General features: G+C 57.6%; 7 protein-coding genes across 15 annotated transcripts; 5 read left to right on the top strand and 2 right to left on the bottom strand.

The window, feature by feature from the left end:
* Positions 1–1,594: 1,594 nt before the first annotated feature.
* Positions 1,595–3,347, bottom strand: FAM43A (family with sequence similarity 43 member A). The gene has a single exon (XM_070754192.1). It carries the CDS (start codon positions 3,345–3,347, stop codon positions 1,998–2,000), a length of 1,350 nt encoding a protein of 449 aa, XP_070610293.1. The 3' UTR covers positions 1,595–1,997.
* Positions 3,348–3,560: 213 nt separating this feature from the next.
* On the top strand, positions 3,561–23,425 carry LSG1 (large 60S subunit nuclear export GTPase 1). The gene is given in 17 exon segments (XM_070754263.1): positions 3,561–4,028; positions 11,189–11,488; positions 11,556–11,662; positions 11,764–11,885; positions 12,035–12,137; positions 13,390–13,476; positions 14,648–14,734; positions 14,935–14,995; positions 19,504–19,572; positions 19,574–19,681; positions 19,938–20,261; positions 20,503–20,604; positions 20,766–20,909; positions 21,140–21,263; positions 21,616–21,695; positions 22,205–22,390; positions 22,927–23,425. Coding segments are annotated over 17 exon segments (2,652 nt in total). The 3' UTR covers positions 23,107–23,425.
* Positions 23,426–26,717: 3,292 nt separating this feature from the next.
* On the top strand, positions 26,718–59,233 carry ATP13A3 (ATPase 13A3). Of its 5 annotated transcripts, none has more exons than XM_070753881.1 (33): positions 26,718–26,804; positions 36,790–36,872; positions 37,509–37,682; positions 38,455–38,652; positions 38,821–38,891; positions 38,980–39,060; positions 39,321–39,390; positions 43,096–43,230; positions 45,136–45,208; positions 45,478–45,609; positions 45,720–45,911; positions 47,341–47,498; positions 47,699–47,887; positions 48,847–48,908; positions 49,100–49,250; positions 49,376–49,492; positions 49,721–49,738; positions 49,821–49,974; positions 50,065–50,185; positions 50,372–50,496; positions 51,823–52,001; positions 52,712–52,834; positions 53,032–53,111; positions 53,375–53,417; positions 53,508–53,617; positions 53,889–53,985; positions 54,246–54,318; positions 54,609–54,786; positions 55,613–55,791; positions 55,950–56,038; positions 56,231–56,311; positions 56,582–56,689; positions 57,053–59,233. In XM_070753881.1, the coding sequence occupies exons 2-33, from the start codon at positions 36,825–36,827 to the stop codon at positions 57,251–57,253; spliced, it is 3,810 nt and encodes a 1,269-aa protein (XP_070609982.1). In that variant the 5' UTR covers positions 26,718–26,804; positions 36,790–36,824; the 3' UTR covers positions 57,254–59,233. The 5 variants fall into 5 exon arrangements, with proteins under 5 accessions (XP_070609982.1, XP_070609980.1, XP_070609984.1 ...); XM_070753879.1 differs by having other exon boundaries at positions 38,455–38,664; XM_070753880.1 differs by having other exon boundaries at positions 26,752–26,804; positions 36,793–36,872; positions 38,455–38,664.
* A 5,633-nt stretch (positions 59,234–64,866) lies between these two features.
* LRRC15 (leucine rich repeat containing 15) lies at positions 64,867–69,944 on the top strand. Of its 3 annotated transcripts, none has more exons than XM_070753868.1 (3): positions 64,867–64,935; positions 65,799–66,053; positions 67,222–69,944. In XM_070753868.1, the coding sequence occupies exon 3, from the start codon at positions 67,227–67,229 to the stop codon at positions 68,985–68,987; it is 1,761 nt and encodes a 586-aa protein (XP_070609969.1). In that variant the 5' UTR covers positions 64,867–64,935; positions 65,799–66,053; positions 67,222–67,226; the 3' UTR covers positions 68,988–69,944. The 3 variants fall into 3 exon arrangements, with proteins under 3 accessions (XP_070609969.1, XP_070609967.1, XP_070609966.1); XM_070753866.1 differs by having other exon boundaries at positions 65,715–66,053; XM_070753865.1 differs by lacking the exon at positions 65,799–66,053.
* A 1,024-nt stretch (positions 69,945–70,968) lies between these two features.
* CPN2 (carboxypeptidase N subunit 2) lies at positions 70,969–75,148 on the top strand. 2 transcript variants are annotated; one of them, XM_070753870.1, is made up of 2 exons: positions 70,969–71,319; positions 73,254–75,148. In XM_070753870.1, the coding sequence occupies exon 2, from the start codon at positions 73,263–73,265 to the stop codon at positions 74,670–74,672; it is 1,410 nt and encodes a 469-aa protein (XP_070609971.1). In that variant the 5' UTR covers positions 70,969–71,319; positions 73,254–73,262; the 3' UTR covers positions 74,673–75,148. The 2 variants fall into 2 exon arrangements, with proteins under 2 accessions (XP_070609971.1, XP_070609970.1); XM_070753869.1 differs by having other exon boundaries at positions 70,969–71,212; positions 73,254–74,759.
* Positions 75,149–87,907: 12,759 nt separating this feature from the next.
* Positions 87,908–96,722, top strand: LOC139168294 (platelet glycoprotein Ib alpha chain-like). 2 transcript variants are annotated; one of them, XM_070753863.1, is made up of 2 exons: positions 87,908–87,975; positions 93,775–96,722. In XM_070753863.1, exon 2 carries the CDS (start codon positions 93,921–93,923, stop codon positions 96,558–96,560), a length of 2,640 nt encoding a protein of 879 aa, XP_070609964.1. In that variant the 5' UTR covers positions 87,908–87,975; positions 93,775–93,920; the 3' UTR covers positions 96,561–96,722. The 2 variants fall into 2 exon arrangements, with proteins under 2 accessions (XP_070609964.1, XP_070609965.1); XM_070753864.1 differs by lacking the exon at positions 87,908–87,975 and adding an exon at positions 92,283–92,341.
* Positions 96,723–116,476: 19,754 nt separating this feature from the next.
* On the bottom strand, positions 116,477–118,568 carry HES1 (hes family bHLH transcription factor 1). The gene is made up of 4 exons (XM_070754191.1): positions 118,336–118,568; positions 118,140–118,235; positions 117,680–117,767; positions 116,477–117,281 (listed from the first exon to the last, which is right to left on the bottom strand). Exons 1-4 carry the CDS (start codon positions 118,441–118,443, stop codon positions 116,776–116,778), a joined length of 798 nt encoding a protein of 265 aa, XP_070610292.1. The 5' UTR covers positions 118,444–118,568; the 3' UTR covers positions 116,477–116,775.
* Positions 118,569–121,896: the final 3,328 nt, after the last annotated feature.

Raw genomic sequence — 121,896 nt, 5'->3', positions numbered from 1 at the left:
CAATACACCGGGCTCGGCTACTCTGAACCTTTTTCCAGTGGCTGACCCAAAAGCATATTCTGCCAACTCAGATCCTTCGGACAGCTTCGGGTCAAGGTTCTCCCAGTGGGCGAATTAGTTCTGCCAGTTGCGCTGCATGGAACTCCCCCCCTCCCACAACCCAAGTGGTGATGCACAGGCGCTGTGGCCGATGGGTAGGCAGGAGAGAGACATGGGGGGGGGGGCTGCCAAGGAGCAGAGCCGGCCTTCGCTGCCCAGTGAGCCCAAGAGAGTTGGCTGTGGCCAGAGGCGTGAGTGCAAAGGGGGAGGAAAGGATCCCGTCCCAAAGGCTGCTGGTCGGTCACCCTTTGGCCCAATAGGGAGGCTTCCTTCTGCCTAGCACAGGCGAAGGCCAAGTGGGCTCTTCTATGGCCTGTGGACTTCAACACCCAGAATCCCTGAGCCAATCATGCTAACTCAGGAATTCTGGGAGTTGAAGTCCACAGGTCATAGAAGAGCCCACTTGGCCTTCGCCTGACCTACCAACTCACACACGCACACACCGCCCTCCAAAAGGCTGAGAGACCCCTCTCTGGGCAAAGGTGCCTGAGGGCTCGAGTAGTGGGCGGTGGTGGTGGGGGATGATGGTAGTCCTTCCCTAACCAGAGAATCTCCTGGATCTATCCAGAGATGTGCAAAGCCCCATAAGGCACAGCCACACCTGCTCCCGTGGCCAGGAAGGACCCCGGGTGGCCTCTGCCGGCCCCCACCTGCTGGAGTTCATGCTGCCCCTTCCCCACTTCCAGCCCCTTCGAAGGAGGACCGAAACCAGGCCGGCCATCAGCCCCGACTAATTACAGCTCAGCGAACAGAGCACTCGGGCTCCCTGCTGCTTCCTCCAATACAGGCCGGCAGCAGCAGCCTGGGCGCCTGGCCGTGGGCCATGGGGACGATGTCCGAGAAGGCCCAGTCTGCCTCACTGGCCACACTCCCCAGGCTCTCTGGGAAGGGCTCCTTTTGGCCAGGGGCTCCCTGTGATTTGTGGGCCGGGGCAGAGCAGCCCCCCCCCAAACCAGATCTGGGCATGAAACGGGCTCAAAGGCAACATGGGGGGCTCCCTGACCCTGCAGGCGAGATGGAGCAGGACTGGGAGAGGCTGGGGAGGCTGTGAGGTGCCAGACGGGGAGGGGGATCTCCAGCAAGCCCCCCTATGGCAAGCTCTCCCCTCCCCATCGGGGACCAGCAGGGAGATGCCAGGTCTGGGGGCAGCCTGCCCCGTCAAATGGAAGCACACACAGGGGGGGGAGGGTGTCTCTGTGCCTGGGGGTCAGTGTGACCAGCTGTCCAGAAAAGGTGGCAGGATCCAGTTGGAAGTAATTCTGTGGCTTCTTATACTTCAACAAAAAAAAAAATAGCTTCAGGAATTTGGCTGCAAACTGGGACAATGGTTCGAATTCCTGCATTGAAAAGGCTCCTCCCTCCCCCAGAACAGCCGCTTGAGGAGGCGGGACCCCAACAGGCAGCGCCGGCCACTGTCCCAATCCAAGCCCCCCCCCCCCCCCAAGCAGGACCCTCCCTCCCTGTCCGGGAAGCATAGCGCCGCCGCCGCCTCTTTTCTGTTGCTTTTATTGTGTGCAAGACAAACCGAGACAGCCAAAATCCAGGTCCCCCCCGCCCCCCACACTTTGGGGGCAGCGACTCCTCAGGTTCCAGTGAAGATCCACACGGTCCAGTTTCTTTTTGCACAGCAAAAGATCCGCGGGGGGGAGGGGAGGGAAGATGCAGCCCCCCCCCAACCTTCCTGGGAAAGACGCCCCACTCCCCGCACAGCGGGAGCCACGGAGGAGCCCCGCCCTTTCCGACGCCAAATTCCACGGCTGTTAACAAACGCGCCCCTCCCCCACCCCGGGGACCGAGCGAGGCCTGGCCGCAGCTGGGGGCAGGGGCGGCAGGGCAGGCAGGGCGACCTCCGCCGCGCCGCCCGGGTCCCGCAGAGCGGCGGGAGGAAGCGGGGCCGGTCAGCCGCAATCGGGCTCCGGGCTGTGGCAGGACCGCGGGCGCTGCGGGGGCGAGGAGGAGCCGCCGCCGCCCTCATGTCCGTTGCTCTCGATGGAGGACTCGCTGCCGGTGCTCTCCCCGGAGAGGAGGCGGGTGACGCGCAGGTCGGCGCGGAGAAGCGCCACGTCGTTGCCGATGGCCAGCTCGCCCAGGCCGCAGATGAGTTGGCCCAGGCTGGGCCCCGCGGGCGCCGCGCCCTCCTCCCGGTCCTCCTCCGGCGGGGCCAGCAGCTCGTCCTCCTCCTCGTCCCGGGCGCCGTCGCAGTCCTCCTCCTCCTCCCGGGCGCCGTTGGCCCAGGCTGGCCCGGCGGCGCGCTCCTCCAGTTCCTCGCCCAGCGAGTCCTCAGTGATGGAGCCCAGCTTGGGCGCGCTGCGGCTGCGCTCGACGGGCGGCTTGTAGCAGCCGCCCGGGCCGTGCAGGAGCAGCTTGCGGAGCGGCACCAACGGGATGGCACCGTCGGCCCCGGGCCCGGCCTGCTGCAGCTGCTGATGCCGCGCGTCGGCGCGCTTCTTGAGGCGGCGGAACTCGGCCAGCGCCGCCGCCGACGTCTGGTACAGCAGCAGCGCCATGGCGCGGGCCTTCTCCGCCTTGGAGACCAGCACCGCGTGGCAGCGGAGCAGGACCGCCTTGTGCTTCACCTCGTGGCGGTAGATCCAGGCGAAGAGGCGCGGCAGGCGCGGGTCGGCCACGCAGTAGGTGACGCGGTGCAGCAGGTAGAGGTGGCCCGGGCGGGAGGCGGCCTCGCTGGGCACGGCGGGCGCCAAGCGGATGCCCTGCGGCCCGATGGTCAGCTTCATCTTGGTGCCGTGGCGGCCCGCCTCGCTCTTGGCCCAGATCTTGGCCACGGCCGCGTCGGTGCAGCCCTCGCCCTTGGCCTGCAGCGTGGTGGCGTTGCCCAGGTAGAGGGCCGTGTAGGTGGGCGCCTCGCTGCTCACGCGGAACTTCTTGCGCTTGGAGCGGAAGAGGCTGCCCATCCGGGAGAGGGCGCTCTCGGCCGGGCAGGCGCGGGCCAGCGAGCCCAGGGCAGCCGAGCAGGGCAGGCTCCCGGCGCCCGCCTGGCAGGAGGAGTCCTTCGCCTTCCCCGACGGCGGCTGCCGCTCACGACGCCGGCCCTGCTGCTGCGGCTGCTGCTGGGGCTGGGGCTGCTGGCCCTGCTCGTCCGCGGCCAGCAGCTCGAATTTGTGCCGCTTCCAGGGCAGCATCGCGGCGCCCCCGCCGCCTCCCGACGGCGCAGCCAGTCCGGGGCGCTGCGGCTGCTGCTCCCGGTCCTCAGCTGGACGCGCCCGGCGTCGCCCCGGCCGCCCGCGCATCCCGAGGGACCGACGGCCCGGGCCCCGCCGCCTGCCGCCGCCGCGCGCGCCCCCGCCGCCGCTCCGTCGCCATCGCCGCCGCCGCCGCGCGCGCTACATGCCGGCCTGGCCCAGCTCCGCCGCCGCCGCCGCGCCTCTGCTGGCGCTCCTCGGCCGCGCCGCTACATATAGGCCGGGCGAGGGAGGCCGCTGGGCCGGGAGGCGGCGCCCGCGATGCCGGTAGCGCGCCAAAGGGGAGGGCCGAAGCCGCCGCGGGAGGGGCCGGGGGGCGCGGGGGCTCGGCCGGCGCTCCTCGCGGTCAGCAGCCCGGGAATGGCGGCGGTGCCGGAGGAAGCCTCGCCTTCTGGCCGGGACGGAGCGGAGCGCCTCCTCGCCTCGGCAGAGCCCTCCGAAGAGCCCCCCCCCGCTCGCCTGGAAGGGGCGCCGCCCTTGGCTCGTCTCGCCTGCCGGTCCCAGCTCCCCCCCTCCCCCGGTGGGGCCGCCGCACGGAGTTCCTCTCGGAGGAGCGTCGCCCGCCTGGGCCATTTCCTGACCCTCCGGCTCGGCCTGAGAGGCGCGCTATTGCCCCGGGTGTTGGGGAGGACTTTGGGGTTCAGTTTGAAAGGGGGGATCGCGAAGGGTCTGCCTGCACTTAGCCTGGGTTGGAGAATTGGGGACCAAGCCTTAATGGGAGTCCCTCGGGTGACTCCCTCGGGTGCATCTGGTCACTCAGGGAAGAGACCGGCACCGGGGACCAATTTGCTTCCAGAGTTGCATGAACCTGTCCCGGCTGCTGTGGCCTTCAGGGCTTTCCCCAAAGAGGCTGGGACGTCCCGGGGCAGGGGACTATCCCGTCATGGACTGCAATTAAGGGGCTTCTGCAGATGCAGGCCCGTTTCCCACAGCTGTGGAGAACCAAATAACAAGAGTTGGAGGGGAGGGGGGATCTCCTGTGCCACTTAAGACCACCAAGGTTGTCTGATCTCTCCTCGGAGCACCGAGACTGACCCTTCCCCTGTCAGGAAATTTCCCCTTAATTCTAGGTTGGGTCTCCCTTCAATGATCTCCCAGCCATTGCTTCTGGTCCTGCCTTCAGGTGCTTTGGAACATAGATTGACCCCCCCTTCATTGTGGCAGCCCCTCAAAAATATTGGGACACCGCTGTCCTGTCGCCCCCCCCCCCCCCCGCACGCCCAATGCCTGCAAGCACCCAATTAGGCTGATACATCACCCTTCAGTAATATCTTATCCCAGTATTCAGTGCCTAAGAACCTATGATTACAACAGCGCCCCTCCCTCCTGTATTTTAGCCTCCAACCCTCTGAATCAGGCCCCTAATGAAGACTGACAGCTGCCCTACTGCACAGGGCGCCCTGCCTTGAGCTACCAAACAGAAGGTGGGAATCAAATCTAAGAAACAAACCAATACATCTCTTTCCCTTTTTGCTGAGTGGGCGGAGTCTGCTATGGGGAGGGGGGCAGTGGGGTTGCTGATCTAGACAGGGGGGGAAGGCGGGGAGAGAAATGCCACAGAAACACAACCCCTGGCGTGCTGTGCTGGAAGAGAAGGCGGGGGTGGGTGAGCTTAGTTGCCAGCCGGTGAAGGATTTTTCAGCTGGCAGGGTCTGAGTGTGGAGGGGACGGGGGAGGCAGGGTCTCCAGCAAGTCCCAGTAACTGCAAAGGGGTGGTGGTGCTAGCCCAGCCCCACTGACTCTTCTGGCCCTGGGCTCAATCTGCTGCTGCTCAATGCCAGGTCGGTGGTAAATAAAGCTCTCCTCATCCTGGATGAGGAGGCCGACCTGGCTTGTGTGACCGAAACCTGGCTGGGCCTGGAGGGAGGAGTTCCTCTCTCGGAAATCTGTCCAGCTGGGTTTCAAGTATGGCACCAACCTCGACCCCAGGGAAGGGGAGGAGGAGTGGCTATTATAGCCAGGGAGAGTCTTTGCCTGCATAGGCTCATTGCTCCAGAGGTTGCGGGTTGCGAGTCCCTTCTGGTGAAGTTGGACTTAGGGGTTCAGGTGGGCTTGTTACTCACATACCTGCCTCCCAGCTGCGTGTCAACAGCCCTGCCTGTGCTGCTCGAGGAGGTGGCCGGGTTGGCGGTGGAGTTCCCCGGACTTATTGTCCTGGGGGACTTCAATCTGTCGTCACTCGGCGGTTCCTCTGGACTGGCACAGGAGTTCATGGCCACCATGACAGCCATGTACCTGACTCAAGTAGTTCAGGGTCCGACTCACGAGGGTGGGCACGCACCTGATATGATATTCCTCTCTGAGCAATTGAGTAATGGTCTGAGACTAAGGGGCTTAGACGTGTTGCCTTTGTCATGGTCAGAACATTTCCTACTGCGGCTTAACTTCCTGGCTCCAATCCTTCCCCGCAGGGAGGCGGAACTGATTAAGTTGTTCTGCCCCAGACGCCTGATGGACCCAGAGGGCTTTCAGAGGGCGCTTGGGGTTATTCCAGATACACTTGTCCACAGTTCGGCAGAGTCTCTTGCTGAGGCCTGGAACAAGGCTGCAGTAGGGGCTCTTGACCGGATTGCGCCGTTGCGACCTCTCCGCGGCACTAGACCCCGTAGAGCTCCATGGTTCAACGAGGAGCTCTGGGTGTTGAAGCGCCAGAAGAGACGTCTGGAGAAGCAATGGAGGAAGAGTAAGTCCGAATCCGACCGAACACTTGTAAGAGCTTTTATTAAGACTTACAAAGTGGCGCTCAAGGCGGCAAGATGCGCGTATCATGCCGCTTTGATTGCATCAGCGGAATCCCGCCCGGCCGCTCTGTTTAGGGTGATCCGCTCCCTTCTTAACCAGGGGGGAGTTGGGGAGCCCTTGCAGAGTAGTGCCGAGGAGTTTAACATGTTTTTCGCTGATAAAATCGCTCGGATCCGGGCTGATCTCGACTCCAATTGTAAAACAGAGTCGACTGACAACAAGTCAGTCGAGGTGACTGGGGCTAAATGTCTTTGTCCACTTGTCTGGGCGGAGTTTGACTTGGTGTCACCTGATGAAGTGGACAAGGCCATTGGAGCTGTGAGTTCCGCCACCTGTTTACTGGATCCGTGTCCCTCTTGGCTGGTTTCTGCCAGTCGGGAGGTGACACGGAGCTGGGTCCAGGAGATTGTCAATGCCTCCTTGGGGAGGGGGTCCTTTCCGGCCCTTCATAAGGAGGCACTTGTGTGCCCCCTCCTCAAGAAGCCTTCCCTGGACCCAGCCGTACTTAATAACTACCGGCCAGTCTCCAACCTTCCCTTTATGGGGAAGGTTGTCGAGAAGGTGGTGGCACTCCAGCTCCAGCGATCCTTGGAAGAAGCCGATTATCTAGGTCCTCAACAGTCTGGATTCAGGCCCGGCTACAGCACGGAAACTGCTTTGGTCGCGTTGATGGATGATCTCTGGCGGGCCCGGGACAGGGGCTTGTCCTCTGTCCTGGTGCTCCTTGACCTCTCAGCGGCTTTTGATACCATCGACCATGGTATTCTTCTGCGCCGGCTGGAGGGGTTGGGAGTGGGAGGCACTGTTCTCCAGTGGTTCTCCTCCTACCTCTCCGGTCGGTCGCAGTCGGTGTTAGTGGGGGGTCAGAGGTCGACCTCGAGGTCTCTCCCTTGTGGGGTGCCTCAGGGGTCGGTCCTCTCCCCCCTGCTATTGAATATCTACATGAAACCGCTGGGCGAGATCATCCAAGGACATAGGGTGAGGTATCATCAATAACGCCGATGATACCCAGTTATACATCTCCACCCCATGTCCAGTCAACGAAGCAGTGGAAGTGATGTGCCGGTGCCTGGAGGCTGTTGGGGCCTGGATGGGTGTCAACAGACTCAAACTCAACCCGGATAAGATGGAGTGGCTGTGGGTCTTGCCTCCCAAGGACAATTCTATCTGTCCATCCATTACCCTGGGGGGGGGGATTATTGACCCCCTCAGAGAGGGTCCGCAACTTGGGCGTCCTCCTTGATCCACAGCTCACATTAGAGAAACACCTTTCAGCTGTGGTGAGGGGGGCGTTTGCCCAGGTTCGCCTGGTGCGTCAGTTGCGGCCCTACTTGGACCGGGAGTCATTGCTCACAGTGACTCATGCCCTCATCACCTCGAGGCTCGACTACTGTAACGCTCTCTGCATGGGGCTACCTTTGAAAAGTGTTCGTAAACTTCAGATCGTGCAGAATGCAGCTGCGAGAGCAATTATGGGCTTCTCTAAGTATGCCCATATCACTCCAACACTCCGCAGTCTGCATTGGTTGCCGATCAGTTTCCGGTCACAATTCAAAGTGTTGGTTATGACCTATAAAGCCCTTCATGGCATCGGACCAGAATATCTCCGGGACTGCCTTCTGCTGCATGAATCCCAGCGACCGGTTCGGTCCCACAGAGTCGGCCTTCTCCGGGTCCCGTCGACTAAACAATGTCGTCTGGCGGGACCCAGGGGAAGAGCCTTCTCTGTGGCGGCTCCGACCCTCTGGAACCAGCTCCACCCTGAGATTAGGATTGCCCCCACCCTCCTTGCCTTTTGCAAACTTTTAAACTTATAATATTTTAATTAATTGGATTGTATTGGATTGTTTTTCACTTGTTGTGAGCCGCCCCGAGTCTTCGGAGAGGGGCGGCATACAAATCCAAATAATAATAATAATAATAATAAACTCCTTAAAACCCACCTCTGCCGTCAGGCATGGGGGAACTGAAACATCTCCCCCTTGCCCGTGTTGTTTTGGTGTTAGATTGATTGTATGTGTGTTTTTTAAGTCTGACGGCAGAAAAAGACCTCATGGTCCATCTAGTCTGCCCTTATACTATTTTCTGTATTTTATCTTAGGATGGATATATGTTTATCCCAGGCATGTTTAAATTCAGTTACTGTGGATTTATCTACCACGTCTGCTGGAAGTTTGTTCCAAGGATCTACTACTCTTTCAGTAAAATAATATTTTCTCATGTTGCTTTTGGTCTTTCCCCCAACTAACTTCAGATTGTGTCCCCTTGTTCTTGTGTTCACTTTCCTATTAAAAACACTTCCCTCCTGGACCTTATTTAACCCTTTAATATATTTAAATGTTTCGATCATGTCCCCCCTTTTCCTTCTGTCCTCCAGACTATACAGATTGAGTTCATTAAGTCTTTCCTGATATGTTTTATGCTTAAGACCTTCCACCATTCTTGTAGCCCGTCTTTGGACCCGTTCAATTTTGTCAATATCTTTTTGTAGGTGAGGTCTCCAGAACTGAACACAGTATTCCAAATGTTGTCTCACCAGCATTCTATATAGTGGGATCATAATCTCCCTCTTCCTGCTTGTTATACCTCTAGCTATGCAGCCAAGCATCCTACTTGCTTTCCCTACCGCCTGACTGCACTGTTCACCCATTTTGAGACTGTCAGAAATCACTACCCCTAAATCCTTTTCTTTTGAAGTATTTGCCAACACAGAACTGCCAATACAATACTCAGATTGAGGATTCCTTTTCCCCAAGTGCATTATTTTACATTTGGAAACATTAAACTGCAGTTTCCATTGCTTAGACCAATTTTTTAATTTAAAATTGTAATTGGATTGGTGGGTATTGGATTTGTTATTATGTATGGTTTTTATCTTGTTGTGAGCCGCCCCGAGTTTGCGGAGAGGGGCGGCATATAAATCCAATAAATCTAATCTAATCTAATCTTCCTAGCAACAGATGGGGCCAAGAGGTGCTGCCTGCCCCAGAACCTGCTCAGTAGAATGAAAGTGGCCTGAGAGGGGTCAATTCTCCTCCCCTCTGTAGTTATTTACTGCGTGTTAAACTAGAAGAAGTAAAAGAAACAATTGACAGTGTGGGCAATTTTTTTTGACATTCAGTAGAGTTAGATAAATGGCAGCAACTATGGGAGCGAAATTCTAAATTAACAATGGCCAATGCATATAAAGAGAATTTGTATAAAATGTTTTATAGATGGCACATGTCACTTGAAATATTGTAAAAAATGCTTAAAGACGAATCAGCCAAATGTTGAAAATGCCACCAAAGACCTTTCATATGTGGTGGACATGTATGGAAGTGAAAAAAGAATTTGAATGTGGTTGGAAAAGGTGACACAGCAACATATTGACTTAAAACCTGAATTGTTCTTATTGGCTATCCTACCAGGGAAATAAAGAAAATGTAATTTTATTATTCATGCAATACTGCAGGTAGAATTGAATTTGCACAAAACCGAAGAAATCCCTAAAGATGAAAATGTGATCAAGAAAATATTGGACTGTGCAGAAATGAGTAGATTGGAATAGAATATAATTTTATTGGCCAAGTGTGATTGGACACACAAGGAATTTGTCTTGGGGCAAATGCTCTCAGCATACATTAAAAAAAAGATACATTTGTCAAGAATCATGTGGTACAACACTTAATGATTGTCATAGGGGTCAAATAAGCAATGAAGAAACAATCAATATTAATAAAAATCTTAGGATACAAGCAACAAGTTACAGTCATACAGTCCTGAATGGGAGGAAGATAGGAATGATGAGAAAAACTAGTAGAAATAGAAGTGCAGATTTGGTAAAAAGTCTGACAATGTTGAGGGAATTATTTGTTTAGCAGAGTGATGGCGTTCCGGAAAAATCTCTTCTTGTGTCTAGTTGTCTTGGTGTACAGGGCTCTGTGGCAACATTTTTGAGGGTCGGAGTTTGTTGTGGTTAGCTCTGGCCCAGCTCCTGCCCCAAGGAATGTGCAAGTGGATGTGGGGGAGACATCCACATGCCACAGGCCTGTTTTGCTCCCGATGGAATCTGCCGATGAAGCCTCCTCTGACCAAGGCAGCATGAGTGACAGGGAAGAGGGGAGTTTGGCAGACAGCCCAGGAGATCAATCATCTGTATCATCCTTGGATTCTGAATAAGAATTAATGACACATCCACGCATGCGTAGAGTGATGCATAGGAGACAACAACTAAAGGATTATTACAAGAAAAAATGAGGCCACCTGTGGTTGGGTGGGGCTCCAGTAATTAGGGCTACTGCTATAAATAGCAGCGTGTGGGTTTGGCCTTTGTGAAAGAGTATCTGATCACAGTTCTTCAGGAATCCTGGGTTGCTGGTTTCTGGACTTTGCTTGTTGATTTTTCACGCCTTTGAAAACAAAGCAAAACAAAACAAAGCAAAGTATGTGTGTCTCTCACTTGTTGGAAGAAGAAGGGGTATGAAGTTTCTTCACAGCTGCAAGCTAAGTACTTAAGGACTGATTAAGGGAATTGTACAGACTACCCGGTTGTTTTGTGACGAGTGCTCTTTGCAATACAAAAAGAGTGCTTAGTTTATTTTGACTTTTGGGATAAAGGACATTGTTTTGAATTTCCAAATGTGTGTGTCTGAAACTTGTACCCTTGAATTTTCGGGAGGCTCCTACCAGAGAGCCCGGCAGAACAGAGTTGAAGCAGTTTGTGTCCAGGATGCGAGGGGTCAGTCAATATTTTCCCCGGCTGCCGTCTCCAGGTCCTCCATGGAAGGCAGGTGGGCAGCCATTGTTTTTTCTGCACTTAAAGGTTATTATAATGTATGGGGGTTATTTCATCATTGGTTCAAAAATGAATATGGATAAAAAGTATAAAATGAAAAAAATTAGGAAGAGAAATGTTATAACAAGATAGGTGAAGTTGTAATGTTAAAATAAGAATAGATGTATATAAAGAATTTAGTGGTAATCTATAACAATTATGACACAAAAATAATTTGTATTCAGAGGACCCACAGGCTAATGAGATCTTTGTTTCAAAGGGGGGAAAATTCAAAGCGTTTACCGCCCCCCAACACCCCTGCTGGACCCTTGGCCTCGCTCCCCGCCCGGTGTCCGGTCCGACGCCAGCCCGGCCTCCCCCCCCCCCGCAGCTCTTCCCCGGCTTCTGCCCCCCCATCCCCCGACGCATGGCCGGAGGGGTCTTCGGGGCGGCCCGAGGGAGAGAGAGGCGTCGCCCCCGCCCGGGTCTGGAGGCCACGGCGGCCCTTCCGCCCCTCGGACGTTTTCGGCAAAAGGAGCCGAGCGGCGTCTCCCGGCTGCCGGCGCCGGTCCCGTGGAGAGGCGACCCCGCGTTGGTCTCCGCGCTTTTTGCCTCGGCTCCCCGAGGAAACGAGAAAGAGCGGCGGCACTTTAGCGCCCCCGTGAGGCCGCCGCCGCTGCCGGAACTGCCGGTTTGCGGAGCGCAGTTTCCGCCCGGAGCCTTCGAGCCGACGTTCCCGGCCGCGTCGCTGATTGGCTGCACCCACCACGTGCCCGAAAGCGTCGGGCAGGCGATGGGAAAGAAGCAGGCGCCGGGGCTGGGCCGCTCCCTCCGTCGCGGGGGCCGGCCGGGCGGGACGGGATGGGTGAGCCGCGCCGCTTCCCTTCCCCGGGGCGGGCGGCGGGGCGGGGGGGCTGCGGGCGAGGAGCTCCTGCGGCCCCCGGTGACGGCGCGACTCCTCCGCAGCGCCACACGAGCGAGCTGGGCGAGCAGGGCCGCGGCCCCCCCGGCGCAGTCGGTGACGGAGCAGAGCCCGCTGGAGGCCTTCCTGGCGGCGGCGGAGCTGGCGGGCGCCGCCTTCGCCGCGGGTGAGCCGGGCCGGACCGGGGGAGGGGAGGGGGGGGTCGGGCGGGGGAGGGGAGGGAGGGTCGGGCGGGGGAGGGGAGGGGGGGTCGGGAGGGGAGGGGAGGGGGGGAGGGGGCGCCTCTGCCCGCCTGACGCCGCTTTCCGCCCGCAGAGAAGCTGAACGTGCGCCTGGCGCCCGGCTGCGGGGCTGCGGAGGAAGCCGGACGGTCGGCGGCGGAGGAGGAAGAGGAGCGGCTCCTGCGTATCCCCCGAAGGTGCGTCTTCCGAAGGCCCCGGCCGGCGTGGGGAGGGGGGGCGGGGTTGAGGGGTCTCCTGGCGCTTCCCCCTCTTTTTCTTCCCCTCTCCCTGATCCCCTGTCCTGAGAGGAGAATGAGTGCTGGCGGTGAATGACGCCTTCGTTGCTCAACTCAACGCAGCTTTGCTAATGTAAACAAACCCTCTGGAAAAGCGTCTGGTCCTGTTGGTTTTAAGCCTCGCTTAACCGTGAAGAATTATGTTCCCTATAAAACTAGGTTTCCTGTTTCTGCTACAATAATTGTGAGAGCCTGTGAACTCTTCATCATCTCAGCCAGCCTTGAAATCTTGTCTCCTCCTCTGGTTGTGAATAAGGAACAGGCCAGACCTGGGCGTCTTTTCCTTGCCTCCTCTGTGTTTAAAGGAAAATTTTCTCTAGATAAATATTTGAGAGAACTTTGTGATATTTTGTGTTCTTCAACTGCTATGGATTGTTGCTTTTGTGTAGCCCTAATGATAGGGGAGCCTTTTGGTGAGACCTTTGCCCTTGGGGAAAACAAGGATTGAACATGTTCTTGTGCTTGCCCTGCCCTTTTTCTAGGCCACCCAGAAATGACTTTGTGCAGGACAAGAGGCTGGGCTAGAAGACCTCCAGAGTCCCTTCCGCTTCTAAGATTCTATAATTCTGCATCTCTTGTAGTCAGCGGATAGTCAGCTCTCTTCCAGCTTAATTTCCATCACTTGTATTGCCATCCTGCTCTTTCGCATGGATGGATGCAAAACGTTTCGAGTTCTTCTGTTCCTCTCTCCTTCCGTGTCCCTTTTAACTATTCATTCCTGGCTATAGAAGCTGCCTGCAGAAAGTTACTTCCCATCTTCTCCGAGGGGCAGGAGGAACTGCCTGAAGGGCTCGTCAACCAGAAAGTCACTTCCCAGCCTGTCCAGCTAGCAGCCTTCCTCCACCTGTGCGCCATGGCCTATTCTCAAGCGGGCCGTCTGAAAGGCCACCAGGGTTTGGGCCCAGCTCAGCTTACACGATCACTTGCACAAATGAAGTTGTATGTGTGCACACAAAGCCATCGCCTTTCCCCCCACCTACCTCACCTCACATTCGACCTCCAACCCGGGAAGTTTGGAGAATGCTGCTCTAGCAAGTGTCTCTTGGTTTCCCTTGCCAAAAGTGTCTCTCCCGTCTCTCCTGCACTGGAGCACGGGGTTCTTTGTGGCGCATCCAGCAGGCTCTTTCCTCATGAAATGTGCTGGTTCTTCCAGGCCGCCATGGGACGAGCGAACAAGCCCTGCAGCATTGAACCAGGCCGAAAGAGACAGCTTCCTGAAGTGGAGGAGGAAGCTTGCTTGGTGAGTCTTCCAAGAAGCCCCGAGAAGCCTAAGTCGGGACGTGGGGAGACTCCAGGGAGGGGGGGGGACAGAATTTGGTCCCAGGAGCCTCGTCTTGGTTCCCTCATATCTGTCAGGGAGACAGGGGGACGGAGGTAGTTGGAGTTCTTGGTTGTCTAATCCTTTTGGTGGAAGGGACTGTCTTAAAATCACCTTTGCCTTTTACCTGGGAAAAGGGGCTATGGGTCCTCAGCCCCCAAGCAGGACAGAAAATCAGCAGCAGAAATTACATAGCATTCTCGGCAGACATATACTTTGATTTAAACCAATGGCCTCGCGACCAGGAGGCCCCCGTCAGTAAACAGAGGAAAATGGAGGAGGGTAGAAGAAAGCGCGAGGTCGACCTTAATCTTCAGCCGGGTTCAATGTGAAGTCCGAGGCAGCCTCAAAACCCTGCCCAGCCCCTTTTAAAATACACATCTGGCCACCTCAAGGCAGCGGAGCCTTCTCCCTCCTCCTCCTCCTCCTCTTAGCCACAACAACCCTGTGAGGAGGGTTGGGCCAAGAGGAAGACTCGGGGCCCTGGATGGCTTTCAATATAACAGCTGATGCCGTTGGGGTAGTTTGCAGCCAGGGCTTTTCATGGCCTTTCTAGGCTTCTTTTTTAAGTTACGCCCTCAGGCCGAAACTTCCCCAGTGGTTTACAATGGGGGAAAAAGAGAGACTTCCAGGCGGTGAGGCAGTGCTTGAGTTCCAGGTTGAGGAGGCTGGAGTGGGCAAGGGGGAACTGGTGGGCCACGTTGGCAGCTGCTTTGAGACAGTTTTTCAACCGAGGTCAAGAAGCGCTGAATATACTGAACATCCAATGATGGAGGAGGAGGAGGTTCCCTCATTGGACAAGATTATCCAGAATGAAGCAATTTTTAAACATTACCCTTGTGCTGCCTCCTGCCCCCAGAGTCAGGACGGAGGTTTTCAGTTCAAGGTCAGCCATCTCATGCAGCAAAAGGGCGAAAGATGAGAGACCTGGCAAAATTGCTCTTTCAGGCCTGATTTATTTTGCAGGGTTTAGGCCTCTCGAGTTCATGGCATCGTTCATGAAATAAAAATGCGAGGGCAACCCAGAAAGGCGTCTCCGGGTGGGCTTCCTTAAGACCCCCAAGACACTCTCCCTTCCCCTGCGTTCTTACAGGCTGGAGGAAGAGGAGAACCTCCTGCTGACCCCCTTTGAGCGGAATCTGGATTTCTGGCGTCAGCTCTGGAGAGTCCTGGAGAGAAGGTAGCTCTCCTTGGGGGCAGGCTGCCCTTGGCAGAGGCTGAAGGAACCGCAGCCTTGGGAACATGGGGAGGGGTGGGCTGCACTTGCCTGCAGTGGGGTCAGGACGACCATGAGAGCTGGGGGAACCACGCCTCTTGTTGGTTGGTTGATTGATTGGTTGATTGAGTGGACCTGCATGCCTCTTGCCTTCTCTTTTGCAGCGATGTCGTGGTCCAGATCGTGGATGCCAGGAACCCCCTCCTGTTCAGGTGCCGAGATCTGGTAGGTGAAAGTCGCCCGTGTTCCAGGCCTGGACAGCTGCACTGACTCCCAAGGGCCAAAATTGGGGTGGGAAGAGAATAGTTTGGAACTTGGGAAATGGGCAGTTGCGGGTTTTGACTCCTTGCAAAGACTGCCCCCAATGACAGGGCGGAATGAAGCCCCTGGCGGGATTGTGGGGGGGGCGTGGGAGAGGACCTGGGCAGAAGGGGGGGGCTCCTTGTGCAGGACCTTCCTTTGCTCCCTCTGCCTTGAGCCTCTGGGAGTCGGGGCCCTCTGCCCAGGAAGAGGCCTCTGGGCCCGAGGAGAGTAGCGAGGCTGCCCCCCACGCCCTCCTGGCGGGGCACAAGGTGGGCCCTCCCGCCTCCCGAGCAATGTACCCTCTAATTTTTTTTCGGTGTGGGCAGAAAAGTATAGTGTCTGAGCGACAGTCCCTTTGGGACTGGGCGGCATAGAATAAATAAACAAACAAACAAACAAACAAACAAACAAATAAATAAATAAGAAAAAAATCCCTTCTTTTTTATTAAAAGAAATTAATAATTTAAAAAAACCAAAATCCATTACTATTAAAACTAAATCAACCAGCAAAACCAAAAACATAACTATTAATAAAAACAGGTGAGGGCTGGGTTTTTTTTTCTGTTATTATTTAAGTGCTTTTACCATATGCTTTAAATCAAGAGTCACTTCTCTCTCTGTTTTTCTCTCTTTCCTGTCATTCTCTGCCTCAATCATTTTCTCATTTCTCTTTTCTCCCCTTTTTTCTATCATTTCGCTCTATCTCTTCCTTCCACTCTTTTCTCTCTCTCTCTCTTCCTGTCATCTCTCTCTTGCTTTCTCTCTCTCTCTTTCTCCCCCCGTCTTTCTCTCTCTTTTTCTTACTTTCTCTCTCGTTTTCTTTCTCTCTCACTCACTCTTTCTCTCTTGTTTTCTTTCTCACACTCTTTCTCTCTCTTGTTCTCTCTCTCTTGCTATCTCTTTCTCTCCCCCCTTTCTCTCTCTCTCTCTCTTTCTCACTTTCTATCTTGCTGTCTGTTGCTCTCACTCTCTCTCGTTCTCTCTCCGTTCTTCTCAGCAGAGGCCGGCAAAGGTGATATTCAATGTCGGGGGGCCGCGGGCGTTTGCGCGCGCTCCAAATCCCCCTGCTAGCCCCCCGGAACATTCAAAATAAGAAAAGTCTTTGCCGGCGAAGGCTTTTCTTATTTTGAATATTCCGAGCGGGCTAGCAGGGGGATAGGGAGCGCGCGCAACCGCTCGCGCGCCCCCGACATTGAATATCACCTTCACCGGCCTCCGCTGAGAGAATGCCTGCTCCGCCTCTCCTGCAATCCCCTTGCCGAGAGCCCGGGACGAAAGTGCTCTCGGCAAAGGTGACCCGTCCCGGGTCACCTCCAGGTCCTCCTGGCTGCGGCTCTGGGCACCCAAAGGTCGGCTGAGACTGGCGCTTCCTCCCGTGGGCGTCTCTCCAGGGCAGTCCCTTGGGAAAGGCTTTGCCTCGCCTGTCCCTGAGGCGGCCTGAGCTGCCCCCCCGTCCACCTCGCCTCGGACATTGGGCTCCGTTTGTCCCCTGCTCTCGGAGGGGGGGGGGGGGGCCTCCGTGCCAGACTTCCTTCCTGCCGTGCCTTCGAAGAGGGAGGCAACTCGGCCTTCCTCCCGCTAGGGGCTACAGCTCAGCTCAGAGGAGGCCCCGCTCCCTCCGCTTCCTGGGCAGCCCAGCGTGGGCATCTTCTGGGGACCGAAAGGAGCCCCCCCTGACCATCTTCCCCTCCGTTTCAAGCTCCGGTCCAGCTCCGGGGGGGGCCCTGTGCGTGTTGGCGAAGGGTCGTGAGCAAGAGCGCCTTTGTGACCTCTTGGCCTTTGGCCTTCCCTCTTGGGCGGAGTTGGCATTAGGCCCCCTGGACGGCCCTTGTCCTTGTCTCCTGCCAAGGGGGCCTACTCACCGTTGCGAGGAGGAGGAGGGGGCTGGTCTCCGGCTTAGGAAAGCCTTGCAGGTTGTGTGTGTGTGTGTGTGTGTGTCAGTGGGGTTGTCTAGCACTGGAACTCAGCCCAAGAAGGACGTTTGGTTGCCTGCAGCCTTGGTCTGCTGGACAGCCCCGTTTCCTCCAGTGTCTCCACCCCTCCAGTTCTTTCTTTCACTAGTTCCCCCCCTCCGGGGGGTGGGGGGTGAGGGTGGAAGAGCTGGCGGGAGAAAACTCCCCCGCAGGACCGGGCTGGCTGACCTTCAGTGCTGCTCCAAGGCAATGATGTTTATCAATGGAAGCGGTGGCCTCTTCTCTCCCCCACCCCCCGGAAACAAGGGGGAGGTTTTGGGGCCTGAGAGCTGGAGGCGGCTGCAGGGATGGTTTTGTTCTGGCAACGTTAAGGCTGGTGGGCCGCCAGATGTCCTCAGCTGGCGCTCTCGCAGCCAAAGTCCGTAAAGTGGCCAGAGCTGGAGAGGCCTTGTGCAGTGCGGGACTCTCCTGTTGTCCGTCAGGGCTCGCTACAAGTGGTGGCCCCAACGCCAGGAGACTCCAGGCTCCACTCTGTCAGAGAGGCCCTAGGGGCCCACGCCCGGAAGGAAGCCCCCACACGCTGCCCGTCATCCCAAACTGGAGGGGCCTGGCCTGGCCTGTCTGTCTTCTCTTCAGGCTGCAGGGCCTCGTCTCCCCCACATAGCCCCCCCCTCCCTGGCAGGCCCCACTGGGAGAGGTCAAAGGTGGCTCCCGGGCCTGAGGCTGCCTCCACCACGGGAGGGGACCCCTGCCACACCCGCCTCCCTGAACGGCTGCCGCTCTTAGGAAGCGCTTCCTGGTGTGGCCCCAGCCAGAGCGCCACTTCCTTGGAATGGGAGGCCCCTCCCGGGAGACCTCTGCCCCGTTTCCCTCCTAAACCCGATTCCCTTCGGGCCCATCCTGGCGGCTCCCCTCCCCCCCCCGCACACGCCCGGGGGGGGGGGCAGCCTGGAAGGCGCTGGTGGGGCCTGGAGTCTCTCCGCCTTGCGGGTTCTCTTGTGTGTGTCCTTTAACGTTTGTCCAGTGACAGGCGACTGACCCTCCACCTCCCAAGCTCCCCTGACCCTCCCCATTGACCTCACCCCTCCTGGCCTGATGGTGGGAGCTGAGCCGGGCAGGTTGGAGGGGAGCAGGAGGCCCTCTTGCCTTTGGCCGCCTCCCTCTCCCTTTGTGCCGGCCCCACCCACGCTCTGGCCTCACATTTGGGTTGGGGTCCTCCCCAAAGGAGAGTGCTCCCATCCGGGGATCCCCCCCCCCCATGCAGCAGTCAGCATCTGTCCCTGGGGAGGCTCAGGAGCGGGAAAGACCCCCTTTGACTGCCCCCCCCCCACGGCACCTGTCCTCCGCTGCCTCCCGAGTCCCAGCTGGTGGGGAGGGGAGGGGGATCTGGCAGCATCCTCTCTCTGGCCACACCCAGCAAGCCCCCCACCCCAGAACTGGTAGTAACCCCACCCCTACAGCCCCCTCAGCCTCCGGAGCACTGCGACCGCCCCCCTCCCCTCCCACCCCTCACTGGGCCCAGCACTTGGCTCCTGGGCCCTTTTCTCCCAGCTCGACCCAAAGGTTCCCCGGCCAGCCACTCTTGGATTGCGGTTCCTTCCTTTTGCCCGTTTTTTCCCCTTACGTCCACTTAGACCTCGGCCCCCTTTAGGTTTATTGGATTTATATGCCGCCCCTCTCCGCAAACTCGGGGCGGCTCACAACAATAATAAAAAACAGTACAGTACACAATACCAAATCCAATGCCCACCCATCCAGTTCCAATTTAAATTAATAATCTCATAAAAAACAGTATATATAAAAAACAGGCACACAGTCCATCAATCAACAACACAACATGGGCAAGGGGGAGGTGTTTTAGTTCCCCCATGCCTGACGACAGAGGTGGGTCTTAAGGAGTTTACGAAAGGCAGGGAGGGTGGGGGCAATCCTAATCTCAGGGGGGAGCTGGTTCCAGAGGGTCGGGGCCCCCACAGAGAAGGCTCTTCGCCTGGGTCCTGCCAGACGACATTGTTTAGTCGACGGGACCCGGAGAAGGCCGACTCTGTGGGACCTAACCGGTCGCTGGGATTCGTGCATAAGGGGGAGAAAAAAGGTCGGAGGTGAGGCCCGCCCCCCTTGCCCCTGTCCCTGCCTGAGCTGTGGCCCCTTCCCCTCCCTCCCTCGGTGTGTGTGTGTGTGTGTGTGTGTGTGTGGTTCCTGGTCCTCCCCTGCTTCCTCTGGCCTGGTGTTTTGGGGTCTTGCTTTCCTGGCCAAGTTGCTCTTTGTTGCGCCCCCTCCCCTGTGAAGGCTCTGGAGACTCAAGTCGGAACCAGACGGGCCGAGATCCCCTGCCAGCTGGGAGCAGGCCTGGACGGTGTTGGCTTTGCCTCTTTGTCCCCCTCCGGCCCGGAGGTTCTCGGCTGGACGTTGCATTCCTGGGTCTCCAGGCTTCCCCCTCCTCCCCCTCCTGTCCTGCCCACCTGCCGCAGCCCCCCCCCCTCGCCTGAGTCCCCTGCGGCCTGGCCTGTCTTGCAGGAATGCTACGCCCGGGAGCTCAGCCCCGAGAAGGAGACCCTCCTGCTGCTCAACAAAGCAGAGCTGCTGGGGGGGGGAGCAGCGCTCGGCCTGGGCCCGGTTCTTCCAGCGGGAAGGGGTCCGCGTGGTCTTCTGGTCGGCCGTGGCAGAAGGGCACCGGCTGGGAGCCAGCCCTGAGGTGAGAGGGCGGAGGGGCCCCGCTCGATCCCCCCAAGGGCCCCCCCGAGAGCCCAAACCTTCAGCTGCTCCAAGCGCCCCCCCCGCCCTGTGAGGGTCCCCTTGGGTGCCCTGCCCTCCTGCCCTCCCCCCGACCCCTTCCCCCTCTGGCTGCGGGCACCACACCCGCCTCCCCTGGCAGCTCTGCCCCCTGGAGGGCCAAGGAGGGGGTGCAGTCTGTGGGGGGGACACAGGCCTCCCTCCTTTCCTTGGCCCAGGCGCTGGTGGGAGCCATGGAAGGGGCAGAGCTGGAGGAGCAGAGGCCCCCCCCAGGGCCCCCCCCGGGGGACACCGAGGAGGAGGAGGAGGAGGAGGAGGAGGAGGACTGGCTGACCTGCTCAGAAGACGGGGGGGAGCACGAGGGCCCTCTTGCGCCCTTGGGGGGGATTGGGGCTGAGCCCTCCCCACCAGCACCGGCCCCCCATGGCCCCCCCGTCAGAAACAGCAGCCGCCTGGTGCAGAGAGAGGAGCTCCTGGGGATCCTGAAGGCCCTTCACGCCGGCCGGAGGAAGGTCAGAGAGGGAGAGCTGACCGTTGGCCTGGTGAGTCCTGGGTCGCCCTGTGGACACGCGAGCCTAGGCGGCTTGACCCCCCCCCACCTGCTACCACCCTGAGAGAAGAAGTGGGGACCCTCGGAGGGGCTCCTGCTTGGGACCTGTCCAGCCCCTCCTTGAGGGGGAAGGGTGTCCCCCTTGGCCTCACCCAGGGCTCCTCAGGCGCCTGGTCTGCTGGGAGGGAGCCCCCTCCTCAAAAGGGGCCACGTGACTCTCCCTCCCTCCCCAGGTGGGCTACCCCAACGTGGGGAAGAGCTCCACCATCAACACCATCCTGGGGAAGAAGGTGGTCTCGGTCTCAGCCACGCCAGGACGCACGAAGCACTTCCAGGTATCGCCGGCAGCTCCTTCTGGGCTCCCCCCCTCGCCCCGCCCTCGGACTCTCCACCCGGGAACAACGGCCCAGCCCTGGATGGCCCCCTCCCTCTGCCTTGCTCTTCTCCTGAGCTGGTTATTTCTTTTTTTGGGGGGTGGGGGTTGTGCCCTTTGCAGACGCTGTTTGTGGAGCCCGGCCTCTGCCTCTGCGACTGCCCGGGCCTGGTGATGCCCTCCTTCGTCTCCACCAAGGCCGAAATGGTCTGCAGCGGCATCCTGCCCATCGACCAGCTGCGCGACCACGTGCCCCCCGTCACCCTCATATCCTTTCTCAGGGAGGGGCCCTGAGGGTGGGCAGGGGAGGGAGGCTGCCAGCAGTCTTCACGTGGGGGTGGAGAATTGGTGCTGGACGTGAGAGCCAGTTTCCTGAATCAGGGACGGGGGGGGGGCATACCTGGAGACAGCTAGGAGGCCGGAGGGGAGGGGCTCAGCTGTTCTGGAGGAAGGGGGGGGGGCTCCTCTCCCCAAACGTGGCTCCTTCACTGCCCCACGTCTGCCAGCGGATCCCTCGGCCAGTCTTGGAGGCCACCTATGGGATCAGCCTCCCCCGGCCACGCGAGGACCAGGACCCCCACCGGGCCCCCACCTCGGAGGAGCTGCTCTCCGCCCTGGGCTGTGAGTAAACCCCTCCCCCCACAGGGGCCCCAGGAGAGGAGGAGGGGGCGTGGTCTGGGGAGGGCAGGGGTAGCGTTTGGGCCGGCTGAGCAGTCCGAAAGGGGAAGAGGGAGGGGCATCTCCCCTTCCTCCTCCTCTGACCCTCCAGCCCTGGGTCTCCTGGAAGGGGGAGGGGGGAGTCTGCCCTGGGGGGGACGACACACGAGCGCCTTGAAGGGGCCCAGGGGCTGAGCCAGGCTAAGGTCTGTGTGGGCCCCCCCTTGTCTCCCCAGTGGAGGCCTTGGGCTGGCTCCCCCCCCCCCATGCTTGTGCTGCAGGTGGGTTGACCCGTGGCCTCTCCCTCCCCCCGCAGGCATGAGGGGCTTCATGACGGATCACGGGCAGCCAGACCAACCTCGCTCCGCCCGCCTGGTGCTGAAGGACTTTGTCACGGTGCGTCTTCGGGCCTCTGGGCAGAACCTCCCTCGAAAGGGGGGGGGGGGGGCATGGCTTAACCTGTGTGTGTCTATATCACCCCTGGCCTGGCAGGAGGCAGCCCCCCCCCCTTCAGTGGGGAGTTCTTGTGAGGGGGGAGGGGTCTCCTTGACGGCAGGATTCCTGACCCCAAAGGGAAGGTTTCTCTTAGAAGAGGCAGACGAGAGCCAGCCCTATGCAGCCCCTGCCCCACTGATGTAGCCCACAGGCAGGGCTTGGCTGCTTGGGCTCAGCCCCCCCCTTGGAGACAGCCCTCTTCCTGCTCTGCCCAACCCCCACTGCGGGTGGTCAGTGAACCTGGGCAGAGAGCAAGGAATGCCCCAGAATGGGGAGGGCCAGGGCTAGTGGGCGGCTGGCGGCCTGGGTAGGGACCGGGGGTTGGCCAGGGCTGCTTTGGGGCCTGTGGGCCCGGCTTTGTCCCCGCCCCCCCCCCTTCCGAACGCTTCTTCTCCCGGCCTTCCCTGCAGGGGAAGCTGCTCTACTGCCACCCCCCTCCGGGCATGGAGGCCGGGCTCTTCCAGCGGGGGCTCGAGCGACTTCGTCCCGGCAAAGGGGCAGCAACCGCGCAATGGAACGGGGAGCAGCCCCCGCCGGGCAGAGGCCCCAAGGCAAAGCAGGCGCAGAACCCAGTGGACCAGGCATTCTTCCACCAGGTGAGGCGCGGGGGGGCAGGCCTCGGGCGCTCGGGGGTCCTGGCCTCACACCTCCCCTATGCAGATGGCCAGGGCGAGCGATGTGCCCGGAGCCCCCTCGTCTTGCTGCCTCACTCTCGGGGACCCCCACCCCGCAAGCGTTGTCTGGGCTCCCAGAGCCTGTTGAGCCAGAAGCCCCACCCACCCACCCCGGAGGAGCCGCCCTTGCACAGGGGGCAGGGAGCCTGCACGAGGCCAGGCCCCCTCCAGCCCAGGGTGGGTGTGGGCCCACTCACAGCCCAGCCGGCAGAAGAAGAAACGCCCCCCTGGCAAGGCCTGTTCAGCCCCTGGCACAGGGACTTTCTGCGGGGGCCGCTGTGTTTTCAGTGGAGCCGAGCAAGGTTAACCCTGCCTGAGGCAACACCCCCCCCAGGCGGCTTCCCCCCCTCCCCCCAGGCACAGCTGCCTCTTGGGAAGCTCCGGTGGGGGGGGGGGAGGTGCCCTTTGGGGGCAACACGGGGCTGGGCCTTGGCCTGAGTGTGGTGCCTGTCTCCCAGGAGAACGTCCGGGCGCTGACCAGAGGCAACCGGGTGGGGCTGGGCTGCCCAGCAGGGACGCTTGCCCACCCGCCTTCTGGCCCCCCCTTGGCCGACGGAGCCGGGAAGCCGTGGAAGAGACACGGGAACAGGAACAAGAAGCAGAAGCTGCGCCGGCTGACCGGGCACCTGGAGGCCTGACCAGGGGCGGGGGCCATGGGGGGGAGGCCAGGGAGAGGAGCAGAGGCTCCCCAGAGAAGGAGGGGCTGCCCCAGTGGCTGGGAGTGGTGGTGGGGGAATAAAGGGCGTTCCTTGATGCCCCCCCCTCCTGGTCGCCCTCCTTGGATCCTTCTGAATGGAGGCAGGACACCGATCGGCTGGATGACCGGGACTGAGTGGTTCTGCGGGGGGGGGGGGGGGGGGGGTCATGGGTGTTTTGTTTTTTAAACTATGCCTTGGTTTTATAAATGATGTAACCTGCCAAGAGCCGAACTCTAATAAAGGTTTGTTAAATAAATGACCCCTTGAGAACTGACCTGCTCCCCAAGTGGCGCCTCCCCCTTATCCCAGGCCCTGCCTCAGTTCCCTTCCCAATCTGGCCCGGTGGGTGTATTGGGGGGAGGCAACTGAGTTGGTTGTGGAAGCCATGGGGCCCTTGGCTGCACCTGGAGCCCACGGCTGCTTGGCCTGCTGTGTCTGGCCCTGTGGTCAGGGCAGGTGTGAAACCCCAACTGGTCCCCACAGGTTCTGGGGAACCGGTAGCAGAAACTGAGACCAAATGACCCCCCCCCCCAGCTGATCCCCAGAATGGGGGCTTTTGCAGCGTCCTCCCCCTACCACGCCCACCAAGACAGAACCGGTAGGGGAACACTTTGAATTTCGCCCCTGGAATGTGGGGGGGTCTCCATTTCCTGCTGAAGACCCCCCCCCCAAAGACATCTGGTTTGCCTCCATGGAAGGCCACGTGCTGGACTGATGGGCCTGGCCTGATCCGACAAGGCTGCCCTTCGGTTTCCCAAGAAGGGCAGTCCGACTGGCCCTGGGCCTTGACCAGCCGGGAGTCTAATGGCGCCAGGCCTGCCTCTCTCCTGGGCCCAGTTTGGGCGGGGGATGGGGGAGGGTCGCCTGGTCCTTCCTGGGGATTCCCAGCCCCTGGAAGGCTCTCCTCCTGGTTGGCCTCCCCTGCAGCTTTCCCTCCCTCCCACAAGGGGGTGCTCTTCCCCCTGGATTAGCCCCAGGGACATTGCCCTGAGAAAGGAGCCCCCTTCCCCTTATGGGGGCGGGGGAGGGGAGCAGGTGGGGTTTTTCTTTTGTCGTAAAATGGACATCTTAATATTTTATCTTTATTCAAGTAATATATAGAGATGATGTAATTGAACAAAAAGAACCCATGAAAAATTAGCTGGCAATCAATATAAATTAATGGCCGCTATTCCCTTCTGTAAAAAAAGTAAAACCCCCCCTTGGCAGAAGCCGCCTCAGAGGGGGTCTTTTTGTAACTTCCTCCCACCCACTGACACCCAAGAGGGGCGGGGGTGGCAGTTTCCCCAGGCCTCCATGACGCAGTGTGTTTTTCGCCGTGCAACGCTTCAGGTGGTGCAGGCAAAGCCCATTCATTCCAACTTGATGGGATTTAGACGAGGTGGGCTTGCCCTCCCCCCCACATCTTTTTCCTCGCTCTGCTTCGGTGGAGGACCCACGCCGTGCTGCAAGGCCCCCTTTGTGCCGAGCCCCACGCTCCTGCTACCCCTCACGTGTCCCCTGGTACAATGGGAGGCTTCGTGGGGAGCTGAGCTGCGTAGGTCCTGAAGCAGCTCTGGACGACCACGCCATGTCCCAAGGGGGCTTTTTCAGGAGGCAACTGGACATCTTCCTTTTCTTTGTTTTGAAGACGTTTCACTTCTCATCCAGTTTTTGCCTCAAAGGTTAAACGTGCCCTCTTACCCTACTTTCCACAGGCCATCCAAACATTCCATTCCAGGGCTGCAACCAGAAACGACAAACCTGGTTATTTAAGCTTTGGTTTCATTCCTGTGTGGCTTAGCAGGTCGTGCGGGGCTCCACAAGGGTTGGCCCCATTGCACAAACCAAGCTAGAAAGTCAAATCCAGCAGGCACCCCCACCACCCATGCAATTTGCCTACTGAACTGACCACCTTCTGGGTTGACAGCAATTCCTGAGCCAATAATGATGACCCAGAAAATGAAAGGATTAAAATACAAAAGGGCAGCACACAAATATTATTATTATTATTATTATTATTATTATTATTATTATTATTATTATTATTATTATTACCTAAACTAAGATGGAGATTGGCCACAAAGGGTATTGTATAGAGATGAAATAAGATGAGAACTAAATAACAAAGTAGCCTAAACTTGCGTAATATGATGAGAACCACAACAACACTAAGAATAGGAAAAAAGCCACAAACACATCACTGACACTCATCCCCAACAGGCAAGGGAACAATAGAAGGAATGTTGGGGACAGAGAAACAAAATGTAACGTCAAACATACAGTCAACATTAGTAACCATTCAAGAAACAATGTTAAAGATGCAGGAAACATGTCCAAAAACCATATAGAATTAAAAGGGGATATCAATAAAATGGACAATAGAATAGAGGCAATGCAACAAACAACAGAGAAAAATAAGAGAGAATAAAGACAGTGGCAGTGAAGTCGGAACAAGAGGGGGGGAGGGGAAGGAGTAGATAAAAATATTAATGGCAATGAATGGTGGAAGGTCTTCAGCGTAAAACCTATCAGGAAAGACTTCATGGACTCCATCTGTAGAGTCTGGAGGACAGAAGGAAAAGGGGGGACATGACCGAAACATTTAAGTATGTGAAAGGGTTAAATAAGGTTCAGGAGGGAAGTGTTTTTAATAGGAAAGTGAACACAAGAACAAGGGGGCACAATCTGAAGTTAGTTGGGGGAAAGATCAGAAGCAACGTGAGAAAATATTGACTGAAAGAGGAGTAGATACTTGGAACAAACTTCCAGCAGACGTGGTTGGTCAATCCACAGGAACTGAATGTAAACCTGCCTGGGATAAAAACAGATCCATCCTGAGATCAAATACAGGAAACAGTCGAAGGGCAGAGGAGATGGGCCACGAATCAATTGTCCACTTAGAAATGGAAGAGTGGGAGAGAGCAGATAAGACAACGAGAGAGAAACCAATTATTTATAAGGATAAAGAAATATAAACATTAAGACGAATCCCCCTAAAATAGAGAACAGACAAGAGACGAGAAATCCCTCGCCACACAACTATTCAGATGACCAATCCCACGAGGGACATTGGCGGCGTGGGAGGGGAGGGGGACCGCCAGGGGTCGCTGGGGGGGGGCGAGGGGAGGGCCGGGCCGAGCGGGAGGGGGCCACGAGGGACCCGTCTTGGGGGCAGAGGCTCTCGTGGGCCACGGAGCAAGGGGGGCAGGGGGGGGCGAAGGGGCCACGCGGGGGGGGGAGAGCAACGGGGGGGGGGGCGCTGAGGCTTCATTAAAGGCCCTGCCAGAAGAGACCAAACACTCCCAGAATCCGCCCCACAAAGCCGCGGGCAAAGGAGCCCAGACGAGGCAGCTCACACGCGGCAGGAGCGGAACAAACACCGGCCGGGGGGGGGGGCAGGGAGGGGGCTGCGGTCAGGCCCCTCCAGGCGGGGTGGGGGGGGGGCGGTGCTTCGGGGCCTTCGAGAGGCGGGGGGGGGAAGGTGTCTCGGGGGCGGGGCTCAGCGGGGGGGGACACGCCGAGCGCCCCTCCCACAGAGGCACGTGGGCCCGTCGGGTGGCCCGGCCGGCGCGGCTCATGACGTCACTTCCCGTCGCCGGCGCGGAGGGGGCCGCGGAGCCGGTTGGACGCGTGCGGGCTGGCCGGGCGCGGGGCAGGTGAGTCCCGGAGGGGGCGGGGGAGGGAGGGTCGGTGGGCGGGGCGGATGTGTGGCTCCCGGAAGGGAGGGGGGTCCATCAGCCTCTCCCCACTGCCGCCGCCCCCCTCGCGGTCCAAGCGGTGGTCCGGCCGGCAGCTCCGAAGGGCCGGAGGGGAAAGCGCGTGGCCGGCGAGGGGGGGGGGGGCGGGGGTGGAAGGAGGCGCGAGGGTTGCTCCCCCGGGGACAAGGCCCAGGCTCCGCGGGCCCCAGGCGGCTCCCCTCCCTCCCTCCCCTGGACCGAGCGGGGGAAGCGGCTGCCCTGCGCGCGGGAGGGGACGCGGGAGCCGGGGCAGGTGGAAGGGCCCGGGGCCGGAGGGAGGAGGCCCCGCCTTTCGCTTGTGGAGACCCCTGAGCGCCTGCTGGGAGACCCCTGCGGAGGGGCCGAGGGTCCCATGTCCGGCCTGTGCTGGAGCGGTTGGGAGACCTTCAGCGAGGCCTTAGCTGCCCCCTGGGCTGGACTGAGCTGCTCCGTGACATTAGGTGGCTTTATGGAAAATGCCTCCCCCCCCCCCACACACACAGGTTGTGTGGGGTTGGGATGCCTTGTATAAGTTAGTGTCTGTGAGGGACCTTGCTTCAAAACCTTGCCCTATAATGCACCGTTTTGCCAAGTGAAAGATGACGGGCATCAGATTTTGGTCAGTGTATCGATTTAAAGCAGTTTAATTCCAACCACTGCATCTATTTTGTGGTTTGGTGGACTCCCTTCCAAGAGAAACCTGCGCCATCTCTTGATTTCATCTCATTGTTCACCCAAGAACAAGGAGGATTAACCAACGCATCTTTTTAAATTACTGTGAATTTCTTTATACAAAACTGCCTGTGGTGATATTCTTCCAAAAATCCTTACTACTTTTTATAATACTTTATATATCCATTCAAGAGAGTTAGAAAATAAAGCAGAAAACCCTTGGGACCTTCTGTAAGGCAGCACTTTCCCAGAAGCCCCTGCGGCGTCTACGGAGTTCAGTCCCCTCAGAAAATAAAAGAGCATTTGGTGTTTCCATCAGTTTTTATTCCTTCTTTGTTTAATATGGGACTAAAAATATTAGAAGTTTCAAAAAGAAAACAGAGAGCTAAAATCCAGCCAAAGAAAACCTGAAAGGCTTTGGGTGTTACTTCCATTACATAGAGGGGAGAGAGGCCCGCGGTTGGAGTTCCATATTCAATATTCCTGGAATTTCATGAGAAAAGAGAGCAGTAATCTTGGTCAATAGAGGGAAGGCTCAAGGGCCAGGGCATGGGGGGGGGAGCCTTGGGGAGGGGGGAACCCTGTCCTTTAATAGCAGGGGTCATTAAAGTTCCTTAACTGTTGCTTTAGTCAGAGCTCCAATAAGTGGGGCTTTCGTTTCTGACTCGGGCCTAGAGTTTCGTCTGGCAGCCTGTTGAACTTTAAAAAATGGAACTTCCAGGTTGGACTTGAACCACCGTCCCGTGTGCTGGTGAGGCCAATCGCTACCTTCACTGCGATGCAGGTCAGGACGTCTTGACACGGCAGATCTGCCCTGCACACCTGCCGTGTTGCGAAAGGCCCCCCATCCCCCCCGCGCGCCTGGGCCTATCTGGAGGGAGCCCAGTGACCCTCCTCCCGCCTGTACATTGTACCTGAGCTGTGATGTCAGGCTTGGCTCGTCTGGTTTGTTAGCATAAGGTACCTTTGGCCTTCAGTCTCACTGTCCAAAGGAAATACTGTATCCATCCATTTTATGTACAGATGGCAAAGCCCATAGTTCTGTCAAGAGGGCCCTTTCCAGCCATGTAAATACTCGTTCAGCTTGACGGGTGCCAGACACAATGGTCTTCCTCAGGCCTAAGCTCTGGAACAAACGCTCACATTATGCTGCAGATCCCAAGATGGGAAACGATAAAAGAGAAGCTTTGTTCAAAAGTTGCTGCTATACTTGCAAAATTTCCAGGTATTCATCCAGCGATGATGTCATGCAGATTCCCAAGTGGCGTCCAGGGGGCAGCTTGACTTGCTGGCCAGTCCTGGCCTCACAGAGGCTCCTCGGAGGGGGAGGGGGGGTTGCTGGAGAGGCTCCAAAGGGGCAGGAGGGGAATCGATGAGAAAGTCGGCCATTGCGTGGCCTTTGCGGGGGAAAGCCTCAGCATAGGAGGCAGAGAGGTGGGGGGGGCTTGCCCACTTTCCACGCAGGGCCATCGAGGGAGGAGGGTCTTCAGACCGGCTTTGCGGTTGCACTGAGACCAAGGGCTCAAGGCCTGTGTGACTGCAGCGGCCACACCGGGCAGGATTCCTGGCCCATTAATACCGTAATGGCCTTAGCGCTCTTGAGCCAGAGTGGGCTGGCCGTGGTTCTTAATCTATCTTGTCTATTTTGTGGGAGCCTCCTCGAGTCCCCCTCCCTCCCTCCCTCCCTCGCCTACCCAGGGCCTGCGCTTTCGGTCCCCCCCCTCTGAGCTGAGCGGTGGTGGTCGTGCAGAAGGCCCCGGAACCGAGGGGGAGGTGATGCCACCCGGGGGAGGGGAAGGGGGGGCAGGGCTGGGCGATGGGAGGGGGGGCTCCGCGGGAGGGTTATCGCGCAGAGGGCAGGCAGGGCGGCTGCTCTTGCCCGGCGGAGTCCAGGTATTGTTCCAGCAAAGTGTGCACTATTTTTAGGTGCCTCCGAGCGGCTCTAGCCAACTTCCTCTGTGATTTCATCCGGCCTCCCTGGCGAGCGGTGGGTCACTTGGGCCGCTCTGGGAGGCGCCTTTCTCGGAATGCGGTCTGGACACTCCGGAGTCCTTTGGTGCCCTGAGCACTGGAGGCCCAGGAGACAAAGCCCACACGCACACACAGCACTGCCCCTCCTGAGCCCCTCCTGCTGTTCTCTCTCTGGGGGTGTGGGGGGGGGGCAGAGACTGAGGGGAGCCGCTTCCTCCCCTGGTCCAGCGAGATCTTTGGCCGTGCACGGAGGCCCCTGGGGGGTGCAGCTACGCCCTCCGTCCCGAAGGTGCCCCCCCCAGGAAAACAGCACTGCAGACAAGATTAAGGTTTATTAGATTTGCATGCCGTCCCTCTCCGAAGACTCGTCAAGACAAACCCTCCTCTGCTTCAGAAGCAGGTGGAAGGAGCAGCCAGGGGTTCGGACGTCCAGGCCGACCATCTCCTCCAGCTGGCGGTTGGGACGCCTCAGGCCACGAGTGTCCCCCCTGCACAGCAGCTCTGCCTCTCCCGAAGAGACCCCTGCAGCCCCTCTGCAAAGCCACAGGCGTCCTTGGGAATCCCCCCCAGCCCCCCCCCCGAGGTCTCAGTTGCCCTGAAGCCCCGGCAGCTCTTCCCTCGGGCGGGGGAGGGTCATTTGTTTATTGATTGATTTATTCGGCTTCTATGCCCCCCAATCCTGAAGGAGCCAGCGCGGCTCACTACAATAATAAAAAATGCAATATAGATACAAGGGGATAAAAAAGAGGTCGGAACATTTGTCTAAAACTAAAACATTGATCTAAAACTTGTTTTAAAAAAGACTGTTCATAGGGTTGGCCATCCAGGGTGTAAATCCATGCCCCCCCACCCCCAGGCCTGCCGGCAGAGTCCGGTCTTCGTGGCCTTACACAAGGCCAGCAGGGTGGGAGTTGGTGCCATAGAGCCAGGGTGGCTTTGCCTTCCGAAACGCTTGGTGCTTGTTTGTCGGTGTGTCTTATTTTGGTTGGAGGGTGATGATGGACTTGTTGCCTTACATGCTGCCAGCGCCTTAGTTCCTTAGTGTGTGAGGAGCCCTGGGCGAGTGAGTGAGCGAGTGAGTAAACAGTTGCACCAGTGAGGGATGCGATGATCGGGTGGAATTCCAGGCCGGCTCTTCCTCCTCCTGCACTGGCAGCGTTTCCGGATTTGTGTGCTTGGCGCAGCTTTTCTCACCAGGAGCCATGAAGCGGAGGGGGGTGGGGTGGGGGGCTCTGACCCCTGAGGCAGGTGGCCCCTTTGGAGCCCACCTGGTCCTCAGGCGCCCCGGTCTCTTCCCTGTAGGGAGGGGTTCCGTAAACCAGGACAGACGTTCCTGGGAAGGTTTGGGGTTTCAGAATCCCGGCCAAGCAGGGCTGCCGCGTGGACGGACTACAATTCCCAGAATTCCCCCCGGGCAGCAGAGCTGTGGGAGGAAGCCCACCTGACGTAAAGGGGGAGAGGAGGAGAGAGGCGGAGCTGTGCAGCGATGGTGGGGGGCCGTAGCCAGGCCTCCCTGCCCCCTCACTCTTGCCACAGTTGGGCCAGCCGGCCACACAAGCCCAGCCCCCCACCCCACCCCCAGTGCCCTTTCTGTGCCACAGGAGTGTCCTTGCGCTGCCCATCTGGGTGCCGTCCGTGCAGACTCCGCAGGGCAGGCAGTGCGGGAGCGTCCTGGCGCCTCCTGCCCTGGTCTGGGGTCTCGTGCCGGCCCCGCTCTGTGCACGGAGCCTCCCATTGTGGGAGCACGGAAGGGCTTGGTCGGAGCCACCATATCCTCCTAGCCCTGCAGATAACATCAGGACTCCTGCCCTCCCCCTCTTCCCCCCCCCCCCGCACGGCCCTCGGCCCCATTGAATAGAGAGCGTGGCCCCATTGAATAGCGAGCGCGGCTCCCTCCGCCTGGGGGCTGCCAGTGGCACATCCTCCCCCCCCCTTTCAAGCCAACCATTGTTGGGGGTTGTGGGGGTTGCGCTCCAGGGCGACCTGTGCCAAGAGCCCTCCTGATAAGGGAGCCGGAGCCCTCGGGGGCCTTTGTTCCTCGGAGGTCTTGACCAGGCGGCTCATGGGCAGGACTTCCTCTGAGATAGATAGCAGGGCGGCTATTAAGGGCCGGTGGCCGCAGCAGCAGCAGTGGAAGCCGGCCGGGCAGCGGAGAGGAGAGGGAGGGGAGCTGCTGGCGCTGAGGGAGCCGGGCCCTGGGCCATCCGAGTGAGTGAGTCCTGGGATCGAAGGGCCGGCCGGCTTGTCCTTCTGGCTCAGGGGAGGGGGGGCTTCCCCCACCAGGGTCTCCTTGCACCCTTTCAGCTTTGGGGGTCTTGCCCTGTAGGGGGGAGGGTCTGCAGGTGGTGGCATTTGCTCTGGGCTCTGTGTGTGTGTGTTGGGGGGGTTGCTTTCTGTTGCAGACTGGGGGGCTTTTCTCCCTTCGGCTTGGCTGGCACTCGGGGGGTGTTGCTTGCGAGGGCACAATCACCTCGAGGACCAAGCCCAGCATCATGTGCCCACTCCTCCTTCCTTCCTTCTTCCGGTCTGGCCAGGGAGAGGTGGGGGCCCTTGACCCTCCCGTGGAGCAACGCCTCTAGAGCCGCCACATTGTTATTCTCATTATTTATTATTTATTACGGTTGTTTGATGCGCCATGTTGAGAAGAGGGCGTGGCCTCCGCACCCACTGACCGGGTGGCCAGGGGTTGCTCCTTTGGTGGTGTTGGAGGCCTTGGCCCTTTGCGATTGGCTGGTGGCGATTTGTCCATTTCCCGGAGATTGTTGTTGCTCCCTGGTGCTAATCGGGTGGTGGTCCACTGTTTCTTCACCTCCTTTGCAGAGTGCGTCCTCAGTGAGGTTGCTCCGGAAGGCCTCCCCCCCCAACTTCATTGCCTTCGGGGGTCTTCCCCCTGCCTGCTTTCCCTGCCCCCTTTCCCCCCCTCCTTCTTTTAGATGTACTGGCCACACGTGGCTGTCTCTCTCTCTCTCTGGTTCTTCATTTGGTCTCTCCGATGCGTCTTCCTGACTGTCCTTCGCGGGGCCTCCCTTCGGCTCCTTCCGCGGCCCCCTGTCCTCGTGCAACGTGCCACCCGTTTTCCTTGGGAGGGGCAGTCGGTCAGCACTGCTGGGTGGATTCATTGTCCTCCGTCTTTCTGGCCCGGAGCCTCTAGTTGTGCGTGAGTCCAGCTCACTACCACGACCGGGACTGGCCATTAGGGTGTTGGCGGCCTCGGTGCTGCTTCCTCCTCTTGAGTTTGGAGCTCAGCCTATTTGTCACTCTCCCGGCACCTTCACTTCTCACCCCGTCACTGGACCTCCGCCCAGGTGTCTTCACCCAGGTGTGACTCTGGACTCCTTCTTCCGTGTTTGAAGCTCCACTGCGGCATCCTCTCTGCTGGTGCCTCCGTCCTTTTCCCTTCCTCCTTCCCTCCCGGGACAGGTAAGGAGGGGCTGGGCCTCCCCCCCCTTTCTTTTTCTCCAAGGAGGACTTCTTAGATCTGGCCGGACAGTGGCACTGGGAGGGGCTTTATTTCGGGGTCCAAATCTGGATTGGCAGACTTTCAACTTACTCGGGGCCAGGCCCTAAGTTGGCTTTACTAATATAGTAAAGTGCTGAGCTCTGAGCAGTGGGGAGCGATGGCGCTGGGGGAAACGAGGGTCCCCGCGAGGACAAGAGGTAGCGCGGCGAGAGCAGGCCGGGCCTGGAAAGCCCCCCCGGGCGTGGAACCCCAGGCAGAGCTCAGGTGGAGGCCCCTTGCTGCCTGCCTCCCTCCCGCCTGCTTTGGCCCGTAGCCGCCCAGCCCCCCCTCTTCCCTGCAACTGGGGGGCAGCCCAAACCTCCTGCCTAAAGTTTTCCCTTTCTTTTCCCTCCTCCACACATCGAATGTTGACATAGTAAAAAAGAATCACCAAGAATACTTTGGCCAATCTAAACCTCTCCCACCCATGTCTGAACTTCCATTCCCTCTTCCCTCGGCCCCCCTTCCCCTCAAACCCCCCCCTCCACCCTTACCCCGGGTTGGTTGAGATTTATGGAGAGGCTTTGAACTAAAAACTGGAAGGGGGGGCAGTTTGTAGGGCCTGGCCCCAAGGCAAGTGGCCCGAGCCCTGTAAGGAGGGGAAGGCAGGAGGGGGGCCAGTCCAAAGGCCCCCACACTAACCCTCCGAGGGGGGGGGACAGGCCTCCGGGGAAATTTGGGGCCTGGGCACGTGGCTGCCTTCCCTGAAACCTGGTGGGATGAGAGGCAAGACTGGCGTGTCCAGCTAGAAGGATTTAAATTGACCAAGGTAGCACTGCATGTAAGAAATAACTACAGAAATTACACTTCTGCCAAAAAAAAAGGATGAAAACCTTCTTCAATACATTTGAATTAACCTCATTAAAGTGGGGGGGGGGAGAGAAATGACATTGCCATAGGTGGGCTATGTTGCAGGCCCCCCAACCAGAGGGAATAGATGGAACTTTTTACTAACCAGTGAGCTAAAGTGTGCGTGGGGGGGGGGAACACGGTACGACCATAATGGGGCCGTTAATCACCGTCACGGGAATCGGTGGCACCTGGCTGGGCAGTGGCAACCGCGAGGGGAGCCTTGGAGTCCTGGTGGAGGCCGATCCAGGCGGCGTCCACAGAGGGATGGGGTCCCGGTCAGGGGAAGGGGCAGGGCTGCTCTATGCTGCTTGGGTGAAATTGGGTCAGCACACAGGGCGGAAAGGGTGCGGGGACTCTAGGAAGCCTGCAGGGCAGAGCGGCCGAGGGGATTTAGAGGGCCGGTGGTTGAGGGGGCCTGGGTGTGTGGGCAGCCTGCTGAAGGGAAGGGTTAGGGGCGAACTGTCTCCCAGTCAGGGCAGATAAAAACTGGTGGTTTTTATCAAATTTATTTTAGTAAAGTGCCTTTGTCATAAACTATCTGAAGATATTTTTCTCTTCAAGGTACATAAACAATTTCGTCTATTTGGCACAAAGCGGAGCTCAGTTCCGCAGCAGGAGGCGGAATGTCCTGCCCGAGTGAGGCTGCCGGGGGGGGGGGGTGGTCGGGAGGCGCTGGGGGACGGAGGGGGGGGTTCTCTACCAATGAGGATGGAAATGGAGTTGCCTTGGATCCAGACTTTTCACTCAGGATTTAAATCCAGTCCACCTGTTCCCAGTCCTGGAGAGCTTGGACGGTGAGAGAGAGAGAGAGAGACACACACACACACACACGCACACCCTGACAATGAGGGGGGGGATTTCCCCCGGGGACAGTGTTCCCTCCAGAAGGGGAGCCTGGGCAGCCCCTTGGCCAGCATGGGATAGGTAGGGCAAGAAGGCCTCTCTGGCTGCTCTCTGTTGGTCTGAGGGGAGGGGGCCCTGACCAAGGAAGACCAGGGCCACTCTGCCCATTCTCTTGCCAAGGGGCCGCAGCCGGGGGCTTTTCAGCTCACCTGTTGCATAACCAGACCAAACCTCTCGGAGGGGCCGGGTATCGCTAGCCCCAAGGCCTTATTTCCTGGTGTGGGGAATCCAGGGGGGGGGGGGGCGAAAGACAAACACCCCCACCCCCCTCCCTCGGCCTCTTCAGCAGAGGAACAGAGACCGGAGATTGGGGGGGGGGGGAGACAGAAGGGGCAGAGGAAGTGGGGGGGGGGGCAGTGGCCATGTGGCTCTTCAGGTGGAGCTGCCCACCGTGGTGGACAGGGAACATGGACTCTGTGGGCTTCCAGACTCCCTTCTGTTCATACAGCTGAGCCAGTTGATGACCACAGTTCAAGGGAATCCCTGCAGCTGTTGAGTGAAGGGGGGGGGGGCTTTTCCCCCATTGACTCTGCTTGCTGGGGGCCTGCTGGGAAGGCCACGCCTGGGGACCACGTGACCCAGGGGTACCGGTTGTCAGGCCCCTTTCGAGAAGAGGTGGTCGGGTCCCCTGCTGGAGGGGGGCTGGACTAGATGACCTACAGTGTCCCTCCCAGCTCTGTCTAAACTTTGATCCGGTCACTGTGGGGAGGCTGCGGGGGCCAAAAGTGGGGAAAACGGCCCTCGGTCACTTTTTTCTTTTTCTTTTTATTTATTTTATTTTATTTTTAAATTTTTTTACATAGATAATAAACCAAACACCAAGTAAACAAAAGAAAAAATACACAATACAATACAATGCAATAAATATGACATAACAGTGAATAATAAACAAAACATATACATACGACATTTGGGAAACAAAAGTTTCCCCACTTCTTTTCTGAATGTTTGGTCAGATCATTTTCCTTTGTCACTTAATATTAATTATTTTATTTGATGTGTTGCTTGAATTTTAATTATTTCTCTATTGTTCTTTCCTTTAGCCAATCGTAAAACTTTCCCCATATCTTATAATAATCTGAGTCTTCTTTTCCCTCTAATTTTTTGAACATCCTATCCATCTCTGCACAGTCTACTATATTTTCTAATTATTGTATTTTCTTCTAGTGTTTTGTCTGTTTTCCAGTGCTGGGCAAATGCTATCCTAGCAGCTGTTAGTATGTGTATAGCTAAGTATCTTACCTCTTTTTTCATTTTTTCATTGAAAATGCCCAATAGATATAATTCTGGGGTTTTTTTTCCAATTTTTCCTTTGTTATTCCTTTTAGCCAATCTGTTATCTTATTCCAATATTTTTTTGCCTGCAAGCATGTCCACCATTGATGATAGAATCTGCCTTTTTCTTTTTTACACTTCCAGCATAATGGGGAGACGTGTGGAAACATTTTCGAAAGTCTTTCCGGTGATAAAAATGCCACCTGTAAAACATTTTTACTTTGTTCTCCTTGAATGCCGTCGATTTTGCCATTGCCAGTTATTAATCCATAATTTTTCCCATTTTGAAATTTATTCCCCAACTTACCATGTTTTCTTTTACAATTTCCACTTCTGTTTCATAACGAATCAAAAATTTATATATTTGCCAATTAATTTTTCAACGTCTTTTAGGACAATGAAAAATTAATTGGCCTTCAGTCACTTTTTTCAATGCTGTTGTAACTTTGGAGGGTCACTAAATGAGTGTGGGGGGGGGGGTTGAGGCTGGGCCAGGAGGGTCTTCTGGGCTGTTGCCACAGAGCTGGTGTCCCCCCCTTTCCACCCCCTCCCCCCACCGGTGAAGCCTTGTTCCCTCTCAGCTGCCCTGCAAGGGGGGGGGGGTTCTCCAGGTGGCCCAGTGGGCCTGGGGTGCTCGGCTTGGGGAAGGCCCAGGCAGAACCGAGCTTTGAAAGGGGGCTCCTCCTGCCCCCTGGCTGGGCCTGCCTGGCTGGGGGCTCTGAAGGGGGCTTCCCTCTCCTCTCCCCACGGCAGCAGCTTTCCCGGGACGGAGCGAAGAGTCCAGCATCATGGGCAACGAAGAGAACGTGCTGCAGGAAGGCGAGGAAGAGGAGCTGGTAAGGCCTTCCTCCTGACCCCCCCCCCCAAGCCCCCCCCCCGGCATCACTCACACTCAGTCTCTGCAGCTGTTGACCAGAGGTGGAAGGTTCCCTGCAGCCACTCTGAGCCCCTCCCCCAGAGGCCGAGCCCACCGGTTGACCAGCCTGACTGTGGGTCAAGCCCCCTCCCCCCTCTCCCTCTCTCAGCCCGGCCTACCTCACAGGGCTGCTTGGCGGATATAAACACCCATGGAGACCATCCCTCCCCCCCTCCCCTCCCCCACAGGGAGACTTTGGGGCAGCTCTTTGGAGGCTCCGTTTGGGTGGGCCTGGGGGAGGGGGTGCTGCCCTGGCAGAATGCATATGATGGGCCCTTCCTGGCCCCCCCGCCCTGCAGTGGAGGTGCCCAGACTTCCAAGGGGCCCTCAGTGGGTGACTCATCGAAGGCCCCTTTGTCCCACTGATCCCCTCTTTTGGGGGCATTGGGGGGGGCTGCGGGGGGGGAGACTTGGGGCCCCTGCCTGGCTTTCGCCCTGCTCTGCTGATTGGTCCAAGAGCAGCTGTGAGTGCCCCCCCACCCCCCAGGCAGGCTGTGGATGGGGGGAGTGGGGGAGGGACGTGCTCTCAGGGTGCCCCCCCTCTTTCTCTGTGCAGAAGGTCTTCGGCTACGACTTCTGCCGGTGGAAGGTGGCCTTTGTGGCCGGGGGGGTGCTGTGCTCGGGCGGCCTCCTCCTCCTCCTCCTCTACTGGATGCCGGAGTGGCGGGTGAAGGCCACGTGCCGCAGGGCCTCGCTGAGACGTTGCCGGGTGGTGCTGCTGAGGACGACCGTAAGTGGGGGCCCTGGGACACACACACACACACACACACATCTGGATCCAGGGATGGTCCTTAACACCCGCTGGGCTTCCCCCCCCGGGCCCCCTGCCCCAAGACCCGCCAGTGCTTGGGCCTGCTTGCCTGTCACCCTCTGTTCCACCTTTGGGGGGCGCCGTTTTCCTGGCTGGAATGATGTCAGCGTAGCAGAAAACCCTGATGAAAAGCTGAAAACATGAGAGAAAAATTGGGGTTAGGTTAGAGCTGAAACTGGGTTAGCGCAATGCAGTTTGTGGGGCAGCTTCATCCTCCCCCTGCTAGGACCGTGGCTGGACTCTGGCCAGAGAGCCTCTCGGGGGCAGGAGGGGTTCCAGGGGCAGGAGGGGGAGCAGGCCCCATTTTATGTGGGAGGGCGGCTGTGTAAAGAGCGAGGCTGAAGCTCAGGCGCTGGACAGAACACCCAGAATGGGGCCTTGGGGGAATTCACGGTAGGGCAGGAGAGGCCGAGGGTGGACACGGGCAGAGGCGCTTCAGGCCTCCAGGGATTGGGCCTTGGGCCTTGGGCCCTGCTCTGTCGACGGACCTCCTCGGGCCAGGGGTGGCGGCTGGCGGGGGCAGCATGGTGGCGGCCCCGAGGAAAGGCTCTCTGGCCTGTCCCGGGTGTGTCCCCCAGAGGGTCCCCTCTCCCTGCGTGGCCAGGCGGCTCTGAGGGTGGGAAGTGGGGGGGAGGGTCTCAGAGGGTCGGCAGCTGAGCCCCGTTTGGTCCTTTTCTTCCCTTCTCCGAAGGACGAATTCCAGAGCTGGTTCTGCGCGAGGGTCCGCACGGTCTTCTCCCTGGGCCCCCACCCGCTGCAGGCCCCCCGAGAGCTGGCCCCGGAGAAGGTGGCCAACGGCCCCAGCAGCCCCCTGTGCCTGCCCCCCATGGAAGAGAGCAACGGCAGCAGCGCCTGGAACGGCCCCTCCCAGGCCCCGCAGCCCCTCCAGGTAGCCGGCATGGTACGGCTAGGCCTCCTTCCGCGAGGGAAGCTATCTGGGGGGCCTGAAAGTGAAGGAGCTCGGCTGGCCCCTCCTGCGGACACACTGACCCAGAGAAGCGGGCCTCCCCCAGAATCGCCTCCCCCCCACCGGCCTGTGTTTTTTCTTGCCTTCCAGCTGCGCTATTTCACCCACCACAGCGTGAAGTATTTCTGGGACGAGGCTGTGCAGAACTTCACTTCCATCAAGTAAGAGATGGACGCTTGGGGCGGGGCTTCCCGGGCTGACCCTCCTGGGCCGGCCTTTCCCACCACCACCACCCTCCCTCTCCTGCAGGGGTTTGGATGGCTCCACCACCTGCGCTGCCCTCCACCGGGAACACAGCACGGGGCTGACCAAGGAGATGCAGGACTACAGGTGGGTCTGTGCGGGGGGGCAGGGGGGGCTTCCCACCAAAATCCCCCCCCCAGCTGCTCCCTCCCTGCCCCTCTGGGCCACCAACACCCTCCCACCCATCCGGGGAGGGTCCAGAGGGGCCCAGGACCCTCAGCCTCCCTACCCCCCCTTCCCATCTGCCAGCTCTTCTTCTTCTTTTTCTTCTGCCCCCCAGGGGGGGCTTTTTTGGGGTAAAGTTGTGCATTCTAACCCCCACCCTCCCAAATCTCTTTTGGATGCAGGAAGACCTTCTACGGGCTGAATGAAATAGCCGTCAGAGTGCCTTCCGTTTTCAAACTCTTGGTTAAAGAGGTGAGCCTCCTGCTGTGGAAGCCAGTTGGGGGGGGGCGTGGGGGGGCAGTCTTGGTGACCGGGCAGCCACCTCTCAGCTCCCCCGTCTCAGGCCGATGCCCCCGTGGCTCTCTGGGAGACTCCGTTGAGGGTGGGCTTAGGTCCCCTCCGTCCCCATGCACCAAAATAGGAAATGATTAAACTCTGTGTTTTTCCCCATAAACTCTCTCATGGGGGAATGAAGGGGCCACTCTGGTGCTGGGCAGCCTTCGGTCGCTGTCCTTCCCTCGGCCAGCCCTGGGTGTCCATTTCTCTGGTGCTGGAGGAGATTGACCGCGTTTTCAGGGTATAAGAAGCCCCTTCCTTTGGGAGTGTCTCATGCTCCGAGTGGGGCTTTTTCCAAGCTTTTTCTCCCCCCCCCCATGAGGCGCTGACCGTCTTCCCCAACTCTGCCCCCCTTGCAGACTTTGTCACCGCTGCTCCCCCCGAATAAGGTTTGTTTTAGATCCCCAAGCACAGGGGGCCACATAATGCGCTGCAGCTGAGCCGGCTAAGGACCCCTGGCCAGATGGACCCCTGGCCGGTGGGTTTTCTTTCCCTTATTTTTCTCCCTTTTGTGCTCTGAAAAACACGGCAAGTGCCACACACAGGGGGTCCGGCAAACCTGGAAAACAGGGAACGATCAGGGAATGACCAGGGAATTCATGGAAAAAATGGAATAAATCGGGGGAAAAGCAAACTATTAAAATGTTTGAAAGTCAGGGGATCCGGCTGCCCGGCAGAGTCAAGCCAAAATGACCATAACTGTGGCAGACCCTTGCTTCCTCAGCTGCCGATATTTATTTATTAATTCTTTATTATTTATTAATTGGATTTGTATGCTTCCCCTCTCCGGGGACCCGGGGCGGCTTAGCCGTTTGGTATGATGCCATCCACGACCGTGGCCTTGACCAGATGGCAGGTTACAGGGAAACTTCCCCCTGGACACCCGAGGTTTCCACACAGAAGATCGCAGCTCGAAAGGATCTAATAGCTTCAGTCTTGCCTCAAATTGGCTCTTAAAGCTCCAATTTTATTGATTGATTGATTGATTTACTCGACAGCAGGGTGGGAGCAGTACGGGTATCGGAGGGGGGAGTTGGTTCCACAGAGCCGGGGCGGCCACAAAGAAGGCCCTCCCCCCGTGGCCTCACCAACCTGCATTGCTTGGCCGACAGGACCCGGAGGAGGCCGATTCTGTGAGCACTTACCAGTCTCTGGGAAGAATGCGGCCCAAGGTGGTCCCATAAATAGTCTGGCCCTGAGCCATGCAGGGCTTTATAGGTGATAACCGACCCCTTGAATTGTGCCCGGAGACTAGTAGGGAGCCCGTGCAGCACACGGAGTGTTGGTGTTGTATGGGTGTTCCGAGGGACACCCATGACGGCTCGCGTGGCTGCATTCTGGACAATTTGGAGTCTCCGAACACCCTTCAAGGGTAGCCCCATGTAGAGCGCATTGCAGTAGCCAAGACAGGGGGGGTGATGAGGGCCTGAGTGACTGTGCAACTGGTGTACCAGGCGATCCTGGGCAAAGGTCCCCCTGGCCACAGCTGAAAGGTGATAGTCAACCCCCAACCTCCCCCCCCCGGGCAATGGAGGGACAGATCGAAGAGTCCTTAGGGAAAGCCCACGGCCACTCCGTCTTGTCAGGGTTTTGTCTGAGCCTGTTGGCCCCCATCCAGACCCCGACAGCCTCCAGGCACCGGCCCATCACCTCCACCGCTTTACTGAATTGGCCTGGGGTGGAGGTGGACAGCTGGGCATCACCCACGTACTGATGGCACCTCGCCCCATGTCCTCGGATGATCTCGCCCAGCGGCTTCATGTAGATGTTGAACAGCAGGGGGGAGAGGACCGACCCCTGAGGCACCCCACAAGGGAGAGAATACCTCTGGGACCGCCTTCTGCCGCACAAATCCCAGCGACCGATTAGGTCCCACACAGTTGGCTTTCTGTGGGTCCCATTGACTAAGCAATGTCGTCTGGTGGGCCCCAGGGGAAGAGCCTTCTCTGTGGCGGCCCCGGCCCTCTGGAATCGACTCCCCCCGGAGACTAGAACCTCCCCCACCCACCTCGCCTTTCGTAAGCTACTTAAACCCCACCTATGTCACCAGGCATGGGGTAACTGAGTTTCCCTAGGCTACGGTAGATTTGTGTATGGCCGAGTTGTATGGTTTTAATAATAGGGGTTTTATGTGCTTTTTAAACATTGGATTTGTGGCATTGTGTTCTGTTGTGAGCCGCTCTGAGTCCTCGGAGACGGGCGGCATACAAATCCAATTAAATCTAAATATAATAATAATAATAATAATAATAATAATAATAATAATAATAATAATAGGGGCCGAGGGGTGGACCTCTGACCCCCACTAACCCCGACTGCAAACGGCCGGAGAGGTAGGAGGAGAACCCCCGTGCCCCCCACTCCCAACTCCTCCGGTGGTCGCAGAAGGATGCCACGGTCGCCCTCGGTTTGTGAAACATCCTCTGGCTGGAATATACAACATTTTGTTGAATGAATTGCTGAGTGGCCCCCGCTGAGACGTCCAGTGCTGACCTTAGCCTCTTCCCAGGGAAACAGCTGAAGACAATGAAGACGCAACTCCGCTGCCTTAAAGCTTCTCTGCTGAACCCTCCATTGCCACAGAAATGGATAGAGTGTGTGTGTGTGTGAGAGAGGGGGGGGGGGGGAGGCTGGGCGTGCCGGAACTGCAGGCGGGGCCTGGACAAGACCCCCTTGGCTGCCACTCCTTCCCATTGGAGCCCTTCCGAGGCAGGCCAGGCGGGGCCTCTTGGGGGGGGGGTGTTTCTGTGTGTGTTAGGGGCCCTGCCTCCCACCCTCGGGAGCCCCCTTTCCCAGGAGCAGCGCCTGGACGAGGGTCCCCCGTGGCCCTTCCTCGGGGTTGGGGCTCTTGCAGCGCCCACAGGGCCTCGGGGGCTGCCCTCTGCCCCCTCCACCCTGGCCGGCCTCTGGCAAGCGAAGCTCACGGGGAAGGGGTGGGAGGGGCCAGCTGGAGAGACCCCCACCCACCCCGGATGCTGGGTGCTGCGGCTGTGCAAGGGTGGCCTCAGGGCGGCCACTGGAGCTGCCCTGGGTGCCATTGGGGCAGGGGGGGGAGCAGCGAGGCCATGCAACACCATCAGCCCCCCCTGCCTCCCCCCCCCGGACAGCTCTCGGGTCTTTCAGGGACAGAGTTGCCCCCAGGCCCTTTTGCCCTTCGTCTTGACCTCCAGAAGGCGGCCACCTGAGATGCCCCGTGTGAACCTTGGGGAGGGTTTCCACTGGGGGGGGGGGGGTTTGTCTAAGGCATGCAGAAGGGCTAATTCCAGATGTGAAAAACCAGATTCTCCCCTCCAACCGACAGCTGCGTCTATTTAAATCCCCACCGTAATCGCTTGTGAAATGGATGGAAGGTGAGAAAATACTTTGTCTAGATGTCGTTGTGGTTGTGTGTGTGTGTGTGTGTGTGTGTGTGTGTGTGTGAGTGAATCCCACGCTGTGAGCGTTCTACCTGAGCAGGGAGTTTAGCACTCGGTGTAATGTGGGGGGTTTTAGTTGTACTTTTTTAGTGTGTTAGGTGTGTCCTGTGTGCTTGGGCTTTATACTTCTTCTGTGAGCCGGGTTTTCGGAGAAGGGCCGCGTGCGAATCCAGCGCATTGAGTGGAGCCTCCCTCTCCCCTGCAGGTCCTGAACCCTTTCTACGTCTTCCAGCTGTTCAGTGTCATCCTCTGGTGCACGGACGAATACTACTACTATGCAGTCGCCATTGTCATCATGTCTCTCATCTCCATCGCCAGCTCCCTGTACAACATCCGGAAGGTGTGCGCGGGGGGGGGGGGGGGGGCTGGGCGTGGTCAGCTGGCTGGGGTGGGGGCAGAGGGCCAAGACTGGGTGGCTTTTAACCGACCGAGGGAATGGCAGGAGCCCAGCCCCTTTGGCTAGTCCAGGACCCAGGCTCTGCGCAGCAAACACTTTGGGGTGGGGGGCTCTTACTGTGTTAAACTCTGTGCAAACGGGGCCTTTGTGTTCCCGGCCCCTTGTGCTGCCCTGCCCTCAGCCGTGGATGTGCCCGGCCTGGAGTGGGGCCCTTTCTTGGCATTGGTTTGCCTGAAAGATGCCCCAGGCCCTGCCATCGACTGGCCACTTACTTTGGGCTGACCAGACTGCGGGACATTCAGAGGAGATAACTGTGAGAGGCTGGAAAACCCAGGAGCCCGTTTGAATGGTCAGCGTCTCTGCATAAATGGGGCCGAAGTAAATATGTCTAGTTTTGGGCCACTTTCTTCAATGGATCGATGAGCAGGTTTCGACTACAGTGGCATCTCCACTTAGGGGTCTAATTCCTTCCGTGACCAGGTTCTGAAGGAGAAAAGTCTGTCAGAAGAAGCCATGTTTCCCATAGGAATCAGTGTCAAAGCAAACGATGCCTGCAGACCCCTTAGGAAAGAAATAAAAGCTCGGGATTAGGGTGGGAGGAAGAGGAGGAAGAGGAGGAGGAGGACAGTCGCTGTCCAGAGCGAAGGGAGCGTTTCCTTTCTCTGGGCGCTGGCAGAGGTCCGTTCCCTCTCCAAGCGCCCAGAGAAAGGGAAACGCTCCGTCCGCTCTGGGCTGCCAAAGCCTCCTCAAGCGCCACCCAAAGGCTCCTCTGGCCGCCCAGAAAAGCCCCAGATGGCCGGGATCAAAGGGGGAAGGGCAGGAAACTGGCCGGGACTTCGTGCCGCTCTCAGATTTCCTGGGAAATGTTTCCGTGCTCAGGTTCTTAAGTAGAAAATGGTTCTTGAGAAGAGGCAAAACAATCTTGACCCCCTGGTGGTTCTTACCTAGAAACGTTCATAGGTGGGGGCCCCACTGTACTTGGATTCACTTGGACTCTGGTTTTAGGACTTTCCTGGAGGTCATTTTAGGTCACATTTATGCAGAAATAATGAAAATTCAAAGGGACCTGCTGCGGGGACCTCTTTGGGCCGCCCCCATGAGCAGTGTCTGCAGAGAGTCAGGCAGAAAGACCCTGCTGGACCATTTGAGGGGGGGCCCTTCAGGAACCCCCAGAGGTAGATGGCAAGGATGGAGACGAAGGGCCCACAGCACTCAACCCAGTGAAGATAAAAGATGGCGAGCGGGGTGGGGGTGAAGAGTCTGGCCAAAGTCCTGCTGGGCAACCACCTCGTGTCAGGATTGGGTCTCAAGACTTGGCCTGGGGCCTGGGAATTGGTGGCCAATTTGGCTGGGGGCCCCCGGTGCGGCCTCTCACGCAAAGCTCCCGACATGTGTGTTGTGTGTGGATGGGTGGGTGGGTGACCCTTTGGCCGGCCGGCCGGCCGGGGTCATGGCTCCCACCGCAGGCTCCCTTTCCAGGGGCCTCCTGGGCTCATCCCTGAATGGGGGTCTCCGGGGCGCAGAGGGGAGGTCCGTCAGCTGCTTTGGCCACACCTGGAGGCCTTGGCCGGCTGGCCCAAGGGGCGGGGGAGGCGCTGTGCTTGGGCTGGGCAGGGCCCTTCCTGGGGGTCCTTCCCACACTCCACAAGAGGCAGTGTGGGGGGGGCTCAGGCAGGCTGGGCCCCAAGGAAGAGCACCAGGGCACCAGTCCAGGAAAGGCCCTGCCTGCCCCGGTGGGTCTGAGGCTCCGAGAGGGGCTGCCCCACTTGCCCATTTGGCTTGTGGGGCGGCTCTGTAGGGCTGGGGGCATGTGGTCAGCAGCACTCTCCTCCCCCCTCCCACCTTCAGCAATACACGATGCTCCACGACATGGTGGCCGCGCACAGTGTCATCCGCGTCTCCATCAGCCGAGCCAGCCACGGTAGGGGGGCCGGCAGGGGGGGGCTCTAGGGGGGGCAGCTCTGGGGTCCCCAGGGTGCAGGCGGCCGTGGGGCGAAGGGAGCTTCCCAAAGCAGCAGGGGGGGCTTCGGGGCTGGCAGCTCCTCCCTCGAGGGACAGTGGCCCTTCCCGGGTGGGGGTCCCTCCGCCAGCCTCCGGCCCCTCCCAGCAGCATCAGCCTCCCGGGGGGGAGGAGGGGGGCAGGCGTGTGGGGGGGGCTCTGCCCGTTTCCGACCCTCTCCTGCCCGCTAGGTGTGGAGGAGGCCCTGTCCACGGACCTGGTGCCTGGGGACGTCATCGTGGTCCCGCTGCGGGGGATGGTCATGCCCTGTGACGCGGTTCTCCTGAGCGGCACCTGCATCGTCAACGAGAGCATGCTGACCGGTGAGTCAGGGGGGGGAGCCTGGTGCCAGGCCCCGCAGGGCTGCAGGGGGGGGGGTCGCAGGCAGTGAGCAAGCGAGCCTCCCCTCCCGCCCCTCCCCCTCCCTCCGCAGGGGAGAGCGTCCCGGTGACCAAGACCAACCTGCCCACCCCGCCCAAGGACCCCCGGGCCCGGCAGGAGGAGGAGGAGGAGGAGGTGTACGACCCGGACGGGCACCGGAGACACACCCTCTTCTGCGGCACCACCGTCATCCAGACCCGCTTCTACACCGGGGAGCTGGTCAAGGCCGTGGTCGTCCGGACAGGTGGGCCAGCGCTGGGCAGAAGGGAAACACTAAAATTCATTTTTAAGAAATCAAATAATATCACAACAAAATCACCCGCCCGGCCACAGCAGACCCCGCCAGCTGGTCCATGGGCTCCGTCCACCCCGCTCCGGGCTCCCCTGGTCCACTGGCAGAACCGGGCTTCAGCACCCTCCAGAAGAGTATTAGAGAGGGGTCCGTTCTTAATCTCTGGGGGGGGGGGGAGCCACCACGGAGGAAGTCCTTCTTCTGAGTCCCGCCAGGTGTGTCTCCCTTGCCTGCCAGCCCTGAGGGGTCGGGTGGAGGGGGCTGGCAAGGGGGGCTCCTTCAGATCACCCGAAGGGCTTGAAAGGGGGCTACCAGCGCCTTGGGCTTCCCCCGGAGGCCAATGGGCAGCCAAGGCAGCTCCTGTGGGAGAGGTGGCTGGGCAGGAGAGCTATGCAGGCCGCTGTGGTTTGCTGGAGCTCCCAGGGGTCTTCAAGGGCTGCCCCAGGGAGAGGGCGTTGCAGTAGCCAGGAGGGGAAGGGGCTGGGGCGTGAGTGGTGCACAGCTCCTGGTTGCCCAAAGGCCTACGGGCCCCAGCCGCCACCCGTCCTCTTCAAGCAGGAACCCTGAGTCCCGGTGAGGCTGCCCGGGTGGGGCGTTTGGGGGGCTGCCAGCCCCTCCGGGACCACGTCCATGGGAAGACCCACCGAATGCCACGTTGTTGGATAGTTTGGATCCTGAGCTCATCCTCGGGGGGGGGTGAACGGGGGGGGGGGTTTGGCTGTTTACTGCCAGGCTCTGCCGGATGCCCACCTCCCTTGGTGCCGGTCCACCGCGTGACCCCCAGCCAGCTCCCCCCCCCCCGACGTCTCTGCCCCAGACGCACACGAGGCCTGGGGGGCCCCTGGGGGTGGGTGGGGTGGGGAGGCAGAGTCCCTCTGTGGCGCCAGTGGAAGGGGCCGTGCCCTTTCTGACCCTCCCTTCTCCCCCGGAAGATTATTTTATCCATTTCATTCCTTGATTTTACTGGATCTATAAACTGCCCAACAGAAATAAAAAATGGGCTACAATTCAAACTCCAGGGCGAAAACTTTCCCCCCATTCTAGGCCGGACCTCAACGGCCAGGAGGGGGGTGGGGGGGGTGCAGATATTATTATTATTATTATTATTATTATTATTATTATTATTATTATTATTATTATTATACTGGGGGCGGCTCACAGCAGTTGGTCCTGTAGAGCCGGAGCCGCCCCAGAGCAGGCCCTCCCCTGCAGACCCGCCAACTGACACTGTTCAGTCGGCCAACCTTGCGGCTCCCTGCCCCCTCTCCCCCCACCAGAGGGAGCTGCCCCGAGCCCACGCCCCCCTTACGCCCCCCCCCCCCCGTCGGCTTCCTGCCCGGGCAGTGCCCCCCTCCTTCTGAGCCGCTCTCTGGGCCTGCAGGCTTCAGCACCTCGAAGGGGCAGCTGGTGCGCTCCATCCTCTACCCGAAGCCCACCGACTTCCAGCTCTACCGCGAGGCCTACCTCTTCCTGCTCTGCCTGGTGGGCGTGGCCTGCATCGGCTTCCTCTACACCATCGTCATCAGCATCCTCCACCAGGTAGGCAGGGCCCCACCAGTGCTGGCCCCGTTCTCGGGCTCTGCCCAGGGGCAAGGGGCGGTGGGGCCGGTGGTGGGGAGGCCAGGGGAGCAGAGGCGGCTGGCCAGAAGTCCGGCACTGCCCTCCTCTCCCCCCTCCGGAGGCCCCCCCCAGCCAGGAGGTGGGGGATGACGGCCGCTGCCCCCCCTCGCCCCTCCCAGGTCCCGGCCCGCATCATCATCATCGAGTCCCTGGACATCATCACCATCACGGTCCCTCCGGCCCTCCCGGCTGCCCTGACGGCCGGCATCGTCTACGCCCAGCGGCGGCTGAAGAAGCTGGGCATCTTCTGCATCAGCCCCCAGCGGATCAACATCTGTGGGCAGCTGGACCTGGTCTGCTTCGACAAGGTCCGGCCCCTGGGCTGCTCTTGGGGGGGAGGGAGGGCAGAATCCGGTAGCAATCCCCCCATCCCCCGTCATTAACTGGGTCACGGACGTTTTGGGGGAAGCGAAAGCCCCCTCCCCCAAAAGACGCGCTGGGTGACTGAGGGCAAAGGGCTGCAAAGGCCGGCCGGTTGCTAAGCGCCCCAAAGTCCATCAGGTGGGGGGGGCTGGGGTTGGAAGCCGGTGGAGGCCCCTCCCCCCCTCCTCACCTGGAAGAGGCTCCTTCTGCGCAGCCCCCTCCCCGCCCAGCCCGAACGCTGGCCTGGCAACCCTCCCCGCTGCCTAACCCCCCCCCCCCGTTTGCCTTGGGAGCCTCTTGGGAAGGGGGGAGACGGGGCGGTGGGGGGCAGCCAGAAATTCAGCCTCGGTGGCTGCTGTGCTGTTGACAGACTCTGTGGACAGGGAGGGGGGGGGAGAGCAGAAACAGCCCCCCATCCAGGCCTCTGCCCCCAGAGAATTCGTGGGGGGGGAGATGAGCCCTCCTCCGTCTGGGCCAGCCTTCCTCCCGTGGGGTGGGAAGGCCGAGGGCGGGAAAAGGGGAGGCTTGGGCTGCCCCCCCCTCACGAGCTTCTCTGGGCTGCAGGGCTGCTGGGGGGCCAGGCAAAGGATGAGAGGGGGCAGGGGGGGGAGAGCCGGGGGGCTTCCTCTGGGTTGCAGTTGCAGTCATTCCTCTTGGGGGCAGGGGGGGGGCAACCCTCCATTCAGTCTCAGCCCCCGGAAGGAGCCGGCTTCCCTCCCCCCTGCCCCCTCATGAGTTGGGGTCTCCTGGCCAGTTTTGGGAGGGTTTCTGCTGCTCCTTCCTCACTGGGGGGGGGGCTTGGCTCGTCTCTGATCTGCCGTGGGGCCTCTCTGGCCGTGGCCCCCCAGAGGCTGCTGGTGAAGTGCCCCCCCAGTGCATCAAGGGCCCCTCCTCTTCCCCTTAGACGGGGACCCTGACGGAAGACGGCCTGGACCTCTGGGGCATTCAGCGGGTGGAAGGCGGCCGGTGAGTCCGAGAAGAGCGGCTCCCTTTTTGGGGGGGGGGACCCCGTTGGCCGCCCAGCCTGCGCAGGGTGTGTGGGGTGGGCCCTTCTTGTCCACCACCCCGTTCTCCTCCTGGGTGCTTCCCCTGAAGGGCGGGTGGGGGGGCTGCTGTGGCCAGTGGCCCCCCCCCTCACCCTCCCTCCCTCCACTCAGCTTCCAGCGGCCCGAGGAGAGCGCCTGCCCGGAGAGCCTAGTGCGGTCACCCTTCGTGGCCTGCATGGCCGCCTGCCACTCCCTCACCAAGATCGAGGGGGTGCTCTCCGGGGATCCCCTGGACCTGAAGATGTTCGAAGCCACCGGATGGGTGAGGGCAGGCCGGGGGGGGGGGCGCCTGGGGAGGGTAGGGAAGGGGTAGGGCCTTCTCCCCTTGGGCCCTCCGGGGCCTGTGCTGAGGATGGGCCCCTGGGGGGTGTCTCCGTTGGCCCTCAGGTGCTGGAAGAGGCCACGGAGGAGGAAACGGCCCTTCACAACCGCATCATGCCCACCGTGGTCCGCCCGGCTAAGCAGCTTCTCCCGGACTTCAACGCTGGAAACAACAAGGAAATGGTGGGTCCCCCACAGCCCCTCTCCCGCATCAGTGTGTGTATGTGTGTGTGTGTGCGCCCAGCAAGTGTTCCCACTGGGGCATCTGGGGGGAGGGATCCCACATGTCGTGAGACACACACGCACACACACACACCCTGTGGGCTGCCCCTGCTCTTCCTTCCGTGCCAGGCATCCCTCCTAAAAAACCCCTCCTCTCTTCTAATTCTTCTAATTCTTCTTCCCTTGCAGGAGCTGTTCCAGCTCTCGGTGAGTGGCCCCCGTCCTCCTCGGGGGGCCCGCCAGCTGCGCCCCCCGAGCGCCTTCCTTCACCTGCCCCTCTCTTGGCCAGGCCGGTTACGAGATCGGGATTGTGCGGCAGTTCCCCTTCTCTTCCGCCCTCCAGCGGATGTGTGTGGTGGCCCGGATCCTGGGGGAGAAGAAGATGGACGCCTTCGTCAAAGGGGCCCCGGAAGTGGTCGCGGGGCTCTGCAAGCCGGCCAGCGGTGAGCCTGACACCCCCCCTGCCAGGGGAGAGGGTGGCCGGGGGGGCCCTGCGGGCGTGACCCCCTCCGCCCCTCCCTCTCTCCCCGCAGTGCCGGCTGACTTTGAGCGGGTGCTGGAGGAGTTCACGCGGCAGGGCTTCCGGGTGATCGCTCTGGCCCACCGGAAGCTGGAGTCCAAGCTCACCTGGCACAAGGTGCAGAACGTGGCCCGGTGAGTGTGCGTGTGGGGGGTGCCTCTGGGCAGTGCAGGCACCGCGAGGGAGCCACTCGGGTTGCGCCCCCGTATCTCCTCCAAGGGCAGGGGTCTCTCCGTTTGGACACCCACGCACACACTGGGGGGGGGGGAGAGAAGCCCTCCAGCCTGGAGCCCTCATCCCCACCTCCCCTCCCGCCCCAGAGACGCCATTGAGGCCGGCCTGGACTTCCTGGGGCTCATCGTCCTGCAGAACAAGCTCAAGCCAGAAACGCCCGACGTCCTGGACGACCTGCGCAAGGCCAACATCCGCACCGTCATGGTCACAGGTGGGGGGGGGGCTCTCCTCTCTCTCTCTCTCCTTTGGAGCGCCCACCCCCCTGGTCAGTCCGGGAGGGCGCAGGAGGCGGCAGGGACAGTGGCCAAGGCCCCCCCTCCACTTGCGGCCTCTCAGGGTCAGCCCTTGTGTCATCCCGTTCCCCCCCCCCACTTGCTTTGCTGGGTTCAGGTGCCCCTCCCTGGAAGGGACTCCCCCAGCCCCACAGATTCCCAGCCTTCCTGCAGCCGGTGGGGCCTCTGGCGGGGGGGTTTCTTCAGCCGGGCCCAGCCCTTGTTCTGTCCCCAGCTCCAGCCTCCCATCCTAAGATGAACGTGGGGGCCGAGAGAGGGGGTGGTGCAGTGCAAGGGGACGAGAATCAGCAAGGGGGGGGGGGAGGATTTCACCAGTAGCCTTCAGGGCGTCTCTTGGCTTTAAGGGAGGGCCTCTGGGCGCCCCCCCCGGTGCTTTCTTTATTTATTAGAGTTTAAAGGGACCCTGCAGGTCATGTGGTCCAACCCCCTGCCTGAGCAGGAGTCCCTCCACCTCCCCAGCCAGGTGGCCGTCCAATCTCCTCTTGAAAACGTCCAGAGTTGGGGTGTCCACAACCTCCGCTGGCAGGCCGTTCCACTGGTTGACCACTCTGACCCTCAGGAAGTTCTTCCTTATTTCTAGGTTGAATCTCTCCTGGGTCAGCTTCCCTCCGTTGCTCCTCCCCCGGCCCTCTGGTGCTTTGGAGAGAATAGAGTGACCCCCTCCTCTCCGTGGCCGCCCCTCATATACCTGTAGCCTGCTATCATGTCCGTCCCTCCCCCCCGTCCCTCCTCCTCCCCCTCTCTAGGCTGCCCAGGCCCAGTTCCCGCAGTCTCTCTTCATAAGTCCTGGGTTCTAGTCCCCTGATCCCTTTGGCTGCTCTTTTCTGCAGCTGCTCCAGAGTCTCTGGGTCTCTTTTGAAGTGGGGTGACCAGAACTGGACGCAGGACTCCGGGTGTGGTCTGGCCAGGGCGTAGGAGAGTGGTCTTAATACCTCCCTGGCCTTGGAGTGTGTCCCCCTGTTGATGCAGCTTAGGATGGCATTGGCCCTTTTGGCCGCTGCTGCCCGTGGCTGACCCATGTTTAGTGGGGTTTCCACCAGGACTCCGAGACCCCTTTCACAGCCGCTCCCAGGCCGGATGTGGGTCGTGGAGGACTTTGCTCTTCTGGACGTTGAACTCCATTGTGTTCGTTTGGGCCCACTTTGAGGGAGGCCGGGGGGAGAGGGGGAGAGCGGGGGTGCGGAGGGGCTGGTGTGAACGGCTGCCGGCTGAGCCCCCACCGAACCCCGCTTGCTTCCCCCCAGGGGATAACATGCTGACCGCCATCTCCGTGGCTCGGGACTGTGGCATGATTCTGCCTCAGGAGACGGTCATCGTGGCCGAAGCGCTCCCTCCCAAGGACGGGCACCCGGCCAGGATCCAGTGGCACCACGCGGATGCCCTCGAGGGCCCCCCCGACCCCTCCCCCACCATCCACCCGGAGGTAAGCAGGGGGGAGGGGCACGGGGAGACCCCCTTAGCTGCACTTCGGGGGGGACGGGACACACGCACACACACACACTCTGCCCCAACTGGTGGTCTCAGCTAGCAGAGAATCCTCCAAAGCCCCCCCCCCGTGCTCCCCACCAGCTGTTTTAACTCTTTATGCCCCCCCCTCCCCTCCGACGTCCCTCGAGCCGAACCAGGATAAATGGACAGTCCGTGTGTGTCGTGCTCGGACAGCTGGGTCTTTACGGAGGCTTTGGCCAGACATTTCCCCCTCTTTGGATGGGGGGGGGGTGGGGGGGGCTGAATCCCTGCCTGGCCTGGCAGGTGGGACAGTCCCCCTGTGTCTGGCTCTCCTGGGCCCTTCCTGGCCCCTGGGCTCGGACGCTCCTCTCTGCCCTGCGATGGTTCACGTTCACGTTCTCAGGTTTTTACCTGCTTCATAAGTGGCACTTGCAGGGGGGGGGGCTCATGAAGGGGGGGGGGAGACACACCGAATTGGCAGGTGTTTCAGACCAGAGGTTGGCATCTGCGCCCCTGTTGAGTCAGCGTCCAGCCCCTGGCCCTCCGTCTTGGCCAGGTCCAGGGGTCAAGGGCCCGTTTGCTTGGCTTCCGGCCCCCAACATCAGCTTGGGGGGAGGGTCACTGCGAGTCCAGAGCTCCTGCAGAATTGGAAGTGTGTGTGTGTGTGTGTGGCTTCTGTTGCAGGACATTCCGATCAAACCTGCGCAGCCGGACTACGAGGACCCCCGCCAGGCCCACTTCCACTTTGCCATGAACGGCAAGTCCTTCGCGGTCATCCAGGAGCACTTCCAGGACCTGGTGCCCAAGGTCGGACCCCCGAGAGAGCCCCTCCCCACTCCGCCTGAGGCTTTCCCACTGGGGAGGGTCGGTCGGGGGGGGGAGGTGCATCACCTGGGGGGAAAGGACAGTGCAGCCACACACACACACGCACAGTCTCCCTTCCTTCCCTCCCCCCCATTGCTGAGGAAACCAACTCCTCCCCCTCCCCCCCTTTTGCCTTCCAGCTGGTTCTGCATGGCACGGTCTTTGCCCGCATGGCCCCGGACCAAAAGACGCAGCTGGTGGAGGCCCTGCAGAGCGTGGAGTGAGTACAAGATGGCAGCCCCCACATCCCCCCCCAGGAACAGGCAGGACCCTCCTTCCTGCTGCTGGGCACCTCTGCCCTTGTGGGGAGTGGGCTGGCAGGGCCGGAGGAGGCTGTTCCTGCCACTGACCATTTTTTGGGGGGGAGGTGTCCCCTTCCTGCCCCTCCAGCCTCTGAAGTGGGGGAGGGGCTGCCAGGGAGGGCCTTGAAGGGGGAGGGGGCTCTCTGGATGGCCCCCTGCCCACCCGCCCCCTCTCTTGCAGCTACCACGTGGGGATGTGTGGGGACGGAGCCAACGACTGTGGCGTGAGTATTCCCCCCCTCCCCGGGGGCGCTGGTGCCTGGGGGGCCCAAGAGGGGGCTCCGTCCCGACCGTCTCCCCTCCTCCCTGCACAGGCTCTCAAGAGGGCCCACGGCGGGATCTCCCTCTCGGAGCTGGAGGCCTCCGTGGCCTCCCCCTTCACCTCACGCACCCCCAGCATCGCCTGCGTGCCCAGCCTCATCAGGTAAGGGGCCGGTGGGGCCGAGGCTGTGGGAGGGCGGGGGGGGGGGGGTGTCTCAGAAGCCCCCCCACTCCAAGGCCTCCTTCCCCAGAGGGGCCTTTGGGGATTCTGGGCTGTCCCGAGAGGGGCCGGAATTCCCTTTGGCACAAGCCGTGCCTGCTCCGACCCCCCGACCCCCTCCTGAGAATGGGGCTGAGCTGGGTGTGTGTGTGGGGGAGGGAGACACGCACGTTTGTGGCTGTCCCCACGTCTGCTGCCCCTTTGCCTTCTGCAGGGAGGGGCGGGCGGCCCTGGTCACCTCCTTCTGCGTCTTCAAATTCATGGCCTTGTACAGCATCATCCAGTACCTCAGCGTGACTCTCCTCTACTCGGTCAGTCGCCCTGGCCCTTCCTGGGAGGGGGGGGCGCAGAAGGGGGCCCTCCGGGAGCCCTTTAAGGCCCCTGAAATGCAGCCCGGGCAGCAGAGGGAGCCCAATGGGGGGGGGGTCTGCAGCGCCTGGGCCTTGGCTGAGGGGGAGACAGGGTGGCAGGTCGGGGGGGGGGGCCCTGGGGAGAGAGGCCACTGGGGTGCAGGGGGGGGGAAAGTGGCCCCCTCTCCCCCCTGACGGAGGGGGTGCAAACTCTCCTGCAGGTCCAGAGCAACCTGGGGGACTTCCAGTTCCTCTTCATTGACCTGGCCATCATTTTGGTGCTGGTCTTCACCAGTGAGTAGGGGAGGGTGGGGCCTCTGGGATGGGGGCCAGGGGGAGCTTGGGGAGCGCTGGGACCCCTTCCTGGCTGCAGGGGGAGGGGATGTGGGCCTGGGGGCTTCCCTGGGGGTCTGGGCACAGCCAGAGTCCTCTCCCTGGGCCCTTTTGCCCCGACAGGCCCAGCGTTGCAGCCACCCCTCGTTCTGCGTGGCCTGTGAACTCAGCCGGTCTCTTCCAAAGGGGGGGGCTGTGGGGGCCGCTGTCCCTGACACCCCCTCCCCCCGCTTCCTGTCCTCCTCCTGCAGTGAGCCTGAACCCTGCATGGAAGGAGCTGGTGGCCCAGCGGCCACCCTCCGGCCTCATCTCGGGGGCCCTCCTCTGCTCCGTCCTCTCCCAGATGGTCATCTGCCTGGCCTTCCAGGTGCTGGGCTTCCTGTGGGTCAAGCAGCAGCCCTGGTACGAGACCTGGAGCCCCTCCTCAGAGTAAGTGGATGGCACACCAGCCCAGCGCCCTGGCAGTCACCCTGCTGCTGCAGCCCTGGGGGGGTGGGGGCTCTCCCGGCTTCCCTCCGCCTCCCGTGGCTCTTCCGAAGCCGTCTCAGTGGCCATGGCTGATAGGCAGCTGCCCCGCTGTGGCGCAGGGAGCGCCCCCCACCTGGAGAGGCCTCGGAGCAGGACAGTCCTCAGCTGGGATTCAGGGAATTCTACACTGAGCCTTCCTCCACTAGAGGGCAGCAGGGTGTTACAGGAAGTGAAGCCTTTGGCTGCCCCCGAGTGGCCGTCAAGGCTTCTGCACCCAGGGAAGCTGTCTAGCTGGGCCCTTCCCCCCCCCCCCGCCCTCCCCCATGGCACCTGCCCCCAACTCCACTGCAGAAGAGAGGCCCCCTGGTGGAGGCCTGGAGAGTCTGGGTGCTGGGCTAAGGCAGGCCCTGGCCCTGGTCTTGTCCCGGCCGTCTCGGCAGAGCCCAAAGCCCTCCTCGGGGCCCCCACCGAAGGCCCCCCCCCCCCGCTCGGCTGGGCTCTGCTTCCCCTCCCACACACACACAGGGGGGGGCACCTTTGCCCGGAGGGAGGGCAAAGGCTTAGAGGCCGTGGGGGGGGAGGGAGAAGGAGATGGGTCCCAGGTGAGGATCCTGAGGGCTGCTGGCCTGGCCCAGTTCAAGGGGGACCAAAAGCCCCCTCCTCAACCCCCCACCCCCCAGGTGGGCTCCTCCCCCTCCCCCCGCCAGGGAGGGTGGGGGTGGGTGTGCCTGAGTCCCCCCCTCCCCCTCAAAGCAGAGACCAACCCCCCCTCCCGCTTGCCCTCCAGCGCCTGCAACCTCTCGGCCAATGCTTCCCAGCCGGGCAACCACTCCCTCCCGGAGGACGAACACAACATCCAGAACTACGAGAACACGACCCTCTTCCTGCTCTCTGCCTTCCAGTACATCACCATCGCGGTGGTCTTCTCCAAGGGGCGGCCCTTCCGCCAGCCCTGCTACCGGAACTGTACGTGGGGAGGGGCGAGGGGGGGGAGAGACCCTTGGCGCACACCCCACCCACCCACCCCTGTGGCCGAGCAGAGAGGGGCTGGGCTGGCGGGGAAGGTCCTGGCCCCCCCCATCAGGGCAGGCGCCCTCTCTCTCTCTCTCTCTCCCCCTCCCCAGATCTCTTCGTGGCCTCCGTGGGGGCCCTCTATGCCTTCGCTCTGGCCCTTCTCCTGCACCCGGTGGCGGCCATTGAGTCTTTCTTGGAGGTAAGTGTCGGGGGCATCCCTGGCATGGCCTTGGCAGCAGTGGCCCCTGCGGCAGTGGGGGAGGGGCTGGGCCAGGAGGGCTGACCGGGGACCCCCGAGGGAGGGAGGGAGGATCTGTGGGGAACCCCATCCCAGCGTGGCCCTCGGGGGGGTGGCCCCGGCCCAGCCTCTGCGTGTGTGGTTGCTCCACAGCTGGTCTGCGTGCCTGAGGCCTGGCGTGTGACGGTGCTGCTCCTGGTCCTGGCCAATGCGGGGGTCTCCATGCTGGTGGAGGTGAGCCCTGGGGGGGGGGTCTGCATCTTTAGAGCTCGGCTCCAGAGGGGGGGGGGCTCTCTTGTGGGGGCCGCTGGGAGAGCGCCAGGGACCCTCGGCCCAGGCCCCAGGGGGGGGAACGGTTGCCCCCTGCATGTGCCTGTCTCCCGCCCCCCCCCCGCCCCCCCAGCTGTCCTTCTCTGCACTGACTCTCTGCCCGGTCCCTGGAGCCCCTGCTGACGGGGCCTCCCTTGTGTTGATTCTCCCACCGCTTCTCGGATCCAATCACAGAACTTTCTCCTTGACCGGGTCCTGGGGAAGGCCCTCTTCAGCCGCGACAAGCCAGCTTCCTCCTCCTCCTCCTCCTCCTCTTCCTCCTCCTCCTCCCACCCATCTCAGGTTGGAACTCTGCACCTCTGCCCCCCCCTCTTCAAGCATGCAGGGGTGGGGGTGGGGCTCAGCTTCCGGGGGGTCTGGGTGGGCAGCAGGGGCGGGCAGGGTCTTGGCTTTGCTGCGGTCCCCCATCTCCCCCCACCCAGGAGCTCCAGGGGACGGAGAAAGCAGGGGTGGGGGCCGTCTCTAGGTCTCTTCCCCCCCTCCCCAGTTTAGAGGGCTGGCACTTTGGGCAACAGCATCTCCCTCTGGGCTCCCGTGGGGGGGGGGAGTGGGATGATGCAGCTGACTCAGAAGGGGGGGCAGTGGGGAGGGTCTTGCTGGGAGGGGTCTGCCCAGCTTCTCACCCTCCTCTGCCTCTTCCCCTAGGAGGGGCTGGACCGTTGCCACGGATGTGCCCTGCGGGGGCTGCTGGGACGGAGGAAGAGGCCCCCCAAGGCCCGCTACGCCCACCTGGCCCAGGAGCTGCTGGTGGACCCCGAGTGGCCCCCCAAGGGCCGCACCACCACAGAGGCCCACGGAGGCCCCCCCTGCCAGAACGGCTCCTGCCAAATCATCACCATGACGTAGCAGAGGGCCCCCCGCCGCCCCTCCCCCCTCCGGCTGGGGCTGCCCACCACCCGGCCCCTCTGCTGCTGCTGACCGGATGGACGGACAGGCTCCCCCTCCCACCGTCTGGTGCCAGTCCTGGACTGAGGGGCCCCTTCTCCACCTGGAACTGTGCGCGAAAAGGGCGCTCGGCCCCACCTGAAACGGGGGGGGGGTAGGGGGGATACCCTGGCCTTATGGGGCTCCCTCTGCCGCTCCCTCTGGAAGGCTCTGGGCCTGTTGGGGGGGGGGGGGCTTCTCGGGCTGCTAGTTGCCACATGGTGAGCCTCCCTCCCCCCCAAAATCCTCGGCCCCCTCCCCATCTGGACCTGAAGTTGGCGCTGTGCCCAGGGGCCGGTCCAGGGAGCAGGTGGAGCCCCCAACTCTCCCCCACCCTCGTCTTCCTCCTCCAGGCGGCCACCCTTCTGCCCCCTGGACGGCCACTCGGACCCTCCAACTGCCGTGCCCAGAGCGCAGCTCCCTCCCTCCACAATGGGGCTAATGGTTGGAGGGCAGCCCCCCTCCCCCCTATGGCAAGGAAGGCGGCCCACATGGCGTTTGCCCCCCTCCACAAGCCCCCACCTTCAGCAGCCGGGTGGTGGGGGTGGGGGGTGATGACTGGACGTGCGAGGCTCCTTTGGCCCTGGAACTCGGGACTCCCAAGCACGGCTGGCTGGCTGGTGGGAGGCGGGGGGGGGGGTTGGGGTTCTGACTGCCAGCTGCACCTACCAGCCCCCCCCTTCACAGGGCTAGGCATAGGAAAGGGGGCTGGTCAGCAGGCTTGGGGGGGCTGGAGGGACCATCCGCCCAGCATCATCGGACTCAAAGCAATACCGTGTTGAACCCGCCCCCTGGGGAGCAGTTGTGGGGACCCCCCCAAAGGAAGCGGTCTCCCCGATCGGTCCCAAGGACGCTTCAAATCCCAAAGTTGGGTGTTTTTAAATGATTATTTTCTTACACTTCCTTGAAGGCTTTTGCGTCCAGGTGAGCCCAAGGTCCCTAAATTATTTGAGACAGACTTTCCCCTGGGTCTGTTGAGATTGTAGATATGGCCAATGAAATGTTATTTTATTATTTATGCATATCTCTAAAGGACTTGCTCAAGAAAAGAGCGACTCTTAAATTATACTTTTTAAAATATCCAGATTTTAAAATAATATATATACACACAGACACCTCCATCCCTCAGGGTTATTTTTTTAATAATGCTTTTAGCTCTTCCCAAATAATTGTAATTATAAGACTGCCATGTGACACTGCCCCCCCTTTCCCTGGAAGCTGCTTGTACGCCCCCCCCCACTTTGCCCAGCAGCTGGCTCACGGCAGCCCCACCCCAGGGCAGAGCCTCCTCCGGACTCCAGCGTGAATGGGGAGGGGGCAGGAATCCTCTCCTGCTGCTGGAAAGGGCGGCCACCCCCCCTCCCAATTCCCCCTGGCAGCGTTTTCAATTGGCCATTATGAGAGAAATTCCCTTTTCCTTCTTTTTTTAATTTATTTTCCCATTGGAGAAACGGTTTTCCTTGGCTGGGTGATTTTATCTACTGTAGTGTATGATGGCTGCGTATCAGTATTTAGGAGGGGAACAGATTTTAGTGCTGCAAACGGTCTTATTCTCCGCAGCTTCCCTTGACCGTCGCAGGCTTCAAAGGGCTTCGGTAGCTTGCAAAGAGTCAATTCTGAAATCAAATGTTTGTATATATGATGGAAAAGTTGATTCAAAGGTTCAGATATTGTCATTTTAGGGCATAGAAGCGCCCAGGTTTTTTTAAACTATAAATATGCAAACATTTGGGCAAATTATGTGTTCTCTGCCACCAGCACCTCAGGACTGGCGAGATCCCACCATCGGAAAAGGTCGGGATAAGTGCTTTTGTTTAACCGGCGGCTCCACATCAAAGGAATTATTTTGCTGTTTTTTTATAATGGTACCCAGTTGTAATAAAGACATTTTATGTAATTGTAGTCAACGGCCTTGTCAAATCCCACCGCGCCCTTTCCAGCCTCCTGGGCCGCTGCTTTCTGTCGGCCGGGGGGTCCCGCGGGAGGGCCGGCAGCCCCGGAAAGCGAGGGACGCTGGGCGGGCGGGGGCGCCGTCTTCGGTGACGCCATCAAGGCGCAGGGCGAGCGGAGTCACCTCCCGGGGAAAGAATCCAGCTCAGAAAGGGGGGGGGGCGCTTCCACGCAGGAGGCTCCGCTCTGGGAAACGGCCAGCAGAGCCCCTGCCGCGGGGTGGCCTTCGGCCCACGTGCACACTGCGGGAGCCCCCCTCCCCCCCGGCGAGGCCCTAGGAAACGGTGCCTTTTGCCGGAGCGGAACTGGGCCCGCGCGCCCCTCGAACCGCCCTGCTCGGAGCCAAAGGAGGAGAAGCTGCCTTGGTCCCCAGGGGGCATCCGGCAAGCGTGCAAGAACCCCCACGGCCCCCCCCTCCGAGAGGAGCAGAAGCTGGGCGGGGAGGGAGCCTGCTTCTGGGCGGGGGCGCTTCGGGGCTTCCCAGGCGGTCCCCGCTCGCTCGGCCCCCTCCCTTCTCAGAGGTGCCGCCCCTCCCCCTGCGGCCGGCCGTGACAGCCCCGCCCCCTCCTCCGCCCGCTCCGGCCAAAGGGGTGTGGCCGAGGACCGCTGTCCCCGGAGCCCCCCACCCCGAACCGAGCCGGAGCCGCTTTGGAGGCAGGCAGGGCAGAAGGGCGGGGTCCCCGGAGCCCCCACAGGGAAGCCGACTCAGGAGGTCCCGCCTTGGTCAGGGAAGGCGGCTTTGGCCCGTGCCTCCCTCACACGGCGTTGGTTGGGCGGGGAAAGAGGGACGGGAAGGAGGACCCGGTAGGCTCGCCTCGGTCGGCCGCCACCCACGCCCCTTCCTCGCCCACCTGCTTCTTCGGAAAAGCCCCCCCCCGCCTGCCCAGGCTGCCCCGAGAGGTTCCCCCTCCTGCTTCGCTCCGGGCGCATTGACGCCCCCCGCGGGGATCCTCTTCCCCCTCCCGGCCAACCTCCCCGGAGGAAGGGCGCCTATTCCTCGGTCCCGGGGGGGCCAAGCAGCCTTTCTCCCGCCTACCCCTCCAGCTGCCTCTCCGCGCCTTGCCTCCCGCTCCCTCGGGGCCAGGATCGGCCGTTGGGGCAGAGGGGACCCCAGGAACCTCGGGAGGCCTGTGCGCGCGCGTGGGTGGGTGGGGCAGCAGGACCCTCTCCAGAAGGCATCGGCCCAGCTCGTCCCTTCCGCCCACAAAGGGCCCTTCGCCGGCTCCCTCCTTCCTTGCCTGTCCTGACCCTCCAGGCTTCCCCCGAGACTGTGGCTTTATGTTTGTTTTTTTGTTTGTTTGCTTGTTTGTTTGTTTGTTCGTTCATTCATTCATTCATTCATTCAATTTTTATGCCGCCTTTCTCCTTAGACTCAGGGCGGCTTACAACATGTTAGCAACAGCACTTTTTAACAGAGCCCGGATATTGCCCCCACAATCCGGGTCCTCATTTGACCCACCTCGAAAGGATGGAAGCCTGAGTCAACCTTGAGCCCGTGATGAGATTTGAACCGCTGACCTACAGATCTACAGTCAGCTTCAGTGGCCTGCAGTACAGCACTCTACCAGCTGCGCCACCCCAGCTCTTGGTGGGGAGGCCCCACTTGGAAGGCCGCCTCGCATTTGAGCCCCTGCCTCATAAAAAAGATGTTGAGATTCTAGGAAGAGCGCAGAGAAGAACAGCTGGAGGGCAAAAAATGCGAAGGGGCATTTGTGGAAAGGAGGGGGATGGGAGACTCCCAAGATTTGAGGCAGAGGTCCAGCTAGTTGACAAGAAACAATGGAGGGAAACTAACCAAGAGAGGAAGCAACTCGGAACTAAGGCATTCCCTGACAGCTACATCAATTAACCAGTGCAATGGCTTCCCTCCAGAGGTTGTGGGTTCCCTCCAGAGGTTGTGGGTTCTCCATTGCTGGAGGCTTTTAGGGAAAAATTGGATGGAATGGGGGATTAGCTCCTGCTTGTGTGTGGGGTGGGGTGGGCCGCTAGAAGACCTCCAAGGTGCCTTTCAACTCCTCTTCTGTTCAGTTCTGAAACGTGTCTTTGAGCCCCCTGTTTTCTCATTCCAGGACCCCGAGAGTCAGAAGGGCCGAAGAAAGGTTGGTTAGCCAGCCCCTCCCTCCCTCCCTCCCTCCCAGAGGTTTCCCACCAGCTTCAATTGTCCCCCTACTCTATAGGTCTCCCTGAGGCTCTGTTGGGGGGGCGCGTTGCATAGAGTCCAAACACATGATTTATTGGATTGCTTAGGCCTTAGGACAAAGGGCTGGGAGCAGAACCAGGCCAGTCTGCTTAACTATGCAGGGCTCAGCCAATCTGGACGGCCATTTAAAAAGTTGTGAGGAAACTCGTAATAAACCGCCTGGGACAGCCAAGGGAAATCATCAAAACCATTTAAAAAGCAAAAATGAGAATATTCCGGGCATGGGATAAAATGCAGCCTCCAGATAAATGCAGCCTCCAGATAAAGATTGAAGGCAAACGAGGTCCAGGCAGAAGAAGAACACAGTGGCTTCCCAATGCAAGGGACCGGTTGGGACAAAGCTGAGCAGCACCTTTCCGTGTGGCGGTTGATGAAAGCACACGATCCCCAGCACATGATCCACGGCCTCCAGTGATGGACAGGGCCCGAGGAGGAGGAGGAGGAGGAGGAGGAGGAGGAGGAGGAGGAGGAGGAACCTCCTGGTGACAAAGTTGGTCAGTGGATGTACATTTATATGCTGGTTTTTCCATTTGGCTGGGAAGTCCAGCAATCTGCAGCAAAGGTTGGAGAGATTATATGAGGCAACAAGAAGAGTGGATAGAAATTCAAAATTATATAGGATTATATAATGATATAAAGTTATATAGGATGGACTTCAAAGTTACGTTTAACAGGAAAGATGGCAACTACAAGTCTATGGCCAGAGGGCCGGAGGACTCAAATATTTGGGGCTGATTCCATGCTCTCTGCCTGGGGCCTGGGTGTCGTTTCCTTCTTCCCTGCTTCCAATTTCTGAGGTTTCTATTTTGGGGCAGGGGGAGATGGCTGGTTGTTCATTCCCACTTGGAGATGCCCAGTTGGATGGGGCTGCCTGACTCGGGCTGGTCGACACCCCCCAGCCACATGCCCCCTTTCCTGCTGCTCCCAGCTGGCACCCTGCTTGAAGGGCAGCCAAGCCAGAGGCCAAAGCCCAGCCCAGGCCAAGCCAAGCCAGGGCCCTTCCACAGCCACTTCCAAGAAGAGTCCAGCTTGGCCTTGTGGACAGGCAGGTTCCTTTGCCAGCGGTGTCAACGGCCTTGAAATCTGGTGGGAGGAAATGGTGGAGTTTCCAGAAGGTTCTCTGCCTGGAAAGGCTCCATGCGGCTAATGGAGGGGAGGGGGATGTTCCAGGCCGCAGCAGCAGCAGCAACCACGGAAGGAGGGGCGGGGGGGGAGGAATCCAGACCAAAGAGCAGCAACCCAACCACAGCAATTTCCCTGCCAGGGACCACGTGGCCCAGAGCGCAGCTTCTCCCACCGAGGGTGCTGAGCTCCATCTGTCCCAGCCAAGGGGGAGCCTGCAGGACCCTCCAAGGGGCGGGGGGCTGCTCCTGTTCCTCTTCCCTGGCAGGAAGGTCCCCTTTGGGCCGGGGGCTTTGCCACGCGGGGCTTCTCAGGCGGGCAGAGCCCCTGGCCGGTGTGGCCCTCCAGAGGGGAGGCAGAGGGTCCTGCCCAGCCTCAGGGCAGCCCTCCCGCTGCCAGCCCGCGTGGGATGGGGTGGGCTTTGCCTCCAAGGACCGGCCAAGGAGCCCCACTGGCCCTCTGTGGCTCCTGCTGCTACCACTGCTGGCTCTGCTCCAGGCAGGGCTGGGCCACCACCAGACGCTGGCCAGACCGGCCCAGTTGGGTGCAGATCCACCAGTGGCCCAGCACGGCCTTCAAATAACAGGGTTGGTTTCTCTCTGGAGACAATTCTCTGTTTCTCTGTTTGGGCAATTTATGGAAACCGGGAGACGGTTTCTTCCAGGCAGCAGCCAAAATGCCATTTGCGGCCTGTGTAAATCTTCTTTCCTCGGAGGAAGGAGGGGAGGGGCTCTTTTTCCTTTGCCCCCCCCCCCTGGAAAAAAAGGATGGTTTGAGGGCCCCTCCTGCTCTGGGCCTCTTGAATCCTCCGCCTCTTTCTGTGGCTTTGTTCTCACTTTAAAGGAATGTGGAATCTTTGGGACATCCTGTTGTTGATGTTCGCTTGATGTCATGTTAATGCTGCTTTCATCTCTGGTTTGAAAGTGTTGACGCTGACTGGTGGATTTGGCTGAGGATGGGCTGCTTACCGCAGGCCCCTCTGAGAGCGATTGGCTGCCAGTGGGGGGAATCAGGCTTGGAAGTGAAGGCGGTGGGGGCTGCCAGAAGTCCTGGGACAGAGTCGCCCTCCCCCAAATCTCCCGCTGCAGACTCTGACCCGGGAACTGCTGATCCCAGGAATTTGGTCAGGAAGCCGCCCGAGGACTCGTTTTCGGAGGCCTGGAGGAGCGGTCAGTGGGGGTGAAACGCTGACACTGCAAGCCCCTCCTCGGGAAGGAGGCCAGAGAAGAGGCGGGGGGGGGGCCTGGCCAAGGCGCCTCCTTCTGCCGCCTCTTTGTGGGGTGCCCCTTTCATGAGAGCTTTTCCCCTACAGGGCCACCCACCCTCAGCCTCTGCCCACAGGGGACCCAGGACACCCCAAAGGGGGGGGAAGCTCTGCTTGAGGGACACTTTGACATTGGGTGTCTGGAGGCTCCCCTCCTCTTCCTGGGGGGGGGGGCAGCTGGGGCTTCAGCTGGATGGAACCAGAACGTGGACTCCATGAAAAGCCTCCCAGAGAGGTGGGGTTGGGGGGGGGCAAGAGGGGAAATGGCTGTCTTGGGGAGGGGCTCTGGCAGGCCACTCAGGGTGCCCAGGTGGGAGACCCAAAGGAAGCTCTTTTCACACAGGGCCCAGGAGGGGATTCAGCAGGGTCACCTTGGCTGGGTCCACAGCGCCTGCTCAGTTGCCAAGGGATCCAGAAACAGGCTGCCATATTAAGCGACAACATCAAACCAAGATTAAAACCACTGGAGCCCCACATGTGGAACCCGGGCAGCCCCAGCGCTTCACTGGGGTGCTAAGACTGAACTGGCCCAGGGGCTGGCCGGGGGGGGGGCACCCTGTAAAGATTGAGCATCAGGCTAGATGACCTCTAAGGACCCCATGACTTTCTCCCCACACCTGGCTTGCCTACATTCCCTCCAATTCTTCCTTCCTTCCTTCCTTCCTTCCTTCCTTCCTTCCTTCCTTCCTTCCCTCCCTCCCTCCCCCCCTCTCCTTCCTTCCCTCCCTCCCTCCCCCCCTCTCCTTCCTCCCTCCCTCCCCTTCCTCCCTCCCTCCCTCTCCTCCCTCCCTACCCCCTTCCTCCCTCTCCTGCCTTCCTTCTTGTGTGTGTGAATCCAAGTCCCAGGTTGGCATTGGAAGAGACCCAGGACGGAGGGAGGGACCGAGGGAGGGAGGGAGGCTCCTCGGGCGGGTCTCTTTCCCCGCTCCTCCCGCTCCCTGCTCGGTTGCAGCAACCTGTGACGCTTCCCCGGGGCTTTAAATACAGGCAGGAGGAAGGCGGAGGGTCGCAGCGAAGCCAAAGCCCGGCAGCCCTCGGCACAGCGCCGCCGCCTTCTCTGGGTCTCGGGTAAGTGCCTCCCGGCGCCTCTGCAGCCACGCGGCCTCTTCCCAGGGCTGGCTGCGGGACGGGGCGCACCGGGGCGGGGCGGCGGGTGTGCAGAGGAATTCTTCTTTTCGCTTTCCTTCTCCCTTCGCTGCTCCGCCGGGAACCGAACCGTTAGAGTGCAGGCAGATGCCAAAGGGAGGGAGAGGACGAAAGTGACGGGAGGGCCTACTCTCCGAGGGCGGGAGAGAGAGAGAGACGCCACATTCCTCCTGCAAGTGAGACCCCCCCCCCCGAAGCGGCACCCCGAGACCAGCCCCTCCCGCACCGCCAACTGCTTCCATCTGGCGAGGCTGCGGCGGGACCAGATGCCTTCCAGGGAACCGGCGGGGCGCTGATGTGTCCCAGCTGCCGCCGCAGGAAAAGTTCTCTCTCGGATGAGGCGCGCACGTCCGGAGCCTGCGGGTCGGGGGAGGGGCCGCTCGGGATGCCGCCCAGAGGGATGCGCCGGAGAGCGCGGCCGCGGGGCGTTGGGGGCGACCCGCCCCCCCCCCGAGCTCTCCAGGTGAGGAAGGGCGCGCAGGAGACGCCCTGGCTAAGAGCACAAGCAGCCGACGGGGGCCCGGGGAGCTGAGTGTCCGAGGCCCCTTCGGCCGACGTCCGCTTTTCTCACGGCGTCGCTCCAGGTGGGGGCTTCCTCCCCGCCGCTCGATTCCGCCCGCACCGACACACGCCCAGCGGGGATGGGACCGCGGGGAGGGCTCGGGGGAAGGAACCGCTGATCACATACTGGGTTTGCACAGCAGGTAAACCCGGAGACTCTTCGCTTGGACTCGGGGTCGGCTGTGTAACACGTACTTGGATAGTCTCGTTCTTCCTGTGCCCAGCGAGCGAGCGAATTCGGGGACCGGAGAGCGGCGGTGCCCGGGAAGGACGGTAGTCCCGCAGCGTCGCGGGCGAAGGCCACGGAGCGGCTGAGGATCGAGGCGGAGGTTCCCCGCCTCTCCTTTCGTCTCGGGCCGGCCGGACCTCGCGAGCCGACCGTCTGAAGCCCCCCCAGTTCCGGGCCCCCCGCTGCTTTCGCGGGTTGGCTCTGCGCTTAGCAGCTCCCAGGATCTCACTCGTGGCGAAGACTCCCCCGGGTGTGTGGGCAGGACTCATGCTCCGATGACTTCCCCGTCCGCTTGTCCCTTCCTCCCCCTGCCCGCTTAGAGGCTCGCTGGTCCAAGCTTGGCCTGCTGGGGTGTACGGGCCTCCAAGGTGGGGGCTGCTCTTGTTTGGTGCTCCGAGAGGAGGCAGCTTGCCAGCGACCCTCCGGAGCCCCCGCCACAGACCAGCCGCGGCTCTTTTGCCAGAGAAGCGGCCCGGAGAGACTTAAGGTGGCTGGCAGAGTTTGGCTTTCTCCCAGAAAGGAAAGGGGGGCCCCTCTCCCAAAGGTCAGCGGAGAGCAGGGTCGGTTTAGACAAGGATGCCCTTCTCCGTTGCCTTGGTTGCAATTGCTCTGGCCGATTTCGGCTTGTGGCTCCGTCTGAGCCTTGAACCTGCCCTCCAACTGTCCCCGCCGGTTTGGAATCAGAGTCCGGGTCAAAGTGGTCCTCAAAGTTCCAAATGATTATTTCTTGAGCCATCCTGGCACCCATCCTGGGGAACCTGAATCTGAGCTCCCCACCCAGTTGACAGTTCCCATCCCATGTCCCCCACCCGCAAACCTGTCCCGTTGCCCACTCAGATTGTGCCCGCGTGGCCAGTCCTCCTTCCGCTTCTGCCCAGGTGCGTGGGCCTAGGATGGCCTTGAACCCCTCCAAAGAATGCTTCGTGGCTGCATCTGCTTCCTTCTGAAAGTTCCCCCTCCCGAGTTCCCACAAACAGTGTGGCCTTCTACACATCGTGTGTAACCAACTTCTGCAGCGGCTGGACATACACACACACACACACACACACACACACACACTCGCAGAGCCCACACATAACCCAGAGGCAACTAAAGCTGTGTTCCACCACCAAACCTCGCTCGGCCGCCCAGACTAGTGCAGCGTCTTCCACAGTGAAGGGCCGAGAGGTGGCGGCTATACGGGCAGCGGAGGGGGGGGGGCTGGGAGGCGGAGGGCTCGGAAACTGTGCTGGGCGGGGGCGGCAGGGGCGCAGCGGAGGAAACCCCCTCCCCGCGCTTTGCCTACCATTCGGCAGCATCTGCCCCGCCAGCCGCCCCAGCACTCCCGGGGGGGTGGGGAAGGCTCCAGGGCGGGAGGCAGAGGCGAGGAATTGCAGCCCCGAGTTGGGGATCTCACCCCGGTTTCTCTTCCTCCGCAGGCAACATGGTGCTTCGACGCCTCCTCCTGCTGCTGCTCCTGCGCCTCCTGCTGCCGTCGGCGCTGGCGGGCGGCGCCTGTCCGGGCGGCTGCTCGTGCTCGCGGACGGCCCAGGTGGAGTGCTCGGGCGCCGAGCTGACCGAGATGCCCGCGCCGCTGCCCGGTCAGACCCTCAGCCTGCAGGTGGTGCGCACGCGCCTGGCCGCCCTGGACCCCGCGGCCTTCGGCAACGCCTCGCAGCTGCTGGCGCTGCGGCTGGAGAGGAACCTGTTGGAGCACCTCAGCCCGCACGCCTTCCGGGCCCTGCCGGCGCTGCGCTACCTGAGCCTGGCCAGCAACCGGCTGCAGGAGCTCCCGCCCGGCGTCTTCCGCCCGCTGGCCCGGCTGGAGGCGCTGCTGCTGTCGGGGAACCAGCTGCGCCGCATCCAGCCCGCCCACTTCACCGGCCTGGGCGCCCTGAAGGAGCTGCAGCTGCACGGGAACCGCCTGCAGGCCGTGGCGCCGGGGGCCTTCGACCGTCTGCCCGGCCTCGCCCGCCTCAACCTGGGCCGCAACCAGCTGCTGCGCCTGCCGCCCCGCCTCTTCGCGCCGCTGCCCCGCCTGCAGGTGCTGCGCCTCTACGAGAACCGGCTGGGCGAGCTGGCGCCGCGGGTCTTCGCCGGGCTGGGCGAGCTGCAGGAACTGGCCCTCCAACAGAACCGCCTCCGCCACCTCCCCGCCGGGCTCTTGGCCGGGCCGCGCCGGCTGCAGAAGCTGCTGCTGTCGGGCAACCTGCTGGAGGCGCTGCCCGAGGGTCTCCTGCCGGGCCTGCCCGAGCTCTCGCGGCTCTCGCTCTCGGGAAACGCCCTGCGCGAGCTGCGCCCGGGCACCTTCGGCCCCCTGCCGCAACTGCGCGAGCTCCGGCTGGCCGACAACCGGCTGGCTTCGCTGCCTGCCCACGCCCTCGGCAACCTCCCCGCGCTGCAGGTCCTGGTGCTGAGCGGAAACCGGCTGGCCTCGCTCGCGCCCGCCGCCTTCGCGGGCCTCCGGGGCCTCGAGGAGCTCGCCCTGCACTCCAACCGGCTGGCCGCGCTGGACGGCGACCTCCTGCGCGGCCTGAGCTCGCTGCGGAACCTCTCCCTGCACGGCAACCGGCTGACCGCTCTGCCTGCGCGCCTCTTCCAGGGCAACCCCGGCCTGCGCGCCCTCCAGCTGCAGAACAACTCGCTGGAGGCGCTCCCGGCGGGCATCTTCGACGGGCTGCCGGAGCTGCGCGACCTCCAGCTGCACGACAACCCCTGGCGCTGCGGCCCTGCCCTGCGCTCGCTCCGCCGCTGGCTGCGGGAGAACCGGCGCAGCCTCGGCGCGGAAGACCGCCCACAACAGCCGCGCTGCGCCGCCCCGCCCGAGCAGCTGGGCCGGTCTCTGCTGGACGTAGAAGTCACCACCTTCGGCCCCGGGACCTCCGCGCCGCCGGCGGGCTGGGCGACGGTCGGGAGCCGCACGGAGGCTCCATCGGAGAGCGAGCCGACGCCGGAGATGCTGCTGCCTGGACGACGGCGGCCGCCGCTGGATAGCGAACCGGGCAGCGCAGAGATGGCGCCCGAGTCCCCGGAGGAGCCACCCGAAGCTGGCCGAGGGGGGGGCGGGATTTGGGGCCTGAGCCGCACCCAGACCGGGGTGGTGGTCACCTGCCTGGTGGTGGGCTCGGCCTTGGTCCTGGGGGCGGTGCTGGCGGCTGGCCTCTACGGCTCCAGCCAGAAGCGCTCCCTCCCGGCAGAAGCCTAGGCCCGGCACGCGGCTGGCCTGGTCTCCGCCCGTCGCCCTCCAGCGCTCCCGCAACACAGACTTTCGCTCCGGGGCTCGGTGCCAGACGGAAGCTCCGGGGCTCGGCGCTTCTTGGAGGCCGCTGGCGCGTCTTTGGCGAAGAGACGCCGGGTCGGCCGAACGGAGGCCTCGCTCGCCCGCACTGGGCAGCCGGGAAAGTTTGAGGCGCTTAGGAAGAGGCGCCAACCGAGGCCCGCCCGCACTTTCTTCACGCAGGCCGCCCGCCGGGGCTGTTCCAAGGGGCGGCAGGACACACACCCCTCCCCATGCAAGTCCTCCCGTCTCCAGAGAGACGGTTGACGCCTGAGCCGTCGATCCTCAGCGGCCGGAGCAGCTCACGCCGGTCCCCACCGAACCAAAGGCCGGCGGGCTGCATCTAAGTCAGGCACATCTGGCGGCCCCCGGAAGAGGAGCGGGCTGCGTTTGGGGCCGGCGACGCCCGAGTGATCGGAGGACGCCTTTTGCGTTTCTGTGGAGGACGGAGCCGGGCAGAGACTCCGCCAGGGAGCCCGGAGAGGCCGAGGAGCCTGCGTCGGGGGGGGGGGGGGGGCAGACGAGCTGTGGACTCGCGCTTCGTCTCCCTTTTCCGCATTGGCTCCCCGGCCTGGACCCGCGGGTTAAAAACGGGCCCTTCTTCCCCGGAGCTCCGGTGTGGGCGGGAGGGGCCCAAGAAAAGGGGCGAGGGGGGTCAGCACAGCATGAAGTTGGACGTGCGTGTGTGTGTGGGGGGGCGGTTTCAGGTCAGCTTGAGGGTCTTCACCCAGCAGAAGTTTCGCCTCTCCCCTCCCCCGCCCGGCTGGGAGTTCCACCTCAAACTCCAGATCCTGGTGTGTGTGCGATCCCCCCGCCCCCTCCCCCCACCAATCTCCCGGGAATGGGCGGCATACAAATGTAATAAATAAACAAACTGCAGCTTTATCTGGTTCACACGTCAACGAAGCCGGTTCCGGTGAGTCTCCAGCAGCGCCCCCCCCCCGCCAGAAGGGCCGGTGGGCAGGGAGGGATGGGGCCTCCACAGCGGAAGAGTGTCCGGTAGAGTCCGCCCGCCCGCCCCGGAGGTTTCTGGGGCTGCCCTCCATCCATGAGGCTGGGGGCGGGGAGGGGCGCTACAGCGGTTCCCGGAAGGGGGGAGGCCCCCCTGCAGTGCAGGCCGGTCAGCGCAGTTCCCAACTCGGGACCCACTGGGGTGAAGGTCAGAGCCACCCCCGGATCCCAGGAGATTAAAGGGGGGGCGGGAGCGAGGGCCACTTACTTGTAAGCTGCTTTAGGCTCTCCTGCAGAAGCCCCCCCTCGCCCCATTGCCACCCCTTTTTAGCAAGAAACAAGAGGGAAATAGCCACGCCCACCAAAAGACACCCCCCCCCTCATGTTCTCCTTTCCAGCTCTGAGTTGTGTCTGGCCAGGGAAGAGAAGCAACAATGAATCTCCCCCCCCCCAAAGGCCACCAGGATGCCCGGCCACTCCCAGGCCCCTGGGCATCAGGGGAAGGCAGCGGGGGGGGCAGGCCAGTCGTGGGAGGGGGTCACGGGTCACTAGGAAGGAGGGGGGCAGTCCTTGCTTGGCAGAACTGGGCAGGCATCACGGCATTCACACAACATATTTAACTTGACTCCACTTTGTTGGGGGAGGGTCAAACAAGTGCAGGACTGGCCTGTAAAGCCAGAGGAAACACCTTCGGTGCCAGGCTGAGCTCTTGACCGGACCCGGTTGTATGAACGCAGCCAGTGAGAGCCCCCCCTCCCCCCAAGACCCAGCCTAGGCAGGACAGCCGGAAGTGGGCAGCCCTCAGTAGAGGCGGCCTTCCTGCTCCCTTCCTGGCCTTGGGGTGGGAGGGGGCAGCCACCGCCCCCAAACGCTCAGGGACTGAAGGGTCTGGGGAAGCTCCTACTGGGGCTTCTCTCCAGTGAGGGCTGCCCCCAAAGTGCTCGGGTGTGATTGGAGGCCGGGCCTGGGCGCCTCCCCCTCACTCCCCCAAGGGGAGGGTCCCGTGCTGCTGGGGCTGTTGACTGCGAGGCCAGTGCCCGGCCAGCTCCCCGTCCAAGGCTGCCAGCCTTTGGCCCCGTCTCTGGAAAACAAAGTCCTGCAGCCGCCTCTGCCCAGCGGGACACGGACTCAGCCACCACCCCCTCCCGCTGACCGAGGCTGCTGGTGGAGGCGACTTCCTTGGGCCCCTGGCTGCACGGAAGGTAGGTGGGCATCTGGGGAGCCTCTGGGCCTGGGCTGTGCATGGGGGCCATGCTGGGCTGGGGAGTGGTGCAGAGAACTGGACGTCCCATCTCCAGAATATTCGGAGGTAGGAAAACGCAGGGAAGCAGCATGAGCAAAGAACACACACACAACACACACACACGTGCCGCTGGTCTCCTTCTCCGGCCCTCCCTTAACCCTGACCCTCTCTCGCTGGGGGGGGGGGCAGACTGCTTCTCCTTGTCTGGCATTCAGTGCAACTCCCAGTGCCCCCCCAGTCACTGCCCCCCCCCGAGTCTCCTGTAGGGGATCCAGACCCAAACCACATCTGATTCCTGAGGGGGGGGAGAGTCCACCCTGCATGCTGGGGAGGGTGAGTGGGGGGGCATTCTTGACCTCCTCTCTCTGCTCACTGGAGGGAGGGAGGGCTTCCAGGAGGGGCTTTGGCCTGAGAACTAGCCAGAGAAAGGAGGACTCCTGAACCCCCAGAATTCTGCAAGAAGGCAAATTTGTGGTCAAGGGCTTCAGGAATGAATCCACTTCATGAAGGGCCTAAATAAAAAACACCAGGGAGTTGGAGGGGTCTCTAAAGGCTACCTAGACTGACTGCTGGCGCTCTGCAGCCCCTGGAGCCCTCCAGCAGAGAGCCCCATCCAGTGGCAGCTTGTTCCGCTGGACTGAGCATTCCCTGATCCGTGCAGGGCGGGGCCTGTGGCTTTCCCTTCCTCTTGGCAGACGACCCCTCGACCGGCACGGGTGGGCCGGTGCCCTTTGCCCAAACCCTCCCAGGATCCCTCCAGCCGCCCTTTCAATTCGGGAGGCCCGGTGGGGGTGGCAGCTGGCGGAAGCTAAGTGGCCGCAGAGCCAGGGGCCCTCAGAGGAGCTCCATTCTTTGGCCCTTTGGGAGGAGGGGGGCCCCTGCATCCCCTGCCCGCATTCTCCCTGGGTCCAGCCCCGTTGCCCTCCCCTGCTGAGCCTCAGGCCCCCTCCCCACCAGAGTGACCCTTGTCTCCAGGCCCCGTCAGTCTGCAGGTGGGAGCCCCTCACTTGCCCCCCAGTGAGAAGCAACAAGCCCACCGGTGGGTCACATGGGCTGGGGCAGCAGTGGGGGTGGGTGGGGGGCTCCCTGCCTGCCTCTCACCCTCTCACCAGGCCTAGAATGAGGGCGAGAGCCATAGTCTTACGTTTTATCCCATCATCTTTGCATATGATTCAAAGGGGAGAACAGGCCTAATCCTGCTGCCTCCATTTGTTCTGCAACAACAACCCTGTGAGGTGGTTCGGGCCGAGAGGGGGGGACTGGCCCCAACTCAGCCAGTTGGCTTCCACGCCAAGGGGCAACCGAGAACTCCCCTGTCACCCCACGTCGGACATGCTCAGGGGCCCACTTTGGAAGACCCCTTGGGAACGCAACGGGCAGGGTGGCAGTTGTGGGAGGGAGCCGGTGACCCTCTTGGGGCCCAGATGGCCGCACCGAGACTTTCAGCATCTTCCCTCGCCTGGCCGGCACTGGCCCGGCCTCGACTGGCAGGAAGCCCAGCTGGGGGCTCCCCGTAGTGGGCAGAGGGGCTGGGCTGAGGTGTGGAGGGGCTGCTTTCCTGGCACCCAGCCAGTCCCCGCACTGCCCACCTGCCCACTTTTACCTGAGTTGCCCCCTTGGCTTTAAGCTGCTGTGGAGGCTGAGTCTGGGGTTTGGATTTTCATTTCCTAAACTTCCGGTTTCCCCTGGGGCTGCTGTGGGTCTTTGGATCGTTTGGCCTTCTTGCAAGGCCCCCGAGGGTCCCCTGGGTGAGTGGCTGAGGGAGGCCATTCGAGGGGGGGCGCTGCCAGGAGTGGAGGCGCCCACAGTCCCGCTTCTCCCTCCTCTCTGCTTCCAGGTGCCCCCTCCCCTGGGCAGCTACGGGGGCGGGGGGCAGCACTGGCAGCTGGGCGACCGATCTGGGCGCCGCCCCGCTGTGGAAGCGCCAGGGCCGAGTCTCCCTGGAGACCCCCGCCCGCTCCCTCCTGTCTGACGGCGGCGCTTCTGCCTTTCCTCTGCAGGCACGAACGATGCCCTCCCGGCCGGGCCTCCTGCTGTTGCTGGCCTTCTCGGTGCTGGCCCCGCCGGGGAGCGCCGCCTGCGCCCGCCTGTCCCCGTGCCGGTGTTTCGGTGGCGCCACCGTCTTCTGTTCGGGACGGAACGTGTCGGGCATCCCGGAGGAGCTGCCGCCCGACGCCACCCGGCTGCTCTTCGTGGGCGCCCCGCTCAGCTCTCTCCCCTGCCGCGCCTTCGCCCCGCGCGGCGGCAGTAGCAACGGCAGCGCCCTGCGCCAGCTCGCCTTCCTGGACTGCCCGCTGCGGACGCTCCCGGCCTGCGCCCTGGCGGGGCTGCCGCGGCTGCGGGAGCTGGACGTGGCGCTGGCCGAGCTGGGCGGCCTCCCGCGCGGGACCCTGCGGGGCCTGAGCCGCCTGAGCAAGCTGGCCGTCCGCTTCAGCCGGCTGGAGGCGCTGGAGGAGGGGCTCTTCGACGGCACGCCGGCGCTCCAGGTGCTGCAGCTGCAGGGCAACCGGCTGGCGGTGCTGCCCCCGCGGCTCTTCCGCCCGCTGTCCGGCCTGCAGTCGCTCTCGCTGGCCCAGAACTGGCTGCCCGAGCTGCCCGTCGAGACTTTCCAGCCGCTGCCGCGCCTGCGCGAACTCCGCCTGAGCGACAACCGGCTGACGCGCCTCCCGCCGCGGCTCTTCCGGCCTCTGGGGGCGCTGCGGGCGCTTTTCCTGGACGGCAACCGGCTGTCGGAGCTGCCGCGGGGGCTCTTCGCCGGGCTGGGCCGGCTGCGACGCCTCCACCTGCAGCACAACGCCCTGGGCCGCCTAGAGCCGCCGGGCCTCCCCACGCTGCTCTTCCTGCGGCTGGACGGCAACCGGCTGGCGGCGCTGCCCGCGGGGCTTTTCCGGGGGACGCCGCGCCTGCTGGAGCTCTCCCTGGCCGGCAACCGGCTGCAGGAGCTGCCCGCGGGGCTCCTCGGCAACCTCTCGGCCCTCTCGGCCCTCAGTCTGGCCCGCAACCGCCTGGGCCGCCTGCCCGACGGGGCCTTCCGGGCCCTGGCGGGGCTGGACCGGCTAGAGCTCCGTCACAACTCCCTGGCCGCCCTGCCCGCCGAGGCCCTAGAGGGCCTGGTCAGCCTGCAGGCGCTGGACGTGGCACACAACCGCCTGGAGAGCCTCCCCGGGGCGATTCTGGACAGTCTCCCGGCCCTGGTCAGCCTGGCGCTGGAGGGGAACCCCTGGCGCTGCGACTGCCGCCTGGACCCGCTGGCCGACTGGCTGGGCGCCCTGGACCACCCGCTCGGCGCCCGCGTCCTCTGCTGGAGCCCCGGGGCCCTGCAGGGCAAGCCGCTGCTGGCCGCCCGGGAGGAGCAGCTGCTTTGCCCCCGCCAGCCTGGCCCTGCCCGGAGCCCATCAGAGCCCCCCGCGGGCGCTTAGACAGCAGGCCGCCCGGCAGAGGAGGGCCAGCAGGAGCGGGACGGGGTGGGGGGCTTCTGCTGGACAGCCGGATACACATTCTGACAGCGCCCCCTCCCTCTGAGCCTGACAAAGGGGCGGGGCGGGGGGGTTGCGTGGCGGGAGGCGGGACCCCAAGCGCTGCAAGAGCCAATCCGGGAAGCGCCGAGCGAGGCTGCTCCTCCCGCACCAGCTCCCGCCACGGAGGCAGCCTGGCCCCTCCTCCTCCGTCGGGGGAGCCTGTTAGAAAAGAGCCTTCGGCCTCATGCCTTTTTGGACAGCGCTGGAGCCTCCCTCCCCCTCCCCTCCCTCTTTTTTCATTCTTGCCGATCTCACACCTATTTACATGCTGCTCTTAGGGTGGGTGTTAGGATGTTTGGGGACGTTGATATCTGTGTACTGTTTGCATCAAAATACATGTAACATGTTTTCTTTGACCAATAAATTATTATACAGTGGCACCTCTACTTAAGAACTTCATTCCTTCCATGACATAGAAACATAGAAACATAGAAACATAGAAGTCTGACGGCAGAAAAAGACCTCATGGTCCATCTAGTCTGCCCTTATACTATTTTCTGTATTTTATCTTAGGATGGATATATGTTTATCCCAGGCATGTTTAAATTCAGTTACTGTGGATTTATCTACCACATCTGCTGGAAGTTTGTTCCAAGGATCTACTACTCTTTCAGTAAAATAATATTTTCTCATGTTGCTTTTGATCTTTCCCCCAACTAACTTCAGATTGTGTCCCCTTGTTCTTGTGTTCACTTTCCTATTAAAAACACTTCCCTCCTGGACCTTATTTAACCCTTTAATATATTTAAATGTTTCGATCATGTCCCCCCTTTTCCTTCTGTCCTCCAGACTATACAGATTGAGTTCATTAAGTCTTTCCTGATACGTTTTATGCTTAAGACCTTCCACCATTCTTGTAGCCCGTCTTTGGACCCGTTCAATTTTGTCAATATCTTTTTGTAGGTGAGGTCTCCAGAACTGAACACAGTATTCCAAATGTGGTCTCACTAGCATTCTATATAGTGGGATCATAATCTCCCTCTTCCTGCTTGTTATACCTCTAGCTATGCAGCCAAGCATCCTACTTGCTTTCCCTACCGCCTGACTGCACTGTTCACCCATTTTGAGACTGTCAGAAATCACTACCCCTAAATCCTTTTCTTTTGAAGTATTTGCCAACACTGAACTGCCAATACAATACTCAGATTGAGGATTCCTTTTCCCCAAGTGCATTATTTTACATTTGGAAACATTAAACTGCAGTTTCCATTGCTTAGACCATTTATCTAGTAAAGCTAAATCATTTACCATATTACAGACGCCTCCAGGAATATCAACCCTATTGCACACTTTAGAGTCATCGGCAAATAGGCAAACCTTCCCTACCAAACCTTCCCCTATGTCACTCACAAATATATTAAAAAGAATAGGACCCAGAACAGATCCTTGTGGCACACCGCTTGTAACCTGACTCTGCTCAGAATACTCGCCATTAACAATAACTCTCTGATGTCTATGCTTCAGCCAGCTGCAAATCCATTGAACTATCCAGGGATTAAGTCCAATCTTCACTAATTTATCTATCAGCTCTTTATGTGGAACCGTATCAAAGGCTTTGCTGAAGTCCAGGTAGGCAATATCCACGGCACCACCTTCATCCAACACCTTTGTGACATAGTCAAAGAAATCAATGAGATTAGTCTGACATGATTTGCCTTCAGTAAAGCCATGCTGATTTGGGTCTAATAAGTTATTGTTTTTTAGGTGCTGATTTATCCTCTTTTTGAGTAGAGTCTCCATCATTTTAACTACAACTGATGTCAAGCTAACTGGCCTGTAGTTACCAGCTTCTTCTCTACTGCCCTTCTTGTGAATAGGCACAACACTGGCCATTCTCCAATCCTCAGGAACTTCTCCTGTTAACAAGGATTGGTTAAACAAATCAGTCAGGGGGGTAGCAATGACAGATCTGAGTTCTTTAAGAACTCTGGGGTGGATGCCATCTGGACCCATTGCCTTATTTATCTTTAATCGTTCAAGTTCTTCTAACACATCGGCTTCTAAGATCACTGGAGCTGAATCCGTACAGCTGGAAGCAATGCTATATCCCTCTATAGTATTATTTTGTAAGGTGTCTTTTGAGAAAACTGAACAGAAGTAGCTATTGAAATGGTCAGCGATCTCCTTATTCCCATTAATGCATGTATTATTCCCGGTACTAAGCTTCGTGATGCCGCAGTTTTTCTTCTTCTTATCATTAATATATCTGAAGAAGGTTTTATCCCCCTTCTTTACAGATTTGGCAATTTCTTCCTCTTTTGAGGCTTTAGCAGCATATATTATCTGTTTCGCCTCCTTTTGTCTCATTTTATATACCTCCCTATCAGCTATACTTCCAGACTCTTTATACCTCCTATAGGCAGCCTTTTTTTCATTGACTATAGCCCTTACATCATTGCTAAACCATAGCGGTTTCTTCTTCCTTTTACCTTTAGTTATTTGTCTTACATACAGTCCAGTGGCTTTTAAGATGGCCTTTTTTAATACAGTCCACTGGATGCTCGCTCCTGCCATTTTATCCCTCCCCTTTAATTCATTATCTAAATATTCTCCCATTGCATTAAAATTTGTTTTTCTGAAATCCAATACTTTGGTTGCATTATAGGATTGCTCACAATGAGTTTTTACATCAAACCACAAACATAGATGGTCACTGCAACCTAAATTTTCTCCCACCTTGACATCTGAAACCCAATTCCCATTCGTAAAAACTAAATCTAGAATATTCTCCCCTCTAGTTGGTGTCTTAACCAGCTGTGCCAGAACTGCTCCTGTAAAGGCCTCTACTATATTCTTACTTTTGCATGTAAGGGCACTGGGGATATTCCAGTCAACATCAGGCATGTTGAAATCACCCATAACCACAATATCTCCCTTTACTGCCATTTGGGTAATTTCATCCACCATCTTGTTGTCATATTCCTCGGATTGCCCTGGAGGCCTATAGATCACCCCAATTCTAATGACAGAACCTTCTTTATTTTGCATGCAAATCCAGAGAGTCTCTAGATCTTGACACGTATTTTGAATTAGTGTTGTTTTTAGACTTTCTTTAATATAAATGGCTACTCCACCTCCCCTTCTCTCTATTCTATCCTTCCTATACAGTGTATATCCTGGTATGGATATTTCCCATTCATTAGAATCCTTAAACCATGTCTCAGTTATGGCAACCAGGTCCAAATTATCTCTAGATATTATGGCCATTAATTCACAGAGCTTGTTGCTCAAGCTTCGAGCATTTGTGCACATTACCCGAAGAACATTATTTTCGTTATTAGTTTGCCCCTTATCATCAACAACTACATCTATATTATTTGCAGCTCCCTTTTCATAAGCTTCCAAAAACTGCTTTATCCTCATTGGTCGGGGACAGAAATCACTCACATCAGTTACATCTCTGTCCCCTTTACCTAGTTTAAATGCCTGTCCAAAAAAGTTCTGAATTCCTCACCGAGCACCTGGGTACCTCTGTATGATGGATGCAAACCATCCCTCTTAAACAACTCCCTATTAGACCACCTACTGACCTCATGACTTACATAGCCAAAACCTTCAGCTTTACACCACTGCCTTAACCACACATTAAACTCTCTGATACACGTTGTTTTATCCTCTTGGCCACAAACCGGTAACACCTCTGAGAAAGTCACCGAATCAGTTATTTTACCCAGCTCCACACTTAGACATTGAAAATCTCTTTTTACTACATTAACATTTCTCTGGGACAAATCATTTGTGCCAAGATGCACCACCACATCAACGTTATTACCTTTACTCACAGTCTTAACAATGTTTGTAATCCGCCTCCTGTCCCTGCTGGCAGTGGCCCCTGGGAGACACCTCAGCACCTTAACCACATCCTTGCTCTGTCCCAAATCAACACCTCTAACGGTCGAATCACCCACAAGAAAATGTGTCCTCTTTTTATTTCTACTAACTGTACTTGATGGTTTGGTGACATTTACGACAACTTCCCCTTTGAACATCCCCTCATTCTCTGCCTGAGGGACCTTGCTAATATCTCCAACATCCTTACTATTTAAATCCGCAAGAACACTATAGGAATTCGATACAGAGAGACCAAAATTGCTATGTTTTTGCTCAACTGCACGCAATCTTCCTGAACCGACAGTTGTCCACACAGCCCTCCTCCTCGGGGGACGCTGTGGAAGTGGAGGCTGGACACATGGCTGCATTACAGCACGTGGCTGGGACAATCTTTCCACTTCTGACTGCAAGCTACAAACTAAGGACTGCAATCTAGAGATCTCGCCATCTAACCTAGATGTCCTTATGCAAAGAGGGCAGTACCCCAAGTTCCACAAGGTACTACGGAAGACAACAGCCAAACAAATGTTACACTGCACCAAGCCAGTCATCTTAACAATGTATTGAAATACAAGTACTTAGCAGGAAAATCAACAATCCCTATTGCTACCAAACTTTGCTGATTTTGGTTTATAGTTATAAATGCCCCTTCTCCTTGAATTCAAAAAATGCAAATGCAAAAAGTAAACAGCACTACCTTCTTCTCCTTCTCTGTGATCTGAAGTGCAAATTAAAATGGCTTTTTCCTGCCTTTTATACTTCCCAGTCTAATCCTGCCCCAGCCTAATCTGATTGGTCTGTGTTTGAAAACAAACTGCTAATAAAATTGTCTGTAACAGCCAGTTATAAATGCCCCTTCTCCTTGAATTCAAAAAACGCAAATGCAAAAAGTAAACAGCACTACCTTCTTCTCCTTCTCTGTGATCTGAAGTGCCAAAAAAGTTTGTAAGAAGAACCCATTTTCCCCATAGGAATCAATGTAAAAGCAAACAATGCGTGCAGACCCCTTAGGAAAGAAATAAAAGCTCGGAATTTGGGTGGGAGGAAGAGGAGGAAGAGGAGGAGGAGGACAGTCGCTGTCCAGAGCGAAGGGAGCGTTTCCTTTCTCTGGGCGCTGGCAGAGGTCCATTCCCTCTCCAAGCGCCCAGAGAAAGGAAAACGCTCCGTCCGCTTTGGGCTGCCAAAGCCTCCTCAAGCGCCACCCAAAGGCTCCTCTGGCCGCCCAGAAAAGCCCGAGATAGAAACATAGAAACATAGAAGACTGACGGCAGAAAAAGACCTCTTGGTCCATCTAGTCTGCCCTTTTACTATTTCCTGTATTTTATCTTAGGATGGATATATGTTTATCCCAGGCATGTTTAAATTCAGTTACTGTGGATTTCCCAACCATGTCTGCTGGAAGTTTGTTCCAAGAATCTACTACTCTTTCAGTAAAATAATATTTTCTCATGTTGCCTTTGATCTTTCCCCCAACTAACTTCAGATTGTGTCCCCTTGTTCTTGTGTTCACTTTCCTGTTAAAAACACTTCCCTCCTGAACCCTATTTAACCCTTTAACATATTTAAATGTTTCGATCATGTCCCCCCTTTTCCTTCTGTCTTCCAGACTCTACAGATTGAGTTCATGAAGTCTTTCCTGATACGTTTTATGCTTAAGACCTTCTACCATTCTTGTAGCCCGTCTTTGGACCCGTTCAATTTTGTCAATATCTTTTTGTAGGTGAGGTCTCCAGAACTGAACACAGTACTCCAAATGTGGTCTCACCAGCGCTCTATATAAGGGGATCACAATCTCCCTCTTCCTGCTTGTTATACCCCTAGCTATGCAGCCAAGCATCCTACTTGCCTTTCCTACCGCCCGACCACACTGTTCACCCATTTTGAGACTGTCAGAAATCACTACCCCTAAATCCTTCTCTTCTGAAGTTTTTGCTAACACAGAACTGCCAATGAAATACTCAGATTTAGGATTCCTTTTCCCCAAGTGCATTATTTTACATTTGGAAACATTAAACTGCAGTTTCCATTGCTTTGACCATTTATCTAGTAACGCTAAATCATTTACCATATTACAGACCCCTCCAGGAATATCAACCCTATTGCACACTTTAGAGTCATCGGCAAATAGGCAAACCTTCCCTACCAAACCTTCCCCTATGTCACTCACAAACATATTAAAAAGAATAGGACCCAGAACAGACCCTTGTGGCACACCGCTTGTAACCTGACTCTGCTCAGAATACTCGCCATTAACAATAACTCTCTGATGTCTATGCTTCAGCCAGCTTGAAATCCACTGAACTATCCAGGGATTAAGTCCAATCTTCACTAATTTATCTATCAGCTCTTTATGTGGAACCGTATCAAAGGCTTTGCTGAAGTCCAGATAGGCAATATCCACGGCACCACCTTGATCCAACACCTTTGTGACATAGTCAAAGAACTCAATGAGATTAGTCTGACACGATTTGCCTTCAGTAAAGCCATGCTGATTTGGGTCCAATAAGTTATTGTTTTTTAGATGCTGATTTATCCTCTTTTTGAGTAGAGTCTCCATCATTTTAACTACAACTGATGTCAAGCTAACTGGCCTGTAGTTACCAGCTTCATCTCTACTGCCCTTCTTGTGGATAGGCACAACACTGGCCATTCTCCAATCCTCAGGAACATCTCCTGTTAACAGGGATTTGTTAAACAAATCAGTCAGGGGGGTAGCAATGACAGATCTGAGTTCTTTAAGAACTCTGGGGTGGATGCCATCTGGACCCATTGCCTTATTTATCTTTAATCTTTCAAGTTCTTCTAAGACATCGGCTTCTAAGATCACTGGAGCTGAATCCGTACAGCTGGAAGCAATGCTATATCCCTCTATAGTATTATTATTATTTTGTAAGGTGTCTTTTGAGAAAACTGAACAGAAGTAGCTATTGAAATGGTCAGCGATCTCCTTATTCCCATCAATGCATGTATTGTTCCCGGTACTAAGCTTTGTGATGCTGCAGTTTTTCTTCTTCCTATCACTAATATATCTGAAGAAGGTTTTATCCCCCTTCTTTACAGATTTTGCTATTTCTTCCTCTTTTGAGGCTTTAGCAGCATATATTATCTGTTTGGCCGGGATTAAAGGGGGAGGGGCAGGAAACTGGCCGGGACTTGGTGCCACTCTCAAATTTCCTGGGAAACCTTTCCGTGCTCAGGTTCTTAAGTAGAAAATGGTTCTTGAGAAGAGGCAAAAAAATCTCCAACACCCGGTTCTTATCTTGAAAAGTTCTTCGTTAGAGGCCTTCTTAGGTAGAGGCACCACCTCCCCCCCCCGTGCTTTCTGAGGAACATCCAGGGGGGGCTTCCCAAAGGCAGTGGGTGCAGAGCAGACAGAGGGGCCCTCGGTCTCCCTGCCACTGACCATTCTGTTCCTCATCAAGCGGTCACTGATTGCCTGCAAAGCAGCTCTCTCTCTTTCCCCAGTTTAGTCCCCTGGGGATGCTGAGGGGCCCCAGCTAGGGAGCCCCTGTTCCTGCCTCTCTCTCCTTCCAGAGTGCAGGGAATCCCACGGGGGGGGGGGTTTCCAAGGGGCAACTGGACTGACTTCCTGGTTTTCTATAAAGAAACCTGCAGCCTTGAAGACCCTCTCAGACAGGGGTATCAAACTCAGGGTGCCTAGATCGGCCCATTGGGCCAGTCTGGAAATAAGCAGTGTCAGTCAGTCAGGGCCCCTCCCTCTGCAAAATGTCCAGAGATCCTTCACCAGAAGAGCCCTGCACTCCTCCACGGAAACAGAATGCGAGACTACGAGACGAGACTCTCAATCCTGGGCCTAGAAAGCTTAGAACTACCACGCCTTAAACATGGTCTAAGTATTGCCCACAAGATCATATGCTTCAACGTCCTGCCTGTCAACGACTACTTCAGCTTCAACCACAACAACACAAGAGCACGCAACAGATTCAAGCTCAATATTAACCACTCCATAGAAACATAGAAACATAGAAGACTGACGGCAGAAAAAGACCTCATGGTCCATCTAGTCTGCCCTTATACTATTTTCTGTATTTTATCTTACAATGGATATATGTTTATCCCAGGCATGTTTCAATTCAGTCACTGTGGATTTACCAACCACGTCTGCTGGAAGTTTGCTCCAAGGATCTACTACTCTTTCAGTGAAATAATATTTTCTCATGTTGCCTTTGATCTTTCCCCCAACTAACTTCAGATTGTGTCCCCTTGTTCTTGTGTTCACTTTCCTATTAAAAACACTTCCCTCCTGAACCTTATTTAACCCTTTAATATATTTAAATGTTTCGATCATGTCCCCCCTTTTCCTTCTGTCCTCCAGACTATACAGATTGAGTTCATTAAGTCTTTCCTGATACGTTTTATGCTTAAGACCTTCCACCATTCTTGTAGCCCCATCTTTGGGCCCGTTCAATTTTGTCAATATCTTTTTGTAGGTGAGGTCTCCAGAACTGAACACAGTATTCCAAATGTGGTCTCACAATCTCCCTCTTCCTGCTTGTTATACCTCTAGCTATGCAGCCAAGCATCCTACTTGCTTTTCCTACTGCCCGACCACACTGCTCACCCATTTTGAGACTGTCAGAAATCACTACCCCTAAATCCTTCTCTTCTGAAGTTTTTGCTAACACAGAACTGCCAATGCAATACTCAGATTGAAGATTCCTTTTCCCCAAGTGCATTATTTTACATTTGGAAACATTAAACTGCAGTTTCCATTGCTTTGATCATTTATCTAGTAAAGCTAAATCATTTACCATATTAGAGACCCCTCCAGGAATATCAACCCTATTGCACACTTTAGAGTCATCGGCAAATAGGCAAACCTTCCCTACCAAACCTTCCCCTATGTCACTCACAAACATATTAAAAAGAATAGGACCCAGAACAGACCCTTGTGGCACACCGCTTGTAACCTGTCTCTGCTCAGAATACTCGCCATTAACAATAACTCTCTGCTGTCTATGCTTCAGCCAGCTTGAAATCCACTGAACTATCCAGGGATTAAGTCCAATCTTCACTAATTTATCTATCAGCTCTTTATGTGGAACCGTATCAAAGGCTTTGCTGAAGTCCAGATAGGCAATATCCACGGCACCACCTTCATCCAACACCTTTGTGACATAGTCAAAGAAATCAATGACATTAGTCTGACATGATTTCACTTCAGTAAAGCCATGCTGACTTGGGTCCAATAAGTTATTGTTTTTTAGGTGCTGATTTATCCTCTTTTTGAGTAGAGTCTCCATCATTTTAACTATAACTGATGTCAAGCTAACTGGCCTGTAGTCTGTCCTACACATTGGGAAGAAGAATCTGAACTCCAAATACGAACTGAATAATCAAATTATCACAGATAATCGCCACTCGGTTAAAGACCTTGGTATACTAATAACAAAAGATTTAAGTGCCAAAGCCCACTGCAACAATATAGCCAAGAAGGCTTCAAGAGTTGTAAACCTAATACTAGGTAGCTTCTGCTCTGGCAATCTCACACTACTTACCAGAGCTTACAAAACTTTTGCCAGACCCATCTTCGAATACAGCTCATCTGTTTGGAACCCATATCGCATCTCAGACATTAACACCCTTGAAAATGTTCAAAGATACTTCACCAGAAGAGCCCTTCACTCCTCCACTCGAAATAGAATACCCTATGAGACTAGACTTTCAATCCTGGGCCTAGAATGTTTAGAACTAAGACGCCTTAAACAAGATCTAAGTATTGCCCACAAGATCATATGCTGCAACGTCCTGCCTGTCGGCGACTACTTCAGCTTCAACCACATTATTATAGAGGAGATATGAGTATCTCCTCTATAACCTTCATCATGTATTTTACTATGTGTATATTGATAGATACTCACTAAAACCCTCATTGTGTATTGGACAAAATAAATAAATAAAATAAATAAATAAATACTGCCCTTCTTGTGGATAAGCACAACATTGGCCATTCTCCAATCCTCAGGAACATCTCCTGTTAACAGGGATTGGTTAAACAAATCGGTCAGGGGGTAGCAATGACAGATCTGAGTTCTTTAAGAACTCTGGGGTGGATGCCATCTGGACCCATTGCCTTATTTATCTTTCAGCGTTCAAGTTCTTCTAAGACATTGGCTTCTAAGATCACTGGAGCTGAATCCGTACAGCTGGAAGCAATGATATACAGTATCCCTGTATAGTATTATTTTGTAAGGTGTCTTTTGAGAAAACTGAACAGAAGTAGCTATTGAAATGGTCAGCAATCTCCTTATTCCCATCAATGCATGTATTATTCCCGGTACTAAGCTTCGTGATGCTGCAGTTTTTCTTCTTCCTATCACTGATATATCTGAAGAAGGTTTTATCCCCCTTCTTTACAGATTTGGAAATTTCTTCCTCTTTTGAGGCTGTAGCAGCATATATTATCTGTTTCGCCTCCTTCTGTCTCATTTTATACACCTCTCTATCAGCTATACTTCCAAACTTGACTGTAAAAAATATGACTTTGGTAATCAAGTTGTCGAAGCGTGGAACTCATGTGCCCTAACTCCCAACACTTTTTTAGGTTTATGAAGGCAGAGATGCAGCCCTGTGCCACGCCCACTATGGGCACACCCATGCTTCTACCCCTGGGCCCTCAAAGGCCAAGCCCCACCCTCAATGAAACAAGCCATACCCTCAAAGGACCCAAGTGACCAGCTGCCTGCAAGAGTATCAGCCCTTCCATCCCCCGCCATCCACTGAGGGCTGAAGGAGCTCCTTGGATGAGAAGCAAAAACTTCAGAAGGGAAGGAGGTTGCGATTTCTGACTGTCTCCAAACAGGTGAACAGTGCGGTCAGGCAGTAGGGAAAGCAAGTAGAATGCTTGGCTGCATAGCTAGAGGTATAACAAGCAGGAAGAGGGAGATTGTGATCCCGCTGTATAGAGCGCTGGTGAGATCCCATTTGGAATAATACTGTGTCCAGTTCTGGAGACCTCACCTACAAAAAGAGATGGATCAAATTGAACAGGTCCAAAGACGGGCTACAAGAATGGTGGAAGGTCTTGAGCATAAAACTTATTAGGAAAGACTTCATGAACTCCATCTGTCTAGTCTGGAGGACAGAAGGGAAAGGGGGGACACAATCAAAACATTTAAATACGTTAAAGGGTTATATAAGGTCCAGGAGGGAAGTGTTTTTAATAGGAAAGTGAACACAAGAACAAGGGGGCACAATCTGAGGTCAGTTGGGGGAAAGATCAGAAGCAACGTGAGTAAATATTATTTGACTGAAAGAGTAGTAGATGCTTAGAACAAACTTCCAGCAGACGTGGTTGGTCAATCCACAGGAAGTGAATTGAAACATGCCTGGGATAAACATATATCCATCCTAAGATAAAATAGAGGAAATAGTATAAGGGCAGACTAGATGGACCAGGAGGTCTTTTCCTGCCGTCAGTCTTCTATGTTTCTATGTTATTATCTATGTTTCTATGTTATTATCAGTATTAGTATTATAGTATTAGTATTATAGTACTAGTATTAGTATTAGTATTAGTATTAGTATTGAATGTAAACATGCCTGGGACAAACGTAGATCCACCCTAAGATCAAATACAGGAAAGAGTAGAAGGGCAGATGAGATGGACCAGGTGGTCTTTTTCTGCTGTCAATCTTCTAGGTTTCTAGGTTTCTATGTTATTATTATTATGTATGTTTCTATGTTGTTGTTGTTGTTGTTATTATTAGTAGTATTAGTATTATTAGTATTAGTATTGAATGTAAACATGCCTGGGACAAACGTAGATCCATCCTAAGATCAAATACAGGAAAGAGTAGAAGGGCAGATGAGATGGACCAGGTGGTCTTTTTCTGCTGTCAATCTTCTAGGTTTCTAGGTTTCTATGTTATTATTATTATGTATGTTTCTATGTTGTTGTTGTTGTTGTTATTATTAGTAGTATTAGTATTATTAGTATTAGTATTGAATGTAAACATGCCTGGGACAAACGTAGATCCATCCTAAGATCAAATACAGGAAAGAGTAGAAGGGCAGATGAGATGGACCAGGTGGTCTTTTTCTGCTGTCAATCTTCTAGGTTTCTAGGTTTCTATGTTATTATTATTATGTATGTTTCTATGTTGTTGTTGTTGTTGTTATTATTAGTAGTATTAGTATTATTAGTATTAGTATTGAATGTAAACATGCCTGGGACAAACGTAGATCCATCCTAAGATCAAATACAGGAAAGAGGAGAAGGGCAGATGAGATGGACCAGGTGGTCTTTTTCTGCTGTCAATCTTCTAGGTTTCTAGGTTTCTATGTTATTATTATTATGTATGTTTCTATGTTGTTGTTGTTGTTGTTATTATTAGTAGTATTAGTATTATTAGTATTAGTATTGAATGTAAACATGCCTGGGACAAACGTAGATCCATCCTAAGATCAAATACAGGAAAGAGGAGAAGGGCAGATGAGATGGACCAGGAGGCCTTTTTCTGCTGTCAATCTTCTAGGTTTCTAGGTTTCTATGTTATTATTATTATGTATGTTTCTATGTTGTTGTTGTTGTTGTTATTATTAGTATTAGTATTATTAGTATTAGTATTGAATGTAAACATGCCTGGGATAAACACAGATCCACCCTAAGATCAAATACAGGAAAGAGGAGAAGGGCAGGTGAGATGGACCAGGAGGCCTTTTTCTGCCGTCCGTCTTCTATGTTTCTAAGCGAAACATCTTCAAAGAAAAAACCCCAAAATCCAGTTGCCTCTTGAAAAAAAACCACAATTGGGACAACCAAAAGGATCTTTGACATTGTTTCTTAGATGACATTCTTGTTGTAAGCCGCCCAGAGTCCTTCAGGAGTTGGAAAGCATATAAATCACAGTAATCAATAATAAACCAACCAAGCAGGAGCCGGATGACGGACAGTCTCCCCGGAGGCGGGTGCAGGGCGGGGGCTCCTGGGAAGGTGGGGGCCCCCTTGACTAGCGGGTGTCTCTCTCTTCCTTCTGCTCAGCTTTCCCAGCAACCAGGCTGCTGCCAGCTCAGGGGTGGGTGGGTGGGGGGCTTCTCCACCCTGTGGAGAGTGGGGGCAGCTGAGCCCCAAGGGGCCCTTCAGGTGGGAAGGGAGCAGAGCGGCCAGCCAGTGTCTCTGGCAGTTTATCAGAGGGAGCCAGAGAGCGAAAGGCCCTTTCAGTTGTGCCCAGATCTCCTCTGCCCTGCTGGGGCCTCTGCTGGAGATAAGGGCCCCCTCCCCTCCCCCCCCCAGCAGCCCGTCTGCGTCAGAGGCAGATCCTCCAGGGAGGGGAGCGGCGGTGTGTGTGTGTGTGTGTGTTTCTCCAGACCTCCGGCCAGCAAAGACTTCCAGAGGCTGCTTGGCAAACAGGTGGGTCCTTTTGGCTGCCTCATGGGGAGGCTCGGGGGGGGGGGGGAAGGGGGGGGCAGTCCCCTCTGCAGGGCCAAAGGCTCCCCTATAATAATAATAATAATAATAATAATAATAATAATAATAATAATAATAATATTTATTAGATTTGTATACCACCCCTCTTTGAAGACTCAGAACGACTCAACAGTGTAAAGAAAAATCTAATACATTTAAAAACCATCTAAAAACCCATTATTAAAACCATACAACACACACCATACATAAATAATATAAACCCAGGGGCTCAATTTCCCCATGCCTGGTGACATAGGTGGGTCTTCAGTAACTTACGAAAGGCAAGGAGGGTGGGGGCAATCCTAATCTCCGGGGGGGAGTTGATTCCAGAGGGTTGGGGCCGCCACAGAGAAGACTCTTGCCCTAGGTCCCGCCAGATGGCATTGTTTAGTCAATGGGACCCGGAGAAGGCCAACTCTGTGTTTCTGAGTTTCTGAGACACCCCAAGAAAGGGATCTTTGGGTTTTGGTGGACAGCTCAATGAAGATGTCAACCCACTGTGCAGCAGCAGTAGAAATACCAAATTCCATGCTTGGCATCATTAGGAAGGGAATCGAAAATAGGTCGGCAAGTGTTGTATTGCCTCTGTACCAATCGATAGTGAGACCCCACTTGGAGTCCTGTGTACAGTTCTGGTCACTGCACCTCAAGAAGGATAGAATGGAACTGGGAAAGGTGCAAAAAAGGGCAACAAGAACGATCAAGGAAATGGAGCCCCTCCCTTAGGAAACCAGGTTGCAACGCCTTGGTCTCTCCAGCCTTGAAAGACGGTGTTGACTTGATCAAAGTGTATAAAATCCTGCAGGGGATAGAAAAGGTGGATGGAGAATAATCCTTTTCTCTCTCCCACAATACTAGGACGAGGGGCCCCTCCCTAAAGCTCACAGGTGAGAAAGTGAGGACAAATCAAGGGAGATATTTCTCCACCCAGAGGGTCCTTGGTTGATGGGATTCCCTTCCAGAAGAGGTCGTGACAGCTGTCAGCCTGGAGAGCTTCAAGGCAGGATGAGACAGATTCAGGGATGCCAAGTGTATCACAGGTGGTTATTGAAAGGGATGTCCATGTGCTGCCTCTATGTTGGTTGAGGCAGGCAGGGTCCCCTTGGGTCCCATGTATTGGGGGTCAAAGGAAAGGGAGGGTCTTGCCTCGTCTTTCTGCTCAAGATCCCCAGGGCCACTGTGGGACACAGAATGCTGGACTCGAGGGGCTTTGGCCTGATTCGGCAGGGCTCTTCATAGGTTCTTATGCGCTGCCCGCAGGGGTGGGCTACAGCCCGGATGGGGGGGAAACGTAGTGGGGTGGCGAAAATGGAGTTATATGCCCAATACTGGAAGGAAAATAATACCCCGTCTACCTTACACCTCATCAATAAAATACATGAATGTGCAGAACTAACTAAAGTGACCTATGAACTGCAAGACCAAGACACATCAGACTTCTACCCAGCCTGGGATCGATGGTATAATTGGTTAAATCATTACAAATATTTCAAATAAAATTTAATTAAAACTGAAAAGCTCTCTCTCTCCTTTCTTAGAAATATTCCAAAGGAGACAAATCTGAAATATTATATACAAGAGAAACTGCAAACCTATCGACAGATGGCTATCCAAAAACGAATAATAACAATAATAACAATAACAATAATAATAATAATAATAATAATAATAATAATAATAATAATTTATTAGATTTGTATGCCGTCCCTCTCCGAGGACTCGGGGCGGCTATTAAGAACATTATAGACTAAAACGGCTAGAAATAATCTGAACTAAATCTTTAAAGTCGCAACTTAGCGGTCAACCATATAGTTGACAAATCAATAGTAAAGGTCTTTGGAGGGTATCATTACAATTCTATGGAGTTTAAATTTGACTATATAAGATCCAAATACAATAATCCCTCCGTACTTCACGGTTCATCTTTTGCAGATTCGCTACTTCATGGGTTTTCAAAGGGCGCTTAAATCCATGAAATCCATTGAAAATTCATAAAATTCTTCTACTATACTCTATTAAAGAAACTGGTGGGATATCACATGTAGTTCCAGCTGAGAAACATAATAGAATGACTGTTGAATGCAAAGGGTGGGTTTTAAAAGTCCAAATACTCGTTAAATACATTAAAATTTATCTTTCCTCTACTTCATGGAACTTCGTTTCTCACTGATGCTCTTGGGACGCATCCCCAGCGGAAAAATGAGGGATTACTGTCTAAGCAAAATAAAAATGAAAATGTAAATTATGTTAGCCTCAAACTTATATATGTTATCCCTACTTAGTGATAAATTACTATATATAAATATAGTAACTATATTTACTATATTCTCCAAGTTTTCAGAGAGGGGTGGCATACAAATCTAATAAATTGTTATTTGTTCTGTCGGGCTCTCTGGTAGAATCCTCCCAAAAATTCACAGGTACAAATTTCAGACACACACGTTTGAAAATTCAAACATGAAAATTCACTTAAACTAAGCTCTCTTTTTGTATAGCAAAGAGCACTCGTCTCCAAACAAACTGGTAATTTGTACAAGTCCCTTATCAGTTCTGTGATACTTAGCTTGTAGCTGTGAGGCAATTCACAGTCCTTCTTCTTTCACAAAATGAAACACATTTTGCCCTGGTTTAGTTTCAAAGCGGGGGAAAAATCAGCACACAAAAGGTCAAAGTCAGCAAAGTAGGCACGAAACACAACGATCAGATAATCCACCACAATGGCCAAACCCACAGGCTGCTATTTATAGTAACCTCACTAATTACCACAGCCCCATCCAACCACAGGTGGCCTCATTTTCTTTGATAATAATCTCTCATTTGTTGTTGCCTATGCATCGCTCTCCGCATGTGTGGCTGTATCATTAACTCTTGTTCTGAATCCATGGAGGAGCTAGATAATTGATCTCCTTCTGATCTGTCTGCCACACTCTCCTCCTCCCTGTCACTCATGTCTTCTTGGTCAATGGAGCCTTCATCAGCAGATTCCACCGGGGGGGGCAAAACAGGCCTGCAGCATGTGAATGTCTCCCCCACATCCACAGTCCTTGGGGCAGGAGCTGGGCCAGAGCTAACCACAACATTATTATTATTATTAATATTATTATTATTAATATTATTATTATTATTATTATTATTATTATTATTATCTCAATACAACACAGCAAATGAGATCACTATGCTGGATTTCGTATTTCATCACCAGTCGGGCATTTCCCAAGCACCTAGGACTGCGTGATGTAGCGGCGAATTATGTTTGCCGATCTCAGTAAAGCGGCCTTTTGCAATTGACAGATGGAGATTTTGTCAATTCCGATGGTTTTCAAATGTCCACTGAGATCCTTTGGCACTGCGCCCAGCGTGCCAAGTACCACTGGGGCCACTTTCACTGGCTTATGCCAGAGTCGTTGCAGCTCGATTTTTAGATCTTCGTATTTCACTAATTTCTCTAGCTGCTTCTCCTCAATTCTGCTGTGTCCTGGGATTGCAATGTCGATGATCCATACTTTCTTTTTCTCCACGATCACAATGTCTGGTGTGTTATGCTTCAGAATTTGGTCAGTCTGAAGTCGGAAGTCCCACAGTAGTTTTGCTTGCTCATTTTTGACCACTTTTTCAGACTTATGATCCCACCAGTTCTTTGCCACTGGTAAATGGTAGTTCCGGCACAAGTTCCAGTGGATCATCTGTGCCTCAGCATCATGTCTATGCTTGTAGTCGGTCTGTGGGATCTTTTTGCAGCAGCTGAGTATGTGATCGATTGTTTCATCTGTTTCTTTACAGAGTCTGCACTTTGGATCGTCTGTTGATTTTTCAATTCTGGCTTTGACAGCATTTGTTCTAATGGCCTGTTCTTGTGCCACCAGTATTAGTCCTTCTGTCTCCTTTTTGAGTGTTCCACTTGTAAGCCATGACCAGGTCTTTCCTTTATCCACTTTGCCTTCAATCTTCTCCAAGAACTGGCCATGCAATGCTTTGTTCCGCCAACTGTCCATGCAACATTGATTTACAGTTTTTCTGTACTGGTCCTTAGTTTGCTTCACCTTGAGAAGCTTCCTATTATTGACCTCCATCAATGCTGACTCTTTGCTCTCCTTCACATAGTCAGCTAATGCATGCTTCTCTTCTTCCACTGTCTGCTTCACTTGCAAAAGTCCTCTGCCGCCTATTTTCCTTGGTAAATACACCCTGTCAATGTCACTGCAGGGGTGTAGTGCATGATGGATCATCATTAATTTTCTGGTTTTCCTGTCCAGGTTGTCCAGCTCTGCTTGAGTCCAGTTCACTATGCCAGCTGTGTATCTAATGACAGGTATGGCCCAAGTATTTATAGCCTTGATAGTGTTGCCACCATTCAGTTTGCTCTTCAAAGTTTTTCTGGTCCTCTGTGTTGTGATTCAGCCTGAGGCTCCTCAGGGAATGGCTGGAACTCTGCCGGATCCATGCTCAGAGGGGGAGGACGATGAGCAGGAGGGGGAGGACCAGGCAGACGGAGAAGAGGAATGTCAGGAAGAGGAGGAGGGAGAGCAGCCTGAGACCCCCGGGGGGGAGCTCTCCCCAGCGAGTAGCCTGGAGTCATTAGATGAAAATGCACAGGCGATCATAGATATGAGGCAGAGAAGGGCAGCCCAAAGAAGGGGCCAATTAGCAAGGTATTTCCATCCATAATAGGCAACAGCTGGGTTTGGGTGTGGTTCTCCTCAGCAGGGTTGAAAAGGCAGGCCCGCCCTTCCTGTATTGTGGAGAGTTATCTTTTGGGAGTCCTGTGACCTTGCTTCGAGTCTTGGCGTCTCTGATCCTGGCTTGTGGCCTAGAAGGCTGAAAACTTGGGGGAGGCATGGGTTTTATTATCTACAGTGGTGTTTTTGCCAGCAAGAATCCTGTTGTATTGCCTGGCCGTCGTGAAACTTCTGTGAAGCTTCATAGCATTCCAGTTTGTAAGAACAGTTTTTGTTACCTGTGTTTGCTTTCAAATATATAAACTGCCTTTGCTTTTTTACCAGTGTGTCTGGCTACTCTTTTTAGTTGGTGTTGGCGTCTGGGGCGACCCAGACAGAACACTCTGGATGTACTCTTTGCTGATCACAGTTTTCACATGGCCATGCTTGATATTATCCAGTTGCAAGATGCCCAAGTGTCTGTAGGCTTCTGGCTGGTGTCACTTGATGGTTTGACCATTTGGCATTTCAATGCCCTTGCTTTCAGTGATTTCCCCCTTTTTCAGTGCCACTGTGGCACATTTATCCAGGCCAAACTCCATGCTGATGTCATTGCTAAAGATTCGCAGTGTTGGTTAGTGACTCTATCTCAGTTTCTGATTTTCCGTACAACTTCAGGTCATCCATATACAGCAGGTGTGAAATTTTTGGTGAATTCCTAGCAGTTTGGTAGCCTAGGTTTGTTTTCTGTAGGATGAGTGACAGTGGGATTGTAGCGAGGATGAATAGCAATGGGGACAAAGAGTCACCCTGGAAGATGCCCCTTCTGATGTTGACCAGTCCATAGCTTTCATTCCCAACAAAAAGCTCAGTCTTCCAATATTTCATCGCCTTTTCTATGAATTTCCTGATGTTTTCATTGAATTATTATTATTATTATTATTATTATTATTATTATTATTATTATATATTAACTTGATATATTCATAAAGATCACTTTTTATAGTCACAGCATTAAGTTTTTGTGATGTGCACCACTTACAGTTCACATTTTGGAAATGCTCATTTAATTTTTTTTATGTCCTAGGTGTTACGTTTGTTTTTTATTTTTTATAATCAATAAAAATTAATTTAAAGAAAAAAACTGGAGCTCCAACCCAGAGCACACAATATGCCCTGAAAGATGCCACGCCCACAGCGGGGTAGTAAACATTTTGGCAGCCCTTCACTGGCATGTGGCTGGAGGCCACCACCGTCGTCTTGCTCCTCTTCCTCCGCCTCCCCTTCCGGAAGGGGCAGGGGCTGTGCGGGGGCCCCGGGAGCAAGGGCTGCCCCTACCAAGACCTCTACACCAGCACCAGAGACGTCGCAGAGATCCCCCAGTCCGTGGCCCCCATTATCACCGAGATGTTCTTTGTGGACACCAGCGTGGTGGAAATCCGGCAGGGCGCCTTTGCCAACATGTCCAACCTGGTGAAAATTGAGTTCATCAACACCAAGATCAGGAGAGTTGAAGCCGGGGCGTTCGACCACTTGGAGAAGTTGATGGACTTGGAGATCACGGGGGCCGAGTTGGGGGATATGCCCGTGGGCGCCTTCCGGTCCCTGGGCCGCCTGCGGAAGGTGAACCTGCGGGACTCCCAGGTGGGAAGGATCGAAAAGGGGCTCTTCGAGGGTCTCGGGGATTTGGAGGAGCTTTACCTGCACCGGAATGACATTGCGTCTCTCCCCGACAGAGTTTTTGACGGGCTCCCGAAACTCTCCTTGTTGCATTTGGGGTGGAACCAGATCTCCGACTTCTCAGGGGAGGTTTTCCAGCCACTGAGCCGGCTGAAGACCCTCCGGCTGCAGAACAACCAGATCGGGAGCCTGCGGGAGGGGAGCCTGGACAGCCTGCAGGAGCTGGTGGAGGTCAACCTGGAGAGCAACAGGCTGCAGACGCTCCCGCCCGACTTGCTCAGCCAGCTGGTCAACCTGGAGAAGATTTTCCTGGACAAGAACTCGATTGAGGCTCTGCCGGACAGGTTCTTCTCTGGGCAGATGAAAGTGAAGCAGCTGAGGGCGGCCTCCAACCAGCTGAGAGCCTTCCCTGCCTTGGGGTCAATGGCACTGCTGAAGGAGCTGGACCTGAGCCGGAACAAGGTCTCCGACCTGGAGAACCTGGCGGCGGCGTCTCTCCCATCCCTGACCACCCTGAAGCTCCACGGGAACCTCCTGGAGACCATCCCAGCTGGCCAGTTCGACCCGCTGGCGAAGCTCACCTCCTTGTACCTTGGAGACAATCCTTGGAGGTGCAACTGCCGCCTTCTCTACCTCCACCGTTGGATAACCGCCAATGCCAAGAAGGTAAAGGATGCCAAAAAGGTGACCTGCGGGAGTCCCGGAGACCTGGCGGCCAGGAAAGTGACCGCCCTCTCAGAAGACCAGCTCGTCTGCTTAACGACCGTGCCCGTCTCAGCCACCTTCCGAGCTGCCCCGTTGCCCACTTCCGCTTCTCCCTTGGCCACCCCAGCAAGGAGAAGCACCACTCAGCCCCCCCTGCTGTGGGGGGCCACCACCACCACCTCTCAGGCCCCAGCCACCATTCCTCAGGCCTTTCCTATGCAAAGCACACAAATCGTGGTGACCATCAGGCCAACAACCACCTCCGTGAGCACACGAACCCGCCCTCACAGCTCCACTGCAGCCACGACAAGTCCTGAAATCACGACGCTTCAAGCCACAACTTCCACAACTTCTCCAGCCACCACCAAAGACACCACTACTGTCACTGAATTGCCTTCCACGACGCTTCAAGCCACAACTTCCACAACTTCTCCAGCCTCCACCAAAGACGCCACAACTGTCACTGAATTGCCTTCCACAACGCTTCAAGCCACAACTTCCACAACTTCTCCAGCCACCATCAAAAACGCCACAACTGTCACTGAATTGCCTTCCACAACGCTTCAAGCCACAACTTCCACAACTTCTCCAGCCACCACCAAAAACACCACAACTGTCACTGAATTGCCTTCCACAACGCTTCAAGTCACAACTTCCATGAGTTCTCCAGTCACCACCAAAAACGCCACAACTGTCACTGAATTGCCTTCCATGACACCTCAAGCCACAACTTCCACAACTCCACCAGCCACCACTAAAGAAGCCACAACTGTCACTGAATTGCCTTCCACGACGCTTCAAGCCACAACTTCTCCAGCCACTACCAAAGAGGCCACAACTGTCACTGAATTGCCTTCCACAACGCTTCAAGCCACAACTTCCATGAGTTCTCCAGCCACCACCAAAAACGCCACAACTGTCACTGAATTGCCTTCCATGACACCTCAAGCCACAACTTCCACAACTCCACCAGCCACCACTAAAGAAGCCACAACTGTCACTGAATTGCCTTCCACAATGCTTCAAGCCACAACTTCCACGACTTTTCCAGCCACAACACAAGACGCCACAACTCCCACCGGCCCTCCTGCAACCCCCACGCCCTTCGTGCGCAGCTCCAGGCCCTCCACCAGACAAGCGGTGGCCACGCCCGGCCCCACAGCCCCCAGGGCCACACGGGAACAGACGCCAGCTGCAGGCCCAGCCCCGGCACGTCCGTCTGCAGTGGAGCTCCTGCCCTCCCGCCCTTCTCCTCCTCCTCCTCCTCGGCTTCTCCAGCCACAGCGCCAGGCCTGGGGCTCCCTGCTGGGCTCCGGCCATTGTGGGGTGTTCCTCCTGCTCTATCTGTCCATGCTCTCAGTGGCCGTCTCCTGCGCAGCCCTCCTGGGGCGCCTGGCCTGCCTGCTCCACACAGCCACCCAGTCGCTCCGGTTGCCTCCCAGGCCAGTGAGGTTGGTGCGCATCAAGGCCGGGCGGGGGAGGGAGTGAAGGGAGGGGGGGTTGGGAAAGGCAGCCCCGCCCTCTCAGCTCTCTTGCCTCCTGGGACGCCCACTGAGATCCCCCCCCCCAAATGCCCTCTGCTGGCCGCTCCTTGTTAATACTGCCACCTGCTGGACCCCAGGGGAGAGGGCGGGCGGGTGGGGAAACTACCAGCTGTAGCCCCACCTGCTGCAACAGAGGGGCCTCCCTTATCATAAGGCACTTGTGCTAGTCAAAGATCACCACAGACAGGGAAACCCTGAGGTGCCCCCCACCTGCCTAAGAACTGCTGAAGGAGCCCCCCCTCCACCGCACCAGGAAACCTTCACAGCCAGCTGCATTGACCCCGAGGGGCCCCAGGGGGAAGAGCCGGCCAGGCGCTGGGGGCCCAGGGAAGCAGGCGGCTTCTTCTTCACTGGCCAGGCGTCTCTCAGAGGCTTCCTAAGGTGACCGGCCACAGGGGTGGGTGTCTCTCCAACCGTCCAAGCCCAGCGGTAATCCCACCGGCTCTGCCTGGTCCTTTGCCGTGCAGCCCAGTGGGCAGAAGGTAAGCCAGGTCTGGTTCCCCCTTTGGACAGAGGGTCTCCTCCCTGGGAGACCCCTGCACCCACAAAAAGAGCAGGAAGTCTTCAAAGAGGTCCGGTCCCTTCGAGTGGCCGCAGTCCACTGAGTGTGGGGACGGGGCTGGAGAGCGCTCAAAAGCCCCGCAGGGTCATTGGCCCATCCAGATGTGGGATCCCTGAGCCCCCACTGGTGCCAACGGAGCGCGGTCCCAGGTGCTTCACCTGTGTGGGTTGAGAGGCATCTGCCTTCAAGGCTACGTCCTCCTTTGGGTGGTGGTGGGAGTTTACGTTTTCTCCTGTGGTTTGTTCCTGGAACCCAAGTGTATGGGGAGCGCAGGAACTGGTAGATAAACAAGCGAGTGCCTGCTGGGATTGACCCCACGTGGGTGTTTTCGGCTGCTCTTCGGTGTCAGGCAACCAGGGGGTTATTGGGTTAGTGGCTCCGTGTTCCAGCTTGGCCCAAAGCACAGAATGCACTTCAGATCGTGCAGAATGCGGCCGCGAGAGCAATCCTGGCCCTTCCCAGATAGGCCCATGTTTGGTCATCACTCCACGGCCTGCACTGGTTGCCGATTGGTTTCTGGACACAATCCAAAGTGTTGGTAATGACCTACAAAGCCCTGCATGGCATCGGACCAGAATACCTGTGGGACCGTCTTCTGCCACACGAATCCCAGCGGCCAATTAGGTCCCAGAGAGTTGGCCTTCTCCGGGCCCAGTCGACTAAACAATGTTGCCTGGTGGGACCCAGGGGAAGAGCCTTCTCTGTGGCAGCCCCGGCCCTCTAGAATCAACTCCCTTGGGAGATTTGAACTGCCCCCACCCTCCTCGCCTTTTACAAGACTCTGAAGACCCATCTATGTTGCCAGGCATGGGGTAATTGATGCATCCCCCTTTTGGCTAGTAAGATTTATGTGTGGTTATGATTGGGTAGTGTTGACTGTTTTTAAATGATAGTGGGTTTTAGCTATAGTTTTAATTACTGGATTTCTATTACATTGTTTATTGTTGTTGTGAGTCTTCAGAGAGGGGTGGCATACAAATCTAATAAATTATTATTATTATTATTATTATTATTATTATTATTATTATTATTATTATTATTATCATTAATGCCCATAATAATTCTGTGTGGTTCCCCCCTGAAGCTGTTCGGAAACAGAGCAGGAGAGAATGTGCTTCATTTGGCCAAGCGTTTGGGGCAGGAGAGCAGGGGAGCTTCCTGTGGTTTTTTCTGGACCCTCGTGTCCTTTGCTCCTTTATTCTGTTTTTTTTTTTTAAAAAGAAGATAAGCAGCCAGAGATTTTGTTAGTGCATTTGCTATGTACACTGAGAGGGAGGGAGGGAGACTAAGCCATGGTGGCTGCAGTATTGAAGGCTACTTCTGCTGACCTCTGCCTGCACCAGGCCCCAGGTGGACTCAACCTGCCCTCCTTCTGAAGGGGGTCAAATGAGGACACCCCAATTGTTGGGGGCCAGAGGCTGCACCGCTAGCAGAGGGCTGTGAAAGCCTCCGGAGCGGGGTACAAGTCTAAGCGCTATGGCCAATGGACAGATGTGAGGCGGATCATAAGGCCAACCTGCTCTAAGCATCCCAGGGGGGCAGGAGAGCCAGCCTGAAGCCTCTTCTGGGCTCACTTTCCCGCCTGGCGCCAAGGAGCGGGATCGGGGCTGAGCCCGGGGCTTCTTGGCTACAAACTTTGCAGGGAGAGGAGGCGCCTCCTGGGGAGGAAAAGGCCAAGGCGTCGAGAGCCCCGCCTTTACTTGGGACTAGTTCAAAACCATCCGGGGGGAGCGTGGTGGTGGTGGGAGCGAGGAAGTCCACCGCTGGAATCCGCTGCTGCTAAGGGGAGGGGGGTTGAATCCACGGGAACCTGGGCAGCCTTGGAGAATTTGGGCGTGAAAGGCTGGCAAATAATGCTGCACTCCTCGCCCCCCCCCGTCTTCAGGGCGGGAGACCCCCCACCCTGGCCTTCAGATGGCGCGCCCACCTGCCCCGACTGGCTGCTGCTCTTTCCCCGGCCTGGCTGCTGCCCACCGGATGGAAGCTGACCAAGGAGAGATTCCCCATGGAAACAAGGAGGAACCTTCTGACGGCGAGAGCGATCAACCGGTGGAACAGAAGTGGCCTGCAGAGGCTGTGACTCGTGAGCGTTCGACACTCAACACATTCAAGGGGAGACTGGACTGCCACCTGGCTGGGGAGGTTTGGAGGGTCTCCTGCTTGACCAGGGGGGTGGACTAGATGACCTGCAAGGTCGCTTTCAACTCCAACAATCAATAAAATGAAATGAAATGAAATAATAAAATGAAATGAAATAAAATAAAAAAATAAAATAAAATAAAATAAAATAAAATAAAATAAAATAAAATAAAATAAAATAAAATAAAATAAAATAAAATAAAATAAAATAAAATAAAATAAAATAAAATAAAATAAAATAAAATAAAATAAAATAAAATAAAATAAAATAAAATAAAATAAAATAAAATAAAATAAAATAAAATAAAATATAAAATACCCGGGGCACCCTCTGAGTCGAGAGCCGAAGCTTTCTCCGCGGAGTCTTCAGCAGGCCAAGCGGGGCGGAGCGGGGGCGGGGCCCGGCGGTTGGCGCGCCTTGCTCGGCGTCTTTCTCGCCCGGGGTCTCCTTCTCGCCCCCGGCCTTCAATCCGCCTACGTCCCCCGTCGCTGTTCCTCTTGCACGCAGCCGGCAGATGGCGCCAGAGGACACCTCTGATAGCCGCTCGGAGGCGCAGCAGAGGTTGATGTCCGCTCCCCCACACCGTTGCGAGGGTCCCGGGAGGGGCAGACGAAGGGGGGGGGGGCTACATCGGGGCAGCCTCGGGTAGCGGAAGCACCGCAAAGAATGTTCTTTCTGCTCCAACTCAGGAAGCTCAAACTGTCCAAGGAGCTGCTGATCCCGTTCTACCGGGGAATCATTGAGTCGGTCATCTGCACCTCTGCAACTGACTGGTTCGGTTCTGCAACCCAACAAGACCGACACAGACTTCAGAGGAGAATCAGAACTGCAGAAAAAAAACAATGGCTGCCCACCTGCCTTCCATTCAGGACCTGTAGACTGCACCTGTCAAAAAGCGGGAGGGGAAAATATTGACTGACCCCTCGCATCCTGGACACAAACTGTTTCAACTCCTACCCTCAAAACGTCGCTACAGAGCTCTACACACCAAGACAAGTAGACACAAGGACAGTTTCCCCCCCGAACGCCCTCACTCTGCTAAACAAATAGTTCCCTCAACACTGTCAGACTTTTTACTGTCTACACTACTATTACTACTAGGTTTTTTCTCATCCTTCCTATCCGCCATCTCCTCCCACAGGACTGTAGGGCTGTAAGTTGTTGCTTGTATCCTTACAATTTATATCGACTGGTTCCTAATGTGATTCCATTGCATAGTTGTACCCAGACTATCATTAAGAGTCGTACCTCATGACAAACTTTTCTTTTCTTTTGTGTGTCCAATCACATTTGGCCAATAAACAATTCTATTCTATTCTCATGAGGACTGGAAGCTTGTGAAATCCATGTGAAAAGAAAAGTGAAGGTCAGCCAAGGGCCCTCCACGGTTTGCCCCTCCTTTAATCTCTGACTCTCCCTCCTGCACTGGGCCTGCAGGTGGAATCCGGTAAGGGGGCTGGTTGGATCATCTCTGCATTGGGTCCCCCTGCCCCTGCCGCCACTTAGCCGTAGACCCAGCTGCTTGGGCTGCTTGTCCACTCTGGGCTGAGCAGGCCCTGTGGGGTGGCTGGAAGAAGGGCCCCCACCATCCATGGGGGCTGAAGTCCAGCCCTGGCATTCACCAGCCACTGCCTCCTGGGCCTCCCCCCTCCTGCTGCTGCAGGACCCCCAGAGGCTCTCCAAAGCCCCAGCCATAGAGTAGCCATGCTGGCCAGGGGGGGGGTCGAGTTTGGGGGAGGGGGCCCTTCTTTCTGGTCAGGAGATCTGCTGCATGGGATGGGGGCGTTTGCCCAGGATCGCCTGTTGCACCAGTTGCGGCCCTATTTGGACCAGGACTCACTGCTCACAGTCACTCACGCCCTCATCACCTCGAGGCTCGACTACTGTAACGCTCTCTACATGGGGCTACCTTTGAAAAGTGTTCGGAAACTTCAGATCGTGCAGAATGCACCTGCGAGAGCAGTCATGGGCTTACCTAGGTATGCCCATGTTACACCAACACTCCGCAGTCTGCATTGGTTGCCGATCAATTTCCGGTCACAATTCAAAGTGTTGGTTATGACCTATAAAGCCCTTCATGGCATTGGACCAGATTATGTCTGGGACCGCCTTCTGCTGCACGAATCCCAGCGACCAGTTAGGTCCCACAGAGAGTTGGCCTTCTCTGGGTCCCGTCGACTAAGCAATGTCGTTTGGCGGGACCCAGGAGAAGAGCCTTCTCTGTGGCGGCCCCGGCCCTCTGGAACCAGCTCCCCCCAGATATCAGAGTTGCCCCCACCCTCCTTGCCTTTCGCAAGCTCCTTAAAACCCACCTCTGTCTTCAGGCATGGGGGAATTGAGATATTCCCTTCCCCCTAGACTTATAGAATCTACACATGGTATGCTTGTATGTATGAGTGGTTCTTTAAATTGGGTTTTTAAAGATTATTTTAATATTAGATTTGTTTACATTGTCTTTGATATTGTTGTTAGCCGCCCTGAGTCTTCGGAGAGGGGCAGCATACAAATCAGTGGGGGAAATGTTTCTGAAGGACGTGACTTCGTTTGGCCAATTCAGGACCAGAAACCCAGGTATCGGAAGGCTTAAAAAAGGGTCTCAGCGTTTTCCAAGACACATTCGGGGGGAGGCCTCTGCGTTTCCTGGGCTTCCCCCCCCCCCCGCCTGTGTACCCTCTCACCCCCCTCCCTCACTTCTCTGCCTCCTCTTTTGCCTCCTCCTTGGCCAAGCAGGGAGATCTGCCTTCCCTGGGTGGCTCCTCCTGCCCTGGGGGAGAGCGCCTGAAGAGGCAAGCGGGGCGGGGGGGGCAGCGCTGGGGGCTCCAGGAGGGCCACGCTGGCCTACCTCACAGGGCAGGGCTGCGGCTGGCACCTCCTCCTTTGCCCAGAACCTTCCCAGAGAGGCTCCAGTTCTCAGCCATTCTGGCATGGAGGGAGGGGGGAGAATTGGCCCACCCCCCCAGTCTCCTTGCGGGGGGGGAGGTTGCCATGGAGACAGACCAGGAAATCCTCTTTGATGTTTCAGCTCTGCTTTTTCCAAAATGATGCTAGTTAAGAGCGTCTCCTTTTAATTGGAGCCTTTTTTTAAAAAACAGAAGAAACTATTTTGGTTTCCGGAAAGGAAAGAAATTCCACCGGACAACCACCCTCCCTGGGCAGCAGCAACAACAGGGGCCGGCAGCCAAATCCAGGCCACGGAAGTGTGAAGAAGGCTGAGTTGGAGACCGGGCACCTCCCTTCTTGACATCACGTCACAAATGTCACCGTGGCCAACTCTTTGGGTGTGGCACCAATGGCAGAGAAGAGGAGAGGAGGCGGACTCCATGGCCGGTATGGACATGTCCGGAGAGCAGCAGCACCGGCCACCCTGGCCAAGACTGCTGACCAACGAGAAGCCAACGGCCAGCCACCTCCTGGGCACCCAAAACAGAGAGGGCGGGACAGTGTCAGCACAGAGATGCAAGCTGACCACTGGAGACGCAGCCGGCCAGGCAGAACCCGAGGACAGGATCCTGCAGCTGCGGGAATTACTTGGTCTATTTTTATTCTGTGTGCAGTGGTTTAATCAAGCAAGTATTAGACCACAGATACAGGTATAAACAGAGCCACGAATGCACGAGATGGATACGAATGAAAGGGAACATTGAGCCTGACCTCTCAGGAAGGGGGAGGGGTCAACTTTAGGCCGTCTAAGACTGGAGATTTCGGGGGGTTTGGGGGAAGGAACCGCAGAGGCAGGGAGGGCATTCCAGGTGTCATCGTATTTTCTACAGTCGAGCTTGGAGTGGGTCACCACACGTTTCCATCACCTGCTCAGGTATTGATTGACAGCAGTATCTCCCGTAGCTCGGTGGCCGATGGAACCTATGGCTGTGTAAATGATTCAAAATAACATTTCAGAGCAAAATGTTCCCCAGATGACAAATATGGAAAAACTCGGCTGAAATCTGGAGAGACCCCCCCCCCCCCGCTCCTGCGCAGTCTGCATTGACAACAACTGTGTTGAGGTTTTGGCCACTTGGAAGTTGCCGGAAATATGCGAAATCACTGCACAGCCACCCAGAAGCTCCAGTCTCTGAGCAGGGCTGGGCTAGGGGGCTATGCGGGTGGGAGGTCAAAGGGCATGAGGGGGAGCTCAGTTTGCAAGCTCCAAGGGCTGTGATTGAGTCACTCAGGGAAGGCGGATTGTCTCCAGAGGAAAAGGCCCAGGCAAATTCCAAGAAGCAGGACCCTTGGGGGGGGGGTCTCCCCTCCCTATGGGCTGCAAGGGACCTGCCCCCACCTGTCTGCAGCCCCAGAGCCCCCCCTGCTGGGAAAGGCCTCCCTCTCGGCTCCAGCCATTCTCTGCTCTGCCTGCATTCCCCTGAGTGGTGGGTCGCAACCCCCACCCCCCCGTTTGGAACCCTTCCTGTCACTCCAGAGTTTGCAGACTCTTCTGTGAAGGTTCTCCAGCAGAAATTTATTTATGTTTGTTTGTTTGTTTATTTGAGTTGAAAGGGACCTTGCAGGTCATCAGGTCCAACCCCCTGCTTAATCAGAAAATCCTACAGCACCCCAGCCAGATGGCTGTCCAATCTCCTCTTGAAAATGTCCAGAGTTGGAGAGTTCACAACTTCCCCAGGCAACTTCTGTTCCATTGGTTGATCGCTCTGACCATCAGGAAGTTCCTCCTTATTTCCAGGTTGAATCTCTCCTTGGTCAACTTCCAGGCATTGTTCCTCGTCTGGCCCTCTGGTGCCCTGGAAAACAGCCTGACCCCTTCCTCTCTGTGGCAGCCCCTCGAGTCCCTGTAGACTGCTATCATGTGACCCCCCTGGCCCTCCTTTTCTCTAGGCTGTCCATGCCCAGTTCCAGCAATCTTTCTTCTTCGTAAGTCTTGGTTTCTAGTTCTCTAATAATTTTGGTTGCTCTTTTCTGCACCTTCTCCAGAGTTTCTGTGTCTCTTTTGAAGTGACATTAAAAATGTCTCTTTTTAATGTTGAAATTAAAATTTTATTTTACTAATGAAATTTGTATGCCACTCACAACACTGCCCACTCCCTGAAGGACCTTACTGTGGCCGGAAATGAAGAAGTGTCCATTGCTCACAGGCCCTGGGCCTGCCAGCAAAGCCAGGTTCTCAAAGCTTTCCAGAAGGCCAGTAGGGTGGGGGCAACACAGATCTCGGGGGCAGGGAGGGTAGTTGGTTCCAGAGAACCAGGGCCGCCACAGAGAAGGCCCTCCACTGCGGCCCCACTAGCGGACATTGCTTATTCGATGGGACCAGGAGAAGGCCAACCCGGTGGGCCCGTATCAGTCGCTGGGGGCTATATGGCAGGAGATGGTCCCGAGATAGTCTGGGATCAGGGCCAGGGAAGTGGCTGGCCTTAGGCTTGGTGCACCGTGCCTCCCAAACATCTGGCTCAGCCTGATGGGCAGATGTGGCCCCTGTCTAGTAGTTGAAGAAACCCCCGACTGACCTCATTCTAGTTTTGTGTTGTGTCTGCCCAGAGGGAAGAAGCTCCTTCCCCGAGGACTCCTGGGAGCTGTCCAGGGTCCTGCTCCCAGCCCCCTTCCTCCTGGGCCTCTGCCTTCCCTTGACCAACCCCCCCCAGTCTTGACCCAGAGCCTCTGGGCTTCGGAGGAGAGGCTGCAGAGGGAAGACCCACCAAGAGAGGGCAAGGACCCCCCTCAGGAGCCAGGTGTTGGTCCTCCCTTGGCTGCTTGTCCTGGAATTCCTCCCTAAAGGGGGAGGCCCCTGGCTGAGGTGGCCCCTCTGCCTGCCCTGCCGTGGGGGGGGGGACTTCCTCCAGGCAGCCCCTACTGGGCTCAAGCCAGCTTGTCCTGAGAAGAACTCGCTCCCCCTTCTCCCCCCCCCGCCTGGAATACAATTTGGGAGTGAGTTTAGGACAAGAATGCCTGGAGCTTTTGAGGAGAAGGTTGTATGCATGTATGCATGTAGTATAAAACTGAAGTATAAAACGTATCAGGAAAGACTTCATGAACTCAATCTGTAGAGTCTGGAGGACAGAAGGAAAAGGGGGGAATGATCGAAACATTTAAATATGTTAAAGGGTTAAATAAGGTTCAGGAGGGAAGTGTTTTTAACAGGAAAGTGAACACAAGAACAAGGGGACACAATCTGAAGTTAGTTGGGGGAAAGATCAAAGGCAACATGAGAAAATATTATTTCACTGAAAGAGTAGTAGATCCTTGGAACAAACTTCCAGCAGACGTGGTTGGTAAATCCACAGTAACTGAATCTAAACATGCCTGGGATAAACATATATCCATTGTAAGATAAAATACAGGAAATAGTAAAAGGGAAATAGTAAAAGATGGACCATGGGGTCTTTTTCTGCCGTCAGTCTTCTATGTTTCTATGTTTCTATGTATGCATGTATGCATGTATGCATGTATGTAGTATGTATTTTATTTTTATACTACTCTTCTCCTTAGACTCAGGGCGGTTTACAACATATTAACAATAGCACTTTTTAACAGAGCCCAACAATGTGGGTCTCCACTAGACAACTAGAGACAAGGACAGTTTCCCCCCGAATGCCCTCACTCTGCTAAACAAATAATTCCCTCAACACTGTCAGACTTTTTTTTTACTAAATCTGAACTTCTATTTCTACTAGTTTTTCTCCTCATTCCTATCATCCTTCTCCTCCCACTTAGGACTGTATGAATGTAACTTGTTGCTTGTATCCCAATTTTTTTTATTAATATTGATTGTTTCTTCATTGCTTATTTGACCCCTATGACCATCATTAAGTGTTGTCCCTCCTGATTCTTGACCAATGTCTCTTTTCTTTTATGTACCCTGAGAGCATCTGCACCAAGACAAATTCCTTGTGTGTCCAATCACACTTGGCCAATAAAAATTCTATTCTATTCTAATCCAATCAGCTGTCAGCCCTGAGAGCTTCAAGGCAGGATAGACAGATTCATGGAGGATGCCAAGGGCGTCTATCTCAGGTGGCCACTGAAAGGGAGGTCCAAGGGCGGGGCCCCCTGTGTGGGCTGAGGCAGGCAGGGTCCCCTCCCTGGGTCCCTTTGCTGGGGAGTGAAGGGAAAGGGAGGGTTCTGCCTTCTCTTTCTGCTCAAGATCCCCAGGGACCATTGGGGGTGGGGGTGGCTCTTCTTAGGTTCTAAATGGGGAGCCTTCTCCTTCTCCAGGGGGAGAGAAAAACAAGCCACTAAAACTGCAGCTCCAGAGGACTCTCCCTCCCCCCTCCCTCCCCCCGTCTCTCCCCTCTGCCTCCCCCCCTTTCTGATATCAGGGGGGCCTTGGCCTCCTCATGCCCTCTGACTTGTGGGCCTGATAAATGGTGACACAAGGGGGCAAAATGATTTTGAAAAAATGGGAAGGACGGTGGAGGAAGAGGGCAGTTATGGGGCAGCTGAGTGTCTCGATTGCTTGATGGTGTTTAGCTGCCTCCCCTGGAGCTCTGAAGCCAGAGACCCCTTCCAAGCCCCCCCCCTCCCCACCAGCTGCCGAGATGGGAAGGAGGATGAGGAGGAGTCAGGAGGTTCCCTAGGAGGAAAGCTGAGAGGGGGGGGGGTTGCAATTAATCAATCAAGGAAGGATCTGGACGGAGACCTGACCGAACTTTTCTTCTGCCACAGGAGGGGGGCCTTAAATGCTCTCCCACCCTGTGTGGGGTGAAAGACCCAGGTCCTGCCCCCTCTCCCCCTCCACCCCCCTTACACCCACAGAGTCTGGCAGGCGCAGTCCGGAATCCAGGGGTCATCATGGGAAGGCCTGGCCGCATCCTGAGCTTCCCAGCCAACGACGGTGCTGAGCGGTCTCCATCCTGCAGGTGCTGCTCGTCCCAAAGGTGTTTTTCAAAAGGCAGCTGGACTTTCTTACTTTTTTCCTTGAAAACATTTCACTTTTCTTCCAAAAAGCTTCTTCAGTTCTGGCTGAATGGTGGGGATTGAAAGAGAGGTCAAGGAGATCGCCAGCATTAAAAGTGACCACCTATAAATAACAGCAACAACAAAACAACAGCAGCAACAATAATAATAATAACAATAACAACAATAACAATAATTTATTAGATTTGTATGCCACCCCTTTCCGAGGACTCGGGGCAGCTCACAACAATAACAATAACAATAGAGTACAAATCTATATGGCTCAGGGCCGGACTATTTATGGGACTGTCTCCTTCCGCCCACCTCCCAGGGACCGATAAGAGCCCACAGGGTTGGCCTTCTCTGGGTCCCCTCAACAAAACAATGTCAGGCCCGCGGGGAAGGGCCTTCTCTGTGGCGGCCCCGGCTTTTTGCAATCAACTATCCCCCGTGATTCACCCTGCCTCCACCTTACTGGCTTTCCGTAAGGCCCCGAAGACCTGGCTCGGCCGGCAGGCCTGGGGTCTGTGAGACTGACCTCTTATTCCAGCCATGATATGATTGATGGCGATATTTGATAGTATGGTTGTACAGTAATGGGTTATTTAGGGTTTAAAAAGTATTTTTAATTGTTGCATTTTAATTATTTGATTGTTCTTTTTAATCTTGCTGTAAGACGCCCTGAGTCCCCCAGCCCAGCCCCCTGCCCACGTAGGAGACTTGGTGCCATGGCTGGCCATCGGTTCTCCAGCCTCTCCTTGGAAGCCCCCCATGGAGGGGGCACTTTGGCTGCTCTTGTGGGTGGGGGTGGGGTTACTCTGGGAAGAAAATTCAACACCTTTGCTCCCCCCTCCAGGATCTCCTCTGAGCACCTGAGTGACCTCAACCTCCCCCACCAGAGCCTCACCTGGGAAGGAAACACTGCTCGGCCTCAGCCTCAAGGCCAGGCTGATCTGGAGGCAGCATTTTGCCCCTGTCTGGAGGGAGGGAAGGAGGAAAAGGAAGGAGGGAAGGAAGGAGGGAAAGAAGGAAGGAGGGAGGGAAGAAAGGAAGGAGGAAAAGGAAGGAGGGAAGGAAGGAGGGAAGGAAGGGAGGGAGGAAGGAAGGAAGGAGGGAAGGAAGGAGGGAAGGAAGGAAGGAGGGAAGGAGGGAAGGAAGGAGGGAAGGAAGGAAAGAAGGAGGAAAAGGAAGGAGGGAAGGAAGGAAGGAGGGAGGAAAAGGAAGGAGGGAAGGAAGGAAGGAGGGAAAGAAGGAAGGGAGGAAGGTCTGCCCTGCCCCAAGAAACCCAGGACAATCTTCTTTGGTCCTACTGAGGTATCAGGATTTGGGAGGCCGAGTAGCCCAAGAGCTTCGCTGATCCTCTGGAAATTAATCTATGCTCCTGGCAGATCTATCTGCCAAAGAGGCCCCCTGAATTATTTGCTCTGAATGGGGAAGCCCCCCTCGTCCTTGCCCCATAGAGCCTCCCCCCCTCCCCCACCGATCAAGGCCTTGTCCATCTCCTCTCCTGAGCCTCCAGCATGAAAGGGCTCTGGCTACAAAAAGCACACACACGGCTAATCTGGAAGTAAAGGTCACTCCGGCCACAAAGGCCCAGGTAGGGAGTGCCGGCAGGGAGTGACCTTTGCGAGCAGCCGGAGAGAAAGCACAGCACCAGCAGCCACACAAAGGGAGCCGGGCGCTGGGCAGGGAAGGATTTTGCCTGCCCGGATACCTGCTGCTCTGGCACAATGGAGGCCGAGGCCTGTGCGCCGAGAGGGGCCGGAGACAATGCCAAGGCCGGCCGCGTCCAGAAGGGCCTCCGGAGGGGCCCACTCGATCCGCCATGAATAAGGGATGTGCCCCCTCCCACCCCACCGCCGTCTCTGCCTGCCCCCTCCTCCAGCCGAAGGAAGGCCTCCCGTCCCAGGAAGGGCACGCTGCCCCCCCCCCATGCCACCAAGGGATTCGGTGCCACCTGCTGCCACGGGGGTGGGGGGGAGAGAGGCTCCGAGGCCCAAAGGGTCCCAGTGTCCTCTGCGGCTATTCTTTGGCTCCCGGAGACCCCTCCTGGCAAAAGTGTTCCTACACCCTGCAACCTGGGTCAATTCTCCGAAGGGGCTTTCGGTCACTTAGCCTTCAGTTGGACCCAGCCTGTTGGGTCAATTGATCTGCATTAGGTGAATTGCATCGGCTCCAGGTCAAGAGGGCTGTGTGAATGCAGCCACGGAGAGGATCACTGGCTCGGTGCCAGGAACTCTCGCCCACCCGGGGGGAGGAGGAGGAGATCCATCAGGAGGCGGAGGCGGCCCTGAAAATGGACCTGGCGGGCAGCAGCTCAGAGGGGCAGGAGGGGCTTCCCAGACCTGGCAGATAAAACCGAAGGGAAGAGAGGATGGGACCCCCCCCAGGAGAGCTGTCCATCCCGTGATGAGAGGAGGAGGAAGGGGACTCTGTGCCCAACTGACCCCAGCCCTTAGAATGGAATAGCAGAGTTGGGGGGGACCTTGGGGGTCATCTAGTCCACCTCCCAGCCATCCAAGCAGGGGGCCCTGCATCATTTCTGACCGACTCTTCTCGGAAGCCTCCAGGGGTGAAACCCCCACAACGTCTGAAGGCCACTTCTCTTGGGATCGCTCTCCCGGTCCGAAAATCTCCCCTCATCCCCCCTGGTTCAGTTCCCACCCATCATTCCTTGTCTGCCCCTCAGGCGCTTTGGAAGATAGCCCGAGCCCCCCCCTTCTGCACAAAGGCCTCTCCCGCAAGAGTCGCACTTTGGGGTTCTGCTCCCCAACGGGAACCGGCCCTTCCCGAATGGCCCAGGCAGGACTGACACCCCCCCTTCCCAGCAGAGCCCCCCCCATCCCAACAGCCTCGTCTCAGGGCCAGAAGCTCAACGGGGGGTCACCTCAGCTGCTGATGGCAGGTCGAGCGACTGGTGGTCCAAACACTTCGGCCGCTGATGGCGGGAGGGGGGGCAGGCGTTGTGGGTCTGTGTCTGAGGACGGGCCCCCCACTGTCTGCAAGGGGGGCCCTGCTTGGCCCCTGGCTCAACCCTCAGGCCCATTGCCGGCCTGCTTCTGGCTGCTGTTTTTGGACCACCACCCGCTCGACCTGCCATCAGTCGGTGACCTCCTCATGGCCGAATTGGGTGAGCCGGAGACATCTGCCCATCTGCCCTTCCGGTTGCTCTGGGCGTCTCCAGTCCAGCCTGCAAGGATTTCGACAACTCTTCTCCTTTATTGGTACCATTAACATTGTTTACAAATGGATCAAAACACAGAAAGCCCATGCCATTCCTCAAGTCCAGCAATACTACAGAGTCCCCGTTGGTACTACAAAGTCCATGTTGCATGGCCTCAATTATGCCCCAGCTGAGACCGTGGTGTCCACTGCCACTGGAGTCTCCCCTCTGCAGAGGGCCAGAATCTAAGTCCCTAAAGTATTGTGCTAAACACCCCCCTCCCTGAATTGTGTAAATTCAGTAGGGTCTTTTTGCCCCCCCCCCCGCCTGTTTTAACTCTTTGTCATTTGCGGGTCTGTAATAAAACTCCACCTAACACAACCCTGTGCAAATACACTAGACAAACTGCAGCCTCCTGAGGGCCCCTCCCCAGCCACAGGTGCTGGTGGGCTTCAGCAGCTCTTGGGAGGCAGCCCCCCCGTCACCCCCTCCTTCGGAGACCCCCTGCTGCTTTCTGCTTCGGGACTGAGTCCCTCCTGGGACCACCACCTCCCCCCTTACAGACACTTTTCCTCTGGGGGACCCCCTCGGTTGGGCACCATATACTCAGCCTGTGCTTGTGTGTGCTTGTGTGTCTCTTGTCCGTTGTGGCTCCTTTGCAGCTTCATCCCTCACTATCTGAGTTAACACCATGTGAACACGCAGCCAGCGCCCCGGCTGACCCACCCCCTGCACCCAGGTGCAAAAACAGGGAAAGGAAGATGAGGGGCGGGTTGCATGAATGAGCCGACATTGTCCCCTCTGATAGCAGAAGGAGAGAGTGGGGAGGGACCTTGGAGATCGTCTAGTCCAGTGGTTTTCAACCTTTTTTGAGCCACGGCACATTTTTTACATTTACAAAACCATGGGGCACATTGAAGGGGGGGGGCCTAAAAAAAGTTTGGACAAAAAAATTCTTCCTTATGCTCTATTTCTTTCTCCCTCTTTCTTTCTCTCCATCCCTCTTTCTTTCTCTCTTCCTTCTTTCCTCTTTTTTGCTCTTTCTCTCTCCCTCCCTCCCTCTATGTCTTTCTCTCTCCCACCTTCCCTCCCCCTCTCTCTTTCTTTCTCTCTCTTGCTCTCTTTCTTTCTCTCTCTTTCTCTTTCTTTCTCTCTTTCTTTCTCTTGTTTTCTTTCTCTCTCTGAGCTTCGTGGCACACCTGACCATGTCTCGCGGCACACTAGTGTGCCACGGCACACTGGTTGAAAAACACTAGTCTAGTCCACCCCCCCTGCCTCAGGCAGGGAAGCCTACACCATTTCAGGCAAATGGCCATCCAACCTCTTCTTAAAGACCTCCAGGGATGGTGCACCCACAACTTCACAGTGGCCAGTCGTTCCGCTGGTTATTTGTTCTCAACTGTCAGGAAATCCCTCCTTAGTTCCAGATTGCTTCTCTCCTTGGTTCCAGAGTCAGTTTTGGGCACTGGGAGAGTTTGGCAAGTGGGATTCCTTTGGCCCTGCTCCTGCCCCCTCCCCGTCCATTGTGTAGAAACTGCCACGCCCCCTCCTCCCCCTCCCCAGATAACCGGAGCCTCCTTCGGTAAACATCCTACCAATAGGTGGGGGGGAGGCAGCTATGGCAGATTGCCAGCCAGAAAGCCCTGCTGGCTGATGGAAGGTGCGAAAGGAGGGGGGGGGCTGCTGCCCTGGGAGTCCACTTGGCGCCCCATCGGCAGGCAGCCCCCCCTCCTTTCGCACCTTCCATCAGCCAGCAGGGCTTTCTGGCTGGCAATCTGCCGAAGGGGCCTGCTTTGTCCTGAGTTGGGGGGGGCAGTGGGGGTGGGAGATGGGGTTTCCGAGGGAGGCGGCTTCCTGCTCAGTGGGCTCTGAAAGGGCAGCGGGAGAGGAGCCCCCCCCAACAAAGCTGAGATTTCAGAAGGCGGCTGTGCTTGGGTGCTGCCTCCTTTCACCTTCCGTGGCAAAGGCAGGATGGGGGAGGGGGTCCCTGATTTACGGCCACAATCCAGGCCACGTTTCCTGCTACTAAGCAAGAGGAGCGGTGTCCCATTTTAAGTCTTTTTGTTCATTTATCTCTTGGGTTTGAATGCCGCCCCCTCCCCCAGGACCGCTCACAACCGACCCAAACAATAGGCACATGATCCATAGTTCCCTCTAAGCTGAGCAGTGAGCAATCGCTCACTTAAAAATCACCTTCAACTCAGAGTTTTCCAAACCTGCCCAGAAGCCGAGAGGGAAAGAGTGAGAGGGAAGGAGAGAGAGAGGAAGAGAGAGAAACAGATAGAAAAAAGAGAGGAAGGAAAAGAGAAAGAAAAAGAATGGGAGTAAGGAAGAGAGAAAGAAAATCAAAATCTAGTTTGAAACTAGCTCAACTATTTAAGTGGCATTTTGATATTGATAGAGTTGCCCTGTTATGAGCTCACTGTTATAGACACACAGTACAGTATTTTATTTTGAAATTCTCTGAGGCAAAACAGGGTGGGTTTTTTATTTGTTTGTTTGTTTGTTTGTTTGTTTGTTTGTTTATTTATTATTTCTGTGCCGCTCAGTCCCAAAGGGACTGCCGCTCAGACACTATACTTTTCTGCCCACCCACCCCCCAAAATTAGAGGGAACACTAACATGCTCTAAAGATTCCGATGAATACAGCACATAGAACATAGATAAAAGGCTTTAAAAACTCTAATGACCTTTAAACTCATCCATTCCCATTCGCACAGCCACACTTGCTGCCCTTTTGGCCACTCTTGTTAAGTGAAGCTCTGCCTCCCCCGGCCACAAAAGCGGATCACGGGACCCCAGGGACCCCCCCCCAACTCTCGGTTGCCAAGGGTCCGGGCAGCAGCCGCTCAGCCTGAGACGCGGCCCTGCCACTTCCCCCCAGGGCTGTTGTAACTTGGAAGCGGCACTAAATGAACCCCTGTAAGTGGGGGGGGGGGGCTGCCTGGGTCCAGATGGACGGGAGGGAGGGGCCCACCGACTTGTCCAGGGAAGGCCCCACGTTCAGCAGGCCTCCCGGGTCATATTTGAGAGGGTCTCGTTGGTTCCACTTCAGCCCCTCCCCCCTTGCTTCTCTCTTGCCGCAGACTGAACGGGCCCTTCCCCTCAACTCCCCCCCCCGTGTCTCCAAGAGGCAGCCTGGGCTTGGCAGGCGGCCCGCAGCCCCTTTCTCACGACCTCCCCTCTTCCGGAGGTCACCGGGAGTCCTCGTTTCCTGCCAAGAGGTTGGCGGTGTGCAAAGGTCCAGCCGGCCGTCCGGAGCGGAGGGAGGGAGGGGCCGGCCCTGGAGGGAATTGACCGGCACTGTGGCCGGGAGCTTCATAGAGCTGCTGATCTCTGGCCAAGGGAGGGGCAGCAGCCAAGCTGAGCCCTCGGAGGGCCCCCTCTACCCCCCCCCCGCGTGTGTGCGCGCGTGTCACACAGACCGGGAGGGAGAGGGTGGCGTGCAAGGCGGCCACTCCGGCCAAGGGCTCCTGTGCCGCCGCCGCTGGCTGGGATCCCTCGGAGATAGAGGCCTCTTCCCACAAGGGGGGGGAGGGGAGAAAGATTGGGGTTTATTCTGCCGGAGGTCCCCATATGGGGTGGGGGGAGGCTGCCGCTCTGCTTAGTGGGGCAGGGGAGGGAACGGTCCTTCATTTGGGCCGCCGGAACAGACGGTTCCACGATGGAATCTGGTCTCTTTGTCGCAGCCCGACTCAGCGCCCCGCCCGGAGGAGGAGGAGGAGGGGACAGGCCCCCCGGCCTTCCTGAGCCCCGAGCGTCTCCTGGCCCCACGACCGCTAAAGGGGGGGGAGGGAGAGCACGGCTGGGGGGCGTCGGGCGGAGCACGCCTGAATCCCCAAGGGGGGTAAAAAGGGGGGAGAGATCACCCGCGCGCCCCTCCGCGCCTCTGACAGGGATCGAGGGAATGCAGCGGGGGAGGGGGGCGAGCGGGAAGGGTCCCCGGAGGAGACCCCGGGAGGGGAGGCCTGGGCTTGTGCAGGCAGGGCCGGAGCGGAGCCCTTTCTGCCGCCCCCCCCCCCCCGCTCCGCATTCCTCTCCGAACACCTGGACGCCGGCAGGCACCTGGGCGCGGGTGAGGAGCAGCTCTTCCGATCTGGGGGCGGGAGTGGTGGGGGCGTCGTCGGAAACCTGAGACGGCCCGTGATCGGGCGCCCTCTCGCTCGCAAATGGGCCGTGAGCAGCCGGGCGGGCCGAGCGGCTCCCAAGAGACGCGGCGAGTGCTTGCTGCCTCCCCCCTCCCCCCTAACACGCTTCCGCAGCCGCATCTTGTCCGAGTTAGCAGGGGGGAGGCGAGGGGGGCGCTGATCACAACCAGATGCGGCGGGTGTTAAATCATCCCAGGCGGGCCAGGACGGGGCGGGCAGGAAGCGCCTTGGTGAAGGAGGAGCGGGGCCCGGATTTGCCGGCTTCCACAGGGGCTTCGGGCAGGAAACAAAAGCGGCCCTCGTCCCGGCAGGCGGGGGGTAGCCGACGTGGCTGGGCTGCCCTCTGACGGGGGGGAGGGGATGCAGGCAAACCCTGTTTGTTTCCTGCCAAAGCCCCCCCCCCCAAGGAGCTTACAAGCCGTTTGCTCTATGTTGAAAGGAGCCGCACTTTGGCCTTCCCTTCCTCTGGGCGACCCCCCGCCCCCCTTCTTTCCCACAGTGGTGACTGTCCAGCTGTTCAGCCACTTCCAACTCTGCTGTGAGCCAAGGAACATCCTTGTGCCTGCTGTCAGTCATGGCTCCTCAGACAGGGTTGGGGGCTGCCTCTTTTTCTGGTGCCAGAAGCCCCTGCCATCCCACGGCTGTCCTCCCCCAATCTCTCTCGCTGATGTTGGATTCACACCTCCTGGGAGCCAGCAGGGGTCAAGCGAATCGTGGGAACTAGGCGGGTGTAATCAGGGGGGCTCCATTCCCCACCAGGAGAAAAGATCCCCCTGGCCCACCAGCTGAGCTGCCCAGTTGAAGCTGCCAGTCAGGGTCTTCCTCAGGAGCCCCCCACTTCTACCCCCCCTCTAGGCAGCAAGCATGGAAGGATGTGCGTGGGTGTCCTGCCCTGAGCCCTCCTCTTCCTCCTGCTGATGGTCCTTCTGGTCAGCATCTGGGAGAGGCCTCCAGGGGTTGGCAGGGCAGTGGGACAAAGCTTGCCAAGGATGCTGTGTGGAGTGATCAGTTAAGAGAGACACCCCCCCCCCCTCTTGGCTCAGCTGCATCCCATGGCCCCTCCTAACAATAGTACTTATGTATTAAGCTGCATCAACAGGGGGATTACACTCCAAGACTAAGGAGGTACTAATACCACTCTATAATGCCCTAGTCAGACCACACCTGGAGTACTGCCTTCAATTTTGGTTTCCCCCCCCCCTCACTGCAAAAGGGACATTGAAACTCTAGAGATTGTACTACAGAAGAGAGCAACCAGAATGATAAAAGCCCTGGAAACCCAAACATATGAAGAGAGGTTGCTGGAATTGGGCATGGATTGCTTAGCAAAAAGGGGGGGGGGGGCAGAGGGGACATGATCGCAATATACAGATATTTGAGAGGGGGCCACACTATTTTCCAGGGCACCAGAAGGCCAGACCAGGAGCTTCGGATGGAAGCTGACCAAGGAGAGATTCAACCTGGACTTAAGGAAGAACTTTCTCACGGTGAGAGCTGTCAACCAGTGGAACAGCCTGCCAGCGGAGGTTGTGAACGCCCCAACTCTGGACACATTCAAAAGGCGATTGGAGGGCCATCTGGTTGGTGGTGTGGGGTTTCCTGCTTGAGCAGGGGGGTTGGACTTGATGATCTACAAGGTCCTTTTTAACTCAAGTAAACAAACTGCTTCCCAGTCTTTTTCCAGCCCTCTCACGGCATTTGCCAGAATCCGCCTCTTGCCTCCAACAGTCTGGGTCCTCATTTGACCCCCCCCCCTCCGAAGGATGGAAGGCTGAGACCACCTGGAGCGGGGGTTGAGAACTACAGCTTACACTCCTGCACTCTCACCAGGGCGCCACCAAGGCTGTGAGCCTTTCCAGGAGTCAGAGGTTCAACCGAGAAAAAGCCGGGAAGGGGCAGCCCAGCCCTCCCCCCTCCTGCACTGTTAGTACTCTTTGCAGACGAGCCCCTCCACCCCCAGTGCCCCCCCGGCCCCCTGCAGCATCTCTGCCCCCACCAGCCTGAATGATAGTCAAAGTCTTTATTTTTTTTTCCTATCAAAGCTTCCAAAAAAAGGAAGGAGAAACTTTTGTGTAAACGGAACAAATCGAATCTTTGGTCTTGCTTAGAAACTTGAAGATGGGCGGAGAGAGGAGGAGGGGGAGCCCGCTGGACCCCCGCCCGTCTCCCCCACAGGGGCCAACGCGGGAGGCGGGGCGGGAGGGCAACAATCCAACACCAACAGGTCCTATTTACAGGCGGCGAGACGAGGCGGCGGCCAGCGGGCGGAATCTGCCGGCGGGGGAGTCCGGGGGGCGCCGGGGCTCACCAGGGTCTCCAGAGGGAGTCTGCGGGGAGCGACGGGGCGCCCGATCCTGACGAGAGGACGGCTGCGGGGGGGGAGGAGCTCAGGCCCTCGCCCGGGTGGAGCGGGAGGATGGCGCCGCCGGGGGGCCCAAAGGCCGCGTGGGGGACGAGGAAGGCGAACGGCCCTTCGGAAGCCGGCAAAAGCTGGAAGCTGCCGCACACTTTGGCGCTCTCGGCGGCCGCAGCGCCCAGCTTGCAGGAAGCCCCGGGGCCGGGAGGGGGCGCCGCGCCGGCGGGCACCGGGACCAGCGGCTGCCCTACGGGGGCTCCGGGCGGCTGGGCGGCGGGCGCGAAGTCCAGGGCGCCGATCTGGCTCAGGCAGCCGGCCAGGTGTCCGAGCAGCCGGTGGCGGACCTCCGCGTTGACGGCCTCGCAGGAGGAGAGGAAGCGGGTCACCTCCGTCAGGCACTCGTTGAAGCCGGCTCGGTACTTGCACAAGGCGGAGGGGTCCGTGTGGAGCGCCACTGCCAGGGGGGGAAGGAGCGGCGGCCGTCAAGGGGGCCCCGGCGTCCTTGCGACCCCTCCCCTCTCCCCTCGTTGCTAAGATAGAGCTGCCCCTTCCCCCAGGAGGAAGGTCTGGGTCCGGCCCGCCGCGGCCTCTGCCACCCGGACACCCCCGAGCGCCAGGAGGCCGCTGACCCCAGCACGTCCCCCCCGCCTTCTCCTTCTCGGAACGGGAGCGCCTGGGGGGCCGCGGCTATAAATATTGCGAGAGCCGCAGCGACCGTGGGAACGCGCGCCCGAGCCAAGTCAGTGAAAGGCAGCTTGGACGGCATTCAAAACCGCAGGCGGAAGTCTGGAAGCAGGCAGCCCGGGAGGGGGGGAAGGGAAGGGGGGGGGGGGCTCCCGTCCGGCCACTCACCCGCCATCTGGGCCCGCTGCAGGCTGCGCAAGTGCTTCACCGTCATCTCCAGGATATCCGCCTTCTCCAGCTTGGAGTGCCGGGAGCTCTGGGGGCAAACAGGAGGGACACGATGGGCCCCGGTGGTTGGGGGGGGGGCGGGAAAGGGGGGGCAAGAACAGCCTCCCTCCATTCTGCGGGGGGATGACACGGCCCACCCTCAAAACAAGGAATCCCGCTTGGGGGCTGGCGGGTGTGTGTGTGTGTGTCTCCCACTGTCCAGGTCAGATGTTGGGGGGGGGGCGGAGGACCAGGAAACCTCCTCGCTGCCCCCTGCCAGCCCCACCGCCCTCCTGCGGCACGTGCCCTGCGGCGCCCAAGGCCGAATCCCCGTCGGAGAGGGGTCCGAGGGAGTTGGGCCACCCGGAGGGCATCTCCCCGTCCCGCCTTCCGCGGCCCCCGGGGTCTCCCCGCCACTCACGTCCTTCTTGAGGGCGTCCAGGATCAGCGTCTTCAGCTGCCCGAGGCTCTCGTTGATGCGGGCGCGGCGGCGCTTCTCCATGATCGGCTTCGAAGACTGCGGGGGCGGGGGGGGGGGGAAGGAGAAGGCGAGTGAGGCGGGGGGGGGGGCGAACCGCGCAGTGCCGCCCCTCCCCCGCCCGGACCCCCTCCTTTACCTTCCGCTGCTCGGCGGCCGTGCGGGGCTTGTCCGGGGTGGCGTGCGCGTTGGCCGGGGTGGCGGCGGCGGGCGAGGAGGAGCTCTTCTCCATCAGGTCGGCGGGCATCGTGGCCGCGGGAGAGCCGGCGCCGCCTTTCCTGCAGCCGAGTGACCCTCTCCGGCGCCCGCTCCACGCTTCCCTGGCCCCGGAGCTGCCGGGCTAACCAGCCGACCCCAGCCCTGCGCGACCCCGGCCGGCTCCCTGCCCGGCGGCCGCTATTTATAAACTGCCCTGCACGCGAACGGCTCGTGTGAAACTTGCCAAACTTTCTTTCCCACAGCGACTTTCAGCCAATGGGAGCGGGAGGCACGCGGCCCCGCTCGTGGACGGTGCCCACCCATTGGCTGCTGGGCGCACCGACCGGTGGCCAATGGCGCGCGCCTGGCCCCGGGGCACCAGAAGCCGCGCTGTCAATCACGCGACCGCATTAACCCTCGCGGCGCCGCCGTCCCGCCCGGCCGAGGAGGGGGCGCAGGTCGGTGGCCTCTGCAGGCGGAGGCGCCCGGCACGCGAGGCTGGGAAGACCGGGCGGGGCGCTCCCAGCTCCCCACGTGGGGCGCGCCCACTCCTCCCCCCCCCCGAGGGCAGCCCCCGTTTGCCGCCCCCGCAGCTGGACACGGGGGGGCGGGCTCCGCGCGGGAGGCCGTGGGCAGAGCGGCAGCAGGCGACTCTCCTCCACTCTAGGGTGGAAGCGGGTCGGCGGGCCTCCCTCCTCGGCTGTAGCCGCTTGGCTGCCTCGGAGCGCGTGCCGGAAAGGCTCCTGCAGCCGCCGCCACCACCACCAAAGGCGAGGCGGGCGGGCGCTGTGCGGCTTGGCGGCCGGGGAGAGAAGCCGGGCACGCCGCCCCAGCCGCCGCCGGAGCCTGGGAAAACCCCGCCTTCGGGGGGGGGGCGAGGAATGCAGCCTTGCGAGGGGGAGAGGGAAGGGGCGAGAAGCGGGTCAGAGTGGCTCTCGGCCCCCGTAGCTGCCGGGCGCGGGGAGGGGGGGCGGGCGGCTGGCCTCGAGCTTCTGGGCCGCTTTTATAGGGGGGGGGGCGTCTCCCCTCCCACCGCTCAGTGTTGGAACAGATCAAACGAAGGAATGTTTTTCATTCAGGGCAGCCAAACTAATTAAAATAATATGCCGAGTTTCACGTGTAATCACTGAGCGGTTGATCTCAGCGGAAGGGCAGCCGGCCAGAAGGGAGCTTCGGGGGTCCAGTCCCAATTAAGCCTGGCAAGCGAAAGGAAAGCCGAGAGTCCGAGAGGGAAGGGCCCGTGGAGACCTTCTAGCCCCCCTCCCCACCGCCCAGGCAGGGGCCTTGCACTATCGCGGGCAAATGGGAAAATCCCAGGACTCTTTACAGTTCCAGTTGGGGGGGGGGCTGCAAGGAGAGGGAGCTCCCCTCCCCCCAACTGAACTCCGGCCGGTTCCCACCTTCCAGAGGCCCCAGAAGGGGGAGGGGGCGGCTCAGGCTTCCCGTGGGGGGAGAGAAAGCCAAGCTGGCCGCCGCCTGCTTCCCTCCGCTCTACCCCCTAAGCTGTAAGGGGGGACCCACCGGAGCTCTCGCAGGCTCTTCCGTGCCCCTCCTCGGAACCTCACCTGCCTCGCTCTCTCCCGCTCAGCCTCCCAGCCCCAGTTAGAGGGCAAGTGAGGGGAGGGTCTGATCCCCCTTTGCTAGAGACAGGCCAGGAACGATTCTGAGTCTCCTTGGAGCCAAGCAAAGGGGGCATCTGACTGAAAGGCCCCTGGAGACCCCCAGCCGGCTGGAAGGGAGCGCCAGGGCAGCCAGGCTGAGGCTCCCACCCCCACCCCCCAGGTCAGGAGAGAAGGAGGGCAGCCTTCATCCTTGAAAGGAGTAAGGCGAGGGGCTTCGGAGCATCCGCAACTGCGACTCCCCCTCGAGAGATGCGAAGGGTCTCTTGCCTGGCCAAGAATGCGGCGCAAAGGTGTTGCGGAGCCCACGACCCCCAACGATGTCCGCTGACTGGGAGCCCAGGTGGGGGTGGGGCTGGGGGGGCCTGTGGATCAGAGCCCCGGGATCCGGCAGGGCGCGCAAGGCGGAGGGGCGCAGTGCCCGAGGTGGGCGTGAGGGCTGCGCGACGCGAGCCCCGAGTTTATCTGGTAACCCGTCCGAGCGCCACGCAAGGACTGCGGGGGCCCTTCCCGGAAAACTTCGTCGGAGGCGGCAGGCCTGGTCGGGGGCCCTTTGCGGCCGCCTCCACCTCTAGGCCGGTTCTGCGCGGACAGAAGCTGCTGCTAGACGGGGAAGCGGCCGACTCCCTCCCTCCCTCCCTCGGCCGGCTCCGGCTCCCGCGCTGCAGGGTGGAGGGGGCGAGGAGGGGGGCCGTTTTGCGGGAGGCCTTGCTGGGCTCTCCCTTCGCTTGACTGACTTTCTCACACTCGCCTTCCCACCGCCGGCTTAGGCTCAGCCCACCGCCTGCCAAACGCCGCCTTGCTCGAGTGCAGAGGGCCCCCCGCCCCCGCCCCTCACATCTGACCTCCCCCGCCCAGAGCCTGAGAAAAAGGGGGGCGGGAGGGGGCGAGCAGGGACCGCCCGAGGGAGCTCCCAGTGAGGGGCCGGCCAGGACTTCGGCGCGTGCCCCGGAAATAAGGCTCTGCAGCCTGGGAGCTCGGCCTTTGCTGGCTCTGCGAATTGGGGAGGGAAGGAAGGGAGGGAGGAAGGAAGGAGGGAGGGAGAAAAGGAAGGAAGGAAGGAAGGAAGGAGAAGGGGGGGGGGAGTAGAAAACGAAGGGAGCCCCCGTTGTGCCCGATTGCCTGTCTAGCTCAGGCTTGGAACTGGCCTGGGATTGGAAGAATCGGAAGGCGAAGGCAACGCAGGGAGAGAACCTCCAATATTCCCGTCCTGGGTGGGAGCTGCAGGGATGAATTCGGCAGAAGGTGAACTCAAGGGTGGGCAACTTTTTCCCAGCCTCAAAGGGCTGCTCCACTTTTGAGCCCAGGTGTTGGGGTGCTCCAGATGTGTCCTGCGCTCTTTCAGGGCACAGATTGGGCAGTGCCTGTGGAAGCCTCTTTCCTGCAGGTTCACGGGAGGGGGCAGACTATGAGCTTGCAGGGATGGGAGGCAGAGGTGGGGAACCAGGCAGGTGAAGGAAGGGGCTCTTCAGGGCCTGACCCCCCCCCCCATGCCTCAGGGGAAACTGGCTTCTTCGGTTTAGGAACATAGAAACCTAGAAAATTGAGAGCCGAAAAAGGCCTCCTGGTCCATCTCCTCTGCCCTTAGACTCCTGTATTTTACCTTAGGATGGATCTATGTTTATCCCAGGCATGTTTCAATTCAGTCCCTGTGGATTGACCAACCACGTCTGCTGGAAGTTTGTTCCAAGCATCTACTACTCTTTCAGCAAAATAATATTTCCTGGCGTTGCTTCTGATCTTTCCCCCAACTAACCTCAGATGGTGCCCCCTTGTTCTCGGGTTCACTTTCCTATTAAAAACACTTCCCTCCTCAGGGACCATCCCCAAGCTTGTCTGGGGGGGGGAATGGTGGAGACTGGGAAAGGCAGGGGCTCCTCTGC

Source organism: Erythrolamprus reginae, chromosome 5 (assembly GCF_031021105.1).
Source record: "Erythrolamprus reginae isolate rEryReg1 chromosome 5, rEryReg1.hap1, whole genome shotgun sequence".
NCBI classification, from domain to species: domain Eukaryota; kingdom Metazoa; phylum Chordata; class Lepidosauria; order Squamata; family Dipsadidae; genus Erythrolamprus; species Erythrolamprus reginae.
This window is presented reverse-complemented; position numbering and strand designations above follow the sequence as displayed.

What these genes read in the sequence shown, in the direction of transcription:
- FAM43A (XM_070754192.1), bottom strand. Translation starts at nt 3,347, where the DNA reads ATGCGCGGGCGGCCGGGGCGACGCCGGGCGCGTCCAGCTGAGGACCGG.
- ATP13A3 (XM_070753879.1), top strand. Translation starts at nt 36,825, where the DNA reads ATGGGCAACGAAGAGAACGTGCTGCAGGAAGGCGAGGAAGAGGAGCTG. An exon ending in GGCCGTGGTCGTCCGGACAG is followed by an intron (nt 45,912 to 47,340) that starts GTGGGCCAGCGC and finishes CTGGGCCTGCAG; the next exon opens with GCTTCAGCACCTCGAAGGGG. An exon ending in ACCTGGAGCCCCTCCTCAGA is followed by an intron (nt 54,787 to 55,612) that starts GTAAGTGGATGG and finishes CTTGCCCTCCAG; the next exon opens with CGCCTGCAACCTCTCGGCCA.
- LRRC15 (XM_070753865.1), top strand. Translation starts at nt 67,227, where the DNA reads ATGGTGCTTCGACGCCTCCTCCTGCTGCTGCTCCTGCGCCTCCTGCTG.
- CPN2 (XM_070753870.1), top strand. Translation starts at nt 73,263, where the DNA reads ATGCCCTCCCGGCCGGGCCTCCTGCTGTTGCTGGCCTTCTCGGTGCTG.
- LOC139168294 (XM_070753863.1), top strand. Translation starts at nt 93,921, where the DNA reads ATGTGGCTGGAGGCCACCACCGTCGTCTTGCTCCTCTTCCTCCGCCTC.
- HES1 (XM_070754191.1), bottom strand. Translation starts at nt 118,443, where the DNA reads ATGCCCGCCGACCTGATGGAGAAGAGCTCCTCCTCGCCCGCCGCCGCC. An exon ending in CGGCCGCCGAGCAGCGGAAG is followed by an intron (nt 118,236 to 118,335) that starts GTAAAGGAGGGG and finishes CCGCCCCCGCAG; the next exon opens with TCTTCGAAGCCGATCATGGA. An exon ending in GCAGCGGGCCCAGATGGCGG is followed by an intron (nt 117,282 to 117,679) that starts GTGAGTGGCCGG and finishes CCCCCCTGGCAG; the next exon opens with TGGCGCTCCACACGGACCCC.